Consider the following 121,896-nt stretch of genomic DNA (forward strand, 5'->3'; position numbering starts at 1 on the left):
TTTATATTCATGTTTTACAAGACAACTATGGATCCTTCAAAATACATTTGCTTCAGTCTGACACCACGACAAGTAAAAGGAAACAGAAAAACATGTGGTATCTTGACACTTGGGATCACTTACGCATACACAATACATGCAGACGACATGCACGCTGTCCGTCAAAGTGATGATACTCACGGGGAGAAACTGTCTGTTTTCTAGAATCAAAAAATGACCCAATATTTTAAACGTTCTCAAAACAAGCAACAACTCATGTGACCATTTAAAAAATATGGCACTTACCTAATTAAATGTTGGTCATTGATTCTCAACAAGTCGAACAAATCATTTGAATCGCACTGACTAATAGAGGGACGATATGTCGTGTGACAAAGTATTTGCGATATTGAAACGTCACAGGATATATATGGTACCACTTGTACCATCAATAAAAATCTAGTCAAGCTAGTGCCTTCACATTACATAATATGAAAAGACTGAGTACGGCAGAAATACCTGGATGTATACAATATCTGGACATTTTTTAAGCATGCACGTTGGGCACACTAGTCATACTCAATCGCCCCATGCTGCATTGCGAGCGGAATGTAAAATGGTTCTGGGACCGGCTTCAAGCTAACAATCAAACATCCTCTTTTCAAAACAAAAGCATCTCTTCTAGTCTTCCATTAGTTTTTTTTTTTTTTTACCACTTTTGTAAACAGGGCTTTTGTTTTGAAGTTAACAGGAAGTTTTGTCAGTAGCCCAATAGCAAGTCTCCAAAAATCTCCGAAATGTCTGCATGAAATGTGTTTCCGTGAGTTTTATGGATCAAATGACCACATGTTGATATTCTACTTGGTGACTTTCCCACTTAAAATGTTTTCAGAACTTTCAAAGGTAACAAATCAACGGAGATATTTAGACTCAGTGTGCTTCAGGTTTTTGTCGGAATGCATCTTGGTAAACTTGGAAGAATCCTTCAGTGGGAATGCTCATCATCGGTCATCATCCTAAGCATACTTATATAATGGACAGTATTGTATGGAGGGTGTCATTTTGAACACAGCCACGGTATGCAAAGTTCATGCACGGATAGAAATATGTTTTGAAAAATGTCATGATAATGATAGGATTTGGTTTTAATTAAAAATTGGCATGACTTGTCATTTATGTTATTGTTTATTTTATATTCACTTGGTTTGAAAAGCTTATATGCAGAGTATATGTGAGGATGTTCACAGTTAGCATGGTTATTTTTCCAACTGCAATTTTTTTGGTGTTTTTTTCCCTTCCAAAATATCGTCTTGTATCGTTATGGTGAGCCCAGTATCGTATATCGTGCACTATTTCATCCCACCTCTAGTATTGACACAAGGAGTTCTCCACAAAGGATGTCATACCAGATTGCTGTCAAATAAATCAGCTACTTTTACTCTACCACAAATAGAATGTTTACAAAACTTGACTGGACGGCATTGACGTGTCATGTGCTAACTGACTGCTGGTCAATACACTCACTGACCAGAAATGTCTGTTTTTGTCAAGGGATTGCAAGGTACATGGGAGAAAACAAAGCAAAAAAAAAATGTGAAAGTCAATTCAATTAGCTCCTTCCAGCTCACTAAGCTCAAGGTAAGACGCCATGGCCTGTTTAGAGAGAGCTGCCAACGTCTATAGGGTGCAATCAGAGCGGCACCCTGATGTGAAAGGTGCACGAGGAAAAAAAAACACCTGACATCCCTCTCCTTCAAATTATTTTAAATATACTCCATTTTTTTTTTTTCTTCCATCGAGCATCTTTTAATGAAAGCGCTAAAACATCAAAAGTAGAGGACAGCTGATTTGCATGTGACAAAACCTACACCCATATGTTATTTGTTTATCTCCCTCTAGTGAATGAAAGCCTCCGGAGAGAAGCAGACAGAGAAAAGGCTGTTAAGATTACAGTGATAATGACTTACTGAACACATTCTGAATTGTAAAGACTACAAGCGGTTTGATCCCTGTCCTCTTTCATTCCTGTCTCATTAGACAAACCTGTAAAAGTCAGTCAGCCTTTTACCACCGATGTGTTTTAAGACATTAAACGTTCAACACCGTCCTGTCACAACACATCATAAATTAAATCATCTCAAAGTGAAGGGAAAAAATTGCAGAAAAAGTCCTCGGTATCCTTTGGATTATAGGCTCATGTCAGGGGCTGTCGAAGGGAAAGAATCAATGACGAAAATCTGAGAAGATGAGGAAACATCAGGCTGCACAAGGGTTGTGGGGCCAGAACATCTGTAGGGGGCATTGGGTTTTTTTTTTTTGACTCACTCTTGTGTCACGTCACATAAATCTTTTTGCATATGAGCAGTGGCTTTTGTTTTCCTGGATTGAACGTGAGTGACAGCAGAGAGATGTCTTCACATCTTAGTTCACTCATATCAATCGTTTCCCCCGTGACAAAAAAAAAACAACAGAAACTTTTCTAATGTGTCAAGCTGAATGTTGAAATGTATACAGATCAATCAGGAGAGCTGATTGGGAAATGATTTACGGATTACATTTTTATATCAGAACAACATTCTATCTGTGACCTTTGAGTTTGCTGTCACTGGATCCAATTGATGATGTCCATCAGTGTCGTCAGTTTATGTGACGATCAAGTTAAAGTTGTCAGTGAGATTTTTAATACATTAATTCATTTTCAAAATCATCATCTTACTTTCACTTCACCAGTTTTCAGAATTTTACTGGTTGCTCTGTCATTTCTTCCCAAACTTAACTATAAAGTTATTGGTTTTCACTGAATAATTTGTCAATTTTCTTTACCCAATGATCTCTATCATATACGTCATGGTTACAACCAGGGCTTCAAATTAACACCCGCCAATTGCGGGAAAAAGTTACCTTGAAAGAGTCTATTAGTACGGTTACCGGAGTACAAGTACGTAGAGTCTTAGGGTTAGGGTTAAGTTTAGGTTTAGGGTTAGGTCATAACCCAATATCACAACAATGTTTAGGGTTAGGGTTAGGGTAAGGTTTAGTCTTAGTCACATGACCTAAACTGACTAATGACTGACCTATCACGTGACCTAAACTGGCCAAATAGAGGTGTTGCGTACGGATTGAATGTCGGTATATTGATATGACAATTAATTTTGGCAGGTAACGTAGCGTTACTAGCCATTTTGGCTGGTAAAGAGCGAAACAGATAACACTGTTGTTTGAATCGACAAGCAGCAGAAACGATGCGACAAGTCTTTGTTGCCAGATTGGGCTGTTTCCCGTCAAGAAATTTGAGGGTTTTTGTGTGTGTTTAGATTTTAAAATGTAATATATATATATATATATATATATATATCAACACGTGCTAATGTTATTCATTTGAATGGGTTAGCTTAGCCTAGCCTAGCCGCTATCACTACCTGTTGATTGTTTGGTGCAGTTTGATTGTATGCCCAGTTTCTCTGAGTAATGAAACATTAGCATTGTAACTTATTTTTATGACTGTATCTTTTTGATAATGATGGATGCAATTTAAGCACTTTAAAGCCAGTTTATTTATATTGGTATCTAATGCACTTTAATGCAGTCCATTTAATCACTGGGCTTCCATGCTTTTTATTTGTGGATGCTGGTCTTCTTGATACTTGAGCACTGTAATGAATGCATTAATATAGTAAATATTATATTAATTACTCAAATCATATTTACATATTATGAACTGATTATATTGTACAATATTGGATTACTGAAATTGAAATACTGCTAATTGTAATGCAGCTTGTGTTATTGAGCACTAGTATTTCTGAATGGTTTTGATAATGTGTGCGCACACCAGATATTAAAATGGACCTGTTTTTCATACAGGTCAGGTTGATGGTAAGCTAGAAGCCTAGTCTGGGCGCTAAGCCTTAAGATTGTGCCTGGGACCAAACCAACTAAACCTCCACTGCTCTGGTCGGGCTGGTAGGAAGCTCTTTTGTGCATCCGCCCCTCTTCCATGGTTGTGCCTCCTCGCAACTCATTAATGGTTCACACACTCACTACACACATTCCCCTCCCAGTACATGGACTTCTTTTTCCCACCGATGGACACTCAACTGTTGGGCCGTTAAACTGTGGTTGCGCCTTGGCATTACAGGGGAAACTTAAATTCATTTTTTGGGCATTTATTAACCATATGTGCACTGCAAAATTATTTACAAAATGAATTGTACATACTGTGTTTCTCTATGAATGGCCATTTGTATTCTTATTTTTATTATGTCTATTGTTGTTAATGTTTAATGTTGGTTGTTTTCACTATTATAATATATGGTATCACTCAAATCTAAACCATGTTCAGTGTCTCATCCTACGCTCCTGAGTCCAGCCCAAATCATTACTGTATCGCTATCTGTTAGTACCTAAACTGTACTTTAAATAGGATAGCGTAATGCTACATTTGGTATCGGAGAAGACAAACGGAACGGCGCAAAACAAACAAAAGGAGCTGAAATTAAGTTGTAAAATTAGTTAGGAAAAAACAAATAAACATGGAAATATTTATCGGGTGTTGGAAAACCTGAACTGCTGCTGACACAGGGGAAAATGAAGACGCAAGAGGATCTGAAAAGATAAAGAAATTGAGGAGTTTTATTACTAAATGGATGTCGGGTCGTGAGTGGCTGGTATCCGACCATTTGGTCACCTTTAAAATGTGCACTATACAGTTTGTGGGGAGTGGGATTTGTTTACATTTGAACAGCATGCATGTTAGTACAACATTTTTTTTTCTCTACAGTACATGTAATTCTTAGTACTGATTACTTTTATTCATAACTTCAGTGTTCCAGTATCCAATTTTCATCTGAGTTAACTTCGTTCCTTGAGTTATGAGAATATACTTACAAAAAGTTCTCCCAAAGTTCCATATTGCACCTTTTAGGCATTGTTTTAACACTGTTTTTGAATTAAATGTTTATATTTTTACCATTTTAATGTATTTAAGCAATCAACTAAAATTAAAACATGAGAAAAAAAACAAAAACAAAACATGAACACTTAAATCTATTCTTTACTCATGATGTCGTTTATTTTTGCTAGAAAAAAAAATTGGCTGGTTGAAAATCTGGTTGACTGGTAACTTTAAGAATCTACTAGCCATGCTGGCTGGTGATCTAAAAAGTTCATTTAAAGCCCTGGTTACAGTTTATACACACTGACAGGCAGTCCAACACAATCCCTTCTGCAGCCAATTGAGGAACTGTAAATAACATTTTGTAGACTGTGTAAACCAAACGGAGAACATGCAAACGTCCCACAGAGAAACTACACTTCAGCGTTTATTTATAAAAGCATTTTCCAACCATTAAGTATGAAAAGAATTTAAAAATATTCACACATTTCTATCAAAAAATAATAAAAACTAGTGATATAGAGTCATAATGTTTAATGACTTATTTTTAGCTATTTATTGTTTTTTTTTATTTATAGTGGCTGTACAAATATAGGCACACAAATGTGTCTATACAAAGTTGTTGTTTTTTTTAGTTCATTGTTGAGTGTTGTTATGGCACAGAGTTAAAAACTGGAATTTGGAAATCGTGTCTGTTTTGATGGAGATGATTCTCGCCCCTCTCCATCCAGCTTAGGGTCAGGTCCCAGTTTACTCATAGGGCACAACTCAGAACCACAGTCTATCCTTCTCCTAAAATTAAACTCGAGATATGAAACCTGTATCAGTCATGAAATATGCTCTATTTGTGGCCTGAAAACCCATAAAAAAGGAGTATAGCGGCAGCCCTCTGTCACCTTTCAGCACAGAGCATACCTCCAGGGTACGGCTCTGGTTTGTTTGAAGATCAAAGGAGTTGAGGTAAAACAGCATGTTTACAGGTGTGAGGAAATTGAATGTTTCCTTGCTCTGTGTGCTCTAAGCAGAGGAGGAAGTGTGTGTGTGTGTGTGTGTGTGTGTGTGTGTGTGTGTGTGTGTGTGTGTGTGTGTGTGTGTGTGTGTGTGTGTGTGTGTGTGTGTGTGTGTGTGTGTGTGTGTGTGTGTGTGTGTGTGTGTGTGTGTGTGCGTGTGAAGATGACATCACAAACTTTCACGATTGGAACTGTTACATGTTATGTGAGAAGTAAAATGTAAATAAATGAATAAATAATCAGGTGTCTGTATTGCTATTAGTTTTACAGATAATGGATTGTATATCTATTGGAAGATATTGGCATTGACAGAATGAATAAGATCTATGAAAACCTAGTAAAATAATACAAGGAGAATAATATATGTTGTCAAAGTGGTGCAAATTGTGCACTTTTCACATACAGGGAAGGATGAAGGGGACGATGAGCACATGCATATCCAGTCGTTTACTCCTCACCTCTGGAACACACACACATTTCAAGCTTTTCGCCATGATATACTTTCATTTCAGGGGCTATTTTGTGCGTGTTTCTGGTGTTTGTGTCCAATGGGAGGTGCCCCATGCCCTTCCTCTAAGAGCTGTGTGTGTGTGTGTGTGCGTGTGTGTGTGCGTGTGTGTGTGAGAGAGAGAGAGAGAGAGAGAAAGAGAGAGAAACGGCGGTCACTGATAAAAATAATAATAATAATAACAATAACAATAACAATAACAATAACAATAATAATAATAATAATAATAATAATAATAATAATAATAATAATTGGGTTTGATTAATTTAAAAAAAAATTAAAAAGAGCGTGACTCAAGCATGTTCAATGTAAACAAGAGGAAATAAACAACTTTATAAGCACTTTGACACATACTTACAAACGGTTTTTTTTTTTTTTTTTTTTTTTTGTTTTTTTTTTCAAATATTAGTTTGAAATATGTCGATATGTGGACAAACGGATAAAGAATTATATACATATATAATATAAAGTTATATACAAAAACTCTAATTTATTCCAAAATGCCATTTATTTTCACATCTGATTTGTGTAAACTCTCGTGCCTGTAAAATGTATTTATTGATTTTATTTTGTTGCATGGATTAAACACTGATCGTGTGTGTGTGTGTGTGTGTGTGTGTGTGTGTGTGTGTGTGTGTGTGTGTGTGTGTGTGTGTGTGTGTGTGTGTGTGTGTGTGTGTGTGTGTGTGTGTGTGTGTGTGTGTTTTCTTCTATCCTTTGATTGTAATCTGTATCTAAATGTTCTCCGGGAAATAAAGACGCCCACTGTTTGAAGTGGCACTTGTGTGACTATAAATACCAACAGCCTGCGAGCGGACACAGTCAGTTTTATTAGAGCAGTCAGAAATTCAATCAAAGGATATGGCGTTTGTTTTACAAGTTTTCTCTCAAAACACGAACACCGACACTAAACCCTTATAGGCCTATAGCCTGTCGTTTCCCTATGAAAGCACCATTTGGAAAGTATATCACATTGTTAAATAAGATATACTATTAAATGTTACCTATACAGCAGTAATACTTATATTTTTTTTTTCTAAAGGGCTTTCACATATTTTATTGATTGTAAAAAATAAAAAAATAAAAATAAAAAAGAAGTGGCCTTAAACGAGCCGCAGACGGACGGCTATATCACGCAAACTGATTTAAAAGTTTTGTAATATTATCAATAACTGGTAAAATACGTTTCTATAATAATAAATCATATGTTGTATAAGTAATTTAGCTTATTTATTTAAAGACTGCCTGCTACGCTTGAATGGAACCATGTTTGTCTTTTAATTATTTACTTATGTATTCCTAAACGGTGCTTTATTATTATCATTATCATTATCACCATTATTACAATGTTGTTTAGGCTTTTAAGAGTAAATCAGGCTTTTTAGATTTTTTAATCAAAAGCAAAAAATAAATTAATAAATAAATAAAGGAATTTAAAATGGGCGGAGCTCCATCTACAGGCTTCATGGGAAAAAAAATAAAAAATAGTGCATAAAATGTGAATCCTTATTATCAAAATATCTGCGCCTTATAAGAAAATGAGGACAAATGACTGTGATTTATTATTCTGCAGAGATAACTGAGGCCCAGTGATTTTATATAGCTTTAATTATTTCCACCCTTTAGAAATATAATGAGAAATACTGATGCAAAAACACATGCACAACAACAACAACATGAGTAAGCGTGACTGTGAAGGAAAGACAGAGGAGAGTGTGAGGGTGAGGGTGGAGGGTGGGGGTGTGTAAAGAAATAAAAATAAAATAAAAAAAAATCACCTAAAATGACAAATGATTGACATATGTGATGAGCCCATTAATGGACCTGAGATGTAATACCCTGTACCCGTTGACCCCACAGGAAACACACACACACGTAAATAAAGTAGCCTAAAAATAAGCTCTAAACTGTGTATCAAGTCATTTTGTTCAAGATTAAAATCACATTATAATAAATTCATCATTTTATATTGTGAAATATTTTTTAAACACAAGGTGCAAATGAATACAATAAATAATGTGCAAACAAAAGGCCCTTTATAAACGTAGAACAGTTGTCGGGTGTCTTTCTTTCTTTCTTTCTTAAAAGTACATTAAAGATTTCCACGCACTGCTTTGCATATATGACAATAAACTCCTCGACTCATTAAATAAGTGATCTATGTCACTGTCACTTCACAATCAGCACATCCAATAAGTCCACTTGCAGTTAAAACGGTTTCTCAGCTGTAGGTGAGTCTAACAGGTTCTACATGTGGTGGTTGTGTGTATGCCTGACCTTACAGTGCACACTGAGGAGGTAGAAATAGCCTCAGCCTCTGTGGATCGATATCAGCTCAGCACGAGCTGAACAGGAACCGACACGGACACACCGATTGGAGCTGACCTTTCCCACTCCCCATGGGTCATATACCTTCCACTGCCGAGCAGGTCACAGGGCCACTGAAGGGGCCATTAGAGGGGGACTTCAACTGCTACATCATCTGGATAAATTATAGTTTACATCAATCTCTGGGACTTCTATTGGTTTTCTGAACAAAATGTGTTGGGTCCAAATATACCTGAATTTCCAGCACTGTTTAATGCTCTGCCACCACCAATGACCACATGTTTCCTGGTGCAAAAAAAAAAGTACGAGCCAAACATTTGCTCAGTCTGCACTTAATCCTTGGATCAGTATCTACAATGCATCTTCATGATTAACTGTTTATGCAAGCTTTCAAAAACACACAACAACACCAGAAGCCTATTCTAACAACCAAACAGCAAAAAACAAAAAAACAAAACCAAGTGAAAGGTGTCTAAATTAAAAGCAGTAAAACAAGGGGATGTCTGCACTAAAAGGTTCCATCCAGAGCTCTGAGATGCTCTCCAAGACGTTAAGACTAAGCCGAGTCAAGTTCAAGTTCAGGGCTGTTTGTGCAGTAAGGTAGAGGAGGAGGGGCGGCGTTTACGGCATGTCTAAATAATCTCTCAGAGCCACTTGAGAAAATAAAGACAGATATATGAGCAGAGCAGCAGATAATAAACATGTTTTACCTTGCAAGAAAAGTGACCGTTGCATTAAACTAAATGTAAAAACAAAAGGTATATTGCTTATATGAAGTTATCGCTCAACTAAAAACCATTTGCCTACATTTGTCATGTATTTTAGTCTCGCCATAAAACACCATAACACTTTTATATCATGAAGAACACTAGAATCGAGCAAAGACTTCATTCAGGAGCCGAAACAGACAAAATGAATCTGATATCCTCAATAATAATAATAATTAAAAAAAAAAAAAACTCAAAAAAGATCAAATCCAAACCCAGCTTGCAAAAAACACAAAAGACGAAAAAGCGAAGCACGTGTAAGCACTTGAAACACCTTTTATTATATTTGTATGCAGTAATTTTTTTTTTTATCACAATAAGGAAGAAAAACCTCTTAAAACTTTAAACAAGAGCACATAACAAAACAACTGCCCATATTTAGCTCGTAATTGTACATATTTATAGTAAAAGAAACATTCTTTATAAATACTGTTTCATCTGTAGCAAGTAAATACCATAATTTAATTACAAATGGATAAATATGGCAGTTGGATATTTACAAAAATAAAGGGACGGTGGGTACAGAAAAATGGAACTGCACAACGTTTATTGTCCTCACAATCTTCCAGATAGCATTTCACAATTCAAACTTGCAAAGCACAAAACATCACAAGTGAAGCCCAGCAAATTAAAATTTACATTCACAAGCATAATAATAATAATAATTATAATAATAATAATAATGTGGTCTGTTTGAGTTGTACGTTAACTTTGGCACTCTTTCCAGTTTATAGATGTTTAGTATAGTACAATCAATTTGCCTTAAGATCACAATATTCAACAGTATTGTACAATTTTATTGTAATATGTGCACTAAAAGTCCAGTTAGAGAAATAGCTACCATTGAAAGGACATCTATACACCAAAAAACTGACAAACTACAACCAATGGGAATGTGGGCTTCTTTTTTTTTTTTTTAAGATTATTTACAGTATGAAATACACCTCAAATATTATACACGTGGTCTTCTTTAATTCTCAGGCGATTCCAAAGAAATTTAAAATATAAAATAAAATATTTTGTGTCCCATGCAGTCAGTCTCCTGCTGAATGGCATCAGTGCAGTGAAACGAGGAGTGTGTGTTCATTTCTACTCGGTTCCTCTACTACACATACCACTCACTGAAATTGGAGGAGAGGCCGCTGTGACTGCTGCTGTTGTGCACAGCCGATGCTGGCGACATGGTGGTGTTGCTTTGGGTCTCAGTGATGGGAGACACCAGACCTGGTGGGGTGGAGGACTCGTAGCCAGAACTGGCTGCTGGTGACGAGTCTGATGGAGGCGAGGAGGATTCGTGAACCTGGTGGAAATAAAAGATAATAAAAAAAAATTAAAAAATAAATACATCATTTTAAGTCGTTTTTGTTATTGGGAAAAAAAAAGAAAGAAAAAAAAACATACACAAATTAAAATTACAATAACCTTTTTTTTTTCTACTACTACTACATTTTTTTTTTTTTTTACCTTCATGTGTTTTCGTAGTGAGCTGGGATGCGTGTAGGACTTGTCGCACATTTTACACAGATACGGTTTATCCGACGTGTGGACGTGCATGTGTTTCTTTCGATCGCTGCTGTTCGCGAACCTTCTGTCGCAGCCTTCATATTCACACTGGAACGGTTTTTCACCTGCAGGAATTAGGAAAATAAAAAAAAAAAAAAAAAGGCAATGAATGAGTGTTTCCATGCATGCGCAGACAAGTAATATTCACTTTTAACACTTTTAAGTGAGGCTTTCAAAAGACACGTATCATGCATATTCAGAGTTTTACAGTTCTCGTTGCATTGGGGGGGGGGGGGGGGGGGGGGGGGGTGATGTCCCTCTGAATAATGCGCACTGGGAATCGGAGGGGGGTGGGAAAACTAAAGGCGACAAGGCCCGTCCTCAACAAGGCCTTACAAAAGGCAAAACCATTTGCTTAGAGACAATAACAATCTAATTAGCACCTGGCCAATTTCGTGGCACGCACTGTAATATATTTCCCAAGGCAAACAAACTGTAAGGCTGGTATTGGCCCCTATGTCTGGCACCCATGGGTGCAGGCTCAAACTAACGGGACACATGAGAATAAAGCAAATTCAACCTTTTTTACACTATTAATGGGACAACACGTATTAGCGTGCGTCTTTATGATTGACTAAAATATTGCAATTAATGTCATTTCAAATCACAACAATTCAATATAAACCACAAACTGTGTGAATCACAGCCTTGAATAAATAATGTTAATTATTTACTTTTAAGGATTTGTTGGAATAAAAAAAAAAAGAAGTAAATATGTCGAGACACTCTACAGGATGAGGTCCTAAATCTACTTTAGCATCCTAAAATACCCGTCACTAATTAGATCGTAATGTGTGTTTGTCTTGGCAGGACGCATGTTTCCAGCAATGAGATAAACACACAGACTGAGCAGCTCACACACTCTAAAAAGGATATTAAAAGGAGGGAATTACCTGTGTGCGTCCTTTTGTGGATCTTCAAGTTTTCCGAGCGTGCGAACACTTTCCCACAGCCGGGGAACGGGCACGGGAACGGCTTCTCTCCAGTGTGCACCCGAATGTGGTTCACCAGTTTGTACTTAGCCTTGAAAGGCTTGCTCTCCCGGGCGCAGTCCTCCCAGAAGCAGATGTGGTTGGTCTGCTCCGGTCCACCGACGTGCTCCACGGAGACGTGCGTCACCAGCTCGTGCATGGTGCTAAAAGTTTTGTTGCAGCACTTTTTGGGGTTACTCAGCTGCTCGGGGTCGATCCACTTGCAGATGAGCTCCTGTTTGATGCACTGTTGCCTCATGTAGCGGAAAAAGGCACCGGGGTGGTGGTGGGCTGCCATGTTCATCCCCATGTTCATATTCATGGAGCCGTACTGGTTGTGGAGCTGCGCGGCGGAGTACGGGTCTGTCCGAGGACTGGACACCTGGTGGTACTGGTCTGAGCGTCCAAAAACTTCCCCGGGTAGTCCGAGTCTCATCTGGCCGTTCAGGACGTTGGGGGATCCGTGGGAGCCGTGCTGGTCGTGGATGCCCGGGAACAGAATGTGGCCCTGGGCGTCTGTGTGGGAGTGATGAAGGGATCCCGTCGTGGGGCCAAAAATAGTGTGCTGGCCGCCGGCCGGAGAGGATTCACCAAAGCCACGGCTGCGAAAGAGAAAGTCCCTGGTGGAGTTGAAAGGAGAACCTGCATACGACGTGACATGAGCGGCGTGCGCCCCCAGAGCCGCAGCGGGGTAGCCGGGCGCCTGGCTGCTGAAGGCTGAGCTCTGTCCCGGGGAGAGGTCGTGGTTCAGCTTGAAAGCGCCCATGTGCGCAGAGTCTACGAAACTATTCTGCGCCAAACTCAAGTCTCTGTCCTGCATGTCGCTCGCTGAGTGATGCCTGGCGAATGAGCTCACTCCCAGTCCGGGGAACTGGTGACCAGCATCCAGCAGCATTATTTAAAAAATGTATTTTTCTTTTTTTTTTTTAAAAAAAAAAAAAAAAAACACGAGTAATAAGTTAAATCAAATAAATCAAATACTCAAATGCTGTTGCGAGTCAACTTCCAGGCTGGGAAACACCATATCAGCGCAACACAAACTGCTGCTTATCGACCACGGAATTTACTTCTCGTGCACTAAAAAGGCTGGAAAAATCCAGACGGATCGTGATGGAAGGGGGGTTCTCCTGCGTCCCCACTTCTATACGAACAGTTGGAGGAATAAGCTCGACTAGAAAAAGACAAAAAAAAAAAAAAAAAACTAATTATCTTACTAGGAATCTTCTGCGCGCAATAAGCAGCATCTCAAAAAAAAAAGAACGCGGCGCTCCTGGCCGAGCGTGTGTGAGTTAGTGCGGCTCGCCTGTGTTTACTGCGGAGGGTCCCAGGTTCTCCGTAGACTGGCTCTACCTCTACTCCCGCCCCCTTTAACTGGAGCCTCTTCATTCATTCCCTGTGGTCTGATTGGCCAATGCGCCTTATCAATCCCAGGTATCTGACCAATGGGAGGAGGCGCTCCCTCGACCTAATAGTGCAACGCCATTTTCCACTAATAATTACCGCCTACTTTTGGGAGCACGTTTGTAAAGAAGGGTGAGCAGGCGAAACGGATCGCGACCAGAGAAAGCTGAGGACGTGTTTGTTGTTTATTCTGCGTAAGTTGAGAACGTCACATTTGGATGTGACAACAGAACTCCTTTATAAAGCAATGAAATACATTATTTTAAATGGATATATGTTGAATTCTGTGTGTAAAATTGTGACAATAATCGTACATGTATGATCTATTTTTTCTTTGCTTTTTATTACAAAAAAATAAAATAAAAAATGTTGAAACGTGTTATGTCAGTGTTTTTAACTTGTATGTGTGTGTTATTCCTCCACAGCTGCAAAAACCATATTATGTGACTCCACATGGAGAACATAGTGGGTTGTAGTAGGGATCTTTTTTGTGTGTTTTTCTACTGGTTTTACAACCACAATTGGGCCCTTGGTGATCTTCCAGATTTCACTCATTTTGTGTTTTTGGTTTCTTGGGTTCTTGTCGGTGGTTCTCACATTCACCACACTATAATTAAAAGACATGTTAAGGTGCTGAAGTGTGCGAAGTTCCCAGTTAACCCTCAGCGACCTGTACAAGGCTCAAGCTTCCCCAAATTGTTAAAATATACATAATATGGAGTTAACTTACACCTTTCTTGGAAGTAATTGTGATTTCTTATCATAAAATGTTGTAATACACCTCCTTTTCCCCCCCTTCTCCTGCTTATAATAATCTCTAAATACTCCCATGTCTGGATAAATATTTAATTCTCAACAGATGGAAATGAAACAACATTTCCCCCACCTATTCTAACCGCTAAATGAGCTCATACGTTTACAAATGGAAGATTTACTCACTTTTTCACCAGAATCCGTCGCCATATCCCCTCGCTCCGCTTTGCCGTACATTTTGACGTGTGCGCTGCAGCTTCTCCGTCTCTGCCTATGTGACCACAACCCGTTAAAATCGATAAAAAAACCCCCAGCAAAATAAAGAAAAAAAAAAAAAAGAAGAAGAAGAAGAAAAAAAAACTAACCTACTTTTCTATGGTGAAAATCGTCTGTCTCCCAGCTCGGAGTGGGACAGACTGTGCGTTTTTGTGCCATTCTTCCCAACACCCCAGGACACACAGGAGCTGATCCAAGTTCAAAGTCACATTTGCCGACCTCCTATATAAGAAGTTCTTTATTTCTCTGGGAAACCTTAAAACCTTCCCCACGTTGTGTGGGGAAAAAAGGTGAAAATTTTAAAGAAAAATCAATCAGAGGCACAAGGCTGTGAGATTTTTCTTCTGTTAGAGGAAAAAAAAAAAAACAGAAGAAGGATGGGAGGGGGGGGGGGGGTAGATCTTTTTTAGAAACCCCCAAAGACCAGTATTTCAACAGGTTTTAGCAGAACCAGTGCACTTTGGGAAATGAACTACAGATGTAAGAAGCAAATCACTTGAAATATAACTCCAACTGTAATCTACACTTTAAAGTGATAAATGATGACTGCTGCAGTCTGTGTATTAAACAGAATAAAAACCCAAGCAGTGAGACCTATAAAGGGGGCTTCGCCTGCGTATTATAATGAGGGCCAAAGGCATATTTTTCCTCTCTGTTATCTGACAGTATAAATATGTTGACATGCTGGAAAGTTACTTTGTGTGGCTTTCGTGACCTTGTGTTTCATGGATGTTTGACCTTTGACCCGTTAAGACCACATATGTCGCCCTCTTGACTCCTTTTGGTATAATAACCCTGTTTATGACAAAGCGTCTTTGCTTTAAAGAGATAGTAGGGGAGAAAAAAGGGGGTACACGACGCCCCCTTTAAGTTTGAAGCAGATGATTCAGGATCTTGTTTGAGCTTTATTTGCTTTAAGCAATTAGGTTTAAACCAGTTTTTTATCATTATGAAGTATTGTGGGTGAGGTTGTTTTGTCTAATGGTGTGTTTAAATTAAAATATTACAAATATATAAGTTTACTCAAAGAAGAAGAGAAAGTTATAGTTGTATATATTGATATTTATTTAGTTTAGTTTTTATGAAGTTAGTGCTTTGAATGTTATTTAAAAAAAAAACAAATTCTGCATTAATCTCTGATTTTAGTTTCTGTTTTATATATATATATATATATATATATATATATATATATATATATATATATATATATATATATATATATTTACCTTGGCATTGCTTGATTTTTTAATTATGATATATTAGAGATTTTTTTCAATAAAATAAAATTTAAAAATCCGCAATTAATGCAATAGTTTATGTTTTTATTCAACATTAAGTCATTTCGTACCAGATAACTTGCGCAAAAGGCCTCCATGTTTAACTTTATTCTAAAAAAAAATACTGAATGACCGTGAATACAGAGCGTTGTGCTGCAGATTAGTAAGTGTTGAATATACACCTGATAACACAGCGGCTCCTTTAAATCCAACGAGTTATTGCAATTCAACAGGGAATTTTAAGACATACCACAAATATTCCTACACACTGGTATTATAACCAATAGAAAGTATGTATGCATGGGGTGTGTGTGTGTGTGTGTGTGTGTGTGTGTGTGTGTGTGTGTGTGTGTGTGTGTGTGTGTGTGTAAATCCCAAATTACTTTTTGATAATTTGTGGGCGTCACTTATTTATTAACACGTGCCTCTTTTGAATAATTTAATACATACAAAATGAGTGCAACAAAAACCCCAAAAAATATGCACATTATAATATATTATTTAACCAAATAAACTAATAAATATGGGTTTTTTAATTTGATATACATAGACATACATTTTATTAATAATAATAATAATAATAATAATAATAATAATAATAATAATAATAATAATAATAATAATAATAATAATAATAATAATAATAAATAAGTCCCTAGAAGAACATTTAGTTTTAACACATGGTCTCTCTTGAAAATGACACCTCGTTGTCTAAATATAAATAAAACAAAAATAAAGGTTATAAATACATACGGTGTAATACAGTTATCATAGACCCAGATTATATTTAAAAAGCTACACGAGGTGTCAAAAATAAAGTTGCCGCTGATTCAAACGTGTAAACTTGATCCCATCTCACAGCCGCGTCCATTCGCGCCGACACGCTCATTATTACTGCGTTGTTGCGAGTTTAAATCCGTATAACGTCCACTCCACTGGGACTCATTTGGACAAACTAACGCATGGCTGAGACAGAAAGGTTCTCCATCCACATGCAGCAGTAGCAGCAGCAGTAATGGTAGTAGTGGTAGTAAAGCTTCACTATAACAGATCCGCTGGTAACTTTGTGAGCCCAACTTTTTGGAGTCAACAGTGAGAAAGGAGAGCGAGGGGGCGGAACCCTGCTGAGCCCTGCGCTGAACGACAGCCAATCGCTTCGTTCCCCTAACTGCCAGTCACCGAAATCCGTCCAATACCTGCAGTGCCATTTCTAAACTGTATTCCCCACTGTGTCCTCCAACTGTTGTATGTTCTGCCAATCGCTTGAGGACAGAGTAGGGAAAGCAGCCAGCAGAGTTAGACACCGGACAAAAGAACATATATAGCGATTTTTATTATTTTTTTAAATACATATTTCCCTGATGTTTTCAGAGCGCATGGTGAGGTGAGTGCGGATGGACTAGTCAGTGTTGTAGTATTATGGAGCCCCCTTTAAGCAAGAGGAACCCGGCGTTAAGATTTGCGGATTTGGCAGCGACTCAACACCTTCCTCATCAGAATATGACAGGCTTCCCGGGGCTAGGGGGGCATCACCCGCTCACCCACCATGCCCACCTCCACCCTGGGGAGCTGGGCAACGACCCCGGAGTGGCACTCACTCCATTTGGACCAGAGCACATGGCACAGACAAACGCTAGTCTCAAACTTAGTCCACCTCAGCACATTCAGAGCCATCCCGAAGCCCAGACCGCGGCATCGTTCCCTTCAGCTCAGACCACGGTGGGTTTCCCCGTGGCTCACCCCCACTCAGGCTACTCTAGCAGCAGGGACTTCATCCTCAGGAGAGAACTCTCAGCCTCTGCAATGCATGCACTTGGCGACCAACATAGTTCCCCCTCCTCCCCTCATCACCATGGCATGTTCATCTCACCAACAGGTGCTTATGGGCACGCAGAAAGTGGGGCCCATTCACTTTTTACAGGACTTCACGACCAGGCGTCCTCTGGTGGTGCCCACCATCCCCATCATCACCACCACCACCACCACCATGCCCTCAACGGGCAGATGCGCCTGGGCTTACCGGGGGACATCTACGCCAGGTCGGACCACTTTACGCACAGGCCGGAGCACTACGGACCGTCCTCTCTCCACAGCTACAACTCCATGAACCTCAATGTGAACATCGCATCTGCTCCTCACGCAGCCGCGGGGGCGTTTTTGAGATACATGCGGCAGCCCATCAAACAGGAGCTCATCTGCAAGTGGATCGAACCGGAGCAAAGTCCCAAAAAGCCCTGTTCCAAAACCTACAGCACCATGCACGAGCTGGTCAACCACGTCACGGTGGAGCACGTCGGTGGACCGGAGCAGAGCTCTCACGTCTGCTTTTGGGAGGAATGTCCCCGGGAAGGAAAGGCTTTCAAAGCGAAGTACAAACTGATCAACCACATCAGAGTTCACACAGGAGAAAAACCATTCCCGTGTCCTTTCCCTGGATGTGGGAAAGTCTTTGCGCGATCGGAGAACCTTAAAATCCACAAGAGAACTCACACAGGTCAGTGCTCCTTTGATTGCCCCAAATCTCTCTCACACACTCACACACTCTCTCACACTACTGAAAAGCCTTGGATCGGATATCAAAGTCCGACCTTATTGTATTAACCTCTCTTTAAGCAGCGCTACTTTTTAAAAACTTTTATTCTTTAAAGCTTTGGCACCGTTTCATTTCCTTCTAATGGATCAACTTTTTTTTATTTATTTTTTTTTTATTTTTTTTAACTCTCAGCAGCAGCAGTAGGCGTATGTGAGGATTTGTAAAACGTGCTTACGTACAGCACGCTGGAAAAAAAAAAAAAAAAAAGAAAACAAATCAGATTATCATCAGACGTGGGACGTTTACGCAGTGTCGACACATGCGTGACACAATGTGTTTCCTATTCTGTTTAATAGCAAAATTATGAAGGATTTAGAGGAACTCGTTTTGGCAAAAACACAAGCTTTGCAGAGTTGATGGTAACTAGAAACAGCTGCTGAGGATGAACATCTGGGTGGAAGCAGAAGATTCGTAAATAATGCACCACTAAAGTTTTTTTTTTTTTTTTTTTTTTTTCCCCATTGTATAATATTTGAATCAATAGCTTTACTTTACTTGCTCATTTGAATCTTCTTTCAGTGTATTTTTTTTTTTTAATTTCATTTATTTATTTACAACTATAATGGACGATCAGAAGTAGTTGGCTTTTTAATTGGGTTTTAAACTTCATACTTTTATTTTGAAACTTCACTGATTCTGCATGTGCTTGTCATCTAATGTAACATCAGCCTTTATTCGTGCGTAAAAGCGTGCGTATCTCGGTGCTCTTTGAAGTGCCAACTTTTCCTCCTCCATACACATGTAACCCTCAGGGCCTACAGGCAGTTTTTCGTGCGTGTAGATGCAGCTTCAGTGCTAAGTGAGTGTGAGGAAGGAGGTATAAACACACGCTTGGGATCTAAAGGAGAGGATGATCAATATTTAGTGTTTGTGAAAGATGTGGTTTTACAGTTTGTTGGGGAGGGAGAGCAAACTCATGTATGCATGATTATTAGATCTGATTTTTTTTTTTTTCTTCTTGTTTTCCCTTATTCAAGGAGAAAAGCCCTTTAAGTGCGAGTTTGACGGCTGTGACCGGAAATTCGCCAACAGCAGCGACCGGAAGAAGCATTCCCACGTGCACACCAGCGATAAGCCTTACTACTGCAAAGTGCGCGGCTGTGACAAATCCTACACGCACCCCAGCTCTCTGCGCAAACACATGAAGGTGCACTGCAAGTCTCCACCGCCCCCCTCCACCAACGTCACCTACATCTCCACCACCACCAACCCACTGGGAGACCCTCTTTCCCCCGATCCCGAACCGCACCGGAACCGCTCGGCCACCCTCTCCCCGCAGGTCGCCAACCTCAACGAGTGGTACGTGTGCCAGGGGAGCGGGGGCCCCAACCACCTGCACACCCCGTCCAGCGATGTGCCAACGTCAGATTCAGATGAGGACTCTTATAGGAACTCAGACCCGCGGACGATGCTCTGATTGATGACCTTTTTCTCCAAACCACGTGACTGCCAAACCCTGCCATCTGATTCACCTTAAGGTGCTGGGCTCCATTATGGCCTATTTGTTTAGGATTTAAAAAAAAAAAAAAAAAAAAAAAAAATTGTAAAACTGCAATTTTTCAAACATCAGCCAACATTTATCTCACTTTAAAACAGTAGCAATAAAATATAATTTTAATTTAAAAAAAAAAAAAAAATCCACATTAGATTAAAATCCAGATGTTTCATATGGTCTGCAATCATTCACTGTCATGTTAGATGCATTATTATCCTTACTGTGTGTGGGGGGAGGGTTCTCATAATTTCTCTGACGTGGTACAAACTTTGAGCAACCAATAATAGAAAAAAAAATAATAATTAAGAATAAGAACCAAATATCTGAATGTCTTAAGGGTTGTCATTTCCCCTTTTTTGGAATTTTTACAATACATGTGTTTGGATGGATTTTTTGTTTTGTTTTGTTTTTTTTTGTAATATTTAAGAACTATTTAAAACTATATTTTATGCAAATTACACAAGTATATATACTTGTTAAAGAGTCCAGTATGTCCCTTGAGACCCTAAATGTCTACACTGACTGGCTTTGATCCTGTAGGATTGTAAATATATATGTAATTGTATTGATGCTTGTGAATGTTGTGTAGTTTTTAAATTACAAGAAAAAAAAGGCCCATTTGTTTTGTACATTGTAATTTATTTGTTGCTTTCAATGTTGTACTGGAATTTACAGAAAACACCAAAGAATAATAATTTCAGTTTTGGTGATGCGTAGTATTTTTTTTTCCAATCAAAATTTGAAGTTTAACTTTTTTTTTGTTTTTTATTTTTATATTTGTGATTTGTAAAAAACAAAAACCAAAAAAAAAAAAAAAAAAATAGGCTGTGTAATGTGAAATGTCCCTTTCTCGCATGCCTTTTTGTAGTGACCTGTCATTCATACTGAGGTGCATGGTGCCATAGAACATAATGGATTAAAAAAGAAAGAAAGATATAAATCCCATATCTTTGTGGAGAGCCTTGATGTTTACATTTGATTTCATTCATCAAAAAAGGAAACAAAACAAAAAAAATCCCTAAATATAAATCATATAATATAGTTTTACACCTTTTGTTTCATGCTTTATGGTTGTGTAATGGAGAATATGAAAGAGGGCAGTGTTTTTTGGGGGGGGTGTAAGTGACAAGTCAACAAAACCTGCATATTTGAAGTATTTCTGCTCTACAATCCTACATTTTTCAGAAACAGGCCAAGCTTCAGGCCCATAGCGGCTGCTCTAAACTAATCACTGAGCTAATGGGAAAACTTATAGCCCCCTGATGGCAATACCTCTGAAAGACTCGACAGCACAAAGCAGCCGATGCATGAATCATTCATGGGAAAAATAAAAGATAAAAAGATATCAGACAATGCGCAAAGCCTTGTATAGAGTGGATAAAACAAGTTCCCCCTCTTAATTTCCTCCATTAAAACGCGCAATCTCACTTTCAAAGAGTTGCCTGTCCAGTCCATAGAATGAAAATTGACCAACGCCAGTCCTGCACCACTTCAAAGGAGAGGAAGGACTGGCTGCTATGACAGCCTTCATGGTGCGTTAGGATTTCTATGGCTTTTTTTTTTTTTTTTTTTTTTTTTTTGGATAAATAAGGAACTCACATTTGAATATGTCCGCTTTGAAAGACATAAACTGACACGAAATCATCTGTAAATCCAAATATTAACAAATATGTACCTGCTTGTGTACAGTATAGGATGGCGCACTGATTTTTTTAGGGTACTTTTGCAAGAAAAAAAAAAAACAAAACAAAACAAACAAACCGCAAAACTAAAGAAAACATAAAAATCAAATTAATAGAAAGCCACACCTGCAGGATAGTCCAACACTTTCACCAGATCATTATCAGTCACTAACACTTCACTTCAGGGCCTCCTCTTGTTCTTTACGCACACGGAATTTTTTTTTTTTTTTTTTTTTTGGTTGTGTGTTTTTTAAAAGTCAAAGGGCCAAAAGAGTGGCTCAGTCTTGTTGCTCCTGTTTGGAAACAAATGCTTGAATGAATGCTACAAAATAAACACGATGGAAAATAAGCAAAGGCAGCTCTTTTGGGGGGGGGGGCGTTTTAAAGGAGGGAGACTTAATAAAAGGAGTGAAGCAGTCACCCTTCAGTGGGGAAAAAAAGGCTTTGAAGTAGAACTTATTATCTGACGAATACTTTTTGGTTGTCCCAACGACGCTGCTGAATGGGAAAGGCTGTCCTTTGTCAGCGATTTGTTCTCCTTTAGTGGGATGTCCGTGGAAATCACTTACACGGGCCACCTTAACACACTGCCTGCAAATCAGTAACCGGCGGAGTCAGACATGCAGACGCCACTTCGGGGAGGACAAAGCGGGAAGTCGCAGCGAGCGCCGACGCTTCTCAATTGCGCTCTTTAAAGCGGCTGATGGATAATTTCTCAGACGAGCGTAGAGCCAAAACAAATGCTGTCTTGTCAGACTTTACAAGCATTATCCATCTCTTTAATGCTGTTGGCACAATGCGAGCGAAATGTGCCTGTGAAGTGATCATTTTGGGCACAAAAGTTAAAGCGTCTCATGAGTTTTACGCGCAGGGTCATTTGATCCACGAGCACCTGCGCTGGGAATGAGGGGCGCACCTTTTACATCCCAACTCAACAATCTCAGGAGGACCATAAGTCAAGTCAAAGCAAAGATATTAATTACTCTTTAAGTCTTAAATCCATCACAGTTTTCAATATTCTACCGAAAACAGTTACATTTAAACTTAATCATAGACATTATACGCACGAAAACCTGTAGAATAAAGTTAAGAGAATGGGGTATCAAACTAATTTTAGTTCAGGGGCTAAATACGGAGCAGTTTGATCTCAAGTGGCCCACAGATTTTATGATAGAAAATACGCAATTTCAACATTATTCTGCCCTATATTTGCACTTCTACATACATAAAATACTAAATATATAAGAAACTGACAATATCCAAGTAATAAGTGACAGATATCAGTTCCAACAGGATGTTCACTTTAAATTTCCTAGATTTTGAGAGCAAATTCTATTAAATTAAGGGAATTATTATGTAACAATTAGAGGAAACAACAATGACTGCAATCATAAGCACCAGGAAAACTTTGAGCACCTGCAAATATTGTTGAGTTTCATTTACACAATGATGTTTATTTTCTCCTGCGGGCCAAATTGGATGCTCCAAAGGGCCGGATTTGGCCCCCAGGCCATGAGTTTGACACATAGAATAAATTAAGGCAATGGGACTTTTATAAACCAACCTGCTCATATTTAGATTTATAATTTGGCACAGTTAAAAAGACCAAAATAAGAAGGATTGATTTTGGCTTTTTAGATTAAAAAATTAAAAAAAAAGAGAATATGTGTTTAAAATGTTTTTAAGCCTTCTCGTTTCATCCACCTTGTTACTGCTCTGCCCCCTTTTATCGCCCCTCTAACAAATGGAATCACACGTCTCTTGTTCCCAAATTTGACGAGTTAAAAACTATTAAAAAAAAAAAAAAAAAAAAAAAACGTGATAAACGGAGGGCTAGACCTCGGGAAATACAAGTGAGTAAAAGTGCGATGATCCAACCTTACACCTTTTAATTATTGTGCTCATGAGATCTCATTTAAACACCTGCGCATTGACAATTGCTCCATTGAATTCTGTTCATTAGTATTTTTTGGAAAAAAAAATAATGTTAAGGATGATGTCTTGTTCTATTGTTATTTATTCCAATCCTTTTAAACCAAACTATAATATATTAACTACAAAAACACTGGAATTCATCCTCATTTTAGATCATACCAACACGAGTTCATTTTCAGTGGAAAGCATGAAGAACTTTTATCAGCTCAATATTGCATTTCTCAACAAAACATATACATTCTTCCTTTAAATATTCCATCTTTTAACTGACAGTTATGGAAAATGTAGGGAGTGAAATTAACATTTTATGTATGCGTTTATACACAAAATAAAACATACAAAAATAAACTAAAATAACGAAACTGAACTACAAAATAAATGAAAATAAATGGCACAAATCAGAATAATACAGATATTTTGGTCCTCCATAATCTATACAGTTACTTTTAGAATATGGGAACATATAGCATGTGTTCATCACAGATGTCTTATGTGTTCATTAAAATATTCTTAGTTTATCACCAAATTTATTATTTGAATATCGTTTAAATTTGCATCTTTGTTTGTGATCGATACCATTTTAGCATCGTCAATGTCAATTCACCTGGCCATGTTTGGTCTGCAGACGGCATGTTTGATGCCTTTACAGTAAAGTATATAATAAAGTTATTTTATTTTTTTATTTTTTATCTTACCTGGCGGTCTGAGTAGCTTTTTACCAGAAGGTAAAAAGACAAAGTAAAGCTAGTCTTTTTGACCCCTGAAGTTTCTCTACTTACACAGCTTTTATTCCACTGCCCTTACAGATTTTACAGTGTAGGTCTCCATACAAGGAAGCCTGCAGGGGATAATTCAATGGTAATTGAAAGGAGTGACTTTAAACTTTGTGGCTTTCAATTGAATGATTTTTTCCCCCATATACTGAAAGTTCTTGCTCCACTTTTTGACCCTGGGGTGGCTGGACGTCAGCAGGAGGAACATCGCTTCTCTACAGCCTATTGAGTGTCTGTGCCTTCACCTATTAGCCCTGATGTCTCCCCCAAAGGAGAGCTGGAGTTAAACATGTGACAATGGGCACATTAGGGGGTTGTTCATCTGACCTGTACTTGGTTTTTAGTTTCATAGCAACTTCATTAAATCAATTACTGAAGGAGTACATCACAGTTTTTTTTCTTTTTTCTTTACAACAAAATTATAATTTAACCCTCAGAAGTAACATAGGCACAATTAGGTTTCTTTTTAACCATCATTTATAATTATCAACTTAAGAATTTATCTATGCCTTGGAAATTAGATGTATATATTTTCAAGCCTTTTTGCTAACTCAATTAATTCAGGCAGTATACTGAGAAGAGGGGGGAAAAACATGCTAGATCTTTATTATTCCACTACAAAATAAAGTTCGATTTTCCTAAAAGTTGCAACCAATAATAAATAAATACAACATTTTAATTAAATGTTTCTTATTTATTACAGTATATTGTCGCAGGTCAAAATTTCAATATTATTTTTTTACCCATTTCTCTGTCTGATTTGACAAAAGAAAAATCCTTCAAGAAAATACCATTTACGCAACATTGGAAACATGATTTATACACAGTCTCTTTAAAATACTGTGTTCCCCCACCTTTTATCTTGTCACACCCACTATGACTACTTTTAATCATGCAACGCATTACAGGAGAGCATGATGCATCTCTCATCACTGATATAATATCGGGCGGCTCAGTAACATCTGTGGGGGTAGAGACTTGGTGCTGGTCCAAAGCCCCATCCTAAGACTGGGAGCCAGTCCAAAGCAGTGGGTGAGGAGAGCAAGGTCGTCCACGGACAACCGCATGAACCAGGCCCTGCTTCCTGGCCTTCACACAGCCCTCCGGTCAGAAAGTAGGAACTAAGGTATACCATTAAGCATGAGCATGCTGCCTTAGTAGTGTCTTGTATTGAGTGACAGGGTGTTCCTAAAAGCCTCTAAATGCAGGATGTATGCTTCAGCGTGCTTGGAAAGTGGGAAAGAGCAGGTGGAGGGAAGTGGTCAACTGTAGGCTATACTTGAGAAGCAGATGGACTTTTGAGTGCAGGATATTATGAACAGTATTCAGCAAAAACACTAAAATATACATCATACGGAGAACTTTGAATATATATTAGTAAAAGAGTATAAATACACCTATTTTGTTATTTATAGCCAGAAAACCATAACATGTAACTGTCATGCTCTGACACAACCCCTAACACTACATTTAAATCAATCATCAAGACGATCTATGAATCATACTTTCCATCCATCACCGCCCGTTTGACGGCTTCTTATACTTTCATATCAGCATCCTCTCCATTGTTGGCAAAGATCATAATCAGAATCAAATTTGGTCGAGACTATCTCGCCTGTAACATCAGATGGATTGTCCCAAAAGGATCAGGCATCATTGTGCCAAAAGTAATCTTTAAAAAAAAGAGACCAAACACTCCATCGCAGCTGCAAAGGAGAATCTTTGCCACTGAGAGAGGAAAGAAAGATCAAGGGATAGGAATCATGGACATGAACTCAAGAAAATTAAGGAAAGACAAGGATGTATTTGTGCCGATAAGAGATGAAGGTACGACTCCTGCTCTGCCCGTAAACATTATACCGTCTTCACGTGGTTGACACGCTGAACATTCTTCATGGGGAAACTGGTAAAGTTGGTAACCAATCATTCTCTGTCTCTGGGTTCACCACAGGTGCTCTAATCCAATGTGATAAGCCAGTGCACCAGCAGCAAAGCGTCCAGCATGGAGGCACCCCTGCCTCCTCAACCACGTAACGCCAAGACCTCCCTCTGACTTCATGGAGATGTGTGAGAGCATCCCAAACATCACAGACGCCACATCCATTCTCCAAAAAAGGACTCTGGTTTGGCAGGGACAGATATGGCTCTGAATGGGCTGGAGAAAATGTGGTCTCTTGATGTTTCCAACTGACCAGGGATAAGCCAGAAGGGAAATATGGCTGGATAGGCAATGAAATTGAGATATGGGGTCTCCATCTAACTCAGTGCTTCAAAGCAAAGGGGTTTTGGTCTGCGAGGCCCCAGATGAGGCTTAAGACATAAAAGATTGAAAACCAAGATGACCTATGATATTAATGGTGTCCAGGAAATAGTCGTGGCATTTCCTAATCAACTTTCAACTGTTCCTACTTGGGTTTGAAATAAATAATAGATGTTGCATGAAAGACCATAAAGCTCCACTTCACATTAGTGGAAGCTCTTTACTTCCTGTGAAGATACTGATGATAGCCATGTGTCTGCTTGTCCCACAGGACACTGGGCTATGGACTGTCCCAATCACAAGACTAATTGTATAATTAGGCCAGCTCCACTGGGGACTTGGACCTTTTGGTCCTTTTGCAGACACTTGCCATGGTAAATGACAGTATTACTCACAAACCATCACTGCTTATCCATCTTGGTGACACAAACCTTGAGAGATGGTGATTTTATTTGCATGACGGATAACTAAGGCAAAATCTACAAGCATAACCTATATCTCAAGGTTTATTCATCACAAGAAAGAGACGTTGCAAGATCTGAGTTCAAGTCAATAATGATGATGTGGCCAACTTTAAATTTGAGACTTTTGTGTCATAAGTTTTTTTGATGTGCGTGATTGCTTCCAGATTGTAAGAGCAGTATAGCAGACAAAGTTTTCATCACTTTAGCTGAATATACAAGTTTTTTGAAGGAAGCTCTGCATTTCCCAAACAAAGCCCTTTCTTGCACATAGTATTCAAAAATTGAAGAGAATTATCTCTCTAACATTTCATTTCTAACTGCAGAGGTTGGTAAACTCCTCATCCAGGAGGGCCCCATAGGGGCTCCTTGGACACTAACTCTGCCTTTTTTTTTTTTTTACCTGGCCCGTCTGTCTGTCACAGTTCCCATCGAGATGACTCCAGGAATGATAATAAGCACAATAACAACCCAAGTGAATGCTGGAAATTTGAAGTGGAGTGGTAATGGTGCATTATTAGTCACTTAAGCCAGCATCAATTTCACCCCTGATATGTCACATTAAACTAATAAACCGAGACATCACCTAAAATGTGAGCACAATCCACCTGAAAATGCTTCAAAGCCCCTCCACCTCCTCACGCCTTTTGCTAGTGCAACCCTCCATGCATCATCTCATTATAATATGATGCATGCTTGAGTGTGGTAAATCTGTGAAGTTTTCTTAAACTTCCCTGCTGCACACAGTGACCGAGATTCAAAGGGCAAGTGGAGCTTCATTAACCGTATCCCCATTTACCTTAGATCCCCCCTGAGTCTCAGAGAGAGCGGATTAATGTCAATTACCTGTCATCGTACAACACCTGCAATGTAGGATTTCAACACTGGATTAATGAAGTGATATTTTGTTGTGACGTGAATTACTGATCATTTGGTGGAGGGTTTGGAAAAGCAAGGAAAAACCTCAAGCAGATAATTTGATCCAAGAACTTTCAAGACAACCTTAAAAAAGTGCATCAAATTATAAACTTAGACAAGAAAAGGTCCTTGTCGTAATTTATATATGGGTTCTATATTAGTAGTCAACAATCAACGGCCCAAAGACCTGAAGTAAAGAACTTCCATGTAGGACAAAACGAGCCTCAATACTGGACAAAGAGAACAGCATTGAGCTCGAGGACCAGTGAGGGCTTTCTTTCACCTCTCAATCATTTGTGGTCGTGGCTGGGATTAGGAGAGGGCTCTTGACTCTCTCTTTCACTGAAAACCAAGAGCACTTGTCAACAACTCCAAGGAAAAAGGATGGAGAATAATACGTGAGTTTGGCGTTATCGCGTTTAATTGGATTAAACGGTGTCATGTTGAAGTGCGGGGCATGACAAACAGGAGATAGCTGGCAGCATGTCAGGAAGAAACAGGGCCAAAGTCAACATACTGTGGATACAGCTAAAAATACCTAAACTTTAGAGTGTTTTACAGATTTTAACTCTTTTTTTTCCCCTCGTGTGTCCTCTGGCACTGAGTGGGTCTGGATTGTGCTGCGCGCCGAGCGTCAAGAAGCGGCAGCGGTAACAAGGTGCGCGCAGCTGTGCGCGCAGGTGCGCGGCCTCCACCTGCTCCACGGCACGAGGCGTGGGAGGGACGGAGGGGGCGCGCTGTGGGCTTAGAGTCTGGAGGGGGGTGTGGGTGTGTGTGGGTGGGGGAGGTGGAGAGGCTCAGATACTGTGCAACTCTATATAGGCACATATTGAAATTAATGCCTCTAGTCTCGAAAGTCGAAATATATAACTTTGGGACAACTTTTAAACAGGTTTAAAACTTTTTTGTTATTATTAGATTTTAATGATTTTTGTGTAAATTTGTAATTTTTACTTTGCATATTATTTCAATATGTATACTCTGCTTCAAATCGCATTCCTTGTTTGTTTTTCCTTTTTAAGCTTTTACCGCATCAATGTAAAAAAATATGGCCAATAATTTGAGTTCCTTCATCACACGTTGTAACCGTCTTAGAATTAAGTCATACATTGTGTTTTAACTTCTCCTGGCAAGTTTTGTAGTGTGTTTTGCAAGGCTGTACAAGATTGGACAAAATAAATAAATAAAAATATTGGACAAAATATTTGTCCATTTTTAAAAAAAAAAATAAAAAAAAATTCTTTATTTTAAGAAGCAGCTTTCATTGTGCATTGTGCCGAGTTTAAAAAAAAAAAAAGAATCAAAAGACTAAACAAAACAAAATTGAAGAGCTCAGTAGTGGCTCCACAAATCAAGTGTTAAATCTATATAATAAATGATCCAATATTAATATGTATTAATAGTATTGGATTAGCAGTGAGAGCATCAGAGATGGGAGGCCTGGCCTATATATAAGCACGTATAGTGGCTGTTTTATGAGGGGCCGCTGTTGCTTTCTTTGCCTTTAAACTGTCTGCGTTGGACACGTAAACTTTCTATTGGTCTGTCGCGTCTGGTGCGTTCAGGGGCTACAAAGAAAAACAAACAACAAGCTGGAATTTTCTAGTCTCAGTGGAATAACTTTGTGAATAAATTATGTTTGAATATGGGTAAAAAATAAATAAATAAATAAAAATAAAATAAAATAAAAACTCAAAAACTACACAGGAAAAAAGTTTCAAAAATAATGGAAATAAATGGTAGTTTCACTGAAAAATTAGGTTGGCTATAGTTTTGATGGATTTTGGGAAAATAATTGTCAGGCTGAAAATGTTTCTCAACGATGTAAAGTCACATTTAACAAACTTTTAAATATCAAATATGAAAATGACAGAAAACCAGTTAGAGACATTTTTCATTACCATGCCACTCTTCCTCATCATCACCCCCCCCCCCCCCCCCTCCCCCCATACCCCCCCACCTAACAGCCTCCGTCCCTCCTACAGCAGACAAAGCGGGCGGGTTTTAGTGGTCTGTGCCGGGCAGGGCAGCCTTTGATCTGGGCCTGTAAACAAGAAGTGGACCTTAACGGTGGAAGTCAGGCCCAGAGTATGGCTGTGCACACAGGTAAAGTCATCCCTTCAAACTTTTCACAAACCTTAAAAATAAAATCCTCACTGAGAATTGCATTAACCTTACCTTTTCAAACAATATATTAAGATTTGTTTTAGTATTGGATATACATTATATATACATATCCCCCCTGTGAATCCCTTTACAAGGACAGGTAGACTTCAAAGTCCAGACCCCATAAAGGCCCTTACAGGCCTGCTCAAATTAATTTGATAATAATAATAATAATAATAATAATAATAATAATAATAATAATAATAATAATAATAATATCTGCATGTACAAGTTAAAAAAAAATTGTAATCTGCTAAACTAAACTAAAAGTTTTGGAAGATTGCCTCTTTTTGCATTAAATTAAAAAAAAAAAAGTTCATAATGGTGGAATTTAAAGCAAAAGTATTTTCCGTATATGTAACAATGAGGATCAATATTCATTTTAACATCATTGTTCGAACAATTTCATGTGTATTTGTTCAATATAATTTATACATTAAATTTACTAGAATTCATCACAAACTAAAGATTTTCTTCTCAAATAAATTCGTTAATGGCGTTTATTTATTTATAAGGCCGCATGGGATTTATTTTTTAATTATTTTATACAAATGTCAGAGGTAAACACGCCCCTTTTATCAACAAAAGGAATTTTTAACTAAAGTCCATTTTTAAGGCAAGGGTTTCACTGGTTCACACTGAAATGAGGAGAAAAAAAACACCAGTCAGTGTACTGGGAAAGACAATAGGATAAAGTGTAACTTAGGGGTTGGTGGGTCTATATATTTTTGCTGAATTTGAGTGTTAAAAATGTATTTTCTTTCTTTTAAGTATTTATACAAAATAAATAAAAACTAAAACAAACAAATAACATATTTCCTTTCATTTACAAGTCATTTTAAAAGCACAATTAGTAATAAATAAATAAATGGTTGAGATGTGATTGTATAATCTCAATCACTCCTGCAGCGCGCACTGTGATGACAATACTATTTTTTAAATTAATTTTTTAAATGATAAAAGCAAAAATACGTAATTATCTCAAACATTTGTTTACACGTTGTTTTTTAAACGCGTTTTTCCAATAATCGCTCTGCACTACAATCATAACGAGCTGCTTTGCTGCTTTATAGTGTAATCTTCCCGTTGCAATTATTTTGTCATATATTGTCATTAGAAGTCTATTAAAACATCAAGTCATTATTTGGACATCCCCGGGCGGGGAATTAGAATAAAACTATCATTGCCACACGGGTCCCATTTAGATTAATGGAAAAATATGTAAAACGTTTGGTTTTAATTTTCCTCTGACGGTATTTTGCATACATGCATTTTTTTTCTCCCCCCACCCACCCCACCCGCGCTTGTCCCTCATTATTTATGAAAGCAATCTCCAGCAACACATCACCGTGTCGAGGAAATATATATACACTGCTCCCAGCCTAATTGATTCCCGTCACATTTTTGGTGAGGTTCTAATCGTGTTAATTGTATTTTAATCTCTCAGGGAATACCGGCGAGATGTATTTAAATCAAAGTAGCGTGCACTGAGAGGATTTTATCAGTTCCGCACATAATAGAAATGTCATGTAGAATTACACAGCACAAACAGACAGGGACGCATTCCTCTGATCCGCGCATGTCACACAAGACTGACTTTTTTTTTCTCCTCCTCACTCTTTAAAAGTAAAGAAAGCTCCGCAAAATACGGCTTTTAGTCAGTTTTAAGTCAGGTGAAATAGAAATATCACCATAAACATGAAAAATAAATAAAAAAGAATAATAATAATAATAATAATAATTTGAAAGAACTTTTACCAAACTGCCCAACAGAACAGAAGATTCCCCTTTTTTCTTCCATCATCAGGAGGCCCTTCTCTGCTCTGAGCACCTCCTTCCTGTCTGTATAGGACACCTGTTGGTGCAAGAGCAGCTCTATAGAAGCAGAGGAGTAAAAAGTATTGATGTATCATGCTCAAGTAGAAGTACTGATACCTGATTGAAATCATACTCGAGTACAAGTACAAGAAAGTCAAATACAAAAGTAGCTCATAGTACTCAAAGTAAAAGTTACTTATTTTCATCCCCATGTTTGTTTTTGGTAATAAATCTTGCCACAGTTCTCTTGCGTACAGTAAACATCTCATGTATAAAGTTAAAAACGAAGAGACCAAATGAATTGAACAATTGGAACTTGACTTTTTTTCCACAAAGGCACCTGTATAAATAAAAGGTTTGTCAAAATGTACACTTAACATCATTTTTCAAATAAAATAACACCAATAAATTCAATTGAAAATAATAAATAGGCTCTAAGTAAAGCTACATTTATGATCTCCAAAACTGAGCAAATAACCAGCATAAAAATAAAATACATTTAAAAAACACAGCTATTCAGTTTGTGAAAAAGAGTTCCAGACTTAAACTTCACACAACCTTAAAACAATCATCCAAGCAGTGATAACATTTTTGATTTAGCTTGAGTCAGTTTTTTGGACTAAAATGCAACCTAAAATTTGTCCAAATTGGGTCATCAAGACTATTTTAGTAATATTGTATAGTTTTAGTCAATTAAAATATATCAAGATTTTAGTTGACTAAATCTGTTACAAATTAAGTCTACTAAAATATAAAGCATAAAAGTGTCTGCATTAAAAAAAAAAAAAAAAAAAAAAAAAAAAAGATTAAATTATTGATCAACATGATGTGGGATGGTATAATGTTTGTAAATACACAGATTTGATGTGATCAATGACCACATGAGCAGCGTCATACTTCCTATTGGATCACTTACCGTCTATAAGCACCGCCTTCCACACAACAAAAGTTGTTTTGATTGGATACTGTCCAAAAAAGAAAAAAGAAACTTGAGATTTCATCCCATGTGAACTTTATAGTTTTGTTTTTATTAGTTAACAAATATCAATATATTTTTGTTACAGTATTCATTCGCGTTCATTTTTTTAATAGTCTTATTATTGTCACTTTTAAAAAAAAAAAATTAGTTGATGAAAACTTTTCGGCAACAAAATTAACTCTGTATCTAATTTTGCTTACAGTAAGTTGAATACAAATGTATAAAAAAATGTATTGTCCCATTAGCTTACTTTCTTTAAATTACAATACAACATGCATATACAGTATATGTAGCACATTCATATAAGCTTGTTTTTTTGTTTTTTTTTAATAAAGATGATAATGCAATTAAGATCAGCAACTTAACTTTAGGTCAAAACAACAACATTAAAGTATTGAAAATGATTTCATATATTTCACAAAACAAAAACAAACACCTTTACAAATTTAATCATGAGAAAATGTGTAAAATTGAGTGCCAAATTTAGAAAACTAAATGTGGCACATAATTTTATTTTAACAATTGTAACTATTTCAGGTTGACAAGAGTGCAACGGTATTTTTTCATATCAGATTTCAATATATTAAGAAGCATACAAAAACGACTCAATAACTCAAGAGTTTTCTGTCATGGGATACATCCACATTGGTCGTTTTGTCCACGAACTCCAGAGAAAACAAACAAACAAGCTGGAAGTGTATTATTCACCACAGAAAAGTGAACCATGGGTGAGAGAAATGTGGCCAAATGCCAAAGAGACGCTCACAGTTTGGTGGCTGGACGCAGGAGTGGTTTCAATCTTTTTGTCTGGCCTGGCCTGGCCTGGCCCAGACACAATAGATCATACAGTAAGGCAGAGGGAAAAAGAGGGATAGATGAGTGGATGAGGTGGGGTGGACGGGGTATAGGGGGGCTTTCATTACCATGGTCACCAATGGTGCTATTAACCATTCAACACCCCACCAATTATCCTTCCATCCACAGTCACAGAGACAAAGCCATGGTCCAGGTCTGCTGGAGCAACATGGCCACTAATCTGTCTCATTCTCACCCACTTCACTGTCTCTGCAAGTCAGACATGGACAAGTGCTCCTCAAAGCCCCTTTGTGCTTTCATTTGGGCCGAGACAACAAACTTCTTTCCTGAATCCATTACGGAGTTCATTTTCAATCTTCATCTCTGAATAGATTAATGCAGTTTCGGTGAGATTCCGCCCTTTAGGGGCTTTCTATCAAACACTGCCTGTAAATGAATATGGTGATTTCAAAAACTCAGGATACAGCATTTCTATTGACACACGCCTTCACCATCAGCTCAGCATCGACCTTGTCAAAACTGCCAAAAAAAAAAAAAAAACCAGAGCTGCATGTTTTCACAAAACAATAAGGCTAAATTGTAATGTCACGCACTTCCATCATTGGATTTCCTTAAAGCAGGCATGACTTTTGGATGCGATACAGGGCTGAGGTAGGGGGCTGAGGCCTGAATGCAACACAGAGGGCCCAGTGAATGGACTCACAACAGCGACTTGTGTTTGTTTACCCTTTTGCTCAGATGCCTGGACCATACAGGGGGGAGATCTGTTTCCGTGACCTAGAAGAGACTGAAGGCCTGGGTGCATTCTGCAGAGCGTGCCAAGGACGACACACACACGCACACACATAAAACAGGATTGTTCAGAAGCAAATTCATAGTTTGGGTTTTAAATGTACCAGAAAATATCATAATTGAAACAGAAAATCAGGTCATAATGTACACCATACACATTTATCTTTTCATACGTCAGGTAACAGATGATATGAATGAGCTTGTGAAGTAGTGTTTTTTTACAATAACATGTAATGATGATAATAAAAATGTGTATTATTTGAAGCTTTCATCGGCCTGTGTGGTTTGGTTGAGGATGTGTGTCCCGTTTCCTTTGAACAGATGTGTTATATCTTGGGCATGGAGACAGAAAGCGTGACAATGTTCTGAGCCTGTTTCAGCGAGGGCATGTCAATCATGCTGCCACGGAAGGTGAACGCTCCCTGGAATGGATTTGAAGAAAAAAAGAGAGACAGAAAAAATAAAAATTGTACATAATGCCTTACATTGTCGTGTCATTGAAAATAATAACTGACAGCAGAAAAGCATTATATAAATTTGATGTATTATTATTATTATTATTATTAAATGTACTTTTACTGTGTAACAAGTCGATGTATTTCTTTAAAAAACCTATAGGTATAGAAAATGACTACATTTACACATGCACCTGCACACACACACGCGCACACACACACGCACACACACACACACACACTGTGCAGCGGGCGGATGGGGAGAACAAAAATCCCTCGGGCGATGCTTAGTAGGAGCAGCCCTGGCAGGGAGAGAGGTGTGGGCAGATTGTGCATTACCTCAGCAGAAAGCCCACAGAGCTCAGCACACAGGATCCAACCATGCACTAAATTAGGAACAATAATATTGTACACTTAATTGGCCCAGCCTCCCCCTCCCTCCGTCCCTCCCTCATCCATCCATAGTCTGCGGCGTATACAGTATGTATACCCTGGACCTAGAGCTGTGTAAGTAGACACGCAGTTGACATAATAACCTCTGCTCTGATGCCCAATTCGAACAAACTGCAAATTGGGTTTCAATGAAACAGCAATTATTTATGCTATGTTTACATTTGTATCCTTGGATTGGACACAGAATGGATAAAACATGTGCTAATGAATAGTTCTAGTGAGAGAAGCTGAGAAATTTAAATAATATTAAGTGGCTCCTAAACTCTGAAATAATACCTTTCCCTCCTTTTGATGTTGTTGGAAAGCAGCGATGAGCTCCTGGGCCCACTGCACCCTCTCCTGACTGGGGGAGAACTCCTCCTGCACAGCCGGGATCTGTCCGGGGTGGATGACCTGCTTTCCTGCATACAAGCACACGCAGAGAAAATCCACAGTATTAATTAAAGCAGCAGGCTTTTCAGCAGATTCTGATAAGAAAAAAATACAGTCCATCCCGTAACATGCTTTTATTTTACCCACTTTTGTGAGTAAAAGCTTCTAACTAGTGTTGAAAAAAAAAAAATAACAACTGTGATGCAATGAAAGGAGATAGAGGAGGTACGGATGAGTGGTTTGTATATGCATCAGTATGTGCTTTGGCATTGAGGTGAGTCAGAGGGCTCGTGCAGGACCAGATGATGCTGTGCATCATGACAGATATAAAGTATCTCCCTTCTGCTTGGCAAGCACTAACTTTACACAATGCATTGAGAGTGAAATTTAACTCATTAACTATATATTTAGAACAAAAAAGAAGGAACAACCTTGTAAGAAATGCATTTGATGAGCTTTGACAGAAATCACAGCCTAACATACATTTGGGGTTTTCTTTGCACCTCCTGCTCTCGACACTTAAATGTGGGTGAACTCCGTAGACATAATCCCGTGTACATTTGCAGATCAAACTTGTCGTGATAAGTTGAGGTTATGAATGCTCTGGAGAGAGCGGGCGGCTCAGACGCAGCCAGCAGGAACTCCACACTTTAGGGCTTAGGCCGCGTGTGCAATAACAAATCCTTCAAGGTGGCAGAGGAGGCGGGCTGCACGGGGGTAAAGAAACTCAAAATTCATAAGGAGGAGGAGGAGGAACGGCAACGGAAAGGAGTAGACGAGAACTTGCCCTTTTCGTCGGAGCTTCACTCACCTGAGTTAACCTCAGATTTAGAGTCGTCTCGTGCAAAAAAAAAAAGGAAAAAAAAAACGCTTTGACTTTGAAATGTAACTCAAACTGTAATTTTCTGAAAGTGACAGCTGCGGAGAACAGTGCACACTTCCAATCCCGTTTAAAATCCCTTGTGGTGCTGTAGTGAGCTGTAATATGCGTATTTGAATCTAAAGCTGACACATTCACAGCTAAACAAACTGCTTAAGGACTCCCCGGGCTCACTGAGTCAATTACACAAGAACATATTCCTATTGTGTACATGCATGCTTCAAGTTGACAGTCTGACATAAAAGGAGAAAAAAAAAACATGGATAAACAGGCAAAGTACATGATATAACCGAATGTGTACTCCCTCCTCAGCCACCTGTTTTACTACCAAAAGAATAGTTTCTACACACACACACACACACACACACACAGGGTTAAACATATTGTGAGCAGTGTCTGTGTGTGAGCACTGAGCATGTAGGACTACAGCAGAATGACAGAGCCAACAGACAGACTGGGTGACTGAGGTGACCTCCGTTATAACCCATTGGTTCTCCTAAAATGCATCATTCATGCCCTCCAGCCAATCGTGGGTTGCCATGTGGTGCTGGCATTTCATTGGAGGGTTGCTATTTAGCTAAGTGCTCTGAGGCGAATGATGGACAAGGTCCCGGGGAAGTGTAATGTTTGGTCTGAAAAAGCAGAGATTTTGGTGGCGATGGTGAAAACACTTTTCCCTCCTCTTCCCCCCATAAAGAAACACATAAACCAAAGCAGACAAAATGCAGCGTTTGTAACGTGACTCTTACAATATTTCCCGACACATGAATTTACTGTCACAGATGAGGAATGTTCACTTCTCTTGACAAACGAGCGCGTTATGCCAGCCTCGTGTGCTAATGGGAGCTGCACACGGCTTAGGTAGTGCCAAGGTCAATTACGGCACAGGTAGCAGCTTTTGGCTGCACCGTATTATTGCTTAAGCGCACTCAGGCCAGTAATAGCTACTAAGATACTAAGAGTGCCCATGGCTTCTGAGCTACTAATCCACAGCTTTGAATTGTTCTGTTCCATATCAACCCAAACCTTTTATTTCATTAACCAGCTGCTTCTGATCACCGGCTTTTACCGCTTTTATACCGCACACTCCCAACAGCCAGAGCAACCTTTGATCTGCCTCGGTTGCAAACACTAATAATTAGAAAAATTAATCTTCAAAGCAGCAGCAAGGACATTTAAAAAAAATTGGATATGTTTGGAATATCTGCGTGAATCAACAACTAAATCCGATGAATTGAGGGTTGCATTTATTATTCAGTAACTCCGTGTTGTTGCCAAGTGAGGTCACCGGGATGAGTTTCTGTGGGAGACAAAACAAAGCTCATCCTTTGAACTGCTTTGATTGTGTGACATGTCGCTAACATGCCAGTCTGGGCGAGTGCAGCGACATTGTTTGCCAATGTTTTTTTTTTTTTTTTTTTAATTGTAAAGTTTTTGTTTTGGTGTAAATATGGCAGATGCTGATTTCACAACTGAAACAAAACCCTCAGCATTAAGACTAGCAAAATAGCTACAAAAAGATGATTGATTAATGTAAAAATAACCAGTGTTGGTGAAATTATGTAATATCAAAAAGGCATGCAGTACTGCAAAAAAAAAAGCCTAATTCTGGGATTTGTGCACAAATAGACAGATTTTGTTTAAAATGTACAGAGAGTCCACTCGGACAACTTATTATAAAGGTGATACATCTAATTACATTTTCAGATCTAAATACCCAGTGTAAAAATTAAACCATAGCAGTCATAATCCAAACTGTAAAGGATGAGCATGAGGTTTGTGGGATGAGATTTTTGTCAGTTTAAAGATAAAAACATCTGCATAGGAAACAATCAAAACCCTCCAGTATTTTACTGGCTATAGCTCATACTACACATGCATTCAGGTGAGAGAGGACAAGGAAAGTGTAATAGAGGGAGAGAAAGTATGGATACAAACGTAGGATCAATGATTGCCACTTGCAACAAGGTGTTGAGGTGTGTTTGACTCAACAGTGTTTAGATGAAAAAAACTGCACCTACAACACTGTAGATGCGTCTCTATTACCTTTGGAAATGTGCAAAATCTAAATAGCGCAATAAAAACTGGTAATGGAAACACCAGAATTTCCCAAAAAACACTTGAATATCGCTAAAAAGTTTTTACGCTTTCAGGAGGGGGAATTTCAGACGTTTCGATATTGAAATGTGTCGCAAAATCGCTATGGAAACACTTTTTCCAAAACTGCACGTCATAGAACGTGACGTACCTGGTCACATGACCACTTATCTCTGAGAAAACATGGCGCGGTACATGTAGATGGAAGAGGAGAACGGGACATTTCTTAGCATTATAGTTAAAAATCATTAGTGCCACATTAGACGTGAAACAACAAAGGAAAACAGAGTTTTATAAGGAAGTTTGGAGCGTCCATCTTCCTGCAGCGAAGTCTCGCACAATGACATTTCACGGGAGTTACGAGGCTCTTGCCCAAAACAACCTACAATAAAAACACGTTTAAACTGCAATTACACTTTTATTTTGCAAAATTTTGTCATGGAAACACAGCTACACATACGTCTCAAGAGGAACGACCTGCTGTCTCCAGTTTTAACGTACCTGTGAAGCCCATGAGAGCTCCTTCTCGGGCCTGCTGCCTGAGCCCATCCACGTCCTTGTAATCAATGTAGACCATGTCTATAGCCTGCAGTCCAAACGCCTTGGTGGTCACCACCACCTTCTGCCTAGCGTAAAGCAGCTCCACAGCATCTTTGGTCCGTGTAGCACCTAATATAAGGGTGTTAAAAGATAGTGTGATGTTATTATAGAATAAGCCAAAAGGGAAAATAGGAGCGGTGATGAACAGCAGCCACTGCATACATAAAACAAACACAAGTTGTATATCTGGGTTCATCTGTGGTTTTAATAACTCCTGGGACTATTAAGTCATTAACATGAAGAAAGATTTGTCAAGGTGGTCCGTTGCATTCTTTAAATGTAATTTGTGGTTCACCAAAGAGGCAAGGCAAATTTATTTGTATAGCGCATTTCATACACGAGGCAATTCAATGTGCTTTACATGATTAAAAAGAGCAACAGAAAACATTGAACAGAAAATGTGAATTTTAGAGCAAACCTACCAATGCTGGCACAGAAGTCATCAGAGCCAAACACTACGGCGTCATGGTGGAGACCTGCTTTTGGAGCAAGGTGACAAAATTCCTGACAAACATCCTGCAAAAAAACAATATTTCCGTTATACAGTTTATGTAGAGACAAGATGAGACATTCTGTAGGGAATCAAAGATGGACAACACATTGGGACAATGCTCCAAATCAGGCTCAATATGATTCTCTATTAGCCATTATTACAAATCTATCACAATAACACCTCTACAAAAACACATACGTTCCTATAATCAAAACCATTTGCATAGACTTGATGTTGGTATGTTGCTGCTCAAGCCCATATGCAGTGACAATGCATTGCACACTGTAATGATTGTATCGAAACACTGTAGTTTAGTTTGAATTTAGGTCAATTCAGGCCACTTTTTAAAGGAGACATGGGCAAGGTCCCACAAGTGGCCCTTGGTCTAGTTTTGTGCGACCTCGAAAGTAAATCCACAAACTACCTCAAACACAGAAAAATATGCAAAATGGCAACAGAAAAATGCACAATATGAAAGATAAAATAAAAAATAAGTCACAAAATCCTGACAAAAACACAATACAAATACATAAGATGGCTAAAAAAAAAAAAAAAAAAAAAAAAAAAACAAGAACAAGAATATACAAAAAATAAAACCCCAAAACAAAATCACGATAAAGACACACACAAATTCTTTATTGTTGCTTGTGTAAATGCTCAGACTGGTCAATCTAAATTCCGACATGAATGTTGATAATGTGGCCCTTGGATCAAACATTTACAGTATTTTTGGCTCCCATTATGTTAAAAGTTGCCCATCTCTCTCCAACAGCAATGCATCATATATAACAGTTAATAAAGCTAAACTATAAACTTAAAAAAACAAGGATAGCATCAGTACAAAGATTATTCAGTGACACAGTTCAGGTTTTTTTTTTTGTCATCCTGTTAAAAAGTAAGGCTTTGTTATGTATCCATCTAAGAAATTCCAAACAACTTTTATAGTGGCAATTATTCTGAAAAAAAAGAAGAAGAAAGAAAAAGTGCATCCTCTGTGGGGAAGTGTGTAAAACAGTTACAATATTTTTTTGTACTTTTGTTGGCCTCCAATTTAATTTCCACCCCTAGCAGTGTTGTTTTGCAACCTGGGGTTCAATTTGGAGACACACACACAAAAAAAGAAATCTCCCCCAGCCTCTTTCTACCCCATGCACCATCAAAACATACACTCACAAGCACAAACACAACAACACAATGAGAAAAAAAAAAAAATAACAAATCAAAAGTTTAAAAAAAAAAAAAAAAAAAAAAAAAAAAAAAAACGCATGACAGCTGGTTTCTCCCCTGCCTCTCTTCCCTAACGCAGCTCCAAGGTCGTGCTGCACTTTGCCAGAAATGACTTTGATGCCAGACAAAATATTATTACAAATTTTACCACGGGGATGATAATAAAACAATGTCTAATTAAAAATGTCAGTAAACCTGAATGAGACACACAGTGAAGAAAAAAAAAAAAAAAAAAACCCAGAAAGCCTCAGAAGGCTCATTTCGAGAGACAGTCGGAGAGCTTTGAATCCCTTTTATTTTGGACATGTGGAGTTTCCTGCTCATTGAAGCGCTCTTTAATCTAAAGAGAACAATGGATAAACAGGCAAAATCTCCTATGCTTGCACAATTTTTTTTCGGGGAGGAAGGATTTGTTTGTAATTTACCTTAAAATTGAGCAGGCCCACAGCGGTTTCCACAAAGGTGACGAGGCGAATGGGCTCTGTCAATGCCCGTCCTTTCAAGTGGTGTTGAAATCTGTCAACAAACTGAACACATGGGAGACCATTTTAGACACAAACTCATTAACAAATGCAACTCTTTCAATAAGGAGCAACCAAAAATCATATTTGTGATCATACATGTACACAGCCATTTGTTTATATTGATGTCACCTGATAAGTGATGCAGTTAAGGTGAGATTTAACAGGTCATTGAAAAACTGGAAAAGAAAAACACGAATCAATTGCAGATGTTTTGTAAAATCTAGTGCGTTTTACAGCTGAAAGAGGAACGGGGTGTGGGGGGGGGATCTTAATGTGCAAAAAGCCACTTTAGATAGAAGTCTTGATGCCTTTATTATCTGCTCAGTTCCCTCTTTGGTCCATATTCACCCACACATCCATAAGGGTTCACAGGGTGAGTAAAGAAAAGCGGCAACAAAAGCTCTTCAAATGAAATATTTTACATTATCTCCAGGGTTTCCCCCCTTGGTTTGGACGCTTCTTCTTCCAACAGCTCTGAACAACGACACAGTGTGCTCCCCTGAGTGCACACATGTAAATGCACACAGCGGCCCATGCATGCACACACACGGCACGCAAAAGAAGAAACCAAATATCAAATAAGAGGATGGGGAAATAAGACTTTACATGTCAGAGTGCATTTTTTAAGGCAAGTTTATTCCACTTTGTGTCCCTCCTTCATGGCGGCAGGGAATGTGGGAGGGGGGGCGGGGGGGGCGCCTGGAGCAACAATCAAGAGTGGGATACTTTGCAGAGTTCTTTATTCTGCGCGTTTCCTGCTAATATGCAAGCTCACCTATAAGTAGGGCTTGAAAACCAAGTTAAAGTCTTTATAGACCAAAGCATTTCAATTTTTTCCAACAGAACAGTTCACAGCTAGCCTTGGACTGCCAGTGGGGTTGCCCAAATTCCTAAATCTATCATCTGGAAACACACAAAAGCCCCCTCTGACAGATATTTCCTTTCAAAGCCAGACAAAAAAAGAGAGAGGGAGAGAGAGAAAGAGAGAGAGAGAGAGAGAGAGAGAGAGAGAGAGAGAGAGAGAGAGAGGTAGAGGAGAGAGTGCAAAAGCTCAGAGTAGGGAAGTGTACCGCGGTGTCCCCCTTTTCTCTTCTTTCTTGCTCTCTTTAAATAACAAGGGAAATAAAGAGGGCTGTAAAGACCCTCAGGTAGAGCTTGATGATTTCTCAAAATGCAGAGCAAAAAATAACCCCTGCACTTGCACTGGCCACTCTTGTTCCCCAAACCCAAAGAACAGTCCTCTATTGAAGAATTTCAAAAAAATAAGGGTAATTTTAATCATCTCTCTATTCAATCTCAGTTGGATAAATCATATCTGAGAGATTTGCATAAATACAAACCATCAAAGACTTTTCATCTTCAAAGAGGTTTTCAAGACCCAATAGGCTTTGTACTGTAATCATCTGAGGTCACAACCCTGTGGGAGCAAGGCTGCTATGGCAACATAAAAACTAACGCTAGGGGCTTAGCATAATATGCACCCCATCGACCCCCCCGCCTCGCAAACACAGGAAGGGATAGGGTGTGTGTGAAAAGAGGGTGTAGATAAACCTCTTTCTGTGACAGAGGAAACAGATAGATACGGCCTGTTGTGGGGAAGCCCGGCTGATATTACACACTGAGATTACCAGCGAGTACACCGCGCCATGCAAACGTGGTACAAGTCTGCAGAAGAGCCCCGTGGGCTGTTTGGATTCGAACAAATGGCAGTTCCGTGCAGCACTGCTGGCTGAAAAGCCCGCAAACACCTCTGATTACATGTTTCTGTCGCTGTCCTGCATTTTCCTCTTTGGCTATTATACACTTTAAGGGCTCTGATTGAGGCTGCATAAGGCGCTCTGCAGAGCGGCTTCATTGTCCCTCACTCATGTACAGCAACCATTAACTGTCAATGGCTCTCCAAGCCGGGGCCCGTTTAGATGTTATTCCCCGCTGAATTGGAAGAAAAAAACGGAATGTGAAAAGAAGAAATAACACCTCTTCTCACCATTCAAAGCCACACTACCAACAAGCTCTCCGACAATTTCGACACCCAGTCATGAACAGAGAAGGAGGGTAAGTAAAAAATAGAGAAAGGAGGCTATAGTGGGACAAGTTTCAATTAATTTTCTTCAAAAGGGGGCCAGATTAAATGTTTCCGACCTGCTGAAGTGTTCATTTCACAGAGGGGAAGCGGAGAGAGGGACGAGGGGAGGGGACAGGAGGAGGAGTAGAGGAGGAGGAGCGGGACAGGGTGCGATTCTTTTGCTCCCATTGCACGCCAAATAGTGTGGTGGGGCAAAGAATGCACACGGCTCCGAATCTGTGTGAGAATTGTCCTCGGACAAAGGGAGGGAGTTACGCCTGTTATAGCCCAATAAGGCCTGTCAGTCACACAAGGGCCGAAGGAGAGCGGAGGGACAGAGCAAAAGCTTTCCACACAAAGAGAAACAAGCAGGTCCATCTTTTAGCAACAAATCAGTCTGGAGGATCCTGTGCTAATATCAATAAAAAAGGGAGAAAAATAAACAAGTAAGGGATTTACGGCATTGCTTCACAAGAGGGAAGAAAAATCAAGACACAAGGCTTACAATTGCCATGTAACTTCACCCGCCAAGACCCCAAAACCTGTGAACAAAACCTTGTAAACGTTACATTGTACAAACAAGATGGCATTAGCATAAAAGAATAAATAAAGGTGTCTTTTAGACGAGCTTGACGCCGTATTTGGAGCACGAGTGCACCTGCTGACGTAACAAATATGACAAACGACTCATAGGTGAAAACAGTTTTACAGTGCACTTATCTCGCAAAGAACAGCACCAATATACGGGAATGATGGCACATACAATAAAAGTGCTTTTTACCGCAGAGCGTTAGTATTAGAAGAAGAAAAAAATAAATGTATGTGTGGGTAATTACCTGCTCTTTCAAGCTTTCAATGAGTTGCCTGTGATTTTCAGCATAATAGCAATAATAATAGTGAATTGTAAAAAAAAAAAAAATACACAAAAATGACTTTTGAAAGTAAGGGGAAGGAAGCCGAGAGAGAAAAGTGCTGAAGAGAATTAGTGAACACCTGTCAGCAATTATACGTGGAAGAAAGAAAAGGGCACCAGGAAATAGACGTGTTCTAATTAAAAGCACTAGTTAAAAACTTCCTGCTCCTGCCCCAAGACCACATTAGGGTGTGTTAGTGTGTGTGCGCCATTGTGTGTAGTAACACTGGTGTAAAAGGCCAGACTAGTCACATATACGCCTTTCACTACCACTCTAATTCCTCCATTAAAAAAATACTTTCAATTCTAGTTTGATGACACAATTCTTTATCAACAAGATACAGACAACAAAAAAATAAAAACACAAGCTTAAAAATAAGCAACAACCTCACAAACAAAACAAAAACGTGCAGTTATTGAATGTGTTGTTTTTTTTCTTTAAGATACATTAGTGAGTTTTCAGAATCTGTTAAGACCATTGCAAAGAAAATCCACTGTAGTGACATTTTCTTGCCGCTAAATTTTCTTTTCTTAAATGATGTGGAGGTCATAAAAACAGTCTTCATTCAAAGCTTCAGGATATATATTTTTTATCAGATAAATCCAGTGTAGGCCTCATTGATCAATAAATTAAGGATCATATGCTTTAAAAATATGTAAAAGGTTGGAAGTGTCGCTTGGAAGTTTGTTTTCACCTCCACCATAAACACTCCATTTGTTGACATTTTCTGCATTGCATCGGGGGATCTAGAGTCATTGACATGGGTGTAACAGAGCTGTAATTGGGTGTAAAAATTGAAACCAGACACAGCTCGAGCCCAACAGAATACGGCCCAAGTCTGAATGAAGCCAATGCTTTTAAAGCTCGAACCTGTTACAGCTCGACACTATTCAAATCTGTGTGCGCACATGTAATTTCATCCGAGGTGAGATTCTTTAAAGGTCCCATGTTATGCTATTTTTCACCCATCTCCATTTGTTCTAAGAACCCCAAAAACATAGTAATTGAGGTTTATTTTCCCAAACTCTCCTGTTTTCCAGAGTTTTAGTGTCTGAAAAGTCACTTTCTGAGAAACTCTACACAAACAGGCTGATTTGCGGCCTACTTATGCTTATTCATGAGTGGGCGTGTCTATAGACGGGACACTGACTTCCACCTCCCCGCACGGTAACATAGGGCCAGAGGACGGCCCGCCCTCCTCCCACCCACTCTATAGCTGAGCTCATGCTGCTTTATAAACACAAGACAGAGCGTGGGGGCGGGGCGTTCACCGGTACATACATAGACTGTAGAAAATACATACATAGCACTGTGCAAAGGACTTTGAAATGCTCACCTTCGTGGGCGTGTCTGTTTACATGTTAATCATGGCAGAGAGCCTCCTGGAGGCGCGGCTTCTCCAGCTCAGTGCCGCGTCAAATTTGTCATCAAAGTGGGAACACGTCATCAAATTGAAGCGAGGTGTTTGTGCTCACCCTGTAGTAGGAAAGGAGCAAATCACCCTCTAACTAACAATTGAATAAATCAATGAAAAAAACACTTTGTGCATGTGTATGAAGCCCAAATAGCACTTTTATCATGTTTAAAGCACAGAAAAGTTGATTTAGCGTAACATGGGCCCTTTAATAACTCAGCTTATATTTACTATACCTGCTCTCTACATACAGTAGGGAAGAAAAGTATTTGGCAGTCACCGATTGTGCAAGTTGTCCCACTTAAAAAGATGAGAGAGGTCTGTCATTTCGATCATAGGTACACTTCAACTGTGAGAGACAGAGTAAAATCCAGGGAGTTTTAACAAATTTATTTGTAAATTCTTGTGAAAAATATGTACAGTATTTGGCACCTACAAACAAGCAAGAATTCTGGCTCTCACAGACCTCTTACTTCTTTAAAAAGCTATTTTTTCTTCCAATGGCACCTGTTTGAACTTGTTAACTGTATAAAAACACCAGTCCACACCTTCAAACAGTCAAACTCCAACCTCCACCATAGCCAGGACCAGAGAATTGACTCTAAAGACACCATGGATAAAATTGTACACCTGCACAAGACTGGAATGAGCCAATCTACAACAGCAGCTTGGTGAGAAGAGATCAACTGTTGGGGCTATTATTAGAAAATGGAAGAAATACAAGATCAATGACAATCTTCCTCGACCTGGGGCTCCATGCAAGACCTCATCTCGCAGGGTACAAATGATCTTGAGAATGGTGAGGAATCAGCTCAGAACTACATGGGGGGAACTGGTCAATGACCTGAACAGAACTGGAACCACAGTAACAAAGGTTACTATTAAAATTAACACTTGTGCATATGTAACGGAGTTAAAAATGTATAATTCCACTTGCCATCAATATGCACACATTGCATTGAATCAAGTTTATCCCAGCGTCATTGAATGCCTCACCCCTGTGAACGTGGGACGTGCACCCGGAAGACAGCTGTAGTTCTGACCATGCTGTCTTCTGGTGAGTAGCACAGGCCTTGAGCTCCGGTTTTATTTTTATTATTTACTTTAAACTTATAATTAATGGGTGATTTTTGTTGATTTTTATATTTTCAGTGTAAGATATGTGTGTGTGTATGCAGAAGCAAGGACTGACTGTTTTAATTTCATGCCAGGTACGTTTTGTTCATTTTATGTACATGTTCATGATAATAGCTGTAGTTCTGACCATGCTGTCTTCTGTGTAAGATATGTGTGTGTGTATGCAGAAGCAAGGACTGACTGTTTTAATTTCATGCCAGGATTTTGCCAATAAAAACTGTGTTGGCCAAAAGTGACGTGGTCTTCATTAAGAACTAAACACAACGCATTGAGAAGAGTACAGACCGCTACACATATGTTGCATCATACAGCTCAAGAATGAGCTGTTTATACGTTTATTTATACATCATTTAATCATGTGCCAGACGCCAGCCTTCGATTCACCTCCTCAGCATCCATTTGTGCATCTTTGTCGCGCTAATCGAAAAGCATCATCTGACCGCTGACTTACTGCGCACTGAACGTGACCCGGGTAGTCATGTTTGGGCAAGGATCTTCAGCTCTACTGCATTGAAGTGTTTTTACTTCATTCTGATATCGCGCGAATACCGGGAACAAGCTACAACAAAGACAGTGTCAAGCAAATCTCCTTGTCTGGCAAACAAAAAATCACAGTAAGAAATGAAGTAAAAACACTTCTATACATGCGTTCACAGGACTCCACATCCCACAATGCAATGCAGGAAACTTTTCTGACAATGTCAATAAGAAAGTGCCTACAGTGGAGATCAAAACAAACTTTCAAGCAGCAATTTTGACGTTTTTTTTGGAGTAAATGATGTTTGATTCATTGATCTATGAGGCATAAACTAAGGTTTTATCTAATGATAAAATCATCGTGGGTAGCAGCTTTAAGATATCAATATTATCGTATTTCACATATAGCCTGAATAAATACCTACTTGCGATTGCCTACAGTCAGCTTGGAGTGGAGAAGCTGAATTTAACATTAAAAAGTCATTATTAGAGCGTGTTTTATTTATTTGTGAAAACTAGAATTATAGAACATGTAAGTATCTATCTATCTATCTATCTATCCATCTATCCATCCATCTCAATAAGCACAATAATCCTTCTTTTTCACTCTGAAATGTGTGAATAAAAAAGCCATTGAATACACGTTTATGAAAAATATGTCTACTTAAGTGATTCCAGTTTATCTAAATGAGTTTTTAGTCACATGTTACGACAGAGCTCTTTTTCATGGTAGTCTCCAGTGATTCCACCAGTGCCAGAAGGCTCCTTTGTGCAGTTACTGAGAGCTATCGGGCTTCTGGAGCTAATCCGAAGAAATGTCATCCGCTTCTTGCGCAGCAGCCAAGAAAAACACTCCATCTGTCCCCGACACTGGGATGAATTCCGTCTTTTACTGGAAAATGAAAAAGTTTGTTATGACTGCTTTGAAGATTCCTAAGGTTTCATCTTACTTGGTGAGTTTGTGTAGGAGCACTACTGTGTTTAAAGAAACACCCAGAAGCAAGAGAGACATTTTGAAGAATTTTGTGTACCTTCATTTTTAGTGGACGATGACAGAGGACTCACCCACTGTACTTCCTGCTTGTCCTCCACTTTGGGCAACATGATGGCAGGAGGAAGAACCTTTCCATGTAGAATGACCTGCAGGTCAGCTTCAGCCAATCCACTGGACACCGAATTCACCCGCACACACTTTTCTGTCCGACCCAAGTCCAGTTTCTCTAACATCAAAGAAACGGTCTCTCTGGCTTCAGTCTAGAAAACAGAAGAAAAAACTTAAACCACAGAAACATCATTCAATGAAAAACAATGGTATTCAATGTGCATTATGTTGCATTAGATGACAGAGCTAAAATTACTTTACAATGTGGATATTTATCATCTTTATTTAAGAATCACAGAAGCTCCTAAAGCTAAAGAAATTACCAACTATAGTTACATAACTATTGTAATGTATAGATCAGGGGTCTGCAACCTTTATTCTCAAAGGAACCATTTTACCTCATCTCACCTGGGTTAAAGTCCTCCTGGAGCCAAAAAAAATACCATCTCAATGAAGAGTTTATTAAATTCTATATAGTTAAAATTATGTGGAATAATGTTTGATTTAATTTGACTTGAATTTTATTGATCATGTAAATGGCAACTTAGAAACAGTTTAGAATCAAATAAAATAAAGTGACATCAAGAAATAAAACAGTGTCTTGCATCTTCAAATTCTAATCCATCTCAGTTTACATGAACACAATGTTATATAAAGAAGTTTTTTTTAGTTAATGTATTTGAAAGGCTACAAAAAGTAACTTGAATTTGATTACTTAATTTGATAACACATGACGTGGTCAACACACGCTAATTGCTCATTTCTTGCCACACATAAAGCATGCATATTTAACCGGCACATTGGTGGTTAAATTAATCTGTCCCCACACAATTAAAATATCTATTTTCTTCCAGAATAGTGTTTTTGTTAGTTATTTTACCAGGGATTTAAAACTTAAGGTTACCCACAGGTGCAGGAAAGTTAATGGTCTGTAGATGTTGCAGGAGGTGAAGTAGGAAGATGCTGAGTCATTGAACAACATGATTTATTTTAGGTTAACAAATTGTTATATCTTGATTTTATTTGTCATTAATCATTAATAGCCTCTGTAAATAAAATAACTCTTTATTTCAATAGTTTTTTTTAAGCTATAGGGAGCCATTGCATAAGAGTCAAAGAGCCACATGAGGCTCCAGAACCGCAGGTTGCAGATCCCTGGAATAGATTTTAGCCCTTAATATGTTGCTTACATTTGGAAAGCAATATCTTTAAAGGAATCTGAATATGCACAGCATAGAAAAAAAACCAAAAATAAATGACTAAATCAAGACAAAAACCAAGATAAAAAAAAAACCCCATCATGACAGAAAACTAAGACTAAATCAAATTGTGTTGTCAAAATGTATCCTAGAAAGAACATAGGTTAATTGCCTGGTCCATTAACCAGTGAAGTAATGAAAGCTTGAGAGAAAGAGAGAGAGAGTGCTAAGAAAACTCTTTCCGAGTTAACATTCGCTCTAATCACTAAGAAGTAAAGGAAATTGAAAAGTTGTAAATAACCTATTTCTTGAATATAAGGAACACATTAGTAAAACGGAACAATAATTTATAAATACTCAATTTTATTTCCTTCCAGACAATGTTTCTCCTCAGATGTTATGAGTTACAAGACACGACCATGGAAATAACCACAGCATTATTGTAACGGCCACAAATGTAATCAAATTAGCCTTCCATGCATCCTGCACACAAATCAGAAATGACAACAACAGATGAAACATGATCAAGCCAAGAAGAAACCGGTTATCTGTTTTCACTGTAAGGTATATCATTCTCCAAATAAGCCAACAGCACGGTCAACTTTCTTTTCTCAGCACCAGCATTGAACTGAGCAGGAAGGGAGATGAGAAGAATAGGGAGAAGAAGAAAAAAATCAAAGAGCAGCCTACACTCCTTACATCTATCAGTAACTCAGTAGCAAACATCGCTCTATTCAAACCAGATGCTGGTGTGCAGCAATGGTGTAAATTGAGGAAGAAATGAGGAAAGCTGTCCAGTGTGAGAGGCAAGAGGCTCTGTGTGTGAAATGTGGTCTGAGTTAGACAGCAGGAGGAAACAGTGGCTTAGGAAATGTCAGGTACGATCAGAGACCCGAGTCTTTGAGAGCTTCAGTGTTTGTATAACATTAGGGGTGCACAAGGACATTGTTTTTTCAACTAAAGTTTAGCATTTTTAAGAAGAAATACTGAACACATCCAATAACTAGCAAATGACTGGGTAAACTCTAAAGTTAAGAAAGTTTCATATAAGCAACGGATGTTACAGAAAATGCCTTTACAGGTTAACTTAGCTGTGTGTTTAATGCCCCGCCCACTTGTAACAGAAAACTCAAGAGACATTAGTTAAAAGGCACATAAAACAAATTATCTTTGAATTGTGATCTGTTAGCAGTCATATGCATGTTTAAGTTAAGGTTGAAGAAAATATTATTGAACTGACTGTTTTTTCTTGAAAAAGTATGCTAGTCCATCTGCTATTAAACTAGGCCATGCTAGGACGCTGGAATAAAACGTCTATAAAAGGCATTGCCGCCAGTTCTGGATCCACAACAAAACACTCTCTTAATGCTGTTAGAGACAATATTTTTTCTCCCTATCAGATAAAGATAATGTAGCCTTCACAGAAAAATACATTTCAGTTCCACTGTAAACATTCTCTTATTGGCATTGATGGCAAAGTTTCACGCATTGCATTGTGGGATGTAGAGTCCTGTAGACAAATGCATTACAGGTCGACCGATATATGGACTTTTTTTCAATATCGGCCATCGGCCAAATTTTTATTTTATTTGATATTTATATATTTTTTTTTCATTTAGCACTTTAGAGTAGCCATTAAGGAAAAAAGAAAAGAACATAAAAAACATCAATTCGGATGTATGAATATACAACAAAAAAAAAGTGATAATAATAATAGCATATGCATTGGAGAGGTAGAAGCCAATAGGCTTACAAATAAAAAGCTGATATAATAGGATAAGGATAATATAATAGTGCCTGATCAAAATCCCTATGATATATATCCTTAATAGGATAAGGATTTTTGTTTTACTTGGTGTGTACGGGATATTAAAGTTCAATAAATGTTAAGAGTTCTATTGTGTCTTCATTTCAAACAATATTTCATTTATATCATGAGTGTTTCACTTGTCTTTCATAATCAATGTGCTTTAAAGAAAAGGATATCGGCCTCAAATATCGCTCCAAAATGGATTTAGATATCAACCATCGGCTGAATTAAAAAAAACAAACAATTGGTATCTGCATCGGCCTTGAAATCCCATATCGGTAGACCTCTAGGATGCATAAAATTAATTTTACTTCCGACAATGTCAATAAACCGAGAGTTTACAGTGAAGATCAAAGCAAACTTTTCAGCAGCAATTTCCAACCTTTTACATCTTTTTTTGAGCAAAATAATCTTGATTTATTGATCTTGAGGCCTACACTGTGTTACTGAATTGAAAACAATATTGTCCCGAGAAGCTTCAAGACAAAGCGGGACGTCTTAAACATGTTTACGACTCAGCTTGTCATGGTTGTGGGCTAAATTTGAGCTACTTTTTGAGACCGTTTAGTGGCACTGAAACAACATGACACAACAATTTTATAAATCTGCTGAGTGCTCGAGCTTATTCTTGCTTAAACTTTTTTTTTCCTAACTTCTGGTGCTTGAAAGTATATAAAGATGTAGAACTGGGGAAGATCATAACATTGTCTCTTAAAATAGAAGAGAAAAGTAATCTTCTGTTGGGCGTACAAGACCCCTCACTGGTCAGGAACATAAACAGGTTTTTTTTTGCTATCCCCTGGAATGCAGAACTGTATCTGATATTGTGAACACTCTTCTTGCATCAATAAAATATGGTATCAAAGTACATCTATAAGGGTTTCTCAGACTTAACAGGGGTCATGAGCAGGCTGGACCAAGGGCGTGTCATCTGTGTCTCCCCTTTGCCTCACTGAATGAGACAAAAGGGATCGTCACCCCATAAAAAGGGTCTACTGTGATCTTTGACTCTTACTCAAGTTTTGCTCTCTTGCTCTCTTTCGCGCTTTTCCTCTCATACACTGAGACAGACTTGTAACCGTATCGTGGTAATCTAAGATGGATGGAGCGATTTACACAGCCATAATTCACTATTCATAAACCTGTTACTTGGTGGATAATGTTGAACCTGTTGCTCGTCAGTTCAGTAGCTAGAGAAAATGAATCTCTGAGAACTGCTTGGCAGCATCATAAGTCTGGAGTCCCATTGATCCCGGACCAAAACTAAATAAACAGACATGCAAAAAGTATCAAAAAAGCTTGGATTCTGGCATTCACAGATCAAGACATTTTCAACGTTCCACTTGGAACAGCTTGACATACCAGCAGGCCTCTACTAGACATTTCTTCCTGCATGAAGAGAAATCATTGCAAAGTTTGTCTCATTGAATTCTCCCTTTTTTTCCCTTTCCAACAACACTTTTTAATCCATGATGCCAGGAAAAGGAAGAGTTCAGGACACTATGGAGTATTCCTACTTTTATGTTCCCTTCTGCCTAAAGTGAGAAGGAAATTATTTTTTAGACTCCTTGACCCCTGCGGCCTTCACTACTCTGAGCTTGAATAAAGCCCTTTGAAAAGAAAATATTTTACATTAACAGACAGCCATCCAACAAGTTGCTTCAAAGCTCCCTCCCCAATCTCCTGATGTCCCATGGAGAACTCGCTCCAACGTCAGCTCCATCTACTCTTTGATTCCCTCCATCATCCTCATCATTAAAGGCTGACACACAGGTTGCAAGTCGGCAAGCAGTCAGCTGGGGAGGCAGGGCCTTCCAACACATAGATACACACAAGGAGCTTTCAAGTGCAGACTCTGACCTTCCACGAGAGCAAAGGCAACTTCTTGACACACAGTCTGAGCTCTGGCACTCAGAATCCTACAGAGTGTTGTGTATATATATGACACAGCATGAATTCAGCCTTTTGTACGTCAGGCTGGTAGCATCCAAACCCATGTGTACAAAGCACGATGGGAAAAAGACAAACATTTACATAAAATAGTGGATTTCCATGTCTTCTGTCATATTTATCGTGAAATAACTCAAATTACTGCAGAACTATTTATGGTACTTGAAAATACATTGTCTATGTCTCATTGTAGGAAAACAGATAAAAAGGTACCCAATTGCATTTAGATTATTACAAAAAATTGCTAAAATAAAAAGGAATTACAGTGTAGTTTTAACTTGGTATACTGTAAATTTGAATTCTTTTTGAAACTATAGGTCAGGAGTCACCAACATGGTGCCCGTGTGGACCATGTGAGGTGCCAACAGACCTGTTCTAACAACAGCACTAGTCACCAGTTAATTCTATCAAAAATCTGATTTACTAGGCTTTAAACTCACAATTCAGATGACAGATGTAGTCAGAGTTTTAGTAGAGTTAAATACTGTTGAACCTGTTTTTTTCAGCATCTTTAAATGTTTATTTTCAATTTTAAAAAATGAGAGAAATGTGTTAAAGTATCGCAGATAGCATTTTATTAAAGATGCTGCAGATTTTGTGTTTTAAAAACAAATTATAATACATTTTAAAAAACAAAGTGGAGTTTTATAAAATCTTACGATTGTTCAATGTAAGACCATGTTCCGGTAATTAACACAGTAGTTCGCCATTTCTGTCTAATTGAAGTGAAACTCAGAAATTGCAGTAGTATTTCAGTGTACTGTATATCAAACTGGTAGTCCTTTGGATAATTCACTAACACTGAAGTATAGCTCACGGTTTCAGAAAGGTTGGTGTCCCCTGCTTTAGGTGCTTTAAATATTCTACAAAGCTGTTTCATGGAAGAGTTTCCCATTTAATATAAAAATATGTCAATTCACAAGGTGGTAGTTGTGATAAATGTCTTCATGCCTTCAGCTTTTAAAAAAAAAAATTAATGCAGCAAACTCGAATGGAAATTATGTGTACCTTGTTTCAAAATGTGCATTATTACATGGCTTTCGATGAAAAGAGCTGGATGACCATGAGTAACAATGGTGATATTTATACTTTATATGTTTTTTTCTGCATCCCTTTCAGGTGCTGGCGATTGGCACCCTGCTGTGCAACTCGCAATGCTATTTAATATGAGCACTAAACTCTTGCAGGTGATGGCTGGCTGCCTGAAGTGCGACTGCAAACACAGTTCTGCATCTGTCATTTTCCAAGTTTCAGGAGAGTGAGTTATGGGAGCCTTCAAGTTGTCTTGGATGAGTTCTGACAAGAATGTCACTTGGTGCACTTGGGAAAGCTGGAGGGAGATGAGTGACTAATTCAGGCAATGTTGATAACTGAGACATAGCTGAAGGATATTCAGGCCTTCACTCTGTCAATCGAAGGTGAGTTAGCCGTTTTTCCTGTCAGCGTAGACAAGATGCGACTTAAAGGGTAGATTGTGAATTACAAACTCTGCTTGTCTCGGTGGGTTTAGACTGACAGCAGCCGAGGTGGAAAGCAAACAGTTATTACACAGTGTTTGTAGACTTTAATTACTCGTGACGATATCTCATTACCAGATCTTTGGTTACAGTTAATTAAAACTGCATTCACTTAAAGGATAGGGTGATGTTATTCAGAATTAATGGAGTCTACACCTACACAGAAACTAGCAACACTGTGAGCTAAAATTGGCATATTAATACACCAAGGTTCATAAAACATACTGTACAACAGTTGATGTGAACGACCTGCATAAAAAGCGATTTGCTCAATAACAACCGAGACACGCAAAACCAAAACACTTATCCTAATGTCCCTCCAGTCATGCTTTTTGACTAATTTTTCATTGCAAGGGTTGCAAAACAAAAGCCAAGATGCTTCAAAACAGAGAGAGTGCATTTGGCCGGTCGTCCTTTGCATTTCAAGCTGCCCATTACTGCAAAGTATTACCTGTAAATATTAGTGACACACCTACATATATAGTTCATTTAAAACCCAGCAAAGATGGCTTTTGAGTAATCAGAACTATAATTAGCTCTGATAGTCGTGAGTTTTTTTGCATTTATATTTATATTAGACAGTGTCTATCCATACGCAGCGCCCCTATTTGGCCAGTGTATGTCATGTGATAGGCCAGGCATTGGCCAGTTTAGGTCGTGTGACTAAGACTAAACCTTACCCTAACCCTAAGACGCTATGTTTGAGTACTTCGGTAAATGTAACCGTACGAATAGACACTTTCTTTAAAATATGTATTGAACTATTTATTGAAACTGAATTATACATTTTTAGCAAAGTGAAATATTTAGTGTAATGAATGTTTTTTTATGTTGTTTTAGAATGTGACATTTTTTATTGTACTAATGTGGATTGTATAATAATGAATATTGTAGAATAATTCCACACTAGTAGTAATACAAGTTTGCAACAGCAGCCCAATGGCTCTTTGCCATGCTAGCTTAGCTTCAGCATTAGCTTGATTTCTAGCTTTAAATGCTGCATACACATATAGTGTGTGGTGGTTTCTTATTGTGAATAAGGTAGCATTTTGTTTGCAGCTTCACCAGGACCTTTTTCCGCATTATGGGAATTACAAATTGCGATGCTTTGCTCTCTTTTTTGGTATATTACTGCCAAACTGCTGACATGCTAAGCTAACTGTGCCTCCATGTCCATGAGTGTTGTTCTCCTGTAGCAGAGGCATGCGCACGCAGGGACATGCTCACATTCAGCTTCAGAGCTTTGAATTGTGTCTTTCTTATCCATTTACACATATGATTTTACACCGCAACTAACACCAGAGCGCTACCGTTTACCTTCCTATTTAGAAGTGCAACGTTGAAAAGGGTCCTGTCTGAAATGCGGCGCAGTGTAGCATTTCAAAAGTTGGGTAATCAAATACACCGGTACAGCGGTATATTAAGAAATCATATCATAATGAAAATATATACCGGTATTCATATGACCCGGTATACCGCCCAGCCCTATGAGGAATTTGTTTTGATGTACTGGTGTGAAAGAAAAAACAAGGGCATCATCTAATCAAATACCCCCAGTATTTTACAATTTTTTTTTTTTTTTTTTTTTTACTTATTTCCCCTTTCTACATTATCACCCTGCCAACAGGGTTTACTTTCCCTAGTGTCGGTTGCATTGTACAGCTCATGTAGCACAGACTGGGCAGGGTGTTATTTTGTCTTATTTAGCCTTAACTATATGTGCTAAAAATGTCTGAAATTGTGAACTTCCAGAATGTTAACAAGACAAACAACCAAAATGAAAATGGATCAGTTGTGAAAAAATGTTGGAATTAGACTAAATTACTACAAGAAGTCTTTGAGGCCCTTCCCGTTCCTCCTCTCTGCCCCCTGACCTCCTCTTACTCTCCCTGCAGAGCCCAATCAATACAGTGCCTGATAACCGTCAGTGAAAACCCACAGACACTGTGAGAAACGATACAGCTTAAAGAAGGTTTTTTTTTCTGGCCGGGTTGGGGGACATTTTCTGGCTGAGTGGCTCACATCCCATTTGTGTGTCTTGGCAGACTAACTGAGATTCTCTCTCAAGTCTCGGAGTTCCCCCGAGGTGTTGAGCACACACGTAGACACACATCATGCACATGTAGATACAAGGGTGTAAATACACACACAATGTTCAGCAATCATAACTCAACTGGTTATTGGTAATGCCCAGGTGCACTCTCTCTGTCACGAGTTCATTCATTTGAATCCATTTAAATGGAGAGCAGGTCTTTCATTGTGCTCTGGAACAACACAGTTAGCACTGAAGGGGGCTCGTGTAGCAGTTGACAGTTGGTAGTATAATTTATGGTAAGTTGAAAATCTCTGGTGTCAGATGCAGCTCATGCATAGACCTTAGCTAATACATGACTGACAACGACAGACAAAGGTAATAGACTGTAATAATGTCATCCACCCTACAATGTGCCATTTTCCCCTTCAACTATTCCTGCTTAAGGCAGAGAGTCTGGCTCCTCCAGACCAGTGGTTAATATTACAGCCAGGGAGCTGGAAAGAAAAATGGAAATGTGCCTTATTATGTGCAAGTAGCTATCAATTTCTTAGTTGATAACTATAATATTCAAGCCAAGCAAAGCTGAAAATAGACTGCCATTTAACACAAATAAAAGGGACGTACTTACAGTGAACGTAGTTGTTTTTAAATTGTCAGCTTGCATTTCTAATGTTCTAATTAGAGTCAGAGGGTGGATGAATTAATCGGACGGTACTTACTCTGTATTAAATATGAAACTTTGGCTACATTTTTATAACTGTGAAAGCCAATACCGTCTATTGTTTACAATATATTTACCGCAACCTAAAGTATGTGAAAAATATAAAGTAAATAGCTCTGTTTTTTCCTTCAGATTCCGAACATACTGACTGTCAGTGCCCAATCCTTTCGCGGACCTAATAGGTTTTGGATCCTTTCAACCAATCGCGATCACGGTCGCCTATTTTATGGCAGTTCGTGTACCATTTAAAAAGTTTGAAATAAACCCTGCTATTTAAAAATAATTAGAAATGGGAGTATTAGTAATGGATTTAGACAAAATTTTACATAAGCCATGGAATATTCCATTTAATTTTGGAGGGGGTATACAAATTCTGTATCATTTTCAAATGTAAAAAAATCTCTCATTACTGTCTACAGTAAGGAAGGAAAAAAATCTCAGTTTGTAATTGACCGATCTTTATTAAATTTGACTCCGTTATGTCAGGTTGGTTCCTTAATCACCCCACTGAGTTACATCCGCATTGTGAATTTCACTGTGATTTTTTGAAAAAAGGGGGATGCCCATACATTTGGCCATACTGTATCACTATTAATGAATGATCATGGTACCACAATCAGTAACACTCATCCAAATAACTGCAAATATCTGGTGAAGAGGGTATTTGGCACTTTGGATGAGGTTTGCACTCTCTGAGTGCTCTTGTCTTGTTTTTTTTTTTACATTTAAAGATATATATATACATATATATATATATATATATATATATATATATATATATATATATATATATGCTAACAAGTACAGACTACAGAATGAAAAACATTTTGTTGTGTAGTTAAAAGTTTGTTTACAGACAAGTTACAGAGAATTTGTATTGGCAAGGTAATCAAAAATTTCTTCAGTTATGTTCTGGCACATTGTATAAAATAAAATTAAACCAACATCTGGGGGATTCTACAGAGACCCAGTAAAGAGACAAATGGGGGTTCTATATATTTTACCTTAAGTGGGTACAAATTATTGTTAAAGGATTTCAACCACAATGGTTATAGAACCTAAACTGGAATCAAAATATTCCAGTTACATATTTAAAAAAAAAAATGTATGCGTGTGCTAACAAGTTTATGTGTGTATTTGTTTGCAAATGTCTTGTGTGCGTTAGTGCAGGAATGCAATGTTGCTCAGAAGTGCTCCCTGTTGTGTCGCCATGCCCACTGTGCCATCTGGAGAGGAAATCGAGTGTGAAGTACAGTATAGTTTTTGGGACCAAGCTGCGTGGCAGCGGCTCAGCAGTTAGTTCATAGTTTCCAAACTTCCAGGGATTAGAAGAGAACCCTCTGTGGTGTGGAGGCAGGGGGAGTCACAGAGGATGGAAGGAACCATGTGGGGAACTGGGAGGGAGTGAGAAAAGGAGGGATACTGGACCAAAGGGCAAGGCGAGACAGAGACAGAACATGGGGATGTGATAGATAAACAATCGTAACCCTGAGGACCCAAGAGAGGGAAGCGGAGTGGAAGGAGGGGGACTTGAAGAAACAAGACAGTGAGGTAGAAAGAAAGGGAAAGGAGGACAGGTGGGTAGCCGTCAGTTTCCGCCCTGGGACTTCACACCTGCCCTCCCTCCTCCTCAACCCCACTGATAATACAGATATGATGATATGTGTAAAGTTGTTAGAGCAGTCAGCCTTTGTCTTCTCCTCCTCCCTCCTCTTTGCCCCTCTGGGCCCATGATGGCTGTTTGCAAGCTTGGAGTGGTTCTTACCCTTTCTACTCCCCTTGTCTCCTAAGCAGCTACTGCCAAATGGAGTACAGACACTTTTGGAGTCAAAGTGGCAATTAGTCAAAGTGGAACTCCCTGATTTCAATTTTAAAAGGAGGGGGTACACTGACCGTCAGAGTCTTTTTTTTTCTGGGGTCAGGTACTGGTGGATCTGTATCTGAGGTGAAGGTGAAAGTAATGAAAAGAATACATTATCAAACCTGTAATAGGAGTGTGGCAGTAGTCCATTTAAAGCCTATCCATGCATACCCTGTAACTAACCTTATATTACACCTTGTCCATTGTGCTTCTTCGCCAAAAGGGTGGCAACAGCAGCATTTAGAAAACCTAATCTGAGCATAACTCCCATTAGACTGGCCTTACAAGAGTGTGAAACAATGTTAGATCTATCATGTCTTGGTAAACACACCAGTGCCAATTGTCATGTTGTCATTGGTGAATATAATTTCTTCGTGGGGTACACCATGGTTTAAATTGTCCACACATGAATGTAGCAACTCATTACGTTTTGTACATTATTTTGATAAAGGCAGTTGCTGCAATGACTCAATAACTAACAGGCTAGTTTAAAACATTTAGGTACAGGAAAGGGTTCTCTGCACAGCACAACAAACCTCAGCTTTGGGTTTTCACATACATGAGAGCTGCACAATGGGCAGCCTCATACGCAACTCCTGAAGGTCTTAGTTTTCACTTTAAACATTACAACCTGTAATATAATTTCTCCAGCATGGAGGCATGTCCAACCACAGCATCCAAAACATACAAAGAAGAACTATTCTTCCCTCCATTTTTTCCTACAACAACAATGGGGGACAGATGTGTGTTGCTGCAGGCCAGCTGTGTCAGTAGCTGTACTCCAGCTAGTGTTGAAGTACTTGAGACCGGTCTTGAGACCACATTTTTAATGTCTTGGTCTCATTTCGGATGCAAGAGCATTTTTAGTACATTGACAAAATACACAAAGCATGTGTAAAAAAAAAAAGGGTATTATTGCGGAACTTCCATTTACATTAAATACTTAATTATCATACTGCAAAGTAAGACTTGGCAAACACATATTCTTCAACATACAAAACTTGTACATCAAGAAACAGAAAATAGTAGCTTCCAGTCTTTGATTTGTACTGTATGGGCCAATTAAATCTTTGCAAAAAGGTATCATTAGGCAAGTACTATCAAGGTAGTTACAGTTCTAACCTGCTGGATTTATAAATGGCATTTCAATTTGAATTACTTATAAGTGCTCCAAAAGAGTAACAAAGTAGTATACCTGCTGTGGGCCTTTATGGTTAGTGAATAGAACAACCCTGTAACTAATGGGTTTTTTCCCCCCAACGTTATCAAATCTCCTCAATAATTGTGGACAGAAAGAATGGCTTTTTAAAGAACAAAGATTACCCTAATGCCTTTTTCAAAAACAAGTTTTATCTTTACTTTGAGTCTGGAAAAACTGACAGGTTCTTATTTGTAATAATTGGGTTTATTGAATAAACAAATTAGGTCTAGAAAGATTACTGGAGGTAAACTTCTTGTAAGATACATGCCTTCACCTATCACACTGGCCACGGTTACATGATGTTTTTTATTCGGAATTAGTTATTCGGAATTAAATCATTCCGAATTAAAGTGTTCTGCTTCATGTTTAGATAAAAATAATAATTCCCAAATTGAGGTTTACATGGAAAACCGGTTTATTCGGCTTCATTCAATTCCGCTTTAGGTCTGAGGTTGGGAAGGCTCTGATTGAACAGGGGGTGAACGTGACGTATCATGTCTGTCGGGAAAACCTTTTTCTTTTCTTTTTTTACAGTCTATGGGAAAAACACACAACAAACCTTTTATTGTTGGCTGTAACACAGAAGACCACACATGAGAACTGTTTTAACCTTTATTTTAATTGTAGTTTTGAAGCAGGAACAAATCACCGGTAAACAAAGCCCAGTAAAACTCCAGAAAATTATAACCAGGAATAAATATTTGCTCCGTGGTAAAGATAGTAGCTCTAACAACCATTACAGTCATACACTTGGTGATATTACAGTCTGTGCAGCAGTACGGGAACACATTTACTTTGTCTCTGGGTCTTAGTATCACCCGACCAATGATGCAGTTTCGTTAGCTAATCTCCATGTGTGATAAGTCCGTGTGTCCGTGTGAATGTGCGCATGTTTATGCCTCCGTCCATCCCCTTTTTTCATTATATCCATGTCTTTTTAGGCTCTAATTAAATAGTGTCGGCACCCAGCTTGTCATCGCCGCAAGTCGCACATGCGCAGAACAACCGGAATGAACTTAAAGCGGAATTAAGTGTTGTTAACTGTTTACAAGAGAGAGGAATTATTTAATTCTGAATTAAAAACAGAATAAACCAGCCACCTAATTCCGAATAAGTTTAATTCAAATTAAATTAACATTAGGAATTAAGTTTTTACATGGTCAGGTTAAAGAGGAATTCACTTTTATTCCACTTTAAAGAGGAATTAAAGCTCCCATGTAAACGTGGCTAGTGTCGGCTCTTGTCCGGGTCGTCACCACCTTGGAAGATGTTGTCACTAGCGCGTCATCGCCGCAAGTCGCGCAAGTGCAGAACAACCCAAATTAACTTAAAGTGGAATTAAGCAAGTTAAGTTTACAAGAAAGAGGAATGATCTAATTCGGAACTAACATCGGAATAAACCAGCCACCTAATTTGGATTAAAGTTTAATTCGGAATTACTGTAAATCAGCATTAGGAATTAAGTGTTTACACTGTCAGTTTAAAGAGGAATGAACTTTTATTCTGCTTTAAAGAGGAATTAAAGCTCCCATGTAAAGGTGGCCACTGTTACAGTGGCATAGTCCAAGCCTGAATAGCTCTTTTGACACAGCATTCTTCTTCACAAAGTCAGAACACCATTCTGAGGTCACAGTTTTAGCCTGTCAGTCACACGTGTCATCATCTTATTGTCTTTGTCCCCTACAGGAACAGCCTCAGGCCACATTAATCATCTTTATTATCATGACCTAAAAACTATTGTTAGTTAACTTTTTTTTGCTCGGGCCCTTCTTTATCTCACTCCAATCACAATTTCATGGGCAGTTCAGCTTGACCAATGGGAAGTCAGTGTGGGCAGGAGGAGAATGCTTTCAACCTGCTGCATCTGGTGCTTTCCCACTGCTTACTCAGCGGGATATGGTCACCTTGTTTTAAATGACTCTGACAGGGGGCAACACTGTCTTTATACCTTAATAATAGGCTGAAACATGCTGGCCTTAAAGATCATACTTAGGTAGCTTTTCTTTAATTGATTAAGAACCAACACCTGTCCCAAAGAGGAAGGTTGCATTAGCAGCATTCAGAGTGCTGCAAATATATGCATGATTTTAACAAAACACCGACTTGTTTATAAAAATCAACATTGAGATACCTTTTTGCTGATAGCTACACCATCCTCACAGTCCAAGACAGCACAGTCGACATCAAGAAATCTCAATTTTTTCAGTTTTCGCTCATCGTTTCCAGGGCAGTAGAGAACTGCCCTGCGTGGTATGTAGCGCAGCGAAGAGCCTGCAGCAGAGTCATGGTGACAACGGCTTTTTACAGTAAAACCGACTGTGGGCAGGTACCACCAGCCTTTCCTGCCAAAACAGATAAACATATACACATTATGTTAGCAAGATAAAAAAAAAAAAAAGTCAACCTCCAGGCAGGGGCATTCTGAGACAACACACATGTATCTTTTCTGCATTTATTAGTAAGTATCCATGCTGCTTAATGTCACAATAACACATTCTAAGTGTTGCTAATATGATGGAAGATTGAAGAGGAAGCAATCTCCGGCAGACCAAAGTGAAAGGCTATAAACAATTCTTTTGAGAGTTGCGTTTGCCCTTCAGCTGTTCACTGAAGTGAAAGAGAGACACTGACCTATGCTTTGGGACTCTGTGTTAAACAAACTGATGCAAACACTAAGCTACTCATATGCTAATGCTGGGGGATTGGAGTAAATGAGCATGTGTGTCCGAGATCAGTGATTCTCAACTGGTGGGTTGCAAAGCTGTACTGGGTAGGTCGCGGACACCTGGTCAAAAATAAATAAATACTTAATGTCTCCCATGTTGGACTTGTCTTTTATTTTGAAAAAAACTTTTCTTTTGACAGGCATGATGTGAAATATATGGATTTATGTCTTAAAACATATGACATATGCTATTTTTGAAAAACTGAATTAGGTTGGTTGAATTCTAAGAAAAGTGGGTTGCAATTTAATGACCGTGGCAAAATGTGGGTCCCAGGGTGAGACCAGTTGAGAACCCCTGACCTAGATCATGTCGACAGCGTAGCTACACATAGCCCTCTGCTTCGATGCAGACCCCTATGTCAATACCTCAAAGCTGTGATTGATCCGTTCAAAACTTGATCTACGACAATTGCTTTTTCCGGTCGCAACCAACATTTATCAACTTTTTGTGGAGCGGTGCGAGTTCCACAGTGGCTTAAGAAGAAGAGACGGCCTAGGCGGCCAAAAAGTGCCAGCGCTTTATTATTTCCTTTCATGGCTGCACCACACGCAAAGCACCGCAAAACTGAGTACAAGGTGTGTGTTTTTGGCTATCATCGGTATTCTGCCATGTCGCTGAACCTACAGTTTGTAAGCGTGTGCGTTTCATTAAAAAACGGACGATGTGTGTTTCAACAAAAAGAAAAAATGACTTAATGATTGAAAATGTTGTTTCTATGTTTGTTTCCAACACAATACACTCATGGTTAGGTCGGTATTTCTTTCTTTAATGTTCCTTTGAAACCACAGACACACAGCCACAGCCCAGAGCATTGAGTCTCATGTCTCGGAAGCCAGAACTAGGCTTAATGCTTAAGTAAGTGGGCATGTAACTGGAGGATCACTGGTTTGGATCAACTGTGAGACCTTGAGCAAGTCTCTTAAATCTAACTGCTTTCAGCTTTCAGGAATCTCTTGAAAAGAGATTATTTATTTCAATGAGACTCGCTTGGTTAAATTAAGGTACAGGCCTATCCTGTATATCCTACACTAAACTAAAGAAATACATTACAGTTGGTAGAAAACGTTCATGTTACAAAACCACTTCAATGGACTGTTTTTAAAAGTGAAGATGTGTAACTTGGTGTGCACCACCAAGATAAACATGTGTTCCTATCATGGTACAGCGTATAAATTTGTACACCATCTTAACTACTAAACACTACTGTCACTTCTTGATTATTAATTATTTCAGTGTATGTTTGAGAAAATTGGTCCCCATGAATAGCTTATCGTTTAGGACAAGACATCTCTAATTACAGTGGGAAATGGCTTCTCGCCTCTCTAATGCTTTCCGAGATAGAGAAGTCCTTTGCCTGAGGAAGCGAGTTAAAGAAGAGGGAGGTGGGAGGGGTGTTCCATTCAGTTAAAAGAGAGGGGGGAGTAATTCACTTTTCTTGCCTTTTGCGCCATAAAGAAGTTAAAATGACTTCAATAGCCTTTTAATCCTGTCATCTCTTCTCCCACGTGCCCTCCAGCCCCAATAGAGCCTAGTGTAGTTTAAAACGTAGTTGGAGCAGTGGCAGTTTAAACTCCTTCAGATTGTGTTGAGCATAGATTCCATTTACAAAGAGCTCAAGGAGAAAATATCACAAAAATTTGGAAATGTTTACAACTCTGTACAAAAAAAAAGAAATATAGACCCATCTAAATATTAGGAAAGTAGGAAAATAATTTTGTAAATTAAGGAAAAAAAATTGTTGGTGTAAATTTGACGACGTACAAACAAAAGTGGAATGATGGCATTGCAGCACGTGTATGTCATGGTGCGACATACGTGTGGGAGAAAAAAGGGAGGGATGACATTGTGCTTTGGCGTGGCATGCCACAAAACAACAGGCCCTAGTATGAGTGCACCCTAAGTCAATTTAACTGTCTGATTAACCAAAACGTTATTTTAATATTTCTATGACATAAAATATGGCTGCTTGTCAGATCACTGTTCTTTAAATTCACTCATACTGTAAAGTAATGTTTTGTTTTTTTACCCTTCCTATATTATATGAAGTGTGACGTTAACACATGTGGCCATACAGCAGCTGTAAAGTGGTTGTTCTTGCCCACAGCTACTATGTTTACTGGTGTAAGATCAGAGGCAAGTATGTTTTAGTGAGGTTGTGTGGTGCAGGATAGCACTGGCTTTGGTAGTTGGGCATCCGCGACAAACCTCAGAAGAAGGTTGTGGTGAGAGTCGAGTAGAAAGATGTAAAACTGTATTTGATACAATTTATAAAGCCGTCTTATTTAGCAACAATGCATAGTACATTAAGGAGACATTCATTGTAAAATGTGGGTTCGCTACCTGAACAGTACTTTGCATATAGATTTATGTTAGTCTCTCAGACAGTGTCTTGGACAAAGCAGTTCAAACAAAACTACCAACTGATCTTCAATCTTTCAGAACAGCCTCTGATGATCTGACAGTAACCATCAGTGAGTCCGTGCTGTCTAGCAACAAGAAATCTCCCTTTAACTTTATTTCCTTGAACTACTCCTCATGTCTTTTTTTTTTTTTAGGCAACTATGTTACTAATATGCATGTTTCCTGGTATTCATCCTTTAGCTCTGAAGTCCCCAGTGAGTTCATGCTGACTGGTGCACCATAGTGTTTCTCAAATGGGGGTACGCAATGGCACTGCAGGGGTTACTTGAGGGCAGGTGGAAAATTAACAAATAAAAGCAAGAAAAATGTGGGGATTTTGAATTATGTATTTTTTTTTTATTGAAAAAGATAATCATAATAATGATGATGAAAATGAACAGGGTCAGTTTTTACTGGAAATGATAAAGTCTACAGAAATAAATTGATTCAGGAGGCACTAAACACTGTTTCAATCCACTTATATACAAAGTTAAATTCTTTAAAATGTGTTTTGACACTCATTTATTCCATTATTATGCCCTGCTGTTGTTTTTTTTATAGTATTCTGAGCAAAATACTGTATCTCCACAACAGGGGTACTTTGATCCAGAAATAAAAGGAGAAAGTGTCTATATGTACGGTTGCCGTAGGGACAACCCCCAGTGCTATTGGTACGATTACCGAAGTAAAAATACGTAACATCTTAGGGTTATGTATAGGGTTAAAGTTAGGGTTAGGTTATAACCCAATGTCCCAACAATTTTTAGGGTTACGGTTAGGTTTAGTCTTAGTCACATGACCTAAACTGGCCAATGACTGACCTAGTATCATGTGACCTAAACTGGTCAAATAGGGGCGCTGCGTAGGGATAGAATGTCGGTATATTGATAAGGCAACCGTACGGATAGCCACTGCCATAAGAGATTGTGGGTACTTGAGCCAAAGAAGTTTAAGAACCACTGCACTAGAGTATCGTGCAAGGGAATAGGCCATGCTGTGTTGCAAAAAAGAAAAGTCAAACAGACACACCTAATTCTGCCAATTCAACCCAGGTGATATGGGATGCCCTCCCTGAAAGGCCAGATACGGTAAAGGAAAATCCGACTTTGGATGTCCCTAAATCTTACAGGGCAATCTGACCTTACAATTTAGCGACGTACCAACAATACTGGTAATGGACCTGATATAGAGATTAAAACATGCCACACTACCGATACCACTGACATTATTCTAACCTCAAGTTCTCTAGCATATTTTTCTCATTTAAATTGCTTTAATGTCCTCACCAAACTCGTCTCCCCAGTAAGTCCACTGTGTCTCCTTTGCCAGTGTTGGTCTATAAATAGTGGGTCTTCATTCACATCCAATCAAACACCTCTTTTGTCCTTGTGTGTCAGCAATGAATAAAATGAGATTAAAAAAATAAATAAAAAATGTGAAGAAAAGCAAAACAAAAAGGCAAATAGAAAAATTAAATCAGATAAATCAGGTATGGACCCACAAAACACTGTCTTTTAAAATGTAAAATCGTGCAAAAAACCCTACTTCAAATGTGTGGTTTTATTTAATAATAAATGCGCACATATGGTGTTTATTTGTAATAAACCATTTTATGTTATTCACTTTTCCACTACAGGTACCCTATAATCAAATCATCTGTATTTGCATCACTAGGTAATCGTATCGATATCAATAAAATTTGAGTACTTTTATTTGTACTCATGTTGGAAAAAAGTGGTCTAAAATTATTTTTTACAAATATCTAATTCAGAGGTAAAACAGACATTTTGGATGAATTTATCATGCTGATTTAGATATCTTAAGAATTTGTAAAAATTTGCTCCCCATATGGATTAAACAATGTTCCACCACTTCTGTTCAACCATTTTGGGCCATTAAGTATGCAAAACTCTCCACTGTCATTTTTTAGATATTCTAGCCCAATCTTTAGGCACCAAATATCTTTTGCTTCCATATAAACAATGTCCTACTATGTTAGGAGAAAAACCGTTATTGGGTGGCCAATGGCCATAATGGTAAAAGCTGATTGGTACATGATAGAACAGTGACTGCTGGTTATAAACACGCTGTAAATGCTTTATTGCACACAACAAATATTTGCTTCTTTGTCTTTATGTGATGACCTTTACTTGTAACTCCACTGGCTTCCTCACAGCAGCATAATAGCCTAATTCAAGTTGAAATATTCATCCTACCACATGAATTACTAGAGATAACAAGATGCCCACACCAAAACAGACGCCAATGACAGCTTTCCTCTCAACATGTAAATTTCCTCAATCAGCTCCAGCATGGTGGTGCAAACCGAAGCTGTGTTGAAAATGCTGAAAATTAAAGATCTGTCTTTCTGCACCACAATAATCAACTACCACTTAATATGTAAACTACATCCTGTGGTTGGTGGTGCATAAGATTCCAGATTAAATTTAGGGAAAATAAAGATGAATAAAGAGTAGCAGGCGAAATCAATGTTGTTGAAACATCAACAAGCACCCCTGGGTGCAGAAATCTGCCTGCGGGTGGGAAATCAAATGGTCAAAAAGTCATCAATAGTTACCCAGTTTTTTTTGTCCACCTTCCTGTCTGACAAGTTTTGTTGTTTCTCAGGATGAAAAACCAAGGTAAGGAAATCCCCTTGCACAGCCCTCAGTGTAAAGTCTCGGGACTTTGGATGCAAGGGGATAGCAGAAAGATGTTGAAATATTAACCAAAGGCATTGGGGCTGATCTATTCAAGATCTCAAATACAGTAAGGGTGAAAAATCTTTTGCATGCTCAAATATTTTGGATGCGTTAACATATCTTTACCTGCTGAGGTGGGATTTACCAAGATTGCAGCACAAACGGGATTGAGACAGACCTTATTAAATGAGCATTTAACATGAGGAATTTAGGAAAGCTGAGTGGGCAAAATTAAATTTAAAGTCATTGAATTGGAGCTACTGCATCTTTTTGTAGATACATTGCATTTCTTCAACTATAGGTTACAAAATAAATGAAAATGCTGTTACTTGAATGGACTAAAAAACAGTTGTTTTTCGAAATTTATGTATGCCTTTAAGCATTTTAATGTTTCTTAGGATTTCATTGTTCGTCTGTTCCCGTCGCACTCATCGAATCCACCCAAAACAGACACCTTGGCAGAAACTGTCCTGCTGAGGACATGAGGGAGTTTAAAGGTACTGTGGACGATGTTCAACTTCTGGGTGTATCATCAAGAATATTGGTCCTCCAAACTGTCAAGCATGTTTATGTAAGGCCGTCGTACGTGCTCGTGGCCGGTGCGCAACGGGTCCTTTGAAAATGGATTTTCACTTACCAGTGGCTAAGGCTGAACTATTAATCACATTTGCGAAAATTATCGCAATAACATAAAACGCAATTTTCTAATCGCTAAGGCTGCAATATTTTATTTATTTAATTTTTTTTGACCGACAAGCTACATCCTTATCGGCCCTGTTACTGGTATTTTTAAGGTTGCGTTAATCCTCAAACAAGCATTGATACTGCAGTGCTGCCCGTCAGTTCCTCCTTAAAAAGTTCAAAAGTGGATAGGGCGTTGCTTTTCTAAACATCATCCACAATACCTTTAAATAACGAGTGCTATGGTACAGGGAAATTAATCTCTCCTGAAGCCGGGTACCAATAGCCATCAAATCAACAGTTCTCTTTAAGCAACTTGCTCCAGCTGAGTGCTCTCCATGTTAAAGGGACTCTGCTACAGAAGGTGGCACCAGAACTACGGCTGAAGGCCAGATCAGTAGAGCGCAGAGCTATTTCCTGTTGCAGTAGCTGTCACAATATCTGCCCTTGCTTTAACTCCCAACTGCATTTGAGTTGCTCCAGCAACAAAAAAGCAGTTACTTGCAGATAGGCAACAGGTCATCACCTAGCAGGTGAGACGAGCACCGCCATCTGTGGGTGTGAGAGAGCTGGGGGCAAGAGCGGCGGTGGTGCACCACCGCGGGCCGCGGAGGCTTCGCTGCGGAGCTGCTGTGAACAGCGTTCCGCTCCAGAGAATAATAAGTTGACAACAAATGGGCAGTTTTGGCCTGTGGAACAAGGTTTTTAGGGGCATTCTTGGCTAAATTGAGAAAAAAATGGCTCGTGGCACTCGCTAATTTCCAACATGGGAATAAATCATAAACGATAAAATATCGCACATTCCTACCATAGAGGCTATTTAATTTTTCGTTATGCCTTACGCAAAATTTGCACTGCTTGAGGTGATTGGTAATAAAGACCAGTGTTTCTCTAGTGGGGGTACGTGTACCTCTAGGGGGTAAAAATGTCCCACCCCAGGCGTGATATGACCGGAAATGATCAAAACTATAGGAATAAATCTATTCAGGAGCCACTAAATCAGTGTTTTTCAACCTTTGGGTCGGGACCCCATGTGGGGTCACCTGGAGTTTGAATGGAGTAGCCTGAAATTTCTGAAAAATTTAAATAGATTTTGGACTATTTTTTTAACTATTCTACTTCTTTTTTTTATTATTATTATTATTAAAACAACACACAATCTTAAACAACTAATTCTATACTTTCACTTCGTGAAATATAAATCTAGTTGAAATCAAAATGGGGTCACGATCCAAAAATGGTTGGGAAACACTGTGTTAAATAGTGTTTCTTTCCACTTAATTACAAAATGAGATTCTTTACAATGTGTTTTATCACTAGTTCATTCCATCATATGCTCTATATTTAAAAAAATAAAATGTTTTCTTAGCAAAGTGTTGTCGTCGGACAAAGGGGGTACTTGGATTCAGAAATAAGAGAAAGGGGTACTTGAGCCAAAAAAGTTGAGAACCACTGATATATACTATAGTTATATGTTGATACCAAAAATGTTAAACATTAATATATGTTGTTTTGCTGTGACAGTTACCACCTTCCAGAGGAACATGCTAAACAAAACAGTTCAAAATTTGATCAACATTTTGCGTGCCATAGCCAATCTGCTCACATACGGAAAACATGCTAAATGGATAATGTGTGTTATATTGTGTGCTTGACTGACACAATCCCAATTGCGTGGGGTTAGTAGATACCACGCAACATCTATCAGCACACATAGTAACGTTTTCACACAACTTTACAGGCACAGACCTTTAGTAAATCAGTCCCTTAGTCCTCTAGACAAGGAGAGGAGGAAATCAAACACATTTATTTTTCTTTACTGCCCCCTGCTTTCTTTCGACTTCCCTCCAGCAAGTTAGAGCTCAAGATGCGCTAACCGTGACCCTAGATTAGATCAGCTGGGTGCAACAGTTTACAAGGCAAAGCTGCTAATTCAACAAAATTAGGAAAGACAATAGCACAGTGAAGCCCTTGTATTTAGTTGGTTGTGTTGGTATTAACTGCAATGTCCTCAGAAACAATAATCTATTCACCACACAATTAAGATGACAAGAAGATGAAACCATATGTTTATTCTACAATCTACAATCGTCATAAGAAAAATAAAGTATCCAAAGCAAAGTGTATTAAAGACACTTATCTACTTATATTTCAATTGTCTTTGAAAAATTGTTGATATCTTAGACTTAGTTTTGATCATTTCCGCAGTAATGTCCTTCAATATGATGAGAAAAAAAAAAAAAAAACTTAATCCGCCATTATGTCATTTTACTCTTTCCAGTCTTATTAGTTTGGGTTTAAAACCTTAATCTGCACAATGAGAACAAAGTCATGGCAGTTATCTTCAGCAGCCAATGCACGTCTACCTGTAATCCCTCTTAAAATCTACAGCTTCCATCCAGCTCACATATCGGCAGACAATGCTTTAACGCAAAACCTCTGCCGTGATGCCAAGAGAGGACAGAAGCACATTTTCTGTACTCTTCTTCATACCTCTGCATAGTGGAATCCTTCTTCTCCTCTACAGAGATGGAGACAGCTTAATAAAAGTCTCTGTACATGGATAAACCAGAATGTAAAGGACAAAGTTGCTATTGTGTCGAGGCTTTTCGGACCATATTTGACTTTCAGCCAAATATCACTATTCAACCTCGTTTTCTTTTAGTTGTGACACAAGTTGAAAAACACTGCAATACTTTGTGGATTACTGCATAGACCATAAGAGGCTTAATTACTGGTAGTAGATTCACATTTTGGTAACTAATCCACACATTATTTACATCAAAACTAGATTATTCTTACTCGTAACTGATATCCGGAGTTTCTGAGAAATCTACGTTTATGTAAGCTTCTTTTACTATGGTCTACTGTCAGTGGTCATTCAAATACATTAATGTATACAAGTCCCTACTTCGTCTTATAGACCCCTACACAAATGGAAACGATCAAAGAGTGTGCCCAGCCAATAGGCTTCGATTTCCTGAAGTGAGGACTGACAATCAAAGTGAATGCGCGTGCTGCGTAAACTGTGTACGGAAACGAGGCAGCGCATCTCAAACAAGTATTACTGAGCAGCAGAACGTCATGGAGGAGCGCTCTGAAACTTTAAAGTTATCCATTCCACGAATGCCAACGTATAAAGCTTCTACTAAAAGACAACAGAAAAGTCCGGGTAAAAAGCTTGTGGATAAACGTCTTGGTGACCGCATCAGAATTTATCTCTGAGCTGCTTTTCAAAGGTGGAGGGACTTTCCGCTTTTAAAAGGATTCCGAATGGACCAGAATTTGGCGACATTTCTCATGGACAGGTAATAAACATGTTTTAATCAAAAATTATGGCACTCTAACAATAAATGTGTAGTTTTTGTAGTTATGCAACTTTGTTATGTTTTGCAATGCGCATACACAAACGTAGAGGCGTAGCTTCTGGTAAATTGGCAGAGGCAGGGGAGGAAGTAGAGCTGTTGAAGGTGGGACATCGAGACATTCTCTCTGAAACGCCAGTTAGCAGCTTTAATAAAAAGTCTCCAGTTGATCCAAAATACTGCAGCTAGAGTGCTAACAGGTACAAGCAGGTGAGAGCATTTTTCTCCACTACTGGCTTCCCTTCATTGGCTTCTTATGAAATCTAGAATGCAATTTAAAATATTCCTGTTGAAATACAAAGCCCTTAATGATCAAGCTCCAATATATCTTCAAGACATGGTAGTAGCCTATCGTCCCAGAATAACACTCCGATCCCAGTCTGCTGGTTCAGTGGATATTCCAAGAGCATCTGAAAGCTGAATGGGTGACAGAGCGTTCAGCTAGTTTGAAGGTTAAACAAACATTTTGCTTTTTTGAGAAAGGGTGTAGTTTCTAGGGGTGTGCCAAAACATAGATACGACGATATATTGCTAGGTTTCGTCTCGCAATACTCACATTCTTTATTTTTTTTATTTATTGCAACATACAAGACATGACGACAATATGTATATACATGATACACAGAGATAATGCAGTACATACAAAGTACAATGAGACAAAAAGTGTGTGCGTGTGTGTGTGTTAAGAAGAGCCACTGTGCATTATACACTTTGTTTTACTTGACTGTCATTCATGTGAAATTGATTGTCAATGTTTTGTAATTCCTTTGAAATGGATTCAGTGCAGTCAAATTCTGAATTTCTTCAGGGACACAGATATCATGATGTATCGTGGATGAAATTTCCCCGTAATATATTGATTATTATTATCGATATCATTATCTTGAAAAAACAAAACAAAATAAAAACACTATCAAATTGTGAGGTACCTGGCGACACCCAGCCCTAGTTAACGCTGATTCAGCCAATCCTGAGGTTTTTTTCCCCTGTTTTTTCTAACATAGGTATAGCTGCTGGGGAACTTTATTTGATGCAAGGAGCCGCTCTCTATCTTTCTTAAACCTCTGCTGCCTGTTCTTTTCTCTTCTCTTCCTCTCCCTTTCCTTTTCTCTCTAGGTATCCTGGAGTTTGAGCTGACAGTTCTTGGTCTGTGGTTCGCGGTTCAACCAGCTTGTGATACACTGTTTTTCTTTTTCTCAATCCTATTCTGTTCACCTCTTCCTTAGCCCAACCAGTCCAATGGATGGCTGCCATCTCTGAATCTGCTTCTACTAGAGGTCGAAAGGGATTTCCTCCTCTCCATTCTCATCGATGCTTGCACATGTGAAAATGTTGGGTTTCTCAATAATACATGATAACAATGTTTGTGATGAGTCCGATGTGATGACTCTGATGTAAAGTTCACTGTATAAATAAAGTTTAATTTAAATTAATTTGAGTTATCATATTGGATAATACTATGTCCAGAAAAAGTACTCTGAAAGATGGATAAGAAGTTCAATAAATTCATCATTAAACGTTAATTGAGAGGGTAGCACACAAAGGTCAAACAAGTCACTCTATTCATGGAGGGCATTAGAGGGTTAGCTTTTAACTTAGCATTTTTATTGACTCCAGCAAAACAAAATGAGCAGGCTCTGTAGGATTGTGCACTCTACATCGGCTATTCAGGCCTTCTGAGTCCCATTGTAGTACTTTAAAGAGAATAAAAGGAAACCCCACTGGTGGAAATGCAGTGGAACAGGCCCACAACAGGCCACAACTGTTCCCCTATGCATGAAAGGCAGCGACATAAAAGACAAGATGGACTTCTGAGGTAGGGCCAAAAACAAAGGCAACAAAAGTGCTGATCACGACGGGATGACACAACTCGTCTCGGCAGAAGGAGCAGGGAGAAAAGGGCCAGGGGACAATAGCACTCCAAGCCAAATGACATGTTGAAGAATTTGAAAATCCACATTAGAATTGTCTCCTCAATTCACAAAACCCACAAGAGCTGGGTGACAGTCGGCTGGATCGTGTGAAAGGGATAGGGAGACTGCTTAACTGCCCTTTCCTTTCTAACTTTTCCCCCAAACACTTTCCTCATATTGGCAAGGGTAGAAGACTGGGATGACAGCTTTGGTCTGCTCACAAAAAACCAAAACCCTAACCAAAGCATGGCAGGCTACACTCCCACAGCTTCCGTTTTGATCTGTGTCCGATCTGCTTGTTTGTTTCCTTAGCACAATTCTTCTACACCCATACCTCCATGGCAACAGTCCGGCTAATGCAGGCATGTTTTTTTTCTGCTTCATAATCAACAACTTGGTTTTACTAACTGAGTAATTTAAGCAGATATCTGTGCCAACACTTCCATAACTAACACTCAATACCGCTTTGTTAAAAGCACTTCCTGTTGATTTTTTACCATGTTCCATCATGATGTTTATCCATGTGATGCACTATAATAGGCTTGTTTCATTTGTAGTACTATTAATGCAATGTTGGTAACTTTAAACATTGCAATAATATATATTTCTTTAAAAATCTTCATACTGGAGCCCCTTATCTTCTGTTCCTGTAGAACCAATGACTTTTCTATTGCCTATACACTAAATATGATTCATTGTGCTCTACAGGTGAAGGCCTTCCCCCACAATACCCTGAGGTCCTTCCCACAATTCTTCACACATACCCATGGGCTTTTTCACTGGCCATCACTTTGCCTGCTTAACAGATCAATGTGGTAATTGATTAGTGAAGAGGAGGTGGGAATAGTAGCTTAGGTCAAACATCAATAATGTTACTGTGACAAAAGGTAGAGGACGTAAAATGTACCAGAAATAGCCTAAAGCCAGAACTCTTCCCATCAAAGCCACGGCAGGTTTAGCAGAAAGGCTTCGGCAACTTTTCTGACTTGCTTTGCCCTCCCTCCTTACAGTCCCTTTTCTCGTGGTAATGCTGTCCGTTAAAGTGGCAGGAACCATTCTGGGAGCTGCTTGTCAACTCACCTTCATAAAACAAGTCGTAAAGTGGCAAATAACAGGCTTATATGGCTTCATTATGCTGGCTATGCAGGATCACAGCCCTAGTCTGAGGGGTGAGGGGGTTGTGCTGGTAGTGTAGAGGCGGGGACAATGTTGGCAGGACAGCATGGTTCTCATAGAGGTTTGTTGTCCAATTGGCTGTCACCGTGTCCATGTTTGCTCAGGATAGTGGATTACTTGACCCTTTTGAACTGAGCGTCCCCCAAAAGGCCAAAAGAGGATAAACAGAAGTATGACTCAATCTTGCGACAATTAGGCTCACCTTAACTTCTTGATTGGCAGTCCTCTTAAGATTTTGCTCCAATGCTTTGTTGCTATTTTACATCTGAATGGTCAGTAACTGGAGAAGAGAACAGGACAGATGGGGGATGCATCTGTGACCACAACCCTTTGGCTGCAGAATGGCTGAACATTAGGAAAAGTTTCATTTAATTACAACCAAAAAGTTTGGGTTGTTACACATTCCAGCAGAATTCTGGAAAAAAGGCTGCATTGCCATATTTTATTCATCCAAATGCCTGACAAAAACTGCCAGTCTGAAACCTGTAGAGGCTGCTCTAATATTGGTTGTTTGTAAGAAAACTAAAGCAGGGTCTTTATTTTTAGCACATCTTAAAGTGTTTTCCCAGTTACTGGCATCAAATGAAAATCAATATATTCCCAGGTTGTTTTTTTTTTTTTTCAAGGAGCAATATTTAACATGAGTATTCAAATCATGAATGCATGGTAGTCTATATCTTTTGTAATCATTATCATATATATATAAAATGATGAGTGCTCTATTAAGATTCATTGCTTCAAGAACTATTATTAGGCAGCTTATTAGCAAGTCAAATAGCTGCATAGAGCGGTGGCATAACATCTGGTATGCAAGCTTACACAAAATCCACCAAAGCAACTGTCCCTTTATGTATTTATCTGTCATCTGCTCAGTCACAGTCGTGTTAAGATCAGTTACTTATCTCTCTAGCAAGATCGGGAGGCAGCAGTACAAGCCGCATTACTGTGATCATTGTATAGTTAATTGTCACCTCCATCAATATTAGCGCTCTCTAACATGCTAACCAGAGGGTGAAAGGGGGGAGCCGACTGCACACACTATTCTGAGGCCGACACTTGTTCTTCGAGGGGCGGTTTTTGGTATCAGGATTACAGTGCATGAGAGAATAGAGGCGGAGGAGAGGTGGGGAGCTTTCTTTGCAACTCATGTCATTGGGTTTGAGTCGTAGCAGCAAAAGGAAGAAGAAAAAAGCCAGGAAACTGAGGAGGAATGACTGGCGTTTGACAAGTTTACATTTTTTAAATATCTTTCAATGGTCAAACACATCCACCCACGTCTACTGGTTGTACGATACACCACAGTCAACATAATCCAGCCACATGAACAAACTGAATAATAAAATCCAGAGCAATGCCAAGTGAATGAAATACATGATTCGTAAACCATAGATATTTTAGTTATCCTAATCCAACAAACATTTCAGCATGTTACAGATTTTATTTAACTGAACACATACGGACCATGCACTGCCATCTTGAGCTCATGAGCTGACTGAATCATTGGGGCTATGACACAGCAGCACCTGAATGCATTAAGAAAGACTTCCATCTTAGCTATGGTACTCTTACATAACCATTTACCAATGCGAGGGCATTAAAAGTATTGGTTTTGCAGGTCAGAATGCAAACAACAAAAAATGGTGTAAACTTAGACTTATGAAATAATCAGTATTTGTTTACAACAGTGTTTCTCAAATGGGGGTATGTGTACCCCTAGGGGTATGTAATGGCACTACAGGGGGTACTTGAGAAAAAACATTAACACGTAAAAGCATTAAATTAATGGAGTTTCATAATGTTTATTTTTAGTTAAAAATGAAATTAATACTAAATATTACCAGCAACTCACAAAACGACAACAAAAACACACAAATTAAGGGAAAAGTATACTGAATAATAAAAAGAAGAGACGAACAACAACAAAATACACAAAAACACATGCACTAAGAGAGAAAAATACTTACTATTACCGTCAACACACAAAATGACAACAAAGACACACTAAATGAGAGAATAAAATACACAAGATCATTACAAAATACACTCAAAAAACAAAACAAAACAAAACAAAACAGAAAAACGACATAATAAACGACACCAAAAACACAGCACACAAAAACAACAACAAAAGCATGCTAAGTAAGAGAAAAATATACTGAATAATAAAAAGAACAGACAAACAACAACAAAATACACAAAACGACACAAAAAACACAAAATGATGATAGAAATTATTTTGATTAGAACACTAACTGAAAATACAAGGTGGGAGATGACCGGAATTCATAAAAACTATAGAAATAAATCTATTGAGGCACTTAATACGGTTTCATTCCACTTGTTCATCCGAGCAAAATGTTCTCGTCGGACTTTTGCATTCAAAAGCTAGAGAAAGGTGGTACTTGAGCAAAAAAAAAGTTTGAGAACCACTGGTTTAGAAGGTTGAAGCAGAAGTAATCAAGAAATGTAGCTCAGCGGAAACCTAACACTGTAGCTTTATCTAAAGGATTACACATTTTAGAACATAGAGCTTTAATTGCAAATCCCATAACGGTATATAAGATATTTACTTTTTTCATGTGGTCTAAATAAGCTCAGAGTTACAAAGTATACAACTAAAATATTGTTAATGTCAAAAAGTAAAACCATTACTCTTAGTAGTAAGGTAGTAGAATTATTAGCAAAAAAACCCAAACAAACAAATTAAAAAACTTAATTTAATGAAGCCTAAACTGTAATTAGTTGCCCAATAAATTGCGTGGGTGAACCCTTTAAATGAAAAGGGCTGTGATCACAAGCTAGACTATTTGGAAATTTGGCGAGCACTGTTGTATGCACTGTGTCTGAGCTCTTGCCTTGTGTCAGGACCCAGAAACATGTCTTCTTAGTCTTGTTTGAAAATCAAAAAAAAAAAAAGAAATCCGACAGATGGGTGTACTGGAAAGATCCTCTCGGAAAACCCAAACATACTAAGACTGTGTCTGTCTGATGCTTGGATTTAGAGAAAAGCTACAGATATCAATTTTGCCCAAACCCTATTTTTCTCTGTCTGGTTTGACGGTCTTCACCTTGCAGGTCACGACATGTTATGTAAAAATAGTGTATTTTTTTTATCATGTTTTTGTTTTTTTTACATTTAAAAAATGACCCCTTCTCATTCATGCTAAAACACCCCTCTCATTATTCACACCCCTACCCTGAGCTTTTTATCTCCTCCTTGTAAGTTGCCTGTGCCCCCAAGTGGTTAAAGAAGATAACTGCAAGTATTTCAGAAAATGTACATCATTTGAAATCATGAGCAGATAAAAAATATCTAACATTTATCATAAATTGTGGTAACCGACATTTGTTGTTTGTTCGTAATCGCCTAATAACTGACATGAAATGAAAAAAAAAAAGCTATTCAAGATTCCCCTCATGGCAAAAAGGAGGATTTTGTGAAGCACTGACACGCCAAGGCCGGATTTGTCTTGATGTGTGAATAGAAATACTCTAGAACGGTGGTTCCCAACCAGGGGTACGTGTACCCCTAGGGGTACTTGAACACATTGCAGGGGGTACTTGGAAACATTGATGAATCTATTTCCAACATGCTGAGTCATTTTTAAGCTTCTTTCAGACACTGTACATGCTCATCCAACATATTTTCGGACCGTTGACAATAAACAGCATTACTAGAATAAACATTATTGTGGCGTTAATATCCTACTAAACTGTTACTAACATGTTATGCGCATTACTAAACCTAACAACATGTAAATAATACAGAAAGGTTGCTAAATTGGAGTGACGACGGGTTCTCCTAATCTAAAGCGAGGGATCGGGGGTACAGGAGACAAAAAATGTTGGGAAACACTGCTCGAGAATACCAATATCTAACTGTAAGATTCAACTTTTGATAACTGAGGCACGAGGAGAAAATAATCTTTGACATTGTTTAGGTAAACCGTTTAGAAGTACGTCCTATACCTTTATACGTTTTTAAAGTATTTCTACGACAATCTCATGATTCTACTTTTCTCCTCACTTTGATTAGAAACGGGCGTTGATAAATCATCACTTGTCACCAATGAATGGCCGGACTTTTTACTGAGGAATTTGAAGTAATAAAGCAGATGCTCCCCATAGTGTTGTAATGACAGGCGCTTCATTCTTTTAACCAACGGGGATGCCTTTTGCCCTCGACTTCTGCCCAAGCCCAAGCCTTTAATTAAGACTGGCTTAGGCCTGATTGATCCTGACACACCAGGAACTTTCTTGAAAATCCGACTGCCATGGAAGTATTATATAGGCCCCGCTGCCACCCCCACCCCCCACAAAATAGGAGCATGCAGGCCCTCCCCTCATCCCACATAAAAAAAGGATTGTAAGCCAAAAGCCCTTTTCATTTGGTCTATGTGATTCACATTATTGAGGTATGACTGCACATTTTGCTTTAACCCCTAAGCACTACATCAGGCTACTGTATTTCATTTAGAAATCTAATTAAAAACGTGGTATATTTGTTATTTGTAATTCATACAAGTTATGAAAAATGACTAATATGATCCACGAAGGAACTTGAGACTAAAATAAACAACCATGAACACATTTTGAACATTCTCTGTGCATTCTACAGCGTTGCAGCTCCTATCTGGTGTGCAGGACTTTCATGACGACAATCCCAAACGACACCACATTATTAAATCAACAACACGTTTCCTGTAACAAAAGCTGTGATGCAAATAGGAAGCTGGGATTGTGAGATTGTCGGAGCTCGGCCTTCTGCAGGTGTTGTGCGCCACATGGAGAGAATTTCTCGCCCAGCGCTCAGAGCCGCACAGTTCCTGATAAGTACCATACACGGGCCTCAGAAAAAGGGCTTCACAAGCACCATTAATGCTTCATAATGTTAGAGCATTACCGAAGAGACCACAAGTGTTGCATAATAATGTCACAATTGGGGTGAATTAGGCAAATTCTACAAAAAAGATTAAAAAAGCAAGCTTGAAAAGACTTGCTAAAAAGAAATGATTATCATTTGTGAGGCACTTACTGTAATACAATTCCATCCATTATGTATTACTCATGGTTTAATCTTCATCTTCTTTGGATAAAACAAGAAAAAAAATTGATGATTATAAAAACATTATAAAGTCATAAGATTTTCAGTGCTCGGAGGAAATCAATTCTCAGATTTTACAGTGGCTGATATGTAAAGGGGAACATTTTAAGAAGTGCTGGACCCCAATTTTCAGCTGTTAACTCTCACTATTACAATTTGAATTTGAAACAACTGTTCAAATTTTCCTCAGTGAGGATTTCAACATTTGCTTTGATTGTCGTGCACTGCACAACAACAGGAGGCAGGGAAGCAGGGCGGGATGTAGGGATGGTTAGACCGAAAGAAGGACAGACGTACTGTATGTTTAAATACAAAGCAGCAACGTGATCAGATGAAAACACACCGGAAGTTTTACAGATTGAGACTCTTGTATTTAGAAGCAACGCCAGTGAATCCAGGATAGATTTCACTGACAATGTCTGCGAGTGTCAACTACTGTGAACAAAGTTGATACTCTGTTAATTTCTGCGTTTGACTAATAGCAACCAAAACTTCATAGAACAAAGAGAATGAGACTAGTGGACTTAATAAAAAAGACAGTAAAGTATAGTAAAGGTTTTACATACGGCTACGTTAAGACTGCAGGCAAATGTGACCCACATTTGATTTTGTTGTGTGTGACCTGTATCCGATGTAGGGCTGAACGATTTTGAAAAATAATCAATTTTTTTTCCTCAATATTGCGATTGCGATTTAATATGCAATTATTTATGCATGTATTTTTCAATGAACACAAGCAATAAATCTGTTTCATAATAAACAATTTCAGATTTATTTAGAATAAATATAAAATATACATTTTAAAGCACAGATTACAACAATAAAGCAAACAAATCTCTGGCTTTACCTCTTCAACATGTCTAACTAACTTCACATTTCATGAAACATGTAAACATATGGACGGCACTTCTTAAAGGGCCCATGTTATGCTAAATGGACTTTTCTGTGCTTTAAACGTGATAAAACACCTCGCTCCAATTTGATGACGTGTTCCCACTTTGATGACGAATTTGACACTGAGCTGGAGATGCCGCGCCTCCAGGAAGCTCTCTTTCGTGATTGACATTTAAAGAGACATGCCCACGAAGGTGAGCATTTCAATGTCCGTCGCGCAGTGCTATGTATGTATTTTCTACTGTCTATGTATGTACCGGCGAACGCCCCGCCCCCACGCTCTTGTGTTTATAAAGTAGCATGATCTCGGCTACAGAGGGGGTGGGAGGAGGGCATAACAGGATAGTACAAGACAGGACAAAAAAAATATGATATTTTTCAGTGCAACTACTGTCTGAGTGATGAGGTCGCATTTATCCGATAAACATCACAATATAGGATTCCAGGAAGAGTGGTGGGGGCCGGGTACTATTTTTCAGTCTTCTTAAAATGAATTGACTGTTATTTTTATCAGTGCCACACACACACAGGCCGAGATGAGATGCCTCTTTATTTGGGGGGACAGAGCCTTCTCCATAGCTGCCCCCTCCCTCTGGAACACAGTCCCAGCATACATTCATCACTGTACTGACCCTCCAACTTTCAAATCACTCATTAAAACTCACCTTTTTAAACAAGCATTTAACTTGTGATTGTTACGTATTTGCTGTATTTATCTTTGTTGTTGATGGTTTCTTTTTTGACTTGTGTGTAATTGTTTTAACTGTAAAGTGTCTTTAAGTTTTATTTTAAAGCTCTTATAAATAAAATGAATTATTATTACTATTATTATTATATTTATTATTATATTTACTTTCGTAAACACAGTTTGTGCCTGGGTGGTCACGTTGTACCACAGGAACTCTTTTGCACATGTTGGTCACTTCAGGGTCGCATTAAGTTCATATTTTACACCAGTGTTTCCTAAACTTTATTGCCCCATGTACCCCTTCGTCATTATTTATTATCGCAAGTACCCCTAGCTCATGTTATACTTTATTTATTTGTGTCTGCAGGTTCTGATATTTTGCTCGTTTTAGAATTTGAACTTCACCTTTTGGTGTATTTTAAAGAGTTGTGCCACATATTATTATTGATGGATGAGAAAAAAAAAGCCTGTATGCATGTAAAAAAAAAAATCTCCTGAGAGGTGTTCAAGTACCCCTAGGTGTACACGTACCCCAGTTTGGGAACAACTGCTCTACGCTGATAGAAGTCACATTTAAAATGTGTAATATGTACGAGCACACACGCGCACGCACACACACACAAATATCGGATTTCCGTAAAAAACCTGAATTGTGCATTAAGACGTGCTGTCTGAACGTAGCCCAAGTCAAATATATATTTTTTTATTAGGACTGTAAAGATGCAGTTGAAATTGGGAGGTTTTCTCTGGGAATTTGTCACAAAATGTAAAGAGCGATTCATCAATACCACACAATTAATTTAATACATTTTACTAAGTTCAGGTATTAAAAAAATCTAAATCTTACAAAATCTATTTAATTTTTACTTTGTTAAAAGGTGAGTAAATAATCTTTACACCCTTAAAAAACAACAAAGTAGATTACATCCAACCATTACTGTTTTAAATATAACTTAGATACATTTTATTTGTATTTTTCCAACAGCAAATAACGTAATTTCATTCAGGAAATGATGCAGAATCAAGGGTGTCATTCTGTCTTAGCTGTTGTAACAGCTGACAAATCAAACCTAATGGTAGCATTTATTAAATGAAATATTTAGAAACATAAACACAGACTCCGCCAAAGTGTGGAAAGTAACAGTGAAAGAGCGAGACCCCACTCTGGCCTTTCTCTCCATTAAGGGTGTGGTATAGATGGGGATGAGCTGTGTAATGTGCCCCTTCCTTCCCTTTCTGGGAGGACCGTGGAAACTATACAGGCTCACTTAAAAAAAAAAAACAGAGCAGCCCCACGTCAGATAGAAACTCAAAACATGTCATTTAGCCCAGCATTAGTCGACAGAAGATGAATATTTGAAGCATATTATTTAAATGTGTGATGGTTGTTTAAGTAAAATCCTTTGGCTGAATAAAACTAGATGTTAATAGAGCTGCAACATATTTTAAGTCTTTTTGTTTTTCAGATCACATCATTATGTCAACTACAGTATAATGATTAGGTGTGACAATATCTCGATACAGCAATATATCGATTTTTTATTTATTTATTTTTTTATTCTTCAAAACCTTTTCTGCTTTTTCACTAAAATGTGCAGGTACGTCTTCACAGAAATTTTGTCACTGTTTGTTGAAGGAACCAATATATTGTTTACTGGAATATTGCACTATAACGGTGTCACTGGTAAGAAAGACCCTATTTTTTGTTTACAGAAAGCACTATTGGAGATACTTATTCATTTACATTGGTATGTTGACACTTATTTACAGAAATGTTGCACTAAAATAGTGTCACTGTTCATAGGACACTTTTTCTATTTATTGTCTTTCAGAGATATAAAATAAAAAATATATTTTTTCCACTTAATCTTTTTTTTTCTTGTTTCTGACCAATATATCGATATCGATAACCGCAGTATCGTCATATTGTGAGATAATCGTAATCGTGAGCTTTGTATCGCGTATCGTATCGCGAGGTACCCAGAGTCTCCCATCCCTTATAATGATGCACAACTTATCCAAGCAATCCTCTCAGAATGCTGATAATGAATGACTCTTAAGCCTGCTTATATTCACATGTTCCACATGTTGACAATACACATTTGTTACACAGCTTTCAAAACTAATGCCACAGTTTGTAAGATGTGAGCATAACTGCCTGCTAAGACTGCTAGAAGACTGCTTGCAAACCAAACTTCTAACCAACTTATTTATCAATCTGAACCCACTGGTTGGTTCGGAATTTAGTTCCTTAACTTCCACAAAACCTTACTGGTATGAAACAGCCCTCACCCAGACTCATTCAACTTGAAAAGTCCCTGACCTGAATGGGTGAAGAACAGCTAATAATTCTATACCACAGATTTGACTCTGTTTACATTCACAGACATATTGACAATTTACAGAGTGGCTTGTTTTCTATACACTGTAATTTAGACATACAGTGCAGATATGATTTTCAACAGGAAAAAGCAGAAGGAAGGACAGGGTGAAGGTAAAGCATGTCAGTGACTCAATCACTTGCTTTTCCTGCAGGTTGTTCTCACTTTAGCACTAAACATGCTAAAACCTGGTTATTCTGGTTATTTTTTCAAACGTCCATATACATGCCTGCAAATATTAACTACTTTTGAGTGTTTTCTTTTTTTTATCTTTTGCTGCAGCTTATAGCAGTCAGTCTGCTCTCTGTCAGATATATTCATTTGACGCTCTAGAATTTGTTTGCCTGACTTCCTGGACTTCCTTTGAGTGTTCAAACCAGCTCAAATGATGCCGACTCTCCAGGCAAATTAATTGGCAGTTAAAACGCTCTAGGATTCTCTGGTGTGAACGTGCCCTTAGTCACCAGTTGAACTGAGGCACCAGTTTAATCGAAACACTGCTTATGGCACTTAATCTGTTTTATTTGAGTTTAGCTGAAATGTGTCTGTCTCAGAATGAACCAAGCACTAGAGCTGAAGAATCTGGTCAGATTCAGACTAAATTTCTATATCATACATGGGCTTGGGGTGGGTTCGGGTGCTCAGTGGTAAACGAGCGGTCAGGTGATGCATTTCAATTACAGCGAGAAAGATGGATGCCAAGAAGGTGAATCGAAAGCTGGCCTCTGGAAAATGAATAAATTATGTTTTATAATGTATAAACAACTAATATAGTAATAGTAATATTAATGATAATACACTGGATTTTATATCATAGACACTCAAAGCACTTTACAGAATTAAGAATTATTCTTTCACTCCACACTTAATGGTGGTAAGCAACAATTGTAGCCACAGCTGCCCTGGGGCAGACTGACGGAAGTGAGAATGCCATAGTGCGCCATCGGCCCCTCCGACCACCACCAACAATCAATCACACACTACATTTATACTAGGCAATGTGGGTGTCACAAAGTGTCTTGCCCAAGGACACAATGACAGATACCACTGGTATGGAGCTACTGGTCGCCCACTGTGGCACCTGGAATTCTCAGTGGTCTCCCATCCAACTACTAACCAGGCCCAGACCTGCTTAGCTTCCAAGATTTAACAAGATCGGGTCGTGTATACCCTGTTGGCCTCTGATGATCCCTGATTACACCTCAACCAAGTACTGGTATTAATCTGGGAACCTAATATCAAACAGACTTGCTGAATGGTCACAGAGCCGCAGGGGAGGGGCTACAGGGCAGCAAGTTGCCCAGCAGCCACAGGTCTCCAAATATATTTTGAACAATTAATTGAAATTTACCACACCTTACTTACAACGTCTGACAGCCAAATGGTTTGCCACAGAATAATAGTTGAAAATCACTAATTGTATGGATAACATGGTATCTGGACACAGAGTTGACCAAAGTCGGACAGGGTTAGCGTAGATAGCTCCTAAGTAATATAATGTAACAAGGCCAAAAAAACTGGTGTCCAGGATAAGTACTGTAGTTTATTGTTGAAATCTTGAGAGCAAGAACAGACAATGGCAACAGGAAGTCATCAAGAAAGTTTCGATTCAAACTTGACTAAAGTTTTCTTTGTCGCTAAATGCTTGTTCAGGTCACTAAATACTAAATGCTTGTTCATGTGGATCTTGTTGGGTTCTTTTTCTTACTATGGACTTTATATTTTGTTAAGCGCACTGAAATGACTTTGTTGTAATTTGCGCTATATAAATAAAGTTGAGTTGAGTTGAGTTGAAATGGGATTTGACATTGGGCATCATAACTGGCAGACTCAGACTAATTTGACAAGGGTGCAGCTTAGCCTTATGAACAAAGTTGAACTGAAACGATGAAGGGAAACCTTAGATGTAAGTGAGAAGAAAAGAGGAGGGTTCACTGCATTTTCTTTTTAAAATTGGTATTTATATGTACAAGAAAACATGAAAGAAAATCCATGCGTTACCTTTGGGACTATACTACAGCAAGGCAGGACTTCTAAAGAGCCTTGTTGCTGTCATATTCCCCCCAGACAAAGTATGCAATGGACGCCGGATGCACAAGCTTACACAGTGTTAGCCTAACACCAAACAAGGCTTAAAGAAATCCTTTTAATGTTTTCTAGTAAAAGGAAGAGCTTCTGTACAGGCCTCCCGACCTTCCCATTCCACATCCTTCCTGAGAAGTAAAGGAATGCTGTGTCAGGTTTTATGAATTCGTAGCGACATGCATTCCAACTTTCTCTTGGTGGTTTCACCTCAATGAAAAATTATATAATAGTAATTTACGCACAAACTCTGTCACAGGGTCACAGGGCATTGCTGGTGCCTATAACCAGCTTACACTGGGTGCAACATGGGGGTATACCCTAGATAGCACATCAGTCTATCGCTGAGTCTACACATAGATACAAAAAACACAATAAATCACTCCTATGGGCAATTTGGACACTCCAAATACTTTTGGTCACAAAGGAAATAGGGGAATGTTTTAGTATTAGCATTACTGTTACAACAAGTCAACACTTCACTTAAGGTTTTGAGCTATCTGAAGTCGTTTTGATACAAGTGTTTTTGGTATTGATAAGGCCTTCAAAGTGTAATGAAATTAGAACTAAAATGTATCCTGAGCGTTTTCAGTTATTTAGAAACAGTTTTGACCTAAAGCCTTTTCTCGAAAACATGTAGGTTTAGAACATTTTACAAGCACAAGTTCTACATCAACATCCTCTGAGCAGACCAAACTTCCATCCTCTCCTCCGCAAGCTAGCTCCATCTAACACAAGGTGCTCACTTCGACCGTGGCTTCATCCTGTATTTTCCAATTATCACCTTTTAAAGGCCAGCTGGGTGCGTTCCACACCATCAGGGGGGCAATTCTATTTGCATTACTCCGAGTCAAAGTCATGCCCAAGTACGTTCATGGTTAAGTTGATACCGGACCCTAAAAAAACAATTTCATACATGCTGAAAGTTCACAGAGACATCGGCGTTAGCCCAAAATGACGGGAAATAAACCACTGAGGAAAACACTTTTAATTGGAAATCTTGAAATCTGAAGGTTTTGTTATTGTCTAACACATGTCAACAAGAAATTTCACGAAACTTAATCTTTCATTGATTTAATAACCTTGTTTACAATTTCAGCTAACTATGCTGATTTTGTTCCTATTTTTTTTTAACTTGAAGCAGCCCAAGAAGATTATTGTAGACAAAAAATAATCCCTTTATTCCCCCTCAAACCCCCACAACCAGATTACCTCACTCGACTGTAGAAAAGACAATATAACCTCACTAGATTTAAAAAATAGACAATATAACATGCATTAAAAAATAAAAATTAAAAAAATCTTACTTTTCCTCTTGATATCTAGTTATATCTGCACGTTATCTTCTTGTTTTTTTTTATCCTGCAATACAAGCGAATGCAATAAAATTTGATTCTTATCTGATCTGTAAAGTTCAAGTTTGAATGACAATAAAGAAAGTCTAAGTTTCCTAGAAGTAAAAAATCTTCCTCACCTCCAATAAAAATTGCAATTAAGTACATGAGTATTATTCCTACACCTTGCAAGTGTGTGTCAGGGCAACCATTTCCCTTTCTTTGCACATTAATGAACGCTCCCTTCTCTTCCTGCCTTAAGGCTTTCTTTCCAAATGCTACGTCTGTTCACTCGTGTACCCATTGTTTGATTTATCTTCTTCCCCCGACTCTTAAACTGCATATAGTAGCATTTAGCTGTGAATTAATTTTCGCGTTTAGCTATATCCCGCTGAGGTGGGATACCAGCGGTGAATAATCAAAATCTGCAACACTACATATGGATAGATAGGTCTTGTGGGTATTTTCACCGTGCAGATCTGTGGAAAGAAAAGCGAGGAGTCAATGGCCACAGACATGACAGGAGTCAGAAACCGGACAATGAACATTTAACGCAATTGAGAAAATCCATTGTCTTTCAGAAGGGTCGAGAGCACAGGATAACTTCTGCAGGGTGGTGTGCAGCTGCGTGTGTGAATGATAATGCACATTTCTCTGGCCATGAAACAAGACAGGCACCCACAAGCCACCAACACCAGCAGACTTTAACACAGTGTGTCTAATGCTCCTATTTAGTGTTTGGGGTGCAGTGGCGCATGGTCTGAGGTTTTTGGGAGGGGAGCGTGGATAGCACCTTTACTAACAGCTGTGCCCCAAACTGAAGACAAAAGCCTGAGGAAGTACCGCATCAGCGAAGATGGGACTAAAGGGCATGGCGATTTGCTCATGGTCCACCATCCACTATTCATGCTAAATGCATACAAATAAAGAAAATCCTGCTTATTACAACTGAAACTAAAATATCTTTAATCAAATTTGGATAAAAGAAAAGGTGGCCTTTTTATGGTGCATTTACAACAAAAGCAGCAGTACAACAACTAATTCCTCACAGACTCCATGTAAACAAACATAAACAAAGAAAGAACACGGGGGACATTTTCTGTACCATTTTTTTTTTTTCATTGGATTTTATTTGTGATCCTTTGATAGGCAGGGAGTCTCTTTGTCAACCGGTGTACATCAAAGTTAAGCTAACCTACCATGCTGCTTGTGTTTGTGCATCTTTGGGTGCACAGCAGTCGACGAGTATTTAACATTGCACAGTGATGTCTGTTTTTAATCTATTTATTTAATAACTTTGGTTAGCAGGTCACTTGCTAAATAAATAACCCAGTTGTGAGCATATAGGCCAAACTTCTTAAGTCTTAAATGCTGCTTTTTGTTTCAGGATTACCTGACAGAATACATAATTGCATGGCTATGGAAGTGTTATTTAAAAACTTCAAAATAGGTTATCTGAGTAAAATGCCTGACTTATACTATTAGAAAGTAGTAAAAACAGATACTGATTGGCTTTTACAGCTAATAGTCAAACCTTTTTAAATGTATTTTTGATATCAACTCAAGTCAAAGCTCTATTTTAAGATTTAGTTTTAATATGTGAAGTTGCCTGATTAAAAACCAACAATATATTACAAGTACCCATTGTTCATTGAGGATTTATATCGGACTGAACAAAAAGGATGACCGAGCTGATTTAAGTTTTGGCTGCAGAGCTACCTAGCTGATTATTATTTTTTTAATCTAAACTGAAGGTCAAATGCACTAACATAAAAGGTGAGGTAGACATATTTGTCTTTTAAAACGCCGATCATTATATTAAAATGGAAACTGAGGATGTATTATGTTTTAACTTAGCCATCTGTTCCTCACAAAAAACTATCATTTCAACACTTAAACACAAATGAAAGAATATCCATTGGCTTAAATTAGTCCATCAAAGAGCCAGCTGCTTATTTTTGTGTGTGTGTGCTCCCGCGCGTGTCTGTGCGTGCGTAATGATTGCCACCTAAGCAGAGAGGGCCAGACTCATTTTCTGAATCCCTGGCAGTGAGTGCAATATTGCTTTTACTAAACAAAAACTTGCATCCAATTTGTTTTTAATGTGTCCATCTCTGCGAATCATGTTGTCTTTGTTAGTTTGGGATTTACCGCTGTTCTCTAATTTTTGCTTTTCTCTTGAGTAAGAGAAAATTCAATGTGATCACTTGGAATGATGCAGCAATGCCACTTTAATCTGAACTTGCACAAGTATTAACATTTCAGCACTGACTAATATAACCAGTACTGTACTTAAAGGTGCAGTCTTCAATCTTGGAAAGCCAGCACTTTTTGAGCTAGCAATTGCTCCTCTAAGCTCCACCCCTTCCTTCCCATCCTGTATGCTTGTCTGTGCCCAAACCTTTTGCGGGCCTGATAGTTTCGGATCCTTGCAACGCATGCGCGTAACGAGTCTACATCCGCGTCGGCCTATTTTACGGCGGTTCGTGTACTACTCAAAAGGCTGAAACCTTGCAATTTAAAAATAATTTAAAAAAATTATGTTTTGAGTGTATTGCAATTTATTTTGGGTTTATTTATTTTTTTTAATTTTCTGTTTGTTTTTTGATTGTCACTGTTGTGTATTGTGTTTTTATTTGTTTTTGTATACATCGTCTTGAGGTGGTTTTTCCTTTTTGTCTTTTTTTTAATCAACAATTCAAATCAGTCACATAGTTACATGTGTACTATTAAAATATTTAACAAACGTCGTACGCTCAGTTTACATTCAAATATCACGTCCCAGGAGCTCTGTTGTAAAAACTGTGAGTGAAGGAAGTGACGTAATCTACGCACATGCGTTAAAAGGATTTGAAACAATCAGGCCCGTGAAAGGATTGGGCACTGACAGGAGCATTCCTGTCGGTGCCCTGTCTGAATGCCCTCACAAGCTTCAATGTGCACCTGATATAAAAATAACTACTCCCCTCAAAGCAAAATTTATACTAAGCTAGCCAAGAAAAAGACATAAACCTCTGCACTACTTTTCAGGCCCTTCAGCTCTTCATTCGGGCTCCATATTTCCAGAAAATGGGTCTTGTGAAGAGCATGCAGGAGAAGGGAGGAACAGAGGGGTACGTGAAATATGAGACATAGAAGCATCTGATTTTGTTCTTTTCATTAGGACCGAAAGGCAGGGATAGGTCAGAGTTTGGATTACAGGATTCCAGCTGCTACACAGGTCTGATTATTTTCATTTATTTTACTGAATACATACATAGGGATTGACTATGGTGTAATTTCCATTACAAAAAACTGAATAAGACACATCTCTGCACCAGCAAACTCTTATGGATGGAGAGCTGTAACATAGAAGTGAGAAATGTCACAGGAGCATCAGAAATAGTGGTCATCGTGTTTTGAGCAAAAACCCCAAGTACACCCCAACAGGGCCGGCTCGCCCAATAGGCAATATAGGCAAATGCTAAGGGCGCTGTGGCCTAACGGAAAAAAATGCGTTACTTGAACTGCTTTTATTTTTGAAAACCTTCTGGCCGTACCACTGTTTTCCGCCTCCAAGATGGGGTCATGGTTGTTTTAAGTTTCAGGTGAATGTATTAAGGTCCTACCGTGACCACCGCTCTGGTGTGTCCTGTGTACCTGGCTGTGTGTGTGGTGCGTTCACAGACTGTTGGAGAGAGAGAGAGAAAGACAACACCCCGGCGCTGGTCAAACCCTTAACATGTCCAACTTTAGAGAGTTTTCAGTGTCACACAGTCAAACAGCCTCAGGGGAACAACATTGTAGATATGAACAATCAACCATCATCTCCTGAGGATGATACAGTAAGACACATCAAGGATGGATTGATTTAATAGACTATTGGGATTTGATTTAATGTTTCGGATGTAGAGGTTTTAAAGTCAAATGAAAGATAATTTATTTATTATTACAGTAGAATTAGGAAATATAAATAGGCATACTATTTAGGGCTTTTAACAAAAAAATCATAATGATAGGTTAACATAAATATATATTCTGTAGGTTAATCATGTTTGTAGTTATTTCTGTATATTGTAGTGGTTCCCAAACTGGGGTACATGTACCACTAGGGATACTTGAGCACCTTTCAGGAGGTACAGAGAAATATTTCAGTTTATTTTTTAACATCATAGATTTTTTTTTTTTTACATGCGCACAGGCTTTTTTCTCATCCATTGATAATAATTTGTGGTACAACTCCTTAAAATACACCAAAAGGTGAAGTTCAAATTTTAAAACAAGCAAAATAGCAGAAATAAATGAATAAAAAGGCCTAAATTGAAGGTTAATGTTGGATAAGGCACAGGAAAGAGTTTAGGCGAGACTGCAGACACTAATAATGTATAACAATGGAAAATCTAGGAAAGTAAAGCTGTAGTAGGAGAGGTGAGGTTGAGTATGCAGTAATAAAAAGCACCACTAGATGTCTCAGCCTGTAAAATGACTTTTTGTACATAGTTTCCAAATAGTTGTATACAAGTATTTTGTAGAGCTTTTGTATATAGTTATTGCATATTATAAATGTAACTTAGGAATAGATTTTTTTGTTGTTGCAAACATTGTGGTTATTTAAATTGTATGCTAATTGTTGTATGTATAATAATTTATTGCTACTATTTATTCACAGGATCTTTTATTTTGTGGTAAAGATATTGATATTATATTTAATATTTTTTATCTCATTTAAGCATCTATATTTTGCGACATGTTGTGTTATACATTAAAGACAATGATAAAAACAATTCAATTCAATTTATTTTGTTACGTAAATCGCCGTTGGGGGGGTGAGGGGGCGCACCGACAGCCGACTCTGCACCCCAAGATAACTTTTGGAACACATCTTTCAGAGCCTCAGGTCTGAAGCAACTAATGTTGACCTCAATTAGCTTTTTCTTCTGTCAATAGATCAGATTATTCATCCCCAGTTTTGTTTTTGTTCCATGTCAAAATTTTTATCTAATGCATTGTTACAATTACAACAAAAAAATTAAAGATTTGTTGAATGTTCTGCACACAGAGACTGCCCTGTTTAGTTTATTTCAAATATCCTCCATTTTGGGATGATTGTTTTTATTCTTTATTATCATGAACAACATTCTTGTTTATAGACTGTCATAAAACCTGAGAAAAACATATACTCCCAAGCCAAATGTTTTCCATATGTACAATGGCTTTGAAAATGTTTTATTTCCCATAAACTGTCCCACATGTTGTCACATTACAACCACACATGTAAATTTATTTTAGTGGGATTTTATGTGATAGACCTAAATGTCTGAATGTAAAGTACAATGAAAATTATACTTGGTTGATTTATGTTTTATAAACAAAAGATTTAAATGTTTGCTACAAAAGTATTTATTAGCACCCTTTATTTTGATAACCCTCAATAAAATCCATTGCCACCAAGTGTTTTTAGAAATTAGTAAATAGAGTCCACATGTGTGCAATCTAATCTCAGAAAAGCCAAAACAGACATGTGTGGTTGAGGTAAAGTAATGAGAAAGTTTAAAGCGGGTCTAAGTTATAAAGATATATCCTAATCTTTGTACATCTCCCAAAGAACCGTGCAAACTATTACACGAAAATGGTAAAATTATGCATCTCAGCATCTCATCCTGAACAAACCATCCCAAGGAGGGAAGGAAGCAAATACAGGACAAGAGTCTGCAAAATATTTGCGACTGGGGCGAAGGGTTACCTTCCTGTAGGACAATGATCCTAAACACATAGCCAGAGCTACAATGAAATTGCTTTGACCAAAGCTAATTCATGTGTTCAAAAGGTGCAGTCAAAGTCCAGACCTTCTTCCGACCTTCATGAAAATCTCTTTTTGTTCAGATGCTCTCCATTTAATTTGACTAAGTTGAAGCGATTTTGCAAAGAATGAGCAAACGTTTTAGTCTCAAGATGTTGAGAAGCTGGAAGATATATCTCAAAATACTGTAGCTAAAGGTTGCAGTACAAAGTATATCCATATTCACATACACAATAATGTGGCACATTGTGTTGGTCTATCATTGAAAATTCCAATAAAATACATTTATATTTTGGGTTGTAATATGAGAAATGTAAAAAAAATTGAGGGTTATGAATACTATATTTGTGGGTACATATGCAAACACCCTAAAATGACTGAGAAACACCAAAGACTTAATCATTTAAATAACGCAGAGGCTATCCGTACGGTTGCTGTATCAATATACCGACATTCTATCCATACGCAGCACCCCTCATTGGGCAGTTTAGTTCACGTGATAAGGTTAGGCATTGGTCAGTTTAGGTCACGTGACTAAAGATTAAACCTAACCCTAAAAATTGTTGCAATATAGGGTTATAACCTAAACCTAATCCTAAGACCCTAATAGCACCGGGGGTAGTCCGTACAGCAACCGTACGAAATGACACTTTCTTTAAATAAAAATGTGCAATATAGAGCATATAGTATAGAGTGAAATATTGAAGAAGAAAAAAGACTAAACAATCTCAAACAGATTTCATCCACCTATACTTGGCGTGTGGTATACAATGCTGTAAAGAATTTCAGAATAACCAGAATAACTTGTGTGACCATTACCCACAACATTTATTTTCAATGAACAGCAACCAATACAGTCATCAGCAGGTGCAAGGTAAACCACAGGTATGGCATAATAATGGACTCATTTGAAGAACTCAGAACATTATGAAACTGACAAAAGCGAGGAGTTCTTGTTAAGAATAGCTGGGGTTCTATTTTCCTCAAAAGAAATGATCAAGTTTTTGTCCTGTTGCTTATTAGATGATGCAAAAAATCTAACAATATCAAGCAGTTTTTCCACTTTTCCAGTAACATTCATGGCATGCAAACACGCCACATGAATAAACGTTTTTATACCAACCACCCCTATAAAAACGGAGGCAATCAAAATATATTGAAACCTATAAAAAAACAAGAAAAAAAACATAACTTTAAACCCAAGGAAATTTCTCACTATAGTTTTAGATCTAGCTCTAGAAGACAAGTTTTTACAAAAAGTTAGAAATGATACAAATAGCAAACCCATCAATGTGAGAGTAGTAGTGTCCTTAGAGCGCATTAGTACAAGCATTATCTTGTTGTGCCAGACAGTTCAGTAGTAAATACCCTGGCAGAGGGCCTCGTAGTAAACTGATGGAGCTGCACGACAGAGCTGCAATGTTGCAGTCTTCCTGGCATGAAGATATGGGTCATGCTAGGCTGTCCTCTCCCTCACCCCTGCTGCAGAGCCCAAACCCTGATGAGATTAGCTGGCCAGCCAGGCGCTCAGTGGTGGTAAAACACAAACACCACTGATTATGTGGACATTACAGTCAGATCTCCTCACACTTCAACTCAAACTCTCTTGTGCTTGCCACATGTGGGTTAGCGTAAATACCGCTATGCCATTTTGAAACATACACTGCCACAAATCTGACGGATGGGAATCAATGGATAGTATCACATAGTTAGAGAACATACATCGAATGATATTGGGTCTGAGTTTGATTGAGGCAGTCGTTTTTATCTCCATCTGATGTGTTTTCCTGACCAACTTGTTTGTTAGTACTAGGCAGAAATACAGTTGAGTCATTTGATGTAATCTTTTGATGACCAATTTTGTGAGGAAACTTGGCGAATGGGGCTCTTCAGCCATCGCTACTCCCTGTTAAATCACTGCTAAAAATGGGATTAGGCAGGTTGGCATGCCAGGGTAATCACTCATTCAGCAGCAGCCAGGAGAAAAGGCCTCCTTAAGGAGAAAGAGTGAGTTTTATATAGCTGAGAGCTTTGATTACTGCCCGTCTTAAAAGCCGCATCCGATGAGTAAAGACGTGCACTGGTCCTCCCCCACATTTACTGGGCAAGTTGCCCTCCTGGGTTCCTGTAAATAAGTGATGTCACAGTGCTTAATGATGTCCAGACTAAAGTCTCCTGAGAAAAACCCAAAACTAGAGTAAGCATGTTGCCTTTTAATCATGTCAACAAAATATTAGTGTCAGACACTTCTCCACACTCCATTTCGCGATGGAATGACGAGTGATGCAGTCAAAGCGTGGTGCTGTGAACCAATCAATCAATTCTCTCTCAAACTAGACGAAGCAGAGTAGTTGGAAACGGATGGCTGCTTAGTCAATGATGAGAATGCCAAAAATGAAGAGCGTATATAAGAAAGCAGACTCGTTTAACTTTCTCCCATTCGCCTAGATGCAAACTGGGAGTGACAGTTGTTTCCAGTTGCTACATATAAAAGGGCCCATCATAAAGCCTGGCTAGAGGAAACAGGATAAGCGCTTGAGCCAAGGCTGTAAAAAGCTCTCTGGGAACTTGAAAGCTACACAAATGAAGTCTGCGTCTGCCATCTGGAAACAATAAACAAACAAAACCCAGCAGCCAAACAAACACAACGAATGGCAGAGAGTGAAGAAAGAGAAAAAGAAACAAAATCCAACATTAAGGGTTTGTGAGTGTGAATGACTGATAGGGAGAGGAGTGTGTCAACGGTACAACAAAAAAGAGAAGAAGAAGAAAAAAAAAACTGCAGCATGCATCATTAGCAGACACTGATGGGGAGACGGACAGAGACAACGCTTTGTGTAAAACATCCTTTGATGCTCAGAAGATGGCCCTGCTGTTTGAATGTGTGTGGTACAACTGAAACCTGGTTCTAATGAAGTGTAAAGCTAACAGGAGGCTCCCTGTCTGCAACCAGGGCTGGTGCCAGGGATGTGATCTGAAGTAACACACCAGCTCCAAGTTTTGAAAAGAATAACCAAAGATATCGACAGACTCAATGTTTACACATACAACAAAGAGGGAAATTTACTTTATATTAGTAACTTCAAAATAATATAAAATGTGTGCATATCAGTGCTTTGGACATTTGTGATACTTACTGTAGAACTGCAAGCCAGTCACATTTAAGAGAAACGTCTGGTTAAGAAATGTCAAATGTAAGCAGTGATATTTGTTCTTACAAACTTAAGTTTATGAGTCATTAACCACCTCAAGAGAATGTTGAAGCTGCTGGACACTATTTTTTTTTAATCAGATAAAATCATAGTGTTGGCTTCAAAGATCAATAAATTGAAGATCATCTGCTCAAAAAAAAGATGTGAAAGGTTGAAATTGCCACTTCGTCTCATCTCCACCATAAATGCTCCGTTCGTTGACATTTTCGCGCATTGCATTGTGGGATGTGGAGTTGCGGAGACGGTGTGTAAAAAAGTGTTTTTACTTCATTATTACAGGAAATACTGGGAACAAACGAGAACTAAAAATGGTGTTAAGCGAATCGTTGCCTACTTTGCCTGGTGAAGAAACACAAGAAAACACATTAAGAAGAATAAAGTAAAAACACTTTCATGTACATCCCATAATGCAACGCGTGACCCTTTCCCAAAACTTTCAATGAGAGAGTGTTTACAGTGGAGACCAAAACAAACTTTTGGGGGAAATTTCAACATTTTTCCTTTTTTTTTTGGAGTAAATTATGTTTAATCAATTGATCTATGAAGCATAAATTATGATTTTATCTAATTAAAAGTGATTGTGGGTAGCAGCTTTAAGCAACTATTTGGTAAAGCTTAAGGTGCTATCCGGAGTTTCTGAGAAACGTTTCGATGTCCTGCCTTAAACAGTCTCACTTCCTCCCACTGCCTCTGCCAATCTACCAGAAGCCACGCCTCTACTTTTCTGCACACACATCGCGGAACATCACAAGGTCGCATTGATAAACGTAGGTCTATGGGTCAGGTAAGAGCCAAAATCATATTTACCTGATTGCTGTTGTGACACGAGGCTTTGTTTCCGTGCACAGTTCCGCATTCACTTTGATTGACAGTTTCAAAAACAGGAAGTCAAAGCCTATTGGCTGGGCGCACTTGGCGATCGTTTCCAATTGTATAGGGGTCTATAGGATGAAGGATTGACTTATATACATTAATGTATATGAATGACCACCGGCAGTAGACCAGAGTAAAAGACTAGTCAGGTATTTTTTTCACATTTCAAAAGAATCATAAATAAACAGATTTCTCAGAAACTCCGGTTATCAGATTGAAGGTGCTAACAGGTACAGTGAAAGAACACTTATACTGTACAACATGAAAGACAGATGCATTTAAGGTTATTCTGGCAATATCGTATAGTTTTAGAATGCAGAAAAGCTTACAGCTCCAGACATAAACAACAAGTCCTCACAATCTCTTTGTTGAGAAGTCGTGACGCTGCACATCAACCTCGGGAAGTAATAACCTTCATTAATACGCTATATCCACTGCATACATTACCAACCCATTTACTTTTGTAGTTAGCAATCCAAAGTAGGCCTGGGTAATACATCGAGAGTTGAGGTACATCAATATATAAAAATATACAATATCGCCTGTATCGATAAATGTGCCTGTGTGGCATTTTGCATCAGCAAATTTAACCCAGAATGGTCTTTCTGGGAAGACTTTGAGGTAAAAATATCAAAATTTATTTTGTATATGTTTGAATTTTGAGAAGCAATATCGAGATATGAATTTCGGTTCATATCACCCAGTCCTAATCCAAAGTTTAGTGTATTTCCTAATCCTTGCACTGAGTAATAATCAGTGTCATTGCCATTGATATTGAAGTGAACCCTGTGATTAATTGGCTGTGAGGGACTGTTAAACGGAAAAATTCCAAAAGATAATGAACTCACTCACAGGCTGCCGTTGGAAGTGAGTGTCAACAGGCAGACTGTCAATACTGACACCGAGGGGTTAAACCATGAACTACAACTGTGTGGCCCCGACATGGACGTGTGTACGCTTACAGATAGACTCACTTATTGCGCAGACATGCTTCACCATCATCTCAGAACAAGAGTTGGTGCAAACAAAACCGCACAAACAGAACTGGCCTCCTGCTGTGCCTGGTTAGCAAACACTCTGCTATAAAAGCAGGCCTCTTACTCATTAGGGTGCTGTGTATTAGACAGGAAATGCTGGGTAAATTACACCTCATCGCCCTGGAACTAGCCGACCATCACCATGGCAATGAGCCAATCTCAGTGTTGTGAGGGCATAAGAAAACTCCATCTTAGCAGAGAAAAAGGGTGGGTGGAATACAAAATACAGGTTCCTCCGATAACTGCAGAAACAATCAGTGTCTGGAATACATATCGACCCAAAAATTTTTCAGAAGTAAAAACACACTCCCAAATCTGTATCTGTTTATCAGGCAGTCCTGTCCTTATGACAGAGCTGACTCTACACCTGGAAGCAATATCCTGCCCACACACAAGTTTGTTACCCAATTAATGCTGCATAGTCTAAACTGTACCAGCCAAACACTCTCTTTATTAGAGATTGTTAGTCATGCCTTCAGTCAAGGCTTAGCCAGGTTTCAATAAGCTGAACTTGGGTGACAAATTCTTCTATAGATAATGAGAAACTGAACCATACACACAAATTGATGAATTGTTCATCAATTATATCATGCACAAGCACAACAAACTGAATACTGATATTTAAAAAAAATAAATAATTAGAATTTGTTCTTATTTTTCAGGTTTGCAAAAATGGTTTTAGAAAATATGTTTACAAAAGAAACCCAAACTCCTCAAAACAAAGGGGTTAAGCATATAACTGGTAGAATAGAGCAAGAAGTTTCACGTCCCTACATGCTAAACAGGCTGCCAGTCTATTGCAGAGACAGCGCATCACAGGCACATGTTCGATAACTCCTACGGCCAATTTACAAACGTCAATAAAGCTGACATACATGCTTATGGACTGTAAAGATTGAGTTTCCTCCTTTTTTACAAAGATAGCTGATCGATGAGACAATGCCTACCATTGCCTTCAGAGGGGCCTTCAGTAAGGCACATTACAAAAACATTGGAACAAAATAGCTGAAATTTGATCTATTATTTCAAAGTCAAGTTGACTAAAACTGCTTATTTATCCTTGCAGTTTTCATCTTTCACTTATACATATTTCAAATAACACATTGAGAAACCACTGAAAATTCTATCCAGTAGTTAACTTTTCTCTTTTACTACTGTGGCTTTACAAACATAAAATTGTATGTGGTCTCTGGGTAAAAATGAGTTTGACATCCCCGCTTAACAGAAGACATTTTCATCAAAGCACTTGTGTTCCCTCACATCTGTAGAAAGCCCTAACACAGGTTTTCCACTTTTGTTGTCATTAAAAACAGAGACTATTCCCCTAGCTTCACATTTAATCCGACCACCACGCTCACAGCCTTAACCACATAAACCACCCGTCAACCAAGCCTGGCCCGTGTTTCTTGGACAAAATTCTTTTGTTGCATTGTTCACACATTCCTCTCCGGCTGTGTTTTTACAGATGCAATTCCATGTGCACTCTGGGCCCTAAGAAGTCCGACTCTGTAGCCCAAGATGTGCTGTTGATCAAAGGCTTCAGTGCTGAAGCAGAGACACTTGTTTTGGTTGAGCTTTTTTTTTCTACTTCAATGGGGGGGATACAGGTTAACAGACCCATCTGTTGGCCGTATGTATCCACCTTGGTCAGTGCAAAGACAAGTGTAGGCCTCTCTTCTTTGCGGTCCCAAACTGCTCCCTGGACTGTGTTTACTCAGCTGGTCCCCACACCAGTCGCCAGAGCTTTGTTTTCACACAGCAACATGTGTTAACTTAATGCTCTGTAACAGATTTCAAAGGCAAGCTTAGCTGAGTCAACAATAGATAATATAGCAATTTGAAATTCATCGGCTTATAGCTAAAAAAGAAGAAGAGATTTATCTGGTAACGTTCAAGAAATGAGAAATCTCTTAAAACCTGAGCTGCATTTAAAAAGTAATTTTGAGTTTAAACAAAATTATTTCCTGTGTCCTATGATACTTTTTGTTTATTAAAATGGTTTACATATTTCTCCAACAACTACCGAATATTTTAAAATCCTTCACGCAGTTGGGCAATGGCCAAGTATGTGTCAAGTAACAGATCAGAAAAACCATTAAAGCAGTTGAAGCAAGGCATGGGGCTAAAGGTTACTCGACCTACTTGCTCACCCTCCCAATGCTGAAGAATTTGGTTACACAGTCCCCAATGGTTGTTGTCTTGCTTGATTGGATTATGGCCACACACCTCAACCTCAGCTTCCACCACCAATCAATGAGGAAATGAGGTGTCAACACGCTGATGTTTATTCAACACTCATTTATTTTTCCACTGGAAGTAAAAGAAAGCACTCCTGTAGAAACCGCCAGATGAGGAAACAGTTTTTAAGATTTAGTGCATATTTCTAATTTTGGTAATTCAGCTTTAATGGAAAAAAAACTCTGTTTTTCTTTTTTTTTTTATGTTGTCTAAGCACAATTTAATTGTGTTACTAGTAAATACCTCCGGGATTTTTTTCCCCCAGTATACTGTGAAATCAATATTACATTAATAGCTTATTTAAACTACATAGAGTGTAAATTAAAACACATATATTAAAATTATATCTTCTTCCTAATTCCCTTTATTACCAAGAAGATGATGCTTTTTAAACTTCCGGCTGTGTGTCCATATGACCAAGCTAAAGGAAATCGTAATGGGAAGACACCAGGAAGTCTTTAATGCTTTCAGTCAGCATGAAGTGTCATCAAAATAAAATTCTGCACAGTAGCAACTACTTAAAACGACTGGGGCAATTGAAATTTCTCCCCTCCCAATTTATGCCAAATGCCTCTTTATAAACATTGTAGCATGACTGCCAAGTGTCGGCGCTGCTTTATGCCCCTTCTCTTAATTGAAAACGTTATAGGGGTGCATTACTCTTGGGGTTTTTATAAGCTGTGCTATAAAGCCCTAGCAGGCCCTGAGAGGGGAAACTGCCCATTAACTTATGAGGTCCAGGCCTTGGCTCTCTTAATTGACAACCTCTAGGCTACTTTCATCACTTGTCGACTTCATAGCGGCAGTCAATGCTTCCTCCAGGATGCTGTTGCATCTTTGACATGAGGGTGTTTGTGACAAAGAGCAGTCTGCCGCCAATGCCAGCGCGAGAGCTCTAGGCTGTCCATAAAACAAGCGCACACATTCCTCTCCCAAAATCCAGCCTTCTCAGGGAGCAGCATTTAACCACAGAGCACTGCTTAGCAGAAAGAGCAGCCTGAAATTAAAATAGGCCCCAAGAGGAATGGTGACATTTTAATAACTTGTACACAAATCATGCACTAATAGATTAATACTTTTACAATATGGAGGAAAGAAATGGCCTACTGTTCACTACTTTTTTTCCCCTATGTAACAGTCAGTTCATACACTAATTTGGCACGATCATCAAATTTGTACCTTTTAAAAATGTGCATTGAGTTGAAGCCACATGCCACAATGCTGCCACAAGCAAACAAATCATTTGATGTTCCCCATTAAACTTGTGATGATACCTGCGTGAAATTGTGAAGAAATAGAAGAGCAACTGCTACATCTGTCACTGAGGCTGGTTACGGAGTCCTAAAGAAATGCACCCACAGCCATGTCAGTGGATGAACAAAACGCTCAATTAAAAAAAACAAACAAAAAAACACACAAATACGCATTCCTTAGTCAGTAGGTACTCATTTACAGTTTGCAGTACTATTGCTGACTGTGTCTCCATCCTTTTAGATCTAAGATATTCTTTAGAGAAATACATTATTACACATAGTGCTGTCAATAGATTAAAAATATTCTGTGATTAATTAATCTCTTTTTAAAATCACCTAAAAATTGCTGAGAAACACCCTGAATTTGACGTATTTTCATTCGAATTACATTAATGTGGCAGATCGAAACATTTATACTGTATATAACAAAGTGGCTTTATAAAGTCTTTTATTGTTTGTTTTTAACAGACTAAAACCATTTCCATTCCACTGTATGTAAGACTATAAAGGGCTGCTGACACCTTTAGTTTAGACCATCAGTGGAAATATTGATGTGTACTTTAGTCAATCTACAAATAATAGAAAACACAAATGCAATAAAACATCAGGTTTATATGAAGTGCTATAAGTTACCACATCATAAACAGAAAGATCACTTTTATGATCAATACAATTATAGAATCACAAACTTGTTGTTTTTTCTCTCCTTCAGATAATATATAATAAATAAACAGACCCATCCATCGCAGTGCTGTAAATTAGCACATAAAAAATAACTGTTCATCACAAAATAAAGTACTATAATATTAATAACATCAAGTAATCACTTCTAGTAGTAGTAGCCCTGCCCACATCCTCTACCACTGAGAGTGGTCGACTATCGTTTATCCACTGACTTTGTTTATTTGTCACTCATGGACTTATTCATTTTGGCTCTGAATCCTGTCATCTTGTCCAGTGTGGATTGGCCACTGGGTTTAGTGTAGTGTCTGTAGGACCGCTGTCTGTGCTAGTTGCAACATAGTTAGCATTGAGGTAGAAAAGCTCAGCTGGAAGGCTGGAGGAGAAAGAGCTTTACTTATCCACATCCGGTGTGTTTTTTTAATTGAAATTAACGCTCACAAAGACTTGTTCTCAGGTTCAACCTTTGTAGCCGGTGCATCAGTATTTTGGGTTTACCGGAAACGCGTGCAATGAGAAATGTTCTGCGCTGTTTGGGGTGCAAAAAAAAAGAAGCAATTAACGCGAAGAATTTTTTAGCGAGTTATTTTTTCCTGTAATTAATTAATCGCGATTTACACGTTAAAGTGACAGCCCTAATTACAGACCTATCAAGCTATAATTGTAAATTAATCGGTAGACTGAGAAGGCAATTAGCTGAAGAAAGATGTTTTTTCTATATATCAAGTAATTTAATTTATTTTAAACAAAATTATTGTCAACAAAAACTTAATATCAATTATTCAATTACAATCATAGGGATTGCGATTCGATTATGAATTTAGATGCACTTTTTCCACAGCATTTTTTGTTTCATGACCACTGATTGATTTCTATTGTTAAAAACATAGCAATTGCATTCAAACACAGGAAACACATTTACCATGCAGTTCCAACTGAACAGTTCTGTGTAAGCGCTTACACAAAATAACTTGTTCCGCTTTAGCGCATGTCAGCCCTGCTTGGACTACTTAAATGCACTTTGTGTTTCTGCAATATATTTAATTTGACTCAACAGCCCAGTCAGTTAGGCCTTTACATTATTATTTAATGTATTCATAAGTGGGGTCAAGTTCAACATTTTACTTAGTATTTTTATTCTATTTTGTGCACTGTTGGAATTTCAGCGCTGCTAAATAAATATTTTATTATATTTTTAATTGATTTATTAATTGAAGCATTAATATGAATTTCTGCACTTGCAATGCTTTAATTCTTAGTGAGTTTAGAACACACAGTCATAGCCATAAACGTAACACTACTAATAATCATAATCATCTATTTTGGTTTCCAGCCAACACATTTAATTTCAGTGGATCCCTAGTTGTTTTGTTAGTTTGTTCCACTTCTTAGCAGCATAATAACTAATTCTGGTTTATATTTGCTGATGTAAAATGGCACACAGGCACATTTATTAACAAACAGCTAATCAATATCTTCCATTTTTGGCTTTTTTGTCTCAAAGGGAGAGCACTAGTGAGTGAATAAGAGAAGTAAAGAAGTACACTGTTTGACTGTACTCTATAAATAATTGTAAATACTTGTATGATGTGATTTGTACATAAAAACAAGGGGAAAAAAAATTGGATATATCTCGATATAGGCGATATTGTCATTTTCAATATCCCCAAAATAGAAAACTCGATATATTGCCCAGCCCTAGTCCAGTTTGCTCGATTAAAAACATCATAATAGTCCTATATTATGAACATGTGAACACCATGTTCTTAAAGTGGCAGCTTTCACAAACCTAATACTGTATTAAAATGAACCTGAATAATTCTAATAGTTAGAAAGTTAACTACTCCTAAGCAGAGGTGAAAGTAACGGATTACAAGTACTCACATTACTGTAATTGAGTGATAACGGGCATTGTGAAACTACAAAAAATGAAATGACCAGACAACAATAAAATGCCTCACATCATAGCCGACCAATCAGATTAAACGTAATACACCGCGCCAAAACAGCATTGAATGGAGGTTATTTTCTCAGAGCATCGCCAGAAGATTCTACAAGCACCATGTAACCTATGAAGCAGTGATTCCCAAACTTTTCACAGTACCGTACCCCTTCAGACATTTAACCTGAAGCCATGTACCCCCTACTCCTGCAAAAACACAATATATAATGTAGGCCTACAGCGAAATGTGTCCCTGAATTTGACCTTTCCTTTTGAGAAATAATATATAATTTCTCCTGAAGAAAATGCAAGTGAGGATGTAGGTGCTGGCCCGCGTCACACTGCATTAGCATTAGCTAGCATTAGCATTATCCAGCAATAGCATTAACTTAGAATTGACAGTGACCTAGCATTAGCTTTAACCTAGCAATAGCATCAACCTAGCAATAGCATCAACCTAGCAATGTCATCAACCTAGCAATGTCATCAACCTAGTATTAGCTTTAACCTAGCAATAACATTAGCCTAATATTAGCATTAACCTAGCATTAGCATTAGCTGCTCTATTTATAATCCAGTCTCCAATGTTGTCACAGTGTTTTTCATTTTCATGCACTATGACAATTAGCGTACCCCACTTTGGGAACCTAGAACTTAAAGTACTGGTTATTGGTGTTAGTTTATCTTCAAAAAAAAATTTAGACAAACCTTTTATTTTATACAGATGCCTTTGTGGGAAATAAATCAAATAATACATTAAAGTTACAATTGTGCAATATGTGGTCTCTTCCTTTTTAAGTTTATACTTTTTACTGTATGCAAGAGAACCGTGGAATAAGTTATTATCAAAAATAAAAGTGGGGGGTGAAAATAACTTTCACTTTGAGTATTATTTATTTGAGCTACTTTTTACTTGTACTTGAGTACAATTTCAACCAAGTAACAGTACTTCTACTTGAGTAAGATATATCAGAGGTCGTTTTTGCATCATATTTGTAGAAATAAATACATTTTAGTGGTTAAAACACAATTATGTATCCCCATATGTCCATTACGCCACTCACGTTAAATTAAACATGTCTTCAACCAATAAACAATGTTATTAACGCACAAATGTAGTGAGAACACACACTTGGGGACGTTGTTAGGAAGTATTTTCTTTCCAGAAAGCCCTAAAAACCAGTAATATTATCTGACTAACATAGCTGCTTTGACTGACTTACAGGAGAAAAAAGCCGAAACACGATAAATAGAAACTTCAGATCTTACAGCGAGTTATTAAATGAGAGAAACAGAGAGAGAGCAGACACAGAAACAGATAACCTCACTCACTGTGGGACAAGTCGACTCATTGCCACTCTGACCATCAGCGCCGCCATGTCTACAAGTGACGTTCAACAGCGTGAGCAGTGATTGGACAAATCACTCCTACCCGCTCGGTTTCTGTCCAGTGATTGGCTGTAGACTTCAGGGGGCGGGCTTAGGGTCCCTACGTGTTTCAAAAGGTAAACATTCAGGACTATTTGTAAAAAAAATTAAAAAAAAAGATCAAACATAGTTGAATGTAAATTTGATTTTTATTTTTAAAATAAATATTCGAAAATTAAATGAATCAGCCACAATACACATTAAAATCTATTGTCATCAGGTTTTCACTTTCAAATAAGATCTTTGATATATGATATATTTGTATTAGATAAAACTGGAGAAATTTAAAATATTTTTTTAAAAAAAAAAAAAAACGTTTTTACTTCAATATTTTTTTTGAGTGGTGTCCAAATACTGCCTGTGATTCGTCATGTTTTGGGTATCTCATCTCACTGATGCTCTAATCTTGTAAATGAAATGATGAATAACAACAATACAAATCTGAAAACCTCCAACAAAAGAGTACTAGACTGTGTTTGTATAATTGATTGAGCTCGTAGGATGAAAATTCAGCTTTTTCAAACAATGTTTTTGATGTTATATTCCAAAGACAAATTATTATTATTATTATTTTTTATTTTTTATTTTTTAATCATCACAGTATTTGTTAAGTTTCTCAACAACTATCTATTATCTGGGAAGGATAAAATAAAGTTATTGTTTGTTTGTTTGTTTTAAAGAAGAAAAAAAATTATTCTGACATCCTCCCATTTGTTTGACCTTCATATCACATGTTACATTATAATCTGGATCAGTACCAATTGATGCTGGAACTATGTTTTAGATGGGGTACCATTAAAGCTATTTCCCACTGACAATTAACTCAGGAATGAATCACACATGCACTAATCAAACACATGTTTATCACAAGATCAACTTGGAGAGTTAAGTTAAATTAGCATATATGTCTTTGGACTTTGGGTTCAGAGTGAAGTACCCAAAAAAGTCAACAGACTGAAGTGCAAAGCCACATTTTCTTATTGATGTTTTGCAAAAAAAATTCTGATCAAGCCATTCATTTATCACCCCCAAAGTTATCAGAAAGTGTCGTGCCATTGACCAATTCAATGTTTATTGTGACGATGTCGAATCCTTCCAATATTCACTGCGGGAATTCAGAATTGTCTGACACCCCATACCTTGTTTGTAGTCAACGTATATTTATGTCTATATTTTATCTTATATATTTTCCTCTGACTTTTGGCATCCATGAAGCATTTTGTTCATTGAACTGCTGCCCATTGTTTGCTCTCACTTTATTGAATAACTCCTTTAACCCAGAATAAAGATTGTGCATTAATTCAAGTACTGTAGATCAGCGTTTCCTGCAGCCTGGCACCAACAACTGTTTAATAGAAAATAGGTATTTGAGTTACAATCATTTTCTTTTCTATGCTTAGTTTTGAGCTTGAGCAGATTATTTTGACCAATTTGACTCTTGAAAGCTGTTCCAAATTCTGGCAATTATGTTGATTATTCGGTATCAAAACCTGAGCTATCCCTATCAAATATTGCACCAATATCACCATTAAAAAGAAACTGGGCACAGGAATGCATGGACGGACGGACGAACACGACTATTAGGAGAGTAAGGAATGTTGGACTTTTGATGGCATTTAAGAAAATAACAGTCATCTTTATCACGCTTTTCACTTTTTAACGTACAGATTTTAGATTATGTTTGTGTGAGCATAGCCCATATTAATCACACAATAACAAATAAGTGTATCAAAATGTAAATTAGTGTGTATAGAAAAAATCTGAATGTAAAAATGTTTTAAACGCATATCCAGTTGCACGGTTGCATCCTTTTAAATGTTTGTATTCAAAAACAAAATTATATTACCTTGTTTCATTGAGTCTCATCAATTGTATTTTCTAGGAAAAAAAAAAAAACACATTGTCGTCAGTCTTTTCACACGACAATAAGAGCGCGAAATCTAAAATAAATCTCGAGCCGAAATCTTTCATTTTCATGCCGCACTCAATGTTTAAAATTGCTCCGACGTAAAATATAAATGCAGTGGAGTTGAAAAATTCCATCCGCGGGTTACTTGGAAACTACTTTTATCTCCCCTTCTGTTCATCAAACACAATTGTCGTCTGCTAATCCAGTTTTGATAGCATTTGGCACACTTTCTTTGGATCACAGCAAGATGCTCCACATCCATTCTGGTCTCCCCTAGGAACCTCTGAGCCCAAGAAAGCAGCCGACACCAGGTCGCGCCAGTGCAGGGGTGGGGTGGTGGTGGTGGGGGGGTTTGCCATATTCCCATAAAGCAAAGAAAATTGTTCTTTGTCACCCAGTGCCACATGTGCACACCCGCATCCACCAATACGAACACGCAGACATGCATCAGGCTGGGATTAATTCCAGATATCTGCTGAATATGTGCTAATACATGTCAGTCTGTTATGCTGCATGCTGACTGTTGCATTCGCCTAATGACGTGTCTGAAAGAAGAACAGAATATACAATAAGATGTCAAAAAGTAAGCACTATGCCTTTGTCCTTCTACTTACTCCCCTATCCAAATGGACAATGCATCACTAGGTCTGGATGCTTCAGATGTCTGGGTTCATTAAAATCTTGAATAAGTGCCAAAGCTGTAGTCATAGATAAAAAAGAATATGAAAGGATAACAAAATTTATGGATGGAAAGTCACCACCTCGCCCTGGCATTTATAATAAACAAATGGTTTCTGTTTCCAATTTAAATTTCTCATTATACTGTGACTTTTGGAAAATGTGTTTTGATTTACCAACATTTTATCTGAAAAGCTGTATAATTGATTAGATTTACATGGCTCTGATTTTAATGCTGATCGCCGGCCTGCCAACCACCCCACACCCCCTCCCCAACTACAGCCTCCACCCCAACACTCACTAAAAGAAAACCATCTGAACAGCTACTGAGGCACATTAGTACCATAGAAAACAAATGTACCTATCAGTTTGTTTTTTTCCACCTAATAAAATAATTGGTTGAGAAGAATTCAGTTCATTCCTTTGAAAGAAAACCTCTGACGGCACGAAAAAATAGGGAGACTTCACAGCACCAGTGAGATGGACATCAATGCTGTGTGCCAGCGATGGCTATATTAACCCATGGCTAAATCCCATCACACAAATGTCAGTGTATCCGTTATGAAACCATGACATTTAGATCCAAGGTCTCCATTGTGGTTGTAGAGAAGCTGATGTTTGTCCATTCTTTGCATCCATCAAACCCACAAAACACCTCACAGTCGACTGTTAATACAAAAAAAAGGTGAAAGATCTCAAGGTTCAAGTGTTTTAATTTTAGTGTCAAATGCAAAACACTATTAATGATAAGGAAAAAAAATACTTTTTGTTTTATGTTTTGTCCTAAGAATTACATTTGATTAACTCTCCAAGTTAATGAAATGTATTATGTTGAAGAAATATGATAGAGAAGTGTAACTGTATTGTGGTTTCCAGTGAGTTGTGACAATGTTTAATGTAATGTCATTTTTTTATAGAGTTGGCAGATGTTGTACGTTGTACTTCTTTCTGCTCCTTTTCATTCATATTTTTTGTTGTTGTTGTTCAATGTGGAGAAGAAATACATTTGTTTTTAATGTCTTGAATGAAATAAATGAAAAAACAAACAAAATGATCCCTTTTCTATTGTTTCAAATGACAAAATTTTAATTCTCATGTAAAATTTGACGTGCTACCATTATACAGTATATCATGTCATTAAAATCCACCCTCTGCAGAAAATATTAATAATACCAGCTTTTTTTCATAATAAAAAATAAGTAATACAATATCTAATACATTTTAATACATATATTTAGTTTTTTTTAAAGTGATGTGAAATCTAGGCCATTCTATTAGATCCATTTATTGATCCATCTTTTTCTGAGAGCTCACTTGACCTAGTCACAACAAGCCGTGAATCATGTGTCATTAAAAGGAAAACCCACACTCAGAAACTGGACGATGTGCCATTAAAATCTGATGTTTGGAGTGTAACAACTATGAGCCAGTGGCCTAAAATCCCAAGATCTTTAATCATTGCCTCTTTACATTAGCTTGGATCTCTTCCCTTAGGAATCAGTTAGGTCTCGTCCTGTATACGTGGAAGAATGAGTCAGATGAAAAAAGTCGAGATGGAACCAAAGAAAAGACTGTAGTGTTCTTTCTTCTCAAATTGGGATTTAGAAATCATATCATGACAATCCTTCTTCATGCTCTTCAGACCAGTGATGTTTTACCGACTCATTTACTATGATACCTTGTTACAGATCCAGCTGTGAGTGAGGGACGAGTCATGGGGCTAGAAGCCCATCTCCTGCTGGGTCTAGCCAATGACCTGGAAGGCAATAGGGGATGCCAGTGCCTGCAGCATGTGCTGCACTGACAGAGCAGCAGGGCACCGTCAAAAACCCTCTCGTACAAACTTTGCAGATCACTCTGTTTTTAACAGATGAGTAAGCACTGGTGTTGACTTATTTTTCTCTGCCCAAACGCATGGTTTATGGATTTCCCCTTCACAAGTGTGTGGCTCTGGTTGACACAAAACAGCATCCATGCCCACAAGGTGAATAGCGTAGTGGCGGATCTGGGGTAGAAGGGTGCAGATAGCATGTGGCAAGGTCACTGCGCAGGTTAAGCAACAATTCAGCCGAATGCCCATAAAGGAAGTGGAGTGTGTTTGGAAGTGACCAGCACACAGGCTAAAGAGGCCGCGCATTTCAGATTAAACGTTGGCCTTTGAACTAGAACTGCAACCACTTCTTCAATCATTCAGCAGCAAATGTTTGCAAACTTATCTTTCCTCTTTGACAAAACCCATTTCTAATACAATAGTCTATCAATTTTTATTATTTATTTTTTAAACTCTTTTTGATTCATTTATTTTATTTTTACTTTCATCAACAGGAATTCAGTTGTTTAGGTTTCCAGATGAGAGCCCTCACGCAATCCCAGGCCCCGACAACTTCTGCATTACAAAAATAATGCTGCAAGGAGTGATGGAGCTGGGAGTGTCATGAGGCATTAGCTTTCCCTGCCCAGAGCTGGTGGACAAAACCAGACTGCACCCCCTGACCCAAACCACTTCCAAGCTACTGACCCAGCAATCATGAGCAAAACAAGGAGATAGAGGCAGTGTGATTGATAAAAGGTGAAATTTCAGTTAAACATTAAGAAAATAACATGTTCTCAAGAGAAAATCTTTGATAAAAGAAGACAAAGACATACAGAACTTCAGACGTGCAAGTTCAATGACAAGACTTTTTTTTTTCTTTTTATGTAGCTTTTCCCCCCTGTTTGCCTCATTCAGATTCTCCTTTTCTCACTTCATTTCACTAAATTAATGAGCAGGTCCAGCCAGAACACATAACATTAACCAGTTTGGGATTTAGTAGAGAAATTACAACTGGACACTCTTGACAAGTTGCCTTGCTCTGCAAAAAACAAAAAAAAAGCATTTGTGGAATAGATGTATATTTATGAATGAATCTTTCCCTTAAAAACACACACACACACACACACATACACACCTTGCCCAGCCTTGCAGTGGTGTGTAGACTACATCAGTGAGGACCTAAAGCTGTGTGCACACAGTTCACCTCAGGACAGACTTGCTTAAAGCACAATGTCAGCACTCAACTCCCTCTGTGCACTCTGTTCAATGCACCTCTGTGATGGTAGAACAGGTAGGAAGCAGCGTTCTTATAGTGTGCTGCAGGCTATACCATTTAGGTTACAGTGCAGAGGCAGTTAAAGGGCTTTGAAAGGCCATAATTGAAAAACAACCAAAAAAAAAAAAAAACCCAGTGGCAGCTATAGTCATGATATTTTTTTTTTTTTTTTTTCCATCATATGTTGCACATCTAATCCGATTTTTGAGAAGAAAAAAAATGTGTATTCATAATTCATTGCGGAGTTATTACCATTTTCTCATCAGCTTGCGTCTGACACCATGTTATTATGAAATCACAGTTCGCCCAAGGCGTTACAGCTGCTGTGAAAAGTGGTCACAACTGACTAGTTAGCATGCAAAACACTGGAGACAGCACTGAATGCCACACAAGTGACCCGGGAATTTGTGACACACACAAAGTAGTGACAACTGCAAAAAAATAAAAGTCTGTGGGAAAAACTATTACTGATGCACAGCTTAAAACTACAAATAGACTTGTAAACACTAGTTGCAAGCATCAAACTGGACCAGAATGAAGTTGTTTTCAGACATGGACCATAATGCATTTCAGACTGTATGTGCCCTACTTTTTCCTGAGGTACACTTATTTTTACAGCACTGCAATGAAGTTTTGAGGTAATTTGTAACAAGGTTATTAAAGTCTAATCCACACTGATCTCATACTTACAGAAAATCCCCACCCTCTTTTTCACCCCCCCCAGCGATGGTCAGCCTATAAAATCAGGATGTGTTGGCACCTTTATATTATAAATACTCAGACACCCAGGGCACAGGAAAGCTGTCAACAGAACATTTGTTTTCCATTTTTCACCACCCAAAGCACTCAATCTGCGGAGGAAAATAAAGAGGAGACAAGGCGTTAAAAAGTACCACAACACTAACTCTTTTGCCCTTTGGTGAAGATTAGTGCTTAAACAGATGGGGCTTCGAGTTTGGTTTTTGTTTTTTTTGCAAAGGGATTGTCTGAGTTTTTCCATTCAGCTCTCACTACCACACACGCTCAGTTGCAGAGCCTGACATGTCTGCTACTGCATTCATCACGAATCAAACTGCTAATTGAAAAACACAAATTTATGTCAAATGAAGTGAAAGACAAGACAGCATTTGACCAAAGCTGGAAGTAAGCTGTCGTGACCCCTCCTGTCCCCCCCACCCGCAAAAAGAAAAGAAAAGAAAAAAAAAAAAACCCTCAAATAGATCAAAGCACATCTGTTTCTGTGTCCGGCCGCCACACATCTATATTGCCAACTGGCTTTAATGGCTCAGAGCAACCCTTTAGATGCTAAATTGTTTGGACAAAGGAGATACTAAAGCATATGAGCGTGGTGTGGCCATCAGTGATCACTGAACAGGGAATTCTCTCGAGCCACGGTGACAGCTGCCTGGTCTCTAGTGGACTGAAATAGATATCACAACTTCAGCCCAGGGACTGAGGCCTGGAAGTGTTGGAAGAACAAAGTGCAAAGTAGGAGTTACAAACACAAGAGGTTGTCAATGGAATTGAATTAGTGGGACAATGGCCACGGTTACATGATGTTTTTTTTTTTTTTTATCCGGAATTAGTTATTCCAAATTAAATCATTCAGAATTAAAGTGTTCTGCTTCGTGTTTACATGGTAATAGTTATTCCCACACTGAGGTTAACATGGAAAACCGGTTTATTTGGCTTTAGGTCTGGGGGTTGGGAATACTCTGATATGATAGATAGGGGGAGAACGTGACGTATCGGGAGAAACACACAACAAATATTTTATTGTCGGCTGTGACACTGTTTTTCACCGTTATTTTGATTGTAGTTTTGAAGCAACAGCTCGACAATAACACACTTTGGTCCACGGAGTGGAAAGGAGATAGGAACAGTTCACCAGTAAATAAAGCCCAATAAAACTCCGGAAAACAATAACCAGGAATAAATAGTTGTTCCCTGGTAAAGACTGTAGCTCGAACAAGTGTCGGCAAAAAGTGACGGCTCTATTCCGGGCCGCCATGTTGGATTATGTCGTCACCCAGCGCGTCATCGCCGCAAGTCGCACAAATGCGTAGAACGACCGGAATTACGTAACTTACGGCGGAATTAAGTGTTGTCAACTGTTTACAAGAGAGAGGAATTATTTCATTCAGAATTTAAAATGGAATAAACCAGCCACCTAATTCGGAACTAAATTTAATTTGGAATTAAATTAGCATTAGGAATTAAGTGTTTACAAGGTCAGATTAAAGAGGAATTAACTTTTATTTCGCTTTCAAGAGGAATCAAAGTTCCCATGTAAACGTGGCCATTGTTCCAGATACTAAACCAGAGCTAAAGAGTCAACGTGGGACAATATATCGTGCAACAACATATTAATAATGCAACAAGATGAGTCACTCGTATCGAGTTGAAAAGATCAAAGCCAGAGTGTGTATGTCAAAAAAGCCTGGTTATTTTTCCAACTGCAATATTTTTTTGGGGTCTTTTTATTTTATTTTCAAAAATATTGTATCGTATCGTTATCGAAAGCCCATAATCTTTCATCGTATCGTATCGTGAACTCAATGTGTCGTCCCAGCCTTACTTAAGAGTCACGTATTTTTTTTTTTTTTAATATATTTAACAAAAATGACAATACACTTGAAGTTTGGGCAGTCTTCAGAAAAAAAAAAAACCACAGAACAAACAACTGTCAATTGTTCAACTAATCAGCCGAAAGGATGTATGGTTGAAGCTTTTGCTTCAACCATACATCCTTTGTTATCACAAATAAAAAAACAATGCTTTTGAGATAATATCACAAAAAAAATTGGGAAACTAATGTCACTATTTTATATTTATACGTACACATACATACATACGTGCATTTACATGATGTGTACATAATATTAATAGTTTATTTCATCAACTTAATTTCACTTGTTGCTAAGTTTACACAGTGATAAGCAAGTATTGCAAGGCAAGCAAAAATAAAGCATACACATTATAAAACGGTGAATGTCTTTCTTTTGCCAAATAAAGTTAGTGAGAAATAAAGTTAGTTTTAAATTACCAGTACTTAAAGAAGAACATTTTCTTTCTTGTTCTTCTTCTTGAACTTTCCATTTCAAAAACAATTAGATAATTCAAAAATACACATATATCAGTATTATTCATACTACAAAAAAAAAAAAAAAAATATCAACATATGATCGTTTAGGTTGAGGTGCCAAAATAGTTAATGGTTCCATTAAGTTGAGGGAGAGTCAGGGCTGGTTTTGCCAGAAAAGAATAAGTACTAAGTGACGAGAGATGCCTCAAATTGGCCAGTTGTCACAGTGTGACACTGATTCAGCCTAATGAGCGTAGTGCTGTCACCACACATCTGCCTCTCATTCACTTGTAGAACCAGGCAGACGCAAAACCTGCTTGAGTGGTGGCTGGATGCTGGAATCGGAGACACTACTGTCTTTTTAGCTCCCAGAAAACATAAGAACATGCTAATTACATTTGTCCATAAGACGAAAACACTCATTGTTTAGCATTCGTCAGAAAGAATCCCAAACTGAGTTGAAAGAGAACAAGCTTGGTTCTATGAGACTTTTGTTCTTTAAACTAATTGCAGCAGAATTGCAGAGAGACACAAATAACGTCAACATATCCACAGTTAGTCATGACTAATTTTCTTGATTTGCTCATTCCTGTAAACACATCATTACATTTCTATTGTGAGTTTTGATGGTTTTGTACTTTAATAGTCTGTCTAATAATCAGGACAAAGCCTGAATAAGACTGTAAGGTCTTTGAGGTGATAATGATGAAGTCGAGGTGTCTCTGATCTGAGGAAAGCAGACTTTCCATCTGTCCCGTCCGAAGGCGTCTCTGCAGACCATAGCAACTACACCAAAAATTCCTCATGGGCATCCTTCTGGAAAATAGCACAAAGGTTTACTAAACATCATTGTGGCTGTGGCACCAATTATTGGTAATATACATCAAATCGCCTTAGCTGAGTCCAAGTAACAGACTGATCACTGCGATGATGGCAACTGTCACTCTGCTCCCCAATGAGGAGTGTGCTTGAAATAATTAGTCCATCTTCTGCTGAATGAAATAATAATACAGAAGCTGAATCGACATCTGAAATATGTATGTCACCTCACATGACCTTAAAACTGACCACTGCACCGACCGTAAAGTTTTTCCTTCAACGCCCCGCCCCGTGGTCACACATAAACACACATATGGCTTTGTTTGAGTGGAACATTTCACAACAATGGCGTGACGACAGAAAGAAGGGAACCGTTTGAAAAGCAGGTGGTAGAATGACTTTTCTGTAAATCATTAAAAAGATCATTTTCTTGTGAATTAGGAGTTTTAATGTATCTTTCTGACTGTCTGTCTGTCATCCATCCATCCATCAAAACTCCTACTTCACCTATTGAATAAACCCTCCATCATCAATGGAGAGTGGGTTACACCATGGATTGGTCGCCAGCCCATCGCCCAATAAAGTCCCAAATCCACTAGGTATGGCATCTATAGCCAAATGAACAAGAAAAATGACACGTTATTCAATCCAAATCCAAATGTTCCCACTGTAAGACAAATAAATGCACTGTCACATTTTGCCATTCATCTCATAATACAAATTCAGAATCAGAATCAGCTTTTTTTTTTTTTGTCAAGTACATTTTAAAAACAATGGAATTTAACTTGGTGGATGGTGCAAAGAACAAAAAAACAAAAACAAACCCAAAACACTATAATAATAATAATAGAAATGATAGTAAATATAAAGTATAAAGGATGGATATATACAAATATACAAGTACTGTCGCTGATACTCCTTGTTAAAATAAAGAGTATAAGGAAACATAATAAACCATATCATTACCGGTACTCACATTTTTTTACATTTGCTCCTAACCTGTAAAAAAATAAATAAATAAATAGATAAATAAATAAATGTTTTGGTGTTTGCTGAGGGTAGCAAGTAACCACTTTGTTTTATTGGTTCAAATATTCTAGAAAACACTGAATCAAACTTCATACAAATAGACAGGAATTTCAGAATATGACTGCAGTGTGCAATTCACAGTTTTTTTTTGTATAGGTGTGAAGTCATTATGGCATTAAGTGGGTATGAAAAAACCATGAAATGGTGTGGGTTGTTATCAACCTGCTGCAGGGTTTTGTTCACGAGAGCCAAGAATGACATTAGAACAATTGTATTCTCTGGCAGATGAAGATTCAACACTAATAATAATCTATATTTATTTATTTTCTTATAGCCAACAATGATAACTTTTCCCCACTTTTTTTAAATTTTTTTTTTTTTTTTTTTATATTTCTCAGGCAGTTTTCTATTCTTCCTCAGGCTGTCTGAGAAGCTTGTCTCTGTGAAGCAAAGGGGCTGAGAGTGTTTGCTGCAACACAGCAAATAGCATCATCACTGATAAAGGTGGCAAACATCAGGCAAAGGTGTGAAGCAAAGGTCTTCACAAGAGTGTGGATGAGCAGTGTGCGTGTGCGTGTGCGTGTGCGTGTGTGTGTGTGTGGGTAGGGTGGAGGGGTATGATGATGTGGATGATGATGATGATGATGAATGAAAGTGTGTGTGAGTGCGTGTGCGTGCGCACGGGATGTTGATGGTGATGATGAGAACAGACACGAGCCACATGAGGCCCCTGACAACACAGGAGTTCCTTCCCTGTGGCATGTCCAGCAATCACGCGCACGCATACACGCACGCACACACACTTGTAACTTTTATACATGGACTTCATGATAATATTAAGATGATATTTTTCGTTTGACACATTCTTCAACATTCACAGATTATTTAAAAACGTACTTTTCATCTTCTTTTGGGAACTGTTTGTAACGTTTCCTGTTACTAATCTGTAATGCTTGTGCGCCCTCTAGTGGTACACTTTTAGAAAGTAATTTAACGTCTTTCCTATCAGAAAAAAAAAAAGTTATATTATTCTATTTCCACATTTTATTGTTTAAGCAGGAAACAATCCATTACAAAAAAATGCACAAGATCGATATTATTACAATATGATTAACATGCAAATTACTTTTGACTGTTGAATCAATCAACAGCATCTTATTGCTGTATGGACAGTGTGAGTTTTTCTCTTTTTAATGGAATACATTTTTGCAGGGACCACGCTGGCCCTCCCACGCGTGTTTGGAACACCAGAAGTCGTTCCCAGTTAAGTCCCATCAGAAAAAGACCGGTTGGCCTTCATCATAATCGCGCCTTTAAAATGAAATGCCCTCTGGGGGTGTTTCTGTGCTGCAGTGAAACAGACTATTCCACTAACCCCATTCAACCCACACCCTTATATTTCTGCCCACCTCTGACTTAGCAACCGGAGAAAGGTCACTATTCTGAGAAGTGACTTTCATGCATGTTTCCTGCTGAGTCGTCACTTTCAATTTACTAAAACCTTTCATGTCACACACCCATCAAAGCAGAAACTACAATACAACACCAGAACATTAAAGTAATTGAACGCACGCGTGGGCAGGTGTGATACAGAGGCCAAGACCATCAAAGTCTTTGACTCAGAATTAAACTTCACTGTAGAAGTTAGTCGAGCTTCCACCAATAGGAGGATTCCTATATAGTTCTTGGAGTGCATAGTTACCATGGCCCTCAGGACTCCCTGGTGCGGGCTCATTGAGTGACTGTCCCTTCCTTTTCCTGCGCACTGTTCAGATGCTATGAGATGTTTAACACTGCACAAAAAATTAATGGAGTGTGAAATGTCGGCCTGAAGTGAAACAGGCTCCCAACCTGCAGGTGACATGGTGCAGCCCGAGCTTTTACAGTGACCTAAGTGAGCTGTATCATAACCACATTTGACTGATGACAATAGCAGACCTTTTGTCTGTAGCCATATCTTTTCAATTACAGTAGCCAGGAAAGTATTTTAGATTATTTTGTAGATTACACAGATACTATATAGTATATGTTCATTGTCACGTTTGTGCAGCATGCTCCAGTTTTGTAGACATATAGTACTTACAGTATATCATGGTAATTCATGAAGTTTCTGGGGAAAAAAGATACTAGAAATGTATTTAGAACACATACCCTGTTTGTCCAGTTAACCCACTGGTCCTAATACAACTAAAATGCTTGTTTTTACACATTTAAACATAAACTTGGAATGAAAATGTTTTAGCTATGCCCTAATATCCTATTCTAAACATAATTTGTGTGTAATTTAAATTTTGGCCGTAGTCATAAAGTGGTGGTTGACAAGCGTTTCGTCAAATGCACGTACGGTAATTTCACATAATAAAAAAAGTCTTTTAGTTTGAATAATGGCAAATAAAAACAATAGAAATGTTAATAAACATTTTTCTCTTCTTTTAGGAACATTATTGTTCCTATCAATGCTGCCCTTGCAGATTTTTTCCTGCGTCCTCCTTCCTCACACAACTGGTATCATGCATTTCTTCCCTAACTGCATCCGTGAACCTCTTCTTCTCCCCTTGCCTTATACTGGAGCTCCTTCCATTGATCTTTTTCCTAAACTTTCCTCCGTCACGATCAAACCATCTCATCAATGATACTCATTCCTAATCTGGTCCTTTCTGTTCTCTTTGAGAAAAACCTCAACATCCTCAGCCACGCTACTTTTAATTCAATCTGCTTTCTTCTGCTCAGTGGCCATCTCTCTAAACCAGTGGTTCTCAAAGTTTCTTGGCTCAAGTACCCAGTTTCTCTTATTTCTGAATCTACTCCCTTTGTCTGACTGCAACATTTTGCTTAAAAAAATATTTAAAAACAACTGTAGAGCATAATAATGGAATGAACGAGTGATAACACACATTTTAAAGAATCTAATTTTGTAAATAAGTGGAAAGAAACAGTATTTAGTGCAGTGGCTCCCAACCTTTGGTAGATCGTGACACCATTTTGATATCAAGACATTTTTTTCTAGAATTTGTTTTTGATCATGTGTGAGCTCAGATTCTTCGTCTTCTTTTTTTTTTTTTTATTGCATTTTAGTTAAACTAGATTCATATTTCACAAAGTGAAATGATAGAAATACAGTTGTTAAAAAAATTAATAATTAAAAGATTAAAAAATCTATTTTAATTTTTTAGAAATTTCAGGAGACCCCATTTAAACCCGAGGTGACCCCATATGGGGTCCCGACCCCAAGATTGGAAAAACCCTGATTTAGTGGCTCCTGAATAGATTTATTTAGTTTTTATAATTTCCGGTCATCTTACGCCTCGGATGGGACCAAGGCTGACACTTTATTTGTTAATTTTCCACTCTCTCTCTGAAGTTCCCCCTGTATTGCAATCACATACCCACATTTGAGAAACACTGCTCTAAACCATAAAGCATGGCTGCTCTTACTTCTGCCCTGTACATTCCCCTTTAACCTATAGCTGAGATACTTCTGTCTCAGATCACTCCTCACACTTGTCTCCATCCACTCATGCCCGTACTCCCTTCTTAATCTTTCCAAGTGCTTTAACTCCTGTTTCTTTGCAAGCTCCACCCCCTGTGTCCTTATTCTTCCATTCACTCCCAACATATTTTTTTTAGATTATTTCAACAGGAATCATGGCACTGGAATGTAGGTCACCTTTCATGAAATTCAGAATTATTGTGGGTAAAAAAACAAAAAAAAACAAATCGAGAATGAACTCACTCAACTTTGAATGGGTTGGTTTGCATTGCACAAGATCTAAACTGATTTCAAAAATAAAAATAAAAGTCAGTATAAGAGCTGCTCATTTTTGATACACTGTAAATCAAATCCATTCCATTGATAACTTTTCAAGCTCTAACAGTCCATCAGCTCTATTTTACCCATGTTACGGTTTAAGTGGTGACCGACTTGCAAATTCGGCTTTTTTTTTTTTTTTTTTTAAACTCAATCCCAAAGTCCGTTTACATGAACAGAACTACAGTGACTACAGTTTTTTTCAAATTCATGTTGGGAAATTGTATGTACATATGCTTTTGCAGGTTTCCTGTGCACTCACAGCTAAGTGAGAAGCTATTATACATTCACATTGATATGCAATTAACATTTTACTCACTAGATGGGGCTGACAGCTGAAAAATCTACAGATATGTTGCTGCAGCCCATAAGTCGCTGCCTCAATATTGAATAAAAACAATAGAGATTTATAGTTGAGAAAATACCGAGCTATGTTTCACTCTTCCTTTCTTCTGGTCCTCTATCTACATTACAGAAAACCATTCCTCCAGGTTCTCCACAACCTGCTTCCAACTCTCACTACAGATTTTGGGTGTAAATTCGTGTCACACAGCACACAAATATTTTGTACCAAACGGCACAAAAGCATTTGTTCCCCGCAGCATGAAAAATATGAGGAAATTGTGTTGCCACCCACAAAAAAATACATGTCATTTTCATGACAGTTTTAC

At 38.2% G+C, this 121,896-nt stretch overlaps 3 protein-coding genes across 3 annotated transcripts; 1 reads left to right on the forward strand and 2 right to left on the reverse strand.

The window, feature by feature from the left end:
- Nucleotides 1-10,152: 10,152 nt before the first annotated feature.
- On the reverse strand, nt 10,153-12,940 carry zic2a (zic family member 2 (odd-paired homolog, Drosophila), a). Its single transcript, XM_028435644.1, has 3 exons — nt 11,943-12,940; nt 10,951-11,114; nt 10,153-10,786 (listed from the first exon to the last, which is right to left on the reverse strand). Exons 1-3 carry the CDS (start codon nt 12,913-12,915, stop codon nt 10,592-10,594), a joined length of 1,332 nt encoding a protein of 443 aa, XP_028291445.1. The 5' UTR covers nt 12,916-12,940; the 3' UTR covers nt 10,153-10,591.
- A 4,049-nt stretch (nt 12,941-16,989) lies between these two features.
- zic5 (zic family member 5 (odd-paired homolog, Drosophila)) lies at nt 16,990-19,861 on the forward strand. Its single transcript, XM_028435640.1, has 2 exons — nt 16,990-18,221; nt 19,298-19,861. Exons 1-2 carry the CDS (start codon nt 17,147-17,149, stop codon nt 19,735-19,737), a joined length of 1,515 nt encoding a protein of 504 aa, XP_028291441.1. The 5' UTR covers nt 16,990-17,146; the 3' UTR covers nt 19,738-19,861.
- A 13,187-nt stretch (nt 19,862-33,048) lies between these two features.
- clybl (citrate lyase beta like) lies at nt 33,049-106,767 on the reverse strand. Its single transcript, XM_028435645.1, has 8 exons — nt 106,713-106,767; nt 63,051-63,261; nt 48,589-48,777; nt 41,418-41,519; nt 39,695-39,788; nt 39,174-39,341; nt 35,600-35,724; nt 33,049-34,837 (listed from the first exon to the last, which is right to left on the reverse strand). The coding sequence occupies exons 1-8, from the start codon at nt 106,757-106,759 to the stop codon at nt 34,742-34,744; spliced, it is 1,032 nt and encodes a 343-aa protein (XP_028291446.1). The 5' UTR covers nt 106,760-106,767; the 3' UTR covers nt 33,049-34,741.
- Nucleotides 106,768-121,896: the final 15,129 nt, after the last annotated feature.

Source organism: Gouania willdenowi, chromosome 21, assembly GCF_900634775.1.
Source record: "Gouania willdenowi chromosome 21, fGouWil2.1, whole genome shotgun sequence".
NCBI classification, from domain to species: Eukaryota; Metazoa; Chordata; class Actinopteri; order Blenniiformes; family Gobiesocidae; genus Gouania; species Gouania willdenowi.

Coding starts and splice junctions, on each gene's coding strand:
- zic2a (XM_028435644.1), bottom strand. CDS start 12,915: ATGCTGCTGGATGCTGGTCACCAGTTCCCCGGACTGGGAGTGAGCTCA. Junction 11,115..11,942: donor CCACAAAAGGACGCACACAG/GTAATTCCCTCC, acceptor TAATTCCTGCAG/GTGAAAAACCGTTCCAGTGT. Junction 10,787..10,950: donor CACTACGAAAACACATGAAG/GTAAAAAAAAAA, acceptor TATTTCCACCAG/GTTCACGAATCCTCCTCGCC.
- zic5 (XM_028435640.1), top strand. CDS start 17,147: ATGGAGCCCCCTTTAAGCAAGAGGAACCCGGCGTTAAGATTTGCGGAT. Junction 18,222..19,297: donor CCACAAGAGAACTCACACAG/GTCAGTGCTCCT, acceptor CCCTTATTCAAG/GAGAAAAGCCCTTTAAGTGC.
- clybl (XM_028435645.1), bottom strand. CDS start 106,759: ATGGCGGCGCTGATGGTCAGAGTGGCAATGAGTCGACTTGTCCCACA. Junction 39,342..39,694: donor TGACTTCTGTGCCAGCATTG/GTAGGTTTGCTC, acceptor CCCTTATATTAG/GTGCTACACGGACCAAAGAT. Junction 34,838..35,599: donor AACATCAAAAGGAGGGAAAG/GTATTATTTCAG, acceptor AATCCATTCCAG/GGAGCGTTCACCTTCCGTGG.